The 130,399-nt window shown below is 43.4% G+C and overlaps 3 protein-coding genes across 8 annotated transcripts; 1 reads left to right on the top strand and 2 right to left on the bottom strand.

Annotated features, from left to right (window-relative positions):
* Positions 1-9,506: 9,506 nt before the first annotated feature.
* Positions 9,507-42,139, bottom strand: Dctn4 (dynactin subunit 4). 4 transcript variants are annotated; one of them, XM_016003668.3, is made up of 14 exons: positions 41,413-41,588; positions 38,577-38,647; positions 35,339-35,517; positions 32,058-32,101; positions 29,160-29,267; positions 27,878-27,898; positions 27,452-27,525; positions 27,115-27,227; positions 26,734-26,843; positions 21,712-21,785; positions 16,775-16,829; positions 15,717-15,824; positions 13,100-13,197; positions 9,507-12,208 (listed from the first exon to the last, which is right to left on the bottom strand). In XM_016003668.3, the coding sequence occupies exons 1-14, from the start codon at positions 41,545-41,547 to the stop codon at positions 11,995-11,997; spliced, it is 1,404 nt and encodes a 467-aa protein (XP_015859154.1). In that variant the 5' UTR covers positions 41,548-41,588; the 3' UTR covers positions 9,507-11,994. The 4 variants fall into 4 exon arrangements, with proteins under 4 accessions (XP_015859154.1, XP_042120239.1, XP_006985182.1 ...); XM_042264305.2 differs by lacking the exon at positions 41,413-41,588 and adding an exon at positions 40,440-41,373; XM_006985120.3 differs by lacking the exon at positions 27,878-27,898 and having other exon boundaries at positions 41,413-42,139.
* On the top strand, positions 41,712-93,011 carry Smim3 (small integral membrane protein 3). Of its 3 annotated transcripts, none has more exons than XM_016003670.3 (2): positions 41,712-41,832; positions 91,694-93,011. In XM_016003670.3, exon 2 carries the CDS (start codon positions 91,701-91,703, stop codon positions 91,881-91,883), a length of 183 nt encoding a protein of 60 aa, XP_015859156.1. In that variant the 5' UTR covers positions 41,712-41,832; positions 91,694-91,700; the 3' UTR covers positions 91,884-93,011. The 3 variants fall into 3 exon arrangements, with proteins under 3 accessions (XP_015859156.1, XP_042120241.1, XP_006985181.1); XM_042264307.2 differs by lacking the exon at positions 41,712-41,832 and adding an exon at positions 47,636-47,746; XM_006985119.4 differs by lacking the exon at positions 41,712-41,832 and adding an exon at positions 63,729-63,868.
* A 13,822-nt stretch (positions 93,012-106,833) lies between these two features.
* On the bottom strand, positions 106,834-112,936 carry LOC121824000 (interferon-inducible GTPase 1-like). The gene is made up of 3 exons (XM_042264111.2): positions 112,833-112,936; positions 108,116-109,910; positions 106,834-107,552 (listed from the first exon to the last, which is right to left on the bottom strand). Exon 2 carries the CDS (start codon positions 109,887-109,889, stop codon positions 108,678-108,680), a length of 1,212 nt encoding a protein of 403 aa, XP_042120045.1. The 5' UTR covers positions 109,890-109,910; positions 112,833-112,936; the 3' UTR covers positions 106,834-107,552; positions 108,116-108,677.
* Between the last annotated feature and the right edge of the window lie 17,463 nt (positions 112,937-130,399).

Raw genomic sequence — 130,399 nt, 5'->3', positions numbered from 1 at the left:
CTTTATCAATTTTGATGGTACCCACAGCTTATCTTCTCCTGTAGAAACAAAAGCAAAACCACGTCCCCAATGTAATACATACCCTGGTTTCCATTCTGAGGTCAGCACATCCTTAAAGTATATAGGCTGATTTAATTCTGTAGTTTTTTCTATTATCCAATGTCTCTCTGCAGCTGTTGTTCCTTTCTCATTGGCATTCAGAAAATTCAAAGTTAGAAGAGCATTATGCAGTCTATTTCTGGGGGTTTTTGTTACCCATTTCTGTTTATTTAGCATATCCTTTAGAGTTCTGTTCGATCTTTCTATAACTGCTTGACCTGTAGGATTATGTGGTATGCCTGTAATATGCTTTATATTGTAATAAGCAAAAAACTGTTTCATTTTAACAGAGACATATGATGGAGCATTGTCAGTTTTGATTTGTGCAGGTATACCCATGATGGCCATAACTTCTAGCAAATGAGTGATTACAGAATCAGCTTTTTCAGAACTCAAAGCAGTTGCCCATTGGAATCCTGAATAAGTATCGATAGTGTGGTGTACATATTTCAATTTTCCAAATTCTGCAAAGTGAAACACGTCCATCTGCCAGATTTCATTTCTCTGAGTACCCTTTGGGTTACATCCTGCTGGTAATGGCGTCTGATTGTAGAAGGAACAAGTAGGACATTTCTTTATTATTTCTTTGGCTTGTTGCCAGGTTATGGAAAAATCCTTTTTTAAACCTTTACTATTAACGTGATGTTTTTTATGAAATTCTGAGGCCTCCAGCACATTTCCTATCAATAATTTATCAATCTCTTCATTGCCTTGTGCTAGAGGGCCTGGCAGACCAGTATGGGATCGAATGTGAGTTATATATAAAGGATGATTCCTTTTCCTGATTGTATCTTGTAATTGAATAAATAGTGAAGTTAATTCTGAAGCATCAGGGATAAATTCTGCAGTCTCAATATGTAACACCACTCTTTCAGCATACTGAGAGTCAGTTACTATGTTGAGAGGTTCTGAAAAATCCATTAATACCAACAGAATAGCATACAATTCTGATTTTTGAACTGAATTATACGGACTTTGAACCACTTTACTTAAATTTTCTGATTTGTAACCTGCCTTTCCTTCTTTGTTGGCATCTGTATAAAATGTACGAACTCCAGATATGGGTTTTTGCCGTACAATTCGAGGCAAGATCCATTCAGCTCTCTTTATAAGATCAATTCTATTGCTTTTGGGATATTTGCTGTTAATTTCTCCCAAAAAATTACTGCAAGCTCTTTGCCAAGGTTCACTTTCTGCCCATAATTTTTCAATGTCCTCCTTAGTTAATGGTACGACAATTTCTGCTGGGTCTATGCCTGCTAATTGACGAAGTCTCATTTTTCCTTTGTAAATCAAGTCAGAGATTTTTTCCACATAAGTTTTTAATTTTTTATTTGGTTTATTTGGTAAAAATATCCATTCCAATATAATATCTTCCCTCTGCATTAATATTCCAGTAGGAGAACGCCTAGAAGGTAAGATAACCAAAATGCAATCCAGCTTTGGATCAATACGATTCACGTGTCCTTCATGCACTTTCTTTTCTACCAAGGCTAATTCTTTCTCAGCTTCAGGTGATAATTCTCTTGGACTATTTAAGTCCTTGTCACCTTCTAAGGTTTTGAACAAATTAGTCAGTTCATCATTTTTTACCCCAACAATAGTTCGTAGATGAGAAATATCTCCAAATAATCTTTGAAAGTCATTAAGAGTCTGTAGTCTATCTCTCCGAATTTGCACCTTTTGGGGTCTAATTTTTTGTAGCTCTATTTTATATCCTAAATAATTAATAGAATCTCCTCTTTGTATCTTTTCAGGAGCAATTTGTAATCCCCAGCGAGGCAAAATTTTCTTTACTTCTTCAAACATTATTTCTAGAGTATCTGCATTTGAGTCAGCTAGTAAAATATCGTCCATATAATGATAAATTATAGATTTAGGAAATTTTTTACGTATCACTTCCAATGGCTGTTGTACAAAATATTGGCACAGAGTTGGGCTATTCAACATTCCCTGTGGGAGGACCCTCCATTGAAATCTTTTAACCGGTTGAGAATTATTATAAGTAGGCACTGTAAAAGCAAATCTTTCTCTGTCTTTTTCTTGTAAGGGTATTGAAAAGAAACAGTCTTTTAAATCAATAACTATGAGAGGCCATCCTTTTGGTAACAGAGTAGGCAAAGGCATCCCAGATTGTAGAGAACCCATTGGCTGAATTACTTTGTTAATTGCCCTAAGGTCTGTTACCATTCTCCATTTACCAGATTTCTTTTTAATAACAAATACAGGAGAATTCCAAGGGCTGGTTGATTCTTCAATATGCTGAGCATTTAACTGTTCTTCTACCAGCTCTTCTAAAGCTTGGAGTTTCTCTGTTGTTAAAGGCCATTGCTGGACCCATACAGGCTTGTCTGTTAACCATTTTAAAGGTAGAGCTGTTGGTGTCTTTGGAAGATCATCAGTTATTGTGCCCTGTTCTTGTATAATATGGATGGCTGGTGACCACTCATTAGAACAATATCTTCTAATATTTCTCTCAGTAACATGTGCTAGTTTATGATTTGTTTCTGAGATTGGAGGGATGTTAATCTGAGTATTCCATTGTTGCAACAAGTCTCGACCCCACAGGTTCATAGTTATGTTAGCCACATATGGTTTTAATTTTCCTCTCTGTCCTTCTGGACCTATACATTCGAGCCATCTTGCACTCTGTTTCACCTGAGATAATGTCCCAATTCCTAACAGTTGAACGTTTACCTCCTGAAGAGGCCAAGTTGGATGCCAAAATTCTGGTGCAATTATGGTAACGTCCGCACCTGTGTCTACCAGACCAGACAACAAAACACCATTTATTTTTATCGTTAATTTTGGTCTTTGTTCATTAATAGAAGTTTGCCAAAAAATTTTCTTTATGTTTTCTCCTGAATTTTCTATTCTCTCTGTTTCATCATTCTGACCAGCATGATTTATTCCAATAGGCATTTGGTTATTTAATCGCTCTCCAGAGCAGGCATTTCCTCTATGGCTGCCGGAAAGGTTTGAACTGGATTTGCACTGGGGGCCTGCCTGAGGCCCCTCTGGGAGTTTCCCGAAGACTGAGGCAAAGGATTACCCTGTTTGTCCTTTGTTGATCTACATTCGTTGGTCCAGTGTTTTCCCTTACCACACCTTCTGCATACTCCAGAAGGAAGGGGCATTCTGTTGCCATTGTTCCTTGAAGAAACATTGTTTCTGGAAATGACCTGTCTACAGTCCCTTTTCAAATGTCCTTGCTTTCCACATCCAAAACATCTAACACTCCTCAAACCTTTTGAAATTACTTCTCCTACCCATGTATCATCATGCTCATCAGCTTCAACATTAATTGTTTCTCTAATCCAATCTTCCATAGGTGCAGATCTTGCCCTTAATGGCCTGATTATTCTTTTGCATGCTGCATTCGCATTCTCAAAGGCCAAAGATTCAATTATTGCCTTACCAGCTTCTGAATCCGAGACCGTTCTCTTTACTGCTGAAGCCAGTCTTTGTAAAAAATCTGTAAAAGACTCTTTTGGGCCTTGCTTCACCTTTGTAAATGACTCAGATTTTTTTCCTGGTTCCTCAACTTTGTCCCATGCATTCAAGGCTGCCGTTCGACATAAAATTAGGGTTTGGACATCATATAAACATTGTGCTTGTGCTGAAGCATATTGGCCTTCGCCCATAAGCTGATCCTGGCAAACTTGTACTCCTTTATCCCTCCATTGTTTTTCTATGTTTTTAGCCTCCTCCTTAAACCAAGTCAGAAATTGAAGTCTCTGGCTGGGTTCCAGAACACCTTGTGCGAGGTCCCGCCAGTCCTGTGGTACTATCCTATTATATGTTGACCAAGTGTTTAACATTTGCTTTACATATGGGGAATGCATGCCATAAGATACTATTGCCTCCTTAAACCTTTTTAAATCCAACATTTCAATTGGAGCCCAAGTATTTTGTGTAGCCATTTGATCAGGCATCTGCTGTACTGTTACAGGATAAATTAAGGGTGACTGTGTGAAAACAGGCTTTCTTTCTGCAACCTTATGATCCCGACTTGAAACAACTTCACTGTTAATTTCTTCTGTCTGAATTTTTACAGGTTTAACAAGTTCTTCTAACGCTGTTATCCTGGCACTTAAATTGACTATCTTTTTAAATATTAAAATGTGGATTATTATAGTGATGAGGTGCATAATTCCACCAATACTAATATTATATAGTTGTTCCATTGCCAGACTGCCTAAAATTTCGAACAAAAACCAATTTTCTTCCAATGTACACATAAAACCCATTTGTTTTTTAATGTGGAAAAAAATTCTCTTTTAGATAGTTTCCTTTAAAATATCTGATATATTATGACTTACCAAATCTGCGTAGAACAGTAGAAATCCGAGGGGATTTTCAAAGCAGCCACCTAGTGTCCCAGGTGTAAATCCAGAGAGAGAGAGAGAGAGAGAGAGAGAGAGAGAGAGAGAGAGAGAGAGAGAGAGAGAACGCACAAGAAAGCGTAGCCGGCTAAAGCTTAAATGCAGCCACGTGTTCCCTCTTGTGCCCAGTCAAGGCTTGGGTCTGGCTTCCTTAAGCTCCGACCACGTGCGTTGGCTTTACAGGCAGGGTCCTGTTCGGCAGGGCAGGTCTGAGTTGTTTGTAGCACCGGCTTTAGGCAAGCTGCTCACAGACCTAGGCCCGGGCTAGAAGTTGCTACCCGGACTAGGACGCCAGCAGCTCGGACTAAGAAGCCGATCGCCGCCGGCCGCCGTGTGCCGCCGCTGCCGCCGCCGCCGCCGCCGCCGCCGCCGCGGGCCGCCTGCCGCCCTTGCGGGAAAGCGGACCTGCCGCCAAGCCAAGCAGTTTTTAATGGATTCTTGTCACGTTGGGCGCCAGATGTAGATGTAACCAACCGTCTTATTAAATAAGAAACACAGAAACAATGTAAAAGAGAAAGCCGAGAGGTCAGAGCTCAGAGCTAAAATCTCACCCTTCCTCCTGCTGTCCCAGCTTCGCGAAAAGAGCCCTACTTCCTGTCGGTTCGTATTTTTAAAGTATGTTGTTCTGCCTTCTCATTGGTTGTAAACCCAAACACATGACTGCCTCGTCACTGTCTGAATGTACAGCCCCCTAGGTCTTAAAGGCATATGTCTCCAATGCTGACTGTATCCCTGAACACACAGAGATCTTATGGGATTAAAGGCGTGTGCCACCACCGCCACACTCTTGCTATGGCTCTAACAGCTCTGACCCTGAACACACAGATATCTATGGGATTAAAGGCGTGTGCCACCACCGCCACACTCTTGCTATGGCTCTAATAGCTCTGACCCTGAACACACAGATACCTATGGGATTAAAGGCGTGTGCCACCACCGCCACACTCTTGCTATGGCTCTAATAGCTCTGACCCCCAGACAACTTTATTTATTAACATACAATCAAATTAATATTTCAGTACAAATCAAAATAATATTTCAATACAATTAGATTACCACCACACTATATGCATATAAAAAACCCCACAGTGCAAGAAAGAAAGATGTACCTGCCTTGGAGAGGTCAGTATTGTGGATTAAAATAGCAATTCATTTATTTATTTTGGTTTTTCAAGACAAGGTTTCTGTCCTGGAACTCTCTCTGTAGACCAGGCTGGCCTGGAACCCACAGAGATCCACCTGCTTCTGCCTCCCAAGTGCTGGGGCTAAAGGTGTGTGCCACTACCTCCTGGCTAAAATTACATTTAGATGGGAGAAGTAATCCTGACATGCAGAAAGAGAGAGAAGAATATTCTAAATTGAGAAGACACCATGAGAAAGCACAAAACATTTGGTAAAAACACCTGGTAGAATACAAAATGACAAAATGGGCTAGAGAGATGGCTCAGTGGTTAAGAGCACTGGCTGCTCTTCCAGAGGACCCATATGACAACTCACCACTGTCTGAATCTCCTGTTCCAGGGTATCTGACGCCCTCTTCTGGCCTCCATGGGCACCACACACATGTACAGACATACATGCAGGCAGAACACCCATTTACATTAATTCAGCCAAGATAGGGATGTCTACTATTTGGCAAACTTTGTTGTAGGCTTTGGAAATACAAGTTATAAAAATAATCCCTACCTTAACGGCTCTGGGATAGTGAGGCAGGAAAGGAACCAGTGGTCAGTCTGTTGGTGACTCTTGCTGGGGATGGGGGTCCGGGGGAGATGCAGCAAAGAAGGGACATAGGGGATGTGTTTCGGAGAAGGCAGTGGGCATAACATGGGCAGTCAGGGAACATTTGAGGAAAGAGCCAACTGTGGTGAGGGTATGAGCCATAGGCTACATAGGACCTCATATGCGTATGCTGATAGAGAGGGTGAAGGTGAGGGGGCTGATGAGCTGACATCCTAGAATGGGCAAGAGGTGGGGCTGCTGGCCTGAGATGGGAACAAACAGTTCACCTACAGCAACAGGAGGAAAAGAACAACCGTGGGCGCAGGTAAAGGGGCACTGGATGGGGAGCCACGTTAGAAGCTGCAATGTTTCCTACCATTTATTATGTCAGGCAGTCAGGCCCTTTCATCATGCTGGCCACTGGTAGCCCAGGAATCTGGGACAGAGCCAATAGCAACCTGCAGAACACAGGAGTTCCTTGTATTTATAGACTTTAGAGGGCAGGGCTCTCTCAGCTTAGCAGATCAATGACAGCACCAGATAGGATTTAAGGATATATGTAATTCAGGGAGTTAATCCTATTGTCCAACCCCACCACTGGGCTGCTTCATGCTAGGAGCTTAGCAGCTTAAGGAAGGTAGTAGATGGGATATAAAGTGTGGCTGATCCCTGGGGGGGAGGTGCCCCTCCCTGTGGCCTAACATTCCACGGAGCAGGGCTTGGTGAATTACACTATCAAGTTAATTCACATAAAGAAATGGAGGGGCAGAAGACAGTTCAGCGGTTAAGAATTGCAGAGGACAGTTCATACACACACACACACACACACACACACACACACACACACACACACACACACGGCCGGGCATAGTGGCACCTTTAATCCCAGCACTTGGAAGGCAGATGAGGCTGATTTCTGAATTCGAGGCTAGCCTGGTCAGCATAGTGAGCTCCAGGACAGCCAGGCTTTACAAAGTGAGTCTGTCTCAAATCAAACAATTGTGCTGGTTAGTTTTGTGTCAACTTGACACAAGCTCGAATCATCAGAGGAGGGAATCTCAAATGAGAAAATGCCTCCATAAGATTAAGCTGTAGGCAAGCCTGTAGGGCATATTCTTAACTAGTGACTCACGTGAGAGGACCCAACCCATTGTGGGTGGGAACGCGGCATGGTTGGTGGTTCTGGGTTCTGTAAGAAAGCAGGCTGAGCAAGCAAGCCATGGGCTAGTCAGTAAGTAGCACTCCTCCATGACCTCTACATCAGCTCCTGCTTCCAGGATCCTGCTGAGTTCCTATCCTAGCTTTGTTCAGTGACGAACAGCGATTTGGAAGCATAAGTCAAATAAACCCAACACCAAGATACCACTTGGATCTCATTTAACTTTCCCTATATGTAGTGATACATTGTGTACCCTAATAAACTTATTTGGGGATCAAAGGACAGCACCAGCCACTAGATTAGACATAGAGGTCAGGCAGTGGTGGCACACACCTTTAATCCTATCACTCCGGAGGCAGAGATCCATCTGGATCTCAGTGAAGTTCAAGGCCACACTGGAAACAGAGCCAGGCAGTGGTGGCACACATGCCTTTAATCCCAGGAAGTGATGTCTGGGCAGAGAAAGTACATAAGGCATGAGGAAACGGGAACTAAAGCAGTTCAGCTGAGACCCTTCAGTCAGAGGATTCGTGGAGTTGGTGAGATAAAAGGTGGTAGCAGTGGCTTGCTCTGCTTCTCTCATCAGCTTTCACCCTGACATCTGGCTCTGGGTCTTTTATTGTTAAGACTTTTTAAGATTTGAACAACACCTATGTTCAAAAGATGTCACCTGGATCTCCTTTAGCCATACTTCGCTTCCAGGTCCTTGGTTTTCCAAGTTGCTGTTGGGGCAGATGCCCAGGAGAGAGTCAGAATCCAGGCAACGGGGTCCCTGGAGGGGCCAGCAGGACACTAGTAGGGCAAAGGCCCAGTCGGGAGTGGGTGGGAGGATGCTGAGTGGCTAGAAAGAGCTCTCCATGAAGGAGTCCATGTTAGCTCACCTCTAAAGCATCAGGAGTTTGTTCACATCCTATGTTTTAAATGATGGAGATCCTTTCCAGCTTCAGTAGAGAAATACACTAAAACAGACTTGTAATCAGGTTCTTTAATGCTGGCTACTCACAACGGGGAAAGCTAGGATAGGAGATCCCCCATTTTGTATATTTTAAAGTGCTGTGGGATGGTCTGTATGCCAAAAGCTCTGATTGGTCAATAAATAAAACACTGATTGGCCAGTGGCCAGGCAGGAAGTATAGGCAGGACTAACAGAGAGAATTGAGAGAACAGGAAGGTGGGAGGAGACACTGCCAGCCACCGCCAGGACAAGCAGCATGTGAAAATGCCGGTAAGCCACAAGCCACATGGCAAGGTATAGATTTATGGAAATGGATTAATTTAAGCTATAAGGACAGTTAGCAAGAAGCCTGCCACAGCCATAGAGTTTGTAAGCAATATAAGTCTCTGTGTTTACTTGGTTGGGTCTGAGCAGCTGTGGGTGACAGAGATTTGTCTTGACTCTGGGCAAGGCAGGAAAACTCATTACATTTTAAAGGATACCTTTGCAAATAATGAACCAGGGGATAAAAGCTGTTACATAGCTAACACACAACCAATGTGTCTGAAAACATGTGCATAAGCTCAAGCAACATCTACCTGTATGTTCCAGGGAATTCTTTTTTTTTTTTCTTTTTTTTTTTTGAGATAGGGTCTTATACAGAGTCCTAGAATTCACTATATAGGCTAGGCTGGCCTTGAACTCACAAGAGATCCGCCTGCCTCTGCCTCTCTAGTGAATACCACCACGAAGCAGGGCTTAGTGAACCACTCTATCAAGTTAATTCACATAAGGAAATGAAGGGAGGGGGCAGGAGAGACTGTTCAGCAGTCAAGAACATTTGCAGAGGACAGTTCAGTTCCCAGCAGTAGGCTCAGAACCACCTGTAACTCCAGTGCCAAAGGATCTGCTTCCCTCTTTTGGCCTATGTTCCCCCAAATAAAAACGAGAGAGGAGAGGAGAGGAGAGGAGAGGAGGGGAGGGGAGGGGAGGGGAGGGGGGGAGGGGAGGGGAGGGGAGGGGAGAGGAGAGAGAGAGAGAAGAGAGAGAGAGAGAGAGAGAGAGAGAGAGAGAGAGAGAGAGAGAGAGAGAGAGAGAGAGAGAAATGGAAGGGTGCCTACCATAAAGTCGTATCTATGAACTGATCTTTAGGCCCCGAGTTGTATAGCTTCTAACCAGTATTTGTGAAATCAAACAGGAGACACACTCAAGTTTTGTCGCTTTATTTCACTACATTAAGCAATAAGGCAAAACAGTAACTTGTTATTCATAAGTCAAGGAGTGCCTCTCATCCCCAAAAGGAGCCAAGAAGGATGCTTATTACAAAGATGCAGTGGCATTTAGTGCAGTATGCTTATAGCATATATTTGGAACAAAAGAAAATTTTGGTGTGTAAATCAATTCACAAACCTAAAGTAACTTAGCTTTAAGTTTCCAAATTGTAGTTTCAAGTGCTAAGGACTCCTGACTCTTGAGTCCTGGTGCACACTGACTAGTAATAAAAACCCTGCACTGACCTAGTATCAGAAGGGCGATAGACACAATTTCTAATTCACCAGCTACAGCTGCACCTGATCTAATACCAGAAGGGTGATCGATCGGCGCAACTCCTAATTCACCAGCTGCAGGTGTTGAACCTTTTCTAAGAACACAAGACCAGCTTACACTAAACTCACCTTGAAACAGCCAACAGCGGTTATTTTTAAGTTAACTTGACTTCTTAAACAGACATTGTATGTTCAAAAGTGTTTTCAGTGTTTATCACCCAGGAGTAGACCCATATGTCAACGTTTTCTGGGGAGTAAGTATCAGTTTCACCGCCTAAAGGCATGCAGACAACGGTCTCCACAATGTGTGGACTTAGGAAGCCACCTGCACTTTGATTCCCCCCACCCAAGCAGACACTGAGGAATGGTTTCACAGAAGGCTCGAACTTGAGGCTTTGTGAAGTTATATATATAAAAAAAATCACTTTCTGTAGTTTAAAACTTGTAATTACCCAACTCCCTGCTCCAGCTTCTATGAGGTTAAACTTTAGTTACTGTTCTCATAACACCAGTATTCTTCTTATACTGAGGTAAATATATTACTCTGTGAGAATATTGTTTCATAAAATTGGCTTGATCTTAAAGAAGACAGTGTCTTTCAATAGCTTCCTAGTTTCCTCTTTTAAGGGGAACTAACCAAGACTATTTTCTATCTGTAGTCCAGATTCTCTATCCCTTAAAACAAACCAAACCAAAGCTCCTAAAGACAGAAAGTGAAGACCAAAGCGGGGTTTGTAGACAGGAACTCTTCCAAGGGCTGCTGGCCATGTGCTAGGAACTTTCAGGGAAGTGGTGCAGCTGGTTGGCTTTCAACTCGTTTAGAAAACATCCCAGAAATCAAGGTTTGCAACTCAGTGTTAGAACTGGAGAGGAACGGCATGTCTGGGTTAGGCCAGCACTCTGGCTCCTTGCTCAACTGCTGTGGCTTACCATCGAAATGGTCTCACTTGAATCAGCACAAGTCTTACACCCACCAAGGGAAAGGTTCTTTTTACATCCAGTTTTGGATTTAAGAGACTGATGGTTAATTTCTCCTTCAGCTCAGTGGAAACACGTCAGTTTATATCATGCTAAAAAGGCAAAGTTTAAAATGTTCTCTGAATCCCAGAGTTGAGTATGTCCATTTACACTGTCTTGGCTCTCTTTCTAAACCCAACATTAGAACATTCCTTGAATTACACAACAGAGCAGAGAGCTGGGTGTGGTGACAAGTGTTTTTACTCCTAGGAGGTGAGTTCAAGGTTAGCTTGGTATACATATGGAGTTCCAGGCCAGAGTTACATGGAGGGAACCTATGTGAAAAAATAAATGGAAAAGAAAACAAAAACAAAAACAAAAAACCAAAACCAAACAAACAAAAACAAAATCCACTCACCCCACAAAACAAAACCAGAGTAGAGAAGGGCAGAGAGTGAGATCTATAAAGGCTGTCTCCCTGTGGCATTATTAGCCCCTGAATATTAGGGTAATATTAAAACAAATGGAACTTCGTGGTATGTAATTGCTTGCAACTCAAATCCTTAAAGTTCCGTGTACTACTGAGGAAAATGAAGGACAACGGATAGGTATACTGTAGTCCTTTACAGGAGACAAATGGAGTGCCTTAAGAAAGCCATGTCCTGTCATCACAAAGTTAGAGACACTGTGACAATCCTAATTCTCTGTCATATGGAAATCAACGGCAAAGTGAGAGCCACGGCAAGTGAAGGGTTATAATTACTAGGTTATCCTTAATGGAATGCCGAAAGCAGTTGGAACAGAGACCAATGCTGGGCCCGAATAGCAGGTCTTCTCTGGATTACCATTCTAAGGTTTTTCGGTCAAACCGTGACAGGTACAAGGCCCATTTCTCAGGGAGTAAATCGAATGCCCCTCCGAGGAACACCCAATTTACTGGGATGGAGTTAGGCTGGTACTCAACGTGCAGGGCTTAGTGCGGGAGACACAGACTTCCTGGTGTCCACAGAGAGAGCAGGTGGAACAGCAGTGACCCTGTGCTCCCAATCCTGGCCTGCCTCCACTCCTAGGAACAGGATTTAGTGATGGGTACATCTTTATAAACACGTCTAATGAAGCAGCAGCTTCCACACTGTTACAGAGATGTGGTGGCACAGCTGTGGGGACATCTGCCCACCAGGTGACTTTGTTTTAAGGAAGAAGAGGGCCAAAGCTCAGTTCCACATGCTGAGTAAGCCAGATGACCTCTGTGCCCTGGTCACTTTCTTCCATCGGGCGGATGGGGGCGGCCAGGTTTTTAAAATCATGTTTCATCTTGAAGCACACGGTCACTTCACCTTCCTCACGCTGTGGGGTGACTTTGATGAAGATGCCCACTTTGTTGGCTTTTCGGAAAGCTACGATGCTAAGGAAAGAAAAGCACAGTATTAGGCAGATGAGAATTTAACCGAGTCACCAAGTCTCCTAGTCATTTCCTGGTTCCATGGGAACCTCCGCTACGATCACCATCCTACTGACCACCAAAGAAGAGTGTCTTCAGAAGAAGCTGAGCTATTTATATTTTCCTTTAAAAAAGTTTATTTAGCATGTATAGCTGTTTTGCCTGCTTGTAAGTCTCTGCATCATATACATGCCTGGTGCCTGCTAGAGGCTGGAAAAGGGCATTCGATCCCCTAGAACTGGAGTACAGATGGTTGTGAGCTACCATTTAGGTGCTGGGAATTGGATCTGGATCCTCTGGAAGAACAGAGAAAATTCTTAACTGCTTAGCCATCACTCCAGCCCTTACAGTAATTATTTCATAAATATAAAGGGAAAAAATTAGTTTTTAAAATTCAGGTAAAGAAACAGACACATAAGTGTGCAATTTTAAGGTTTGACTTGAAATATATCACACAAGCTCATGTCTTGAAGGTTCAGTTCCTAGCATGTGATGCTATTTTGGAGACCATGGAACTGGTAGGTAGTGGGCCCTAGGTGAGGAAAGCAGCCCATATAAAGCACACATTTGAAGGTTATCCACCCATTTCCAGTCCAGCTGTTTTGAGCTTTCTCTGTACCATGTGACTAGCTTGTGGCCTCACCTCATGCACCCACTGTCAAAGGCATAGGTGAAGCCTCTCCTACCTTCATGCCTCTCCTGCTATGATAGACTAAATTCCCTCTGAAATTGGAGCTAAATAAGCTTTTCTTCCTAAGCCGTTCCTGTTACACATCTGGTCACAGCAACACAAAAGGACGAATCCAGGCCCCTGGATCAGCTGACTGTTCTGAGGATCACAGAAAGATCACTTACTCAGGGTCATCCTGGAAGTCCTGGGGCTCTGCCAGCTCATCATATTCTGCTGCTGCATCCTTGCCGGCTAAAACAAGCTCTTTGGGAGGCACCACCACCTGAGAGCAAGAGAGACAGACTGCAGCAGCACCACCCAGACAGGTGAGCATCACATTTCTGGACACATTTATACTCCTTACACAGTCTTAAAACACTGCCGAGGAACTCGAGCATGAGAATGAAGAATGGAAACAAGTGAGTATTTGTAGGCTGCAGGATGGCTAATGCTTACCTGATAACCTACTGGCATGGCTGATTGGGCCGAGTAGGGAGAAGACCCACCCTAAACTGTGGTGGCAGCATTCGTGGACTGGATACAAAGGAGAAAGTAAGCTGAGGGCCGTCATCTGCTACTTCACAACAGATGCTAAGAAGTGCCGTGACCAACTGACTTGAGGCCAGGCATCATGACTGCCCCGACTGCCAGGCAAAATAAGCTTCCTAAGATTGTTTTGTCAAGACCAGTTATTCAGTTGCAGCAACAGGAAGTAGCTGACTAGTACAGCTTACCGGGGGAATTCAACCAGGCCAGGGCACACGGCCGTACTGCATCTTTTCCTCTTTTCCTGTGTTACTTCTGAAGGGGAGAGGAGTGCATATCCCCTTTGCTATATTATTTTTAAGATAATTCCTGGCATATTTGAGACAATTTATCCCCCCTCAAACACAAGGACTTTCTGACACTGAACACTGGGGGTGGGGGAGTGTATTTATATTTATGTTTTTGGAGCACAGGCTAGATTGTTATGTTATAACTGGTCTATACCTTGTTATCTCAGAGACCAGCAGAAACCATCAGCCACTAAGTATAGCTACAGTGCTGTGTGTGTGTGTGTGTGTGTGTGTGTGTGTGTGTGTGTGTGTGTGTGTGTGTGTGTAGGTGGCGGTGGTGGTGGCGGCGGCAGCACATTAAAGCCTTGATCAATGAATGCTGTGTCCACATTCCAGACTGTAATGTTTTTAGCCCAACCACACCTACTTCTTATTGTTATTTTAAAAAACAAATGTAAGGACATGTGTCATCTTTTTCTAGAGGTGATGCTAGTGAATGAAATCATTAAAAGGCAGAAGAAAAACCCACTAGGAAATTCTCTAGTGATAGTCTTTGGATAACAGCTGGAGATAGAGGCATTTCTTCTATGAATACTCACTGTGAGTATCTCACTGAATTATGGGTCAGTACTACATAAAGTTCTCTTAGAATGTCCATCAACTAGGTTGGTGGGATGGCTGAGTGGGTCAAAGTGCTGGCCCCCAAGCCCAGCAACCCGAGTTAGTTCATCTAGACCTACACGGTAGAGCAGAGAACTGACTCTAACCTTGAAGCATGTGCCAAGTGCACACAGTGTGCACATGCACAAATACATACACATATGTAAAATTTAAAAAATTCCATCTGTGGTGATACTATGTTCCCCAAAATATTGTGCACCCTAATAATCTTATCTGGGGTCAGAGAACAGAACAGCCACTAGATATAGAGGCCAGAAAATGGTGGCATACACCTTTAATCCTAGCATTCCAGAGGCAGAGATCCTCTGGATCTCTGTGAGTTCAAAGCCACACTGGAAACAGCCAGGCGTGGTGACACACGCCTTTAATCCCAGGGAGTGATGGCAGAAAGCAGAACGGTATATAAGGCGTGAGGACCAGAAACTAGAGCCTGGTTAAGTTTTTAGGCTTTTGAGCAGCAGTTCAGCTGAGAGCCAGTGAGATGAGGACTCAAGAGTTTTCCAGTCTGAGGAAACAGGATCAGCTGAGGAATTGGCAAGGTGAGGTTGGCTGTGGCTTGTTCTGCTTCTCTGATCTTTCAGAGTTCACCCCAGTACCAGGCCTCAGGTTTGTTTTTATTAATAAGACCCTTGAAGATTTGTGCTACATCCATCAACCTCTAAGTAGCAAACTATAAAAAACCCTACATTTCATTCAGTCAAAATTATCTTAATATTAATTAGTCACTGCTATGTGTACTCTACATAAATAGCGGATGTAGGAGAGACACCAGCTTCAGAAGGAGGTGACACCTCACGAGTCCTCAGGCATGAGTGTTGAACCGAATGGGAAGGTGTGTGCCCTGGGGAGCTGGGGCAGGAGGAGGAGCTCGGGTCCAAGTGAGCAGCACAGGCAGCTCCCCAGCAGGCACCGACGGCCACCAGTGCAGCCATCCTACAGCAGCCCCGGAAAGGCTCAATTCCGAACAGGAAGCAGCCATCGTCAAGAAGCTGTGCCGAGGAAGTGGCCTTCCTCCTCAAGTCAGAGGGCTGAGCAGCTAACGCAGGATGAACGGCCTGGTGGCACACAGGCGGGCTGAGATGAAGTCCAAGTACTGAGAGCACTAAGTACTGAGAGTACTAAAGACAGCGAGGTTGGGCAATGAGTTCCTGTCTGAGACCAAGTGAGAACACCGAGACCTGACAGGCAGTGGCTGCGTGTTTGAGGGCTACATAAAATAAGGCTGTAGAATCAGGACCCTGGCTCACACGCAGAGATGAGAGCCGGTGTGGACTGTTTTAAGCCATGTCCAATGAAGCCACTGAAGGCCATGTCAGGGTCTGTCCAAGGGGACAAACGCCCTTACCTTAGCAGTGCTGTTGATGTTATCAGGGTCCCCCTCTTCACACTCCAACAGAGTCACATGGGTGAGGTTCTCTACCGGATTTGTAAGAGTCAGGAGGACCTGGCTCTCCTGGAGAAGAAGGAAAGTATCTTTCAGACATGCGCCACACCCCCACTGAGGTCCACCTTCTTAGGTGTTACACAAAATGACTCTCAAAATCACCCCCTTCCTCCGGAGCAACAGCTCCTGTCCCTCTACACCAGAGCATCCTAGGAATGTTTACTGATCTTTATGTTTCTGTGTCAGCAACACACGCTCCGGGTGGCTATCTCACTAAGGAAGCTGGGCAGATTCTAGTGACTAGGCCTAGAAACCCTGAGAAACATTTATTATCTAAATGATTAAAGTTTGCAGTTCTTGTCCACTCTAGTTGGTGCTTGGGGGATGACAAGGAAAAATCAAAAAACCCCAAATCCCCAAATAAACATTGTAGCCATAGGCTAGCCAGAAGGATTGCCAAGGGCAGCGGGAAAATGACACATTAAAACTACGAAGTCTTTTTAAGATTTCCCAAACCTGATCCCATGGCCATTTGCTGCTCTTGAGATTGGTACATAAAGGATGCTGTAAACCTTTTCACGAGCAGCCTGACGGCAAAGAGCCAGAGACTGCCGCCGAAGAGTCATCATTCATCAGTCACAGAGGAGGAGGAGCCCGTGGAAGAAAGGGGCCACGGTGGAGAAGAACCTAGGCAACTCCTGGCACTATGCACACACATCTGAGTCAATGGAGAAGCTCCTGCTGGCAACAGGAGGAAGCTGCCTATGGTACCCAGTTTCACCATCTTCCTCTCCCCACTTTTCTACCTTTACAGAATGTACAACCTGCTTCTTATACACCCAACATGCCGTTGGCAAGAATCCCAGTTTAAAGAGACCAAGTCTCCATGTCTTTATCATTTCTGTCCTTTCCTTGAACCTTCCCTACAGCATCCCATTCCACACACACAGCCACCCATATACAGACATGCAGAGGTCACCGACGAATCAAGTCTGTGTGTCGACGAGTCCGGTACTAACCTTCATGTAGCGAAGGTTGGGGATTGACATGATTCTCACTTCTGGAATATAGTTGCTACCGATAAATAAAAACATGTATTAATGTTCACTGAAGTCTCTTGAAATGATTATTTACCTTAAAAAAACCCCACACACATAAACAGGTGCTACAAACAATGTTAACTAGAATACATTGAGAGAATACGAAGACCTGTAGCACCACAGTAAGAGAAGAGACACGAACCCAAACTAGCAATGAGTTCTGTCTGAAATTTTAGGCTTTCAGCCTGTATGTATAGAGAGCTGGGTTAGGGCTTATAGTTGTAGCATAGCATGTTTTCCTTACCAATTTATTTTGAGGGAATCTGACTTATTTACAAGGTAGCTGGTTACAAGATCCAATCATTAACTAACATTCTACATGGCTTTAAACACTAATTCATTCCTACCGTACACACAGTGCTTCCTGTATGCCAGGCAATATTCTAAGTATTGTACAAGTGTTCATTCCAACTCTGTGTGACAGGGACGACTACTGCTACCTCATTACAAAAAAGGAGATGCTGGGATGGGCAGGTGTGGTGCCAGGGTTCAAATCCAGAAACTCCACAATATCCATAGCTCTTGACTGATATGTAACTCTGACTTCAAAATCACAAGCTGCATGAATGCTTGTCTGCGCTCAAAATTGCCCCTGTTCAAATGCCCGTTCAGTATTTACAGACCATGATGCTGCCTTGTGATAAAGGGGGTTTGAATGAGAATGGCCCCGCCCCCACAGGCTCACGTGTTTGAATGCATGGTCTGTTATAAAAAGCCCTTTTGAATAAAGTTCTGGCCGGTGGATAAGGATCCAGGCCCACCGGAGGCTATCCTGTGTTTCTGTTTCTATCCCCTCTATATTTCTATCTAAGTTTCTTATCACTCTCTCCTCAAGAGTCCCTGGGATAAATAAATGTGGGAGCTGGCCTCCCCACAGAGGCTATTATGGAGAATAAGTTAACAGCATGCCTGCAATACTAAAGTGGAAAAAAAAGTATTTCAGAATCAAGGCTGAACAGTATTTTAACTTTAAACTAGGTATTTTCCTAATCGGAATTCAATGGCCCCTATCCCATATTGTCAGAGATTTGGATTCAGCAGGTTTGAGGTGCAGCCAGGGCATCTGTATTAATACTGCCACATGATTCTACCACGATGTCAGAAAAACCATCGACAGAGAACGCTTAAGAAAATGACACTGAGCAGATAGGGTTTCTTTTTTTTTTTTCTTTTCCTTCTTTCTTTTTTTTTGGTTTTTTGAGACAGGGTTTCTCTGTGTAGCTTTGTGCCTTTCCTAGAACTCCCTCTGTAGACCAGGCTGGCCTCGAACTCACAGAGATCTGCCTGCCTCTGCCTCCCGAGTGCTGGGATAAAAGGCGTGCACCACCAACGCCCAGCATAGGGTCTTTAGTGAGCACAATTTCTGTATCCTGTACTACACAGTCAATCTAGAAGCTCACAGCCAGGCGAGTGCTCCGCCTAGTACTGAGCTGTACCACCAGCTGCCTGTAATGAACATGCACATGTATTTTTAAATTTGAGGATACCTTTAATGTTAGAGTTTAAGAGAAAACACCCCAGGTCAGGCAAGCTGTAAATCTCAGCAGCTGCCTGGAGGAGGAGAATGGAGAGGAGAAGGACAAAATAGTTGTGCTGTTTAAGCTGGGATGGAGGTCAAAGGGCAGACAAGCAGTCACATGGTGGGAGAGCGGCTTTACAGAGAGTGAGGAAGCCCAAAATACAGAAAAAGTATCTTTAGCTCTCACCAGCCCCTGAAAGAGATAGAAAGAAGGGAAAGGTACAGAGCCTCATGGCTGCTCTGCTTGAAGGGACTGCACCAGGGTCAGGAGTCTGGGGGAAGAAAGCACATTCCATTAAAGGACTAGTTACTCCACCCATCTCTTTAGCATACTTTAAGGTAGGCCTGCCTTAAGGTGGTCCCCTGGCCAGGTGAGTGACTTGGCCCAACTGAGATTCTGTTCTCTTGACCAGAGTTGGTTTTTCCTTAAAGGGCCTTTACTGCTCCTCTAACATCCCCTACTCTGAAGAGGCAATCCTCAAATCATCTAGGAACCAGATCAAGGATCAGAGCTTCCAAACATTACTGCTGTTTTCTGGCCTGCCTCTGGCAAGGACAAGGCTGCCAAGAGGTCCAAGAACATTCCTGTCAATTTAGCTAAGGGAGAAACCATTTATTTTTCTTTGGGGTCTTTCCCCTTAAATTGCTAGCTAATTACTATCTCCTATGAACATAATTCCTTTTTAAAAAAATTATTTTTATTTTATGTACATTGCCTGCATGTATGTCTGTGTCATGAGGGTGTCGGATCCCCTGGAACTGGATTTACAGAAAGTTGTGAGCTGCCATGTGGGTACTGGGAACTGAACCTGGGTCCTCTGGAAGAGCTGCCAGTGCTCTTAACTGATGAGCCATCTCTCAGGCCAGTCCCTTTTTTGTTTTGTTTTTGCTTTTCCAGACAGGGTTTCTCTGTGTAGCCTTGGCTGTCCTGGAACTTGCTCTGTAAACCAGGCTGGCCTCAAACCCACGGATCTGCCTGCCTCTGCCTTCTGAGTGCTGGGATTAAAGGCTTGTGCCACCACTACCTGGAAAACGTAATATTAAAAACTTTATAAAGAGGAATTTATCCTATGGTTCACATGTGCTACTGTGGTAGTTTTCTTTATTCTCAACAGTCAGTTATTACTGCACAATGGTAGTTAGGAAAGTGAACACATTTTATGGTGATTTATTATTACATGGTAATAACCAACATCACAACTTATGGGCTCTTTTCTCAATAATCTTGAGCAGAAAGTAATTTTAGAGATGATGAAAATAAACTTAGAGAAACACAGTCAAGTGGTAGTCCTAACACCTGGCTCTCTCTAGATCCTAACTTGCCAGACCAGCACTTTTTAACCCTTTGACTTAAATGGCTTCTTTTTAAACAGCTGCATACTATTCTGCAGTAGGAACGAATGTCCATTTATTTAGTAATTTCTTGTTAATAGCCAGTTAGAGCTGCTTTTAGCTTTTTCCATGAAAAAGGTGTAATGTACATCCTCACACACGTATTTTTATTGGTGCTTTTGTGCCTGGAGAGTCGATTCCTTGCATAGTATTGCTGAGTCAAAGGTCTATGTAGCATGGGGTGCTATCACACACTTGTAATCCCAGCACTCAAGAGGTGGAGGCTGGAGAATCAGGAGTTAAGATCACTCTGTACATAGTGAGTTCAAGGACAGTCTGGGTTGAGAGAGACCCTGTCTCACCAAACAAAGTAAACCATCAAGGTAATTTGTCTTGCTATTTCCTGCTTGCTCTCCACAAAGACTCTTGCCAACCACAATCCTATCAACAATTCGTGTAGGTACCTGCCTAATGACATACTCATTGATGCTGGCTGTTAACTTTTCCTATGGAGCCTCAGCATCTCTTCACACACCTGCTGGCCACTTGGAATTTCTCTTAGATGCTTGCTCAAATCCTTTGTCCCACAGCCCATTCTCATCGCTTTTCAATTATTATATTTCCAGTTGGTGGGAATTCTACACAGAGCATTATGCATTGGCATAAACGCCAAGCACTTTTCTTTTTTCTTTTTTTTGGTTTTTCGAGACAGGGTCTCTCTGTGTAGCTTTGCGCCTTTCCTGGAACTCACTTGGTAGCCCAAGCTGGCCTTGAACTCACAGAAATCCGCCTGGCTCCCGAGTGCTGGGATTAAAGGCGTGCGCCACCACCGCCCGGCAACCAAGCACTGTTCTACCTGTTCTACCACCTGTCTCAGGACACTGGTAATTTCATCCTTTACAACTCATCATTCCTTCTGCCAAGGTCAAGGGTGTTCATCTTCTTTAGGGAATTCTCATCTTGCTACAAAGGGATCTTTTACACCAAAGTTAGACTTATCCTTAATTTTCAAAATATTTTTCTTAGTTGATAGGTGATATTTTTGGGAGGTGAGGTCAAAAGAATAGAAGTAGCTGCCATTTCCCAAGTGCTGAGACTATAGGTGTGCACCAACAAACCAGTTTTTAAATTAAAAAACTTATATAGCTCTGGCTAGCCTGACACTAGCTATATACACCAGGCTGTCCTTAAACTCAGAGATCTTCCTGCCTCTGCTTCCTGAGTGTTGAGATTAAAGGCATGCACCATCAAATCCAGCTAAATTAAAAACAAAACCCAAAAAACCCCACAACACTGTTATTGTGCATGTGTGTGTATCAGAGTGCTGGCTCCCTCAACATGCCTGCCTAATAATTTTTTTTTTTAAATACACCACCACTGAAAACCTGCAGTGAGTTAACTCTAACTTAATCACTTTTAGTCCATTCAGTAAAATGTTATCAGAACCAGGAAGTAAACTGAACATTGTTTCAGAGTACTCTTCAATTTGCTATACTTTATATTAAAAAAAAAAAAAGTCTTGGCCAGGCAATGGTGGCGCACGCCTTTAATCCCAGCACTCAGGAAGCAGAGGCAGGTGGATCTCTGTGAGTTCAAGGCCAGCCTGGTCCACAGAGCAAGATCCAGGACAGGCACCAAAACTACACAGAGAAACCCTGTCTTGAAAAACAAAACAAACAAACAAACAAACAAAGTCTTAACTTAGATATTTTATAATTCCATATTGCCAGAGACCACGTCACAATACTGTCACTGACGCAAACACATTCCTGCTTCTGTCTTCCCAGAAGCCGGGATTCCAGGATGTGCCAGTCTCAGGCCACATGGCCTTGAGTTTACATTTATAGACGTACTTGAGACTTCATGCTATTCAACTAAATTCAAAACCAGAATAGAAACAGAAAGACTGTCCTGATGTAATTTCTTTCCCTTTTTAAATGTTTTAAAAAGATAATCCACATTGAAAAAGATTCATAAACCTCAATCAACATCCCAAAATACTTACACAGCAACCAACTGGATTTTGAATTTGATAGATGTTGGATTAAATTCTGGCTTGCTTAAGTTATGTTCACATTTCTAAAAAGAAAAGTACACGTAAGAGAAAAAGAATATACTCTGAAGATCCACAGAACCATTAAATGCAGAAAGTAGTTATTAGAATTTTATGTTTTGTCCTGCCCAAAGATTAGAACAGAATTTATGGTATTGATAACCAAAATTTATAGGCGACATTTGGGTCACCACAAATATCATAGCGTGTAGTGCTTAGAAACTATCCAAATAGCTAGCACACGCCAAGCACTCACTGTGTGAACAATGCACACTCCGACTTACTTCATCAGATGAAGAAGGTACACAGCTGTTAATGTTCTCTCTGAACAGATGAGGAAAATGGGACCAAGAAGGGGAAATAATCTATATAACTCTGGAGATCTGTATGAATGCAAGGATATAAGCCCAATGACCTACACAAGCTGGTGAAAAGTGTTTAAGTAGTACAAAGCTTTTCCTGTTATACAGAGCATATTACTAGTGTGTCCCTTGTTTCTCTTTGCAGGGCCAATCTGCACAGGGCACGCTAGATACGTATATTAACGTATAGGCTTATCTCACCTTCCTTTTTTCACAGTAATACAAAAGTAAATCTATACACTCTCTTCCCCTTTCCATTCTACATTAATCTTGGAATTCCATCTCGGCACACACAGAAACCTCACCTTTAATGTGCCACTGTAGTGATTTCTATAACTTTAACCAGGCAACTGGTTATTTAGAATATTCCTACCACTTTGTGACTGTAGGTAAAGCAGCAATGAGTATTGGACATGAGTCACTTTCCAATGTGTCAGAAAGACAGTCTCCTAAGAGTGGACCAATGAAGGCCATTTACTACTTTGATAGATACTCCCAAACTGTTAATTTCTGCTATCTGATGACTATCAAATGGCATCTTGAAATTTTTTTTTAAATAAAGATTTATTTATTATGTATATAGTGTTCTGCCTGCAGGCCAGAAAAGGGTACCCGATCTCATTACAGATGGTTGTGAGTCACTATGTGGTTGCTGGGAATTGAACTTAGGACCTCTGGAAGAGCAACCAGTGCTCTTAATCTCTGAACCATCTCTCTAGCCCCATTGACCCAGTTTTAATACACATTGCTGTGGTCATCCTGTATGTTCAAGTGTCTCTCATGCTCACTAACTACAGAGGAATTTTCTCAGCCACATTCTCTATTTTTATATTGCTTTTGGACTGGGGATCTAGCAATGTGCCACTCCCTGCTTTTATATCCAGAAAGGTAGAATCGTAGGCATGTGTCCTGTGCCCTGCTTTACACTGTACCTCCCTTTGCTGTGTTCTGGAGTCAGGTATACAGTCTAGCTATAGATCCTTCATTATCCATACACTTTATGAACGACTCTTCTCAGGCTGTATACATCTTTTTATTTGTTTATAGATTTTCTGTAGGATAGGAACAGAAGTTTCACTGTTGCTGTGGTAAAAGATCCAATTGTACTTTATGCTTGTTGTTTGCCTTGTTTGTGAAATAATCCCTTACTCAGAAATCATATATGAATAACTCTATTTTTTTCTATTTGCCTTTTAGATTTCCAGTTTTCCTAGCCAAAAAATTGTTTTTTTGAGATGAAGTCTCGTGTATCTGAGCTGGCCCTGAATTTGCTATGTAGCTGAGGATGACCCTGAACTTAGGATCCTTCTATTTCTACTTCCTGAATACTGGAATTATAGGCATGAAGCCCACATCCAGTTTTATGTGGTACTGGGGATTGAACCCATGCACATTAGGCAAGTGCACCATCAACTGAACCACATGCCTACCCAACCCCCAGCAAAGTTTAATAGTTTATTCTTTCCCCAATGATTTGCAATGCCATAATTTGCAAACATCAACTTTTTAAAAAACTTTTTTTTTTTGGAGACAAGGTTTCCCAGTGTAGCCCTGGCTGTTTTGGAACTCACTCTGTAGACCTGGCTGGCCTAGATTCAGAGATCCACCTGCCTCTGCCTCCAGAGTGCTGGGATTAAAGGGGTGTAACACTACACATGGTTACATCAACTATTTTTACATGCATAGATGTTCTGCTTTATGGTTTTTTTTATAACAGTCAATTATATACGAATATATATATATATAAAATAGATTTGTTTATATATGTGTACTGTTTTCTTTCTTTTTACATAAAAGTGCATACCTACCATTTACTGCCTTCCCCCCCAGCATTTACTGCCTTTCATATTTAAAAATATATACCATACTAGCATATTACTTTGAATAATCAATATTACATAATATGTAAAGTTGATAGGAAAAATAACTACTATTTATTTTGGATAGTTATTACTGTATTAATGGTATATTCTATATCCAACATCTATGTAAATCTGTATTAACGTACATACTAATATTAACTTCTATTAATGTCTGTTAAGGGATAAACTTTTGGTTTTCTTTCGTATTTGGCATTGTTTCTTAATTCCTTAATATAGTTAGTATTTGCTTTTACTTCTATTTTGCTCAATTTATTTTGCTGCTGTTTTTATAACTTCTGGAAATAGATGCTGAGATACTAATGTTTTAACTTCCCTTATGTGTAAATGCTCCTATATCTGTAACTCTGAATAGCTACACAGACATCTATATATCTAAGGATGGCTATATAAGAATTATCAATTTATAACTGAATTACATTATGATCAAATGATACACTTAAACAATTTCATTTTCCAAAGTATTAAAATTTGTTTTTATTTAATTTTTAATTATGTGTATGTGAGTATCTGGATATGTGTAGACAAGTGCAAGTACCCTATGGAGGCCAGAAAAAGATGCTGAATCCTCTGTGGCTGGACTTACAGGTGGTTTTGAGTTGCCTAATAGGGGTTCTGGGAACTGAACTCCTCTGCAAGAGCCGTAAGTGCCCTTAACTGCTGAGCCACCTTTCTAGCCTCAGTCAATGTTTTAGAGTGCTCTGTGTATATTGTACAGACGTTAGGAATAATGCACACATCTCTTTGTCAGGTTTGCTAGTTAAAGGTGCCAATTCTTTCTTTACTGACTTTTATGTTTGTTCTGTTTCTAAGACAAATATATGTCAACATATCCCCCATGATGTCTATTTATGTAATTGTCTCAAACACTACTTTGTGTACTTTGCGTCTATATTTGGTATTTATAGATTCCGACTGTTCTATCGTCTGTGAGCTGAGCCTTTTTGAAAGTGACATACAATGCTGGGCACAGTGGGCACACCCTATATCCCAGCACTAGGGAAGCAGACACGGGGATCCCTGTGAGTTTGAGTCCAGCCTGATCTACATGGTGAGTTCCAGGACAGTCAGGACTACATATAGACCCTGTCTCAAAAAACAAAAACAAAGGAAATGAAAAAAAAAGTGAAATACTTAAAAAAAAAAATTAATGTTTGTTCAGCCACATGCCTTTAATCCTAGCACTTGGGAGGCAGAGGCAGGCAGATCTCTGTGAGTTTAAGGCTAGCCTGGTCTACACAAGTTCCAGGGCAGCCAGAGATAAATAGTGAGACCCTGTCTTGAAAATGAAAAATAGAAAAAAATAGTGTCTGTACAGCCTCCACTGCTCCTTCCTCTTTCTTGCTGAGACTCAAACCCAGGACCTTGTGTGTGCTAGGTAAGTAGTCTTACATTAATACTGAGCTCTACTCTGAGTCCTTGGCATTTTGAGACAGGGTATTGCTACACAGCTCAGGCTGGCTTTGAACTGAAGATCCTCCTGTTTCAGATGCCCAAGAGCTGGTTACAGGCATGAACCACCATGTCCGGCTCTATCTGCACTTTAACTCTGAATTCTGGTATTTGTGTTGTGTCTAATCAGCATATAAATGAGCTGTTTATTCAATTTATTTACTTTATTCAATTTAGTAAAAGGTAAGTCTTTTACTTATTTAATGAATTAATCAGTTGAGTGTGGGCACTCCTCTCCTTCTACCATGTGGGTCCCAGGGATCAAAGGTCATCATGCTTGATGGCACATGATTTCACACAACGAACCATCTGAGCCGGATAGTAAGCTTTTGTTATATGTTCATTCTACATTCTTATTTCTTGTGATAAATATTGGACGTTATGCCATTCATCCATAAATATTTTAGCATGCATCTCCAAAAAGATGAGAATATCAAAAAATAGTATCCCTAAAAAAGACTAATACTTTAATAACAGAAGAAATCCTGCTAATGTTTAAATTTCTTAGATATTATAAATTTTTGTTTTCTCCCCTCTTCCTCCTTCCCTTCTTCCCTGGGCTCTTTTTTTTATCTAAGTTTTATATCTATTTTGTCTGGATCAGGATCTGTATACATTGTACAAATTGTGCTTGGCTGGTATACCTTTGAACCGCTTCAACCTTGAGATGCATTATTTGATAACATTAGCCATATGTGGATATTTGAATGAATTAGGAGTCAGTATCTCAGCTAACTTCACATTTCAAGAACTTGGCAGCCATGTGTGACCAGTGGGTACCACCCTGTATCATTCAGGCATATTAGAGCTCATCATCATGGAGTCCACAGCATCACAGGATGTAATCTAAAAGACTTCCTCCTTCCATTTTATTTTGCTTTTACAATTTACTCGCAAAACTATTGTTTGTTCTGTACATTCCTAGAGGTTAAATTGTGTTTTTTCTTCTTTCTTGCTTTTTCTTAATTTGTTTAATTTGCATTAGTGTTTTCCTTGTGTTAGCCTAAAACCCATACGTTCTTCTGCTATTCTTTTATGGGCTTACATTACGCATTCAACCTTCAGATACCTCAGGTCCATATCTGAGAAGCAAGAACAACAGTAGCTACTTCCGGAGTCGTTAGGATTGAATTTATATTGAAACTTTTAAAAACAATGTCCAAACATTCGGTGTGTTCCCTGCGCTTTCTGTATTTACTACAGTGGCCAGATAGCAGTCATGTCTACTGTATCTGCCTGTCTCTTGTGTAAGTGGCAACTCTACAGGAAAGAGCATTTACCCGACAGCGCAGGGACCGTTTGATCAGAAGGTGCTTGTGTCGAGGATAGAGCTGTGAAGCAGAGACTGGCTGGAAGTCAGGCTGTAAGAGGCGCTGCTGAAGGGTGGTCACTAGCAAGAAAGGCAGAAAGCAGGATTAGTTCACAGTCATTTTCAAAAATCAGACTCGTATGTGGACAAAGAAATATGCTACCAGGAGCAATATGCCAAAATGAACAGTATTGGTAGACACTTTAAAGTTCTTTAAATGAGTACATCTACTTGATTTCCAATACATCATTTACTACTGATTCCATTAAGACTCTCAAGTCTCGAGGCATGCAAGCAGCCAAAGCACACACAGCTGAGAATGGAGCAGGAACAGAAGAACACATGAAATTACCTTCCGTTAAGTTCACTGGTCGTGTGTAATAGTCTTCAGGCAGAGGTTCCACTTCAGCAACGGCCTGAGCTGGCTCAATCTTTACCTCCTTCTGGTCTTCTCCTTCTCTAAGGCTAAAAGAAGAGAGGCAGTAACTTCCCAAGGGTCCACTGGATTATCTTCCAAGTCCTTATCAATGACTGAAGTATTCCTCTAACATAAGAGTATCTTACAGTTTGGGTCTTTTCTAAGTCTAAGAATCTTTTTCCTATTGGTAGTTCAAAATAAAAAATTTGATGCTCCTTTAAACACGCATTTTGTTACTTGCTGTTCTCAGTCATTTCATGTCCAAACTTACGAAAGTCCAGCAAGAGTGCTAATGGATGCACCAGCTCGTGGTCGCTGAAGCCTGGTCCCGAGACTGTACTTGTCCTAAACAAAGTTCAGAAATTCCTATTAGAAAGGCCAGTTTGTACCTCCTATCTATTAAAAGCAAGAAATAGGGGAGGACAGCATGAGAAGCTTAGGGGGAAAAGCAGAAACTAAAACAAAACCAAAACTAATAAAGCAAAAAAGCTACTTAGAATCTACTTTATTTGTAACCCACATTATTCTTCTATCCCTAGAATAAGCAACACAGAGACTAAAACTACAGTCACACAGTCAAAGTGGACTACACATAAGCTTTAACACTGGCCTCAGAACACCCAAGCCCTGGCTGGGTCAGGCAGGAACTATCTGCTAACTTCTTCAGGGTTAGCAAGAATCATAAAAGAGAACTTACCACTACATGAATAGTGTGTTGCTGTAGCGCCCCCATATAGCAGCAGGTTACAACAGAGACAAAAAAATGAAGCATAAGATAAAAGCAAATGCATACAGCCGGCAGGTATATGGGAAGGTTGAAGGATAGAGCGTTTAGTTCCAAGTTCTGTCCTAAGATGTAGGCGTGGATATGCTGATGAGGCCACTGGACTATTTGGGAACATTCACTTACTTCTTTGGTAAGTGTAGGTGCTTTAGTTAATGTTTAACTAAACTCAAATCTCTTTCTATATGGACCTTACCAATCACTATATCTTTAGTGGCTTAACTAATTGTCCAGTAGATACAGTATGACAAGTTATTTAACCTTCCAGATCTCATTTCCTCAAGTGCACAATGGGAGAAATACTATCAGCCTCACAGGACTGTTGTAGGGATTAAATAAAATGATATACATTATGTATTTATAGCCCAGTGCTCAACATGTCACACCATTTAATAAATGTTGTTTCTTAATGTTAATATGTTAGGGCTCAAACAAGTACAAAGAAAACAAACTGTTCTGTAAGAACAAATTAAACTTGGAGGACAAGAAAAACTCAAAATCCCCATCCTTGCTTCTGTCTAGTAGTTATAAATTAGCAGAATATGACATTGACAAATCATTTCTACCAACAACTCCACTTGTGTGTATCTCTGCTTATTTAACCACACAAATGTACTGTGCAAGGCTCAGGATGTAGTCAGTGAGAGAATGCTTGCCTACAGAGGTGAGGTCCTAAGTTCAATCCCTAGTAACAGTGCCACCACCGCCACAAATAGTGTGCATGTATCAGTGATTTCTATCTTGAAAAAAAGTAAGGATGGGAAGGTGTCAAAATAAAAACAAACATACAAACAAACAAAAGACTAGAACTGAGAAACCAGGGTGCCAGAGGTATGTCACAATGGTAGGGAAAATAAAATCTACCGCTTGCCCACCTTCTTGTCAATCTTTCTGTAATATTCAAAAGCAGTAAACAATTTTGTATAGCCTAAAATATTAAGCAGTAACTTTTGGTAGGAATAAAAATGAAACAGAGTGATGGAAGAAGAATGCCTCTATTAAAATACAAGGAATTTAAGTAGAATTAATCAAATACAGACATATAAGCCCACAGCTGTATTCTGTGGGCTTACAAGTCTGTATTTGAGGAACTGCTTTTGATCCCAACTACAGAAATCTAGAACCTGGCCATTTCTGAAAGGTGGCTATTCTAAAGCCTTACAGGCCTTGCAAAATGTCTTTACCCAATTCTCACCGAGAAAGCCAAAGGCATATAGTTTCTACGCCGTGCCAGTTTCTTGCGATCTCGTTCAACCTTTTCCTTCTGAGCAAGCTGCTGGTAATATTCAATCAACTTATTCATCTGTAAGAAATGGAAGACTCTATTTGTTTCACGAAAAGACTGACAGTCAATCAACTGTACTGACTTGAAATAAAATGAATAAAGAAACAGGGAAGTTATGAAGTGTGCAAGTTGTTTTCTTCCCCTTTTTTTCTGTAAGGAGAAATGAAATCTTCACATTCAACCACAGGATGCACGGGTTATGAAGGAGTCAAGATGAGTCTATACTTCACTATCTATCACACCCAGCCTTCTGTCACTTTTTATTTAAATTTTTTTCATCATAAAGCACTATGTTAATTATAAAAATTCAAACATACAAACATAATGAAAAAACCACACCTCTGTCTCATCCTTTGCGCTCAATGTAACCTTTCATTAGGTACCCACTTCTACCAGTTATGTCTTTCTGACACACTTTAGGAACATGTGGTATACTTTAAAACACCTATGTACAGATATAGAACTTGCTCTGTACCACAAAGTACTTTACTTTTCATGTAAAAGGGAATAAAATATCTATTCTTTTTCACTCCAAGTATAATGGACTTCTCATACATCTGGTCTATCTCTCTATCCATTACTAACACATCTATCTTGTTCTTTTTAAAGGCTGGATCTCACTGCATAGAACAAATGTTCTAAAAGGTATTTAAACATTTCTTATAACAGGACATAAATGGTCTTCTGGTGTCATTCTTGTCCTCTCAATTCAGCAGCAAAAAAAAATGTTTTTTTCTTTTTAGAAGAGATTTACTTTATGTACACGGTTGTTTTGACTACATGAATGTCTGTGTACCATCTATGTGTAGTGCCTGTGGTGGCCAGAAGAGGGTGGTGGATCCCTTATGTCCTGGTTGGGATATGTTTTGTCAACCTGATAAAAGCTAGTTATCTTGGAGGAGAAATGTCAACTGAGGAATTGCCTCCATCCGATTGCCTGTAGGCAAACCTGTAGTGCATTTTCTTGATAAATAATTGATGTGGGAGGGCCCACATCCTTTATTCCCCTCATTACAGTGTTTTCAGAAATGAAATCTTCACATCCAACCAGAGGATGCAAAGGCTACGGAGGGGTTGAGATGATGTGCTCCACACTTCACTGCCTACCACAAGCAGCCTTCTGGTACCGTGGGTAGCGCCACCCTTGAGCGGTGGTCCCAGGGTGTAGAAGAAAGCAGACGAGCAAGCCACAGGGCAGGCCAGTGAGCAGTGCTCCTCCATGGCCTCTGCTTCAGTTCCTGCCTTGACTTCCCTCAGTGATGGAGTGAGAGTCTGAGATAAACCCTTTCCTCCCCACGCTGCTTTTGCTTATGGCCTTTTCACAGCAACAGACACCAAACTAAGACACCCTGGACCTGGAATTCTAAGAGAGTTACTAGCTGCCATGCAGGTACTAGGAATTGAACCCACGTCCTCTGGAAGGTTACCCAGTACTCTCAACCACTAAGCCACCTCTGCAGGCCATGCAATTTTTTTTTTTTTTTTTTTAAAGACACTACTGTGATCCTGTCATCTCCTTGCTTTTAAACATTTAAAGGCTTCTCAAACTTCTTGGTCTACAAGGTCAAGCCTCAAATAACCTTCTCTATCTGCTGATATCACACTCCACTTCAATCACTCTCTTAGTTACCATATACTGCCGGGTGGTGGCGGCGCACGCCTTTAATCTCAGCACTCAGGAGGCAGAGGCAGGTGAACTGCTGTAAGTTCGAGGCCAGTGTGGTCTACAAAGTGAGTTCTAGGACAGGCTCCAAAAGTTACAGAGAAACCCTGTCTGGAAAAACCAGAAAGAATTGCTATATACTTTACTTTGTTTCCTCCGCCTACAGGCTGTTCCTCGACTGGAAGTCTTTCCTCTCTGTGTCTAGCATCTCCAGACAGCAGCATAATGCTCACATGTTGACCTCATTAGTTGAAATTTCTAAAAAATGTTGACAAGGCACAATTTCTCCCTCACTTGACTTACTATAGTTTTTACTTTGCCTGGAGAGAACTTTTTTCCCTTTCCCATCAGACATGCTGAAGATTTCACACATACAAACACATGACTAGTACAAGTACTTGTTCATACATCCATGCATTTCTGTAGGTGAGCATCTACGAAGTACACACAGGAAAGAATTCCAGAGATCCCTATCAACCTACACTGCACACTGGTACATGTGAGAAAACCATTTCCCTACACTCTCACCCTGGATACCGTCAGTATTTTTAATTTCTGCGGATGTTACAGGTGGAGAACTGTAAATCTGTTTGTTTCCAGTTTGACAGCACAGCGTGCAGCCGACAGCAGCTCATCAGTTCCTCACACTGCTCTGACGCAGGGTGAAAAGGCCAACAGCGGTGCACACTGCACGAATGCCCACCATGCTGCTGTGGGCATCACACTGCACAAACGCCCACCATGCTGCTGTGGGCGTCACACTGCACGAATGCCCACCATGCTGCTGTGGGCGTCACTACTGGTGCAAGGGAACCTCCAACATCAGCAGTGTCTCTAGGGCTGAAAGGGCTGCAGGCTTGTACTTCCAAGAGTATTTGATAGCAAACGAAACTTCTAGTCATTGTTGGGCACAGGAAGAAAACAATAAAAGCTGTTTTCATTCCTTTTTTGAAACACAACTGGAACACAGAACCAAAAGCACGACTGTTTTCCATGAATTAAGTTAACAGAGAAGGAGGAGCACTGACTTAATGCCTCTCTGTGAGTAACTGGCCCCACAGCACAAATACAGGCACTTCTCAGCATGGGCCACACCCACTGCCTTTCCCTGTTTCATCCTCTGCGGCCTAAGTTCTTGTACTTACCCGTTGTGTGTGAGGATTTTCTGGTTCTTGCCAACCGCCACTAGCTAGAAAATAAACATTAAACAGTAATTTTACCTTTTGATTTTCATAAAATGTTACCATAGAATTTCCAAGAAAGAACACTAGAAATCTTATGGACTAGCATGCTCAGAAGAGAAACCCCACCACCACCACACACACCCCTTCTCCTTCCCTCTTTCTTTCCGGTATTAGGGCTCTGCCCACACTCCACCACTGCGCTATACTCCGAGCCCTTTAAACAACTCAGGCGGTCAAGTTCGTACAGAAGAGCTTTCACCACTGAGCCACCTCACCAATCCTTTCTAAAATGTCTGAGAACAATCTTGTTAAGTGGCCAAAGCTGGCCTTGCTCTGGATCCCAGGCAAGCTCAGAATTTGTAATCCTCCCACCTCAGCTTCCCAAGTAGCTGGGATCACAGGCCTAGGATATCAAGCCCAACATCACCAACAATGTATGCAGTGTCTGCACCAGGTAGCTGAAATGGAGCACTTTTTTTTTTTTTTTCTGTTCTCATAATACGTTCTGAGGTAAGGTACTCTGGTCTCATTTTATAGATGAGAAACCCAAAGCTCCCAACAGTTAACAGATCTAAAAAGTTACACGGATAATAAGTGGTAGAGACAGGAATCCAACTCCGGAAGTAGGCAGGATCTGGGAACCCTGCTCTCATCTGTAGCATGATCTGAATTCTGAACAAGGGGTGCTATAGCAACTGGATCTGCACATGCAAAACAAAATCCCCCAAACTCAAAACCCATACAAACCTCAAAACCCTTGATCATTAAAAAATGTACAGAGTAGCCGGGTGGTGGTGGCGTATGCCTTTAATCCCAGCACTCGGGAGGCAGAGGCAGGCAGATCTCTGTGAGTTTGAGGCCAGCCTGGGCTACAGAGTGAGTTCCAGGAAAGGTGCAAAGCTACACAGAGAAACCCTGTCCCGGGGTGGGGTGTGGGGTGGGGTGTGGGGTGGGGGAGACCAGTCTGGGCTACAGAGTGAAACTGTTACAAAAACAAAATAAAATACACACTAAAAGGCAGCTCAGCAGTTGAGAACATTTGTTGCTCTTGCAGAGGACCTGGGTTCAGTCCCCAGCACCCATGTGGAGGCTGGCAACTGTAACTCCAGTTCTAGAAGATCTAACACCCTCTTTTGGCTTTCATGGCCACTGCATGAATGTGACACATGCAAAATACCCAAATGCATACCATATAAACAAACAGGGGCTGGAGAGACAGCTCAGCAGTTAGGAGCACTGGCTGCTCTTCCAGAGCACCCGGGTCTGACTCCAAGCACCCACAGGGTGGCTCACAACTGTCTGTGACTCCAGTTCCAGGGGATCTAATGCCTCTGACAGAGTGAGATATGACTCAAATAGTAAATAAATAAGGCTGCCAGGATGGTTCAGCAACTAGAGGCACTTGCCACTAAGCCTGAGGACCTGAGTTCCACCCCAGAACCCACACAGTGGAGAGCATCAACTCCTGAGTTGTCCTCTGGCCTCTGCTGTTGGTTGTTTTTTTTTTCCCTTTTGGGGAGAGGGGTGGGGGTGGGAGCCTGCTACCCAGCTCCCAAATAAATCATACATGGAGACTTATTCTTAATTATAAATGCCCAGGTTTAGCTTGGCTTGTTGCTAGCCAGCTTTTCTTAACTTAAATTATCCTATCTTTTGCCTTTGGACTCTTTCAGTTCTCTTCCATAAATCTTACTCTGTGGCTTGCTGTGTAGCTGGGTGGCTCAACCCTAATATTGTCCTTCTCTGGCTACTTCTTTTTTCTTCTCTCCCCTCACATTTCTCCTTCTATATATTCTCATGCCTGCCAGCCCCGCCTATTTCTCTCTCCTGCCTCACTATTGGCTGTTCAGCTCTTTATTAGACCATCAGATGTTTTAGACAAGTACAGTAACACAGCTTCACAGAGTTAAACAAATTCAAACATAGACAAAAGTAACACACCTTAAAACAATATTCTCTAACAGGCCTCTAAACAGGCATGCACACACAAACAAACATAAATAAAAATAAGTAAATAGGGATCATCAAATTGTTCTCCAAGATGGTAATATGAGAATTATCCTGTGTCTGACTAACATGATATAATCAGATTTAAAAAATATTTGAGGAATAGCATTTTCATAATTTGTAGTAAGATGAACAACTTTTAAGACGATCACTTTTATGTTCAGTTATGAGACCTGCTGTCCAAATCCTTTGCTGTTTTCCTTCTGATTCTCCTGAATTGATTGATAAGGGTCCTTCAATTTTCATTAGCCATGTTTAGTCTGTTTTTCTAAGTTTATCACTTTTAATTTTGTCCATGATGTTTAAATTTCAGATTAAAAAAATAACGTTTGAAGCAGGGTTTCACATAGCCCAGGGTGGCTTTGAGCTCCATATGCAGCTGAGAATGACCCTGAATTTATCCTCCTGCCTCTACCTCTGAAATGCTGAGATTACATGTGCGAGGAGTACACCTGATTTATGCAGTGCTAGGACTTGAACCTAGGGCTTCATAAACTATATCCCTAGCCCAATAAATATATATATATATATATATATATATATATATATATATATATATATATATATATATATATATTTTACAATAAATGGTGTTAAGTTTGATTCTAGTATTAGAGTCATAAAAGCTACTTTACCAACTCTAAGAAACTGAATAGTATTACTCTATCTGAGATGAAAAACTATGATCCAGGGGCTGGAGAGATGGCTCAGTGGTTAGGAGCACTGGCTGCTCTTCCAGAGTACCTGGGTTTAATTCCCAGCACCCACATGGCAACTCACAACTGTCTGTAATTACAGTTCCAGGGGATCTGACACCTTCACACCAATGCACATAAAATAAAGTTAAATAAATCAATTAAAAAAAAAAAAGAAAAGAAAAACTATGATCCAAGGGCTGGGCGGTGGTGGCACATGCCTTTAATCCTAGCACTCAGGAGGCAGAGCTAGGCAGATCTCTGTAAGTTCAAGGCCAGCCTGGGCTACAGAGTGAGATCCAGTACAGGCACCAAAGCTACACAGAGAAACCTTGTCTTGAAAGACCAAGGGGGAAAAAAAAAAGAAGAAGAGAAGAAAAACCATGATCCATAAAATGTGAGGCTCTGGGTACACAGAAGATTTACTGACAACCGTTCTGAACTTAGGTTCTACAGCCCACCAGATACGGAGCTGATAGTCTATGGGGATTATGCACTGACAGCAGAACAAAATCTCACGTTTAAGTACATCTCACTCACCTACAGATTTGTCTGCCATGCCCACATCTCTAGAAGTCCATCGACAAAATCCACAGGCCAAGTAGTAGGCTTTCTTCATGGTGGTTTTGGCTGGGTCATCTGGAAGCTGTGTGGAGATGCTTGTTGCCCGGGTGGAAAGAGTGTGCATGCATCCAGGACAGTCAAAGCAGTTGGCACATCTGTGACATGACAGACAACCTCTGTTCAGCCAATACTTAGCAAGCACCTACTGTGTGCTAGACATTGGTTTAGTTCAGGATCTCTTCAACTTGTTCTACTTCTGAGCGCTTTCACTGGAGAAGCTTTTCACATAATCTCTGGTATATATTTTTGTAAAATAGGTATACAAATAAAACATTTACTGCTAATAAATCAAGAAAAATTTACAATTTGTTATACATATAATTTTACCATTTAGTAAAGATAAAAGCAAATTTGTATACTAGTAAGCGTGCTTGTTTATTTTTATATAATGATTAAATCTTTGCTACAGAGTTGGTCATGCAGGAGAGAGAATCTTCAATGCTTTTCAGAGCTGATATTTTGATTTTGTAATTGCCAATGCTTTATATAAATACACAGTATAAAATGACACAAGTGTGTTTAGGGCCATTTCAGAAATTGTTAGAAATTCTGTCCTAATCCCAAGCCAAAATGCATTTGATCATTTTTTTTGGTGTGTATATTAAGTTTTCAAATTTGAGCCTGCAAAGTAGCAGATTTCCTTATACTTGTTTTTTTTTTTTACTCTTTTCCAACCCTATTTAAAAATAATGGCGATGATGATCATCATTAAAGCTACACAGAGAAACCCTGTCTTGAAAACAATAACAACAAACCAACAACAACCCCCGCCCCCAAACATTCTTATCCGATACAAACCAAAGAGCTGTGATTTGATACACACTGAGGAGGATGGAAGGAAATGTTGTCTTTGCTTTCTATGATCAAGCTAATGTTTGTATTATAGCAAAGAGCTTTGCATGTGCCAAACCCCCTGCACTTCATAAGCCACAGTAGTCTCAACTGGGAGCCGAGGTGTTTCGGGCAGCACTGACTGTAGCAGCAGGAGTTCCAAATCCACGGGCTGCGTTCAGAGCCGAGGCTGTAATGAAGTAGTCCAGTGTAATATGGACACGCCCGTCATGAACACCTCATTGATTACATGTTTGACTCTGAATTAGATTTTGTTTCAGAAACCTTTCGCCTCTGTCCACTTCTTAAAGTTCTCACATCTAGCTACATGAACCCATACATGGTCACAATTCACAATTTAGGAAACTATGGTCCAAATGTTAGAAATTCAAAGACTCTCAAAGGTGAAAAAAAAATTTTTTGGGGGTACTTTTACCAAGTTTAACATTTCAAAAGCACTATATGTTATATGTTCACTTAAAAACAAAACAATTATCACCAAAGCTTGTGACAAATTAAGAGTCCAACTCCATCTCCTATACAGAGAAAAATCACTGTTTCTAGGTGGAGTTTATTATTCCACTTTTTTTTTTAATGGCTATACAGAACACAGAGATTTTAAAGGAAAAAGCAAATGTCATAGTTTATGCTGTTCGAGGATAGAGTATTGTGTGACAGAAAACTCAGGGCAAACAACATAAGCAACTGTGAAACTTGATTTGGAAAATTACTGTTTGGCTGCTGTGCCAGAGAGCTGAAACACACCACCAGAGAAGGGGCGTGGTCCAAGTGGGGCACTTGCAGGGAACAGACACCACCATGGAAGAGGTGTGGTCACAGTGGGGCACTCTGTTCTCTCCTGAGATGCATCCGATAACACTTCCCTTTGGGAGCCCTGGACCCTGGTGCCTTTGGCTGTTTGTTTGAAACAAAGTCTACTGAGCTCAGACTGGTCTTGGATTTGTGATCCTTCTGCCCTTGGCTCTAAGTGCTAGGGTTAAGTTGTGAGCAACCACACCCAGTGCTTTCAGAGCTCCCACAGCCCGAGATTATCAAGATTTCACCTGCAGTCTTGTAGATCAGTATCGATTATCTGTTACAGACTGCTCTCTGTAATTCCACCACCTTACAGAATCATTGAAAAATTAAGTGATAGATGAACATATAGAAAGCATACAATACAGCATCTAATTCTCAGGAGCTATTTCCTGGAGCAAGAAGACAAATAACAGTGGCTCACAACCACAAATGAACAGGAATATGGCTGGTAACAAGAATTTTCACACCAACCTAAAAACCCAGCAGTAGCTAGGAGCAAAGACTACATCTAGCAGCCAGGTCTTGGTTCTTCATGTCCTCTAGTAAAAAGAACCAAGCTTCTTTGAGAAATAACAAATTCTAAGTTAGAGGCAGAAAACAGACCAGCTAAGCTTAAAATACCTTACAGAAGTACACTGGTAAGAAACTGCTCAAATAAAAGGAACCTGACAACACTCTCTCTTTTCTAATGACAGAGGCTGCAGGGGGACAGGAGAAACGTAAAAAAGCTCCCAGTGGCCAAAGATAGAGCAGGCGAGGGAGAAAAACCAACAAAGTAAATCAGTATCAGATTTAAAAATCTGATGTAGAAAATAAACATTCACGAGTAATGATTAAATAGAGAAAAGAGGCAGAATATGGAAAAAGTCCTAAACATTTACATAGCTAGACTTTGAGAGGGGAGTCTAACTCGGGACTCTGACCCATTCTCCTGGCTAGTGAGAAAAACATCACAGTCACTGAGGGCAGTCTATCTGATAGATGCTGCACCGAGATCCCTCGATACTTTTAAACTCAAGAGAAAGTTGAGAAACAGTCCCAACCACAAGAAGCCTGTGGTGACATAACTAAATCAATACTGTTTCTTAACGAAGGGGGAGGACTGCACTATTTTCAAATAATTCTTAGAGGTTTCCTAATAAAGACACTTTATTAAAAAAATAAAATCAAAGCCAGGCAGTGGTGTCGTACACCTTTAACCCCAGCACTTGGGAGGCAGAGGCAGGTGGATCTCTGAGCTCGAGGCCAGCCTAGTCTACAGAGTGAGTTCCAGGACAGCCAGGGCTACACAGGGTATCTTAGGCAACGGTGATGCTCAAACAGGAAAAAATTTAATCCTGTGTGTTTTCTTACCAGTTATTTAAAACAACTGTGGTGTAATCGTAGCACTTAGGCTGGAGGAATCAAAATTTGAGATCTGATCTATAAAATAAGACCCTGTTCAGCCTCAGTGCCCATAAAACCAACAACAAATGGAAAACTGAAAAATTTGTCCTGTTCTTACCTATTCTTTTTTAATTTGGCTTCAGCTGATGGCATGTTTTCTAAGCAGCTGGGACAATAATGTGAATCCACCTATGAGGAAATAAAAAAAAAAAAATCAGAGGAAAAAGAAATTTATTATTAAAATATGCTATACCCCACCAGAAGGTAAGACATTACTGATCTGGGAAAAAACAGACAAAATGCCTTGACTGTTTCCAACTAAGCAATTACCTCTCTGTTGTTGGTTTTGAATTTTCTCTTTTAATCCTTTTTCTTTCTCTTATGTTCTGTTCCCTATCATCAAGCTTTACACATGAGCTATGTCAAGACTTGTCTACATGATACTTCAAAGCTTCTAAATGAATAACTCTATGGTCTAATGAGTTGATTAATAATGCAAGTGTAAAGCTGTGATCAGCCTCCCATCTAGTTTGGCTTGATTACATTACAATGAACTCAGCAATACCTTTGTTAAAAGACATTAAGTTGGGTCTGGAGAGATGGCTTGTGATTAAGGGCATTTGCTGCTCTTGCAGGACTGGGGTTAGATTCTCAGCAGCACCCACAGGGTGGCCCATCCTATGCTTTCTTCTGACCTCCACAGGCAGCAGGCGTGTACATGGTACACAGATATACATGCAGGCAAAACATTCATCATAACATCTTTTTTTTTTAAAGTAAGGTAGCTCTTGAAGGCATCAAGTTTTCTCATTAGTGATGTAATATATTTACTAAGTATATATAAAAATTTACAGTTATAGCCAGCCAATTAGAGGTCTGTTTCTTAAATTTTTCTGTGTGTGCATGTGTGTGAAGGTCATGGGAAACTCTCAGGTGTTACAACCTCAAGCACTGCCCCCTGCCCCTCCTTTTTTATAAGAGAGGGTCTCTCATTGGCCCGGCGCTTACCAAGTTGATAAGGCTGGCTGGCCTGCAATAGGATTATGTGCCACCGTGCCTAGCTCATATGTATGTGTTGGGATGTTTGTAAGCATTTTACCAATTGAACTATCACCTCAGCCCCCAAACTAGAGATTTTCATCGACTTATCTTAAATTTGTTTTGTGCTGATGTGATGAGGTAGGTACCACAGCTCGTAGCATATGGAGATGCCAAGACAACTCACAGGAACTGGTTCTCTCCTTGCACCACGGAGGTCCTGGGGACCCAACTCAGACTGTTAGCTTGGCAGCAAGAGCCTTCGCCTGCTGAGCCATCTCTTCAGTTCCCCAGTCAGAGACTTTTTGAGTAACAAACCGAACAACAATCATCTTACTGTACTTTGCTCAAAACACAGTCGAGATATTAGATCCTCTCTTTTTAAAAAAAGATTTTATAAAAAAGTATTTTATGTAGTAAGTAGGTTTTATTTGATAATTACACAATTCTAGCTATCACACAAAGTGCTAATGCGAAATCCAAGAAAAGTCACATCTATGACATAAATATGTAAGTATGTATAAATACGACTGGGTTTGGATTTCTTATACTCTCTGTTTAACCATTTTTAATAGATTAGAAAGTATCCCCAATAAGAGAACATGTAAAATGGTTAACACCACAGGCCATGTTTTCACATGCATTTCCCCCACCCAGAGATCCTAGTCTATGATTCACATCTTCCTTCAAACCTCTAAACAGCTCTGTGATCTACCAGAAACATTCTGGGTTTGCTTCTTAACCTGTACATTTTGGGGTGGGGTGTGAGCCTTGAGAAAGCGTTTCACACTGTAGCGGCCTGTCCTAGAAATTACTATGCAGCTAATGCTTGCTTTGAACTCACAGCATTCCTCTCTAGCTTCAGCCTCCCGGGTGTTAGGACTATAGGCCTGAGTCACCGCAATACAGCTTTTTTTTTTCCCCTTCTTGCAACAACACGCACCTTCAACAGCTGGACATGGTGGTGTACACTGATAATCATGGCACTTGGGAGGTGAAGGCAGGAAACCAGGAGTTAAAAGCCAGCACTGGCTACACAGTAAGCTTGAGGCTACCTTGGGCTCCATGAAACACTGACTCAATACCCCTCACCCCCATCCAAAATCTCCCAAACCCAAGCCTCCACCTTCATTAGCTGGAAAGATTATGCAAAGCCTTTGCCACACAGTTAAATACGGAATAAACTCAGCCATTATTTCTATGAGCTTTTCCACCAGACCGTTGAGATTCACAACGGCAGGGCAGTAGAAATACAAGTCCTGCCAAAAGCAGCAAAAGGTTTGGGACTTTGCAAGTAGGTGAACAATTCCAACGACCATCTGGGTCCGTGAATAGAACTCCGAGCTTCTTTTTCATTAGACTACTCTATGCGTCTGCTACTCAAATCAACCTGTCACACAGTCTTCCTGCCTCAGTCCTTGGCCTGGCTTAGGAAACCTGGTAAGCTGTTTGGACAGGGCCCCCGCTTCTGGTTAAAAGCAGGGTCAGGACTTCTCAGAGGGGAGGGCCACGAGCGAGAGGGGCTGTCGGTGCACTAACGATGAGACAAGAGCTTCCTCTGCCTTTCAGAGACTCGAGCTAGACAACCCCCGACCTATCTCCCAGCCCTCAATCATCCGCAAGTCCCCGAGGCGACCGCAGGGTCCAGGGCCAATCTGTCCAGCTACACAGGCACCTCTGGAACAAGAGGATCTTGCTCAGCCCCACCCGGGGCCGCCCCTTTTCCAAGTGACAATTTACAAGCCAATGAAATCGCAAGCGCCGATGAGGGATAGGGCACTCGGCCAATCAGGCAGCTAGACCCACGGTTTCCCCGCCTCTCCCGGCGGAACTTCCCGCCAGCCGCAGTGGCTGGGAAGAGCACCCCCCCACCCCCCGCCCCGGCGCGCAGCCCCCCAGCGGAACGGCCCGGTTACCTCGTGCGACACACATTCCAGCGACCGCAGCTCGCTGCAGTAGCGGCAGAAGTAGAGCTGCGAGAGCGGGGCCCGAACCTTCTTTTCTCCTTGGACGAGATAGAGAACCCTCTCCGACTGCAGCAGGGACGCCATCTTGGGGAGGGAGGAGCCAACGCCCGGCGCACCCGTCACGTGACGCGGCCCGGCCGGGTTTTTTTTTTTTCCCCTCCCCGCGAGATCCCTTACGTCTTTCACGTAGACGTTGACGTAAGCTACCGGACCCAGAGGGGCTTTGCGACTTCAGTGCGCGTGCGCTTCTCGGGTTTGGGGGGCCCACCCACTTCCGGGAGCCTTGGCTGCTGGGACCCCTCATCATGACACCCTGACTTAGTCCAAAGTCCAGACATGCTCAGTGCTCTTCTTTGCATCTTCCAGAAAGTAAGGCTGCTGTTTCGTTTTCTCCCGACGGCCCCTTCCTGCCCCTCCTTCCAGGCCACTAGTCCATCCTAACTGGAAAGCAGAGTTGCAGCAGCACATTCTTCTGAGGGTCTTGCCACGGACCTCAGGAAACACCCACATTATCTCTTGACCCTCCTCAGTAAGATCCGTGCATTGTCCGTACCGTTCATTTCCAAGTTCGAAGAGTTAGGCGATAGGTCTACGTGTTGGGAACATTTAGTATCGACGGTTGAAGACCGGAGATCAGTGAACCAAGTTGTTAAGGGCCGTCTGTAGTTTTCTGTGTGTACACCAAGGCTTAGATGTCTAAAGTGACAACATGCGCCCCAGAGCGTTTTGACAGACCCATGCTGCCTACCACCATGTGTTTGTACTAGTGTGTTAAGTGTCTGACATTAGAGCCCGTGATGGGAGCAGAAAGGGAACCATTTATTAACACTGAGAATGGAAGTAGAGGAAATGGAACACATACATAGACTGAATCCTCACAAAACTTCCGAGGTAGATACTAGCATTATTTCTGTTTTAGAAAACCCGGGCTTAGGGAAGCACAGCGGTTGTTTCCCGTTTCCTCTTGCGTTTGGCTCCAGATCTTGCACATATTACCCCCAAATGAAATGTTTTCAGCATATTTCCCAACATGGTAATAACTTACTTTCTATAATGCTTTTCAGTTATACAGTATTTAATGTATATTATCTCATACATTTTGTCATGTTAATAGTTTAAGCCTAGCATTTATTAAATTACAATTACTCTTTTTTTTTTTTTTTTTAAGCAGGGAGTGTTTTTATCTGAAAGCAGACGTAGGTAAGATGCTTAGTGGTCTGCCCGAGCTCGAGAGCTCAAGGGTCCTTTACTCTTTTGTCTGGCAAACAACCTGGAGCTAGATTAGTTTCATAGATGGGTTTTGTTCTTAAGAGAAAATATATTATTCAAATAGTTTGTAGTTGTTTTTTACATGTTAATGAATTATTTGGTCTCATGGATTATCAGTTAGATTTTAGTGAGTTTGAATCCCCTTTTCTAGACCACTTCCATAGAGTCCCATGGCCTAACGGTACAGAGAGGCCACAGATTTGAGCTGACCCTATTTGAAACACCTTCTTAAGAAATTTTTTTCATTCATTTTACACACCAGTCAAAGATCCCCTCTTCCCTCCTCCCGCCCCCCGCCCCCAGCCTCCTCCTCCCAACTCACCTCCCACTCCAACCCACAAGAAGGCAAGGCCTCCCATGGGGAGGCACATCCAGTAGAGGCAAGTCCAAGCCCTTCCCCCTGCCTCAAGGCTGCCCGAGGTGTCCCATCATAGGCAGTGGGCTTCAAAAAGTCTGCTCATGCACCAGGCATGGATTCTGATCCAACCATCAGGGGGCCCCCCAAGCAGATCACACTACACAACTGTCTCGCCATGCAGAGGGCCTAGTCCAGTCCCATGTAGGCTCCACAGCCATTGATCCAACTTTCATGATTTCCCACTAGTTTGGTTTGGTAATTTCTGCATGTTGAAACACTTTTAGAGGGTTGGTTTTGAACAATTCAGTGAACAATTACCTGGTCCCTGGATTAAATAGGGTATTAAATAGAGAACCAGGGATAGGCACAAGTTCTCCTCTCTCAGGACTCAGAGTCTAGGTTCAAGGCCAGTGTTTATCAAGTGTGCTTCTGGATCACCTACAGAGGAATTGCTGGAGGGATTGAAAATGGGAAATCTAGGTTTATTTAGGTAGGTTATTATGAGACACAAATTGATATTTCTAGGCGGGACCCAGGAGTTTAACTTTACAGCAGGTTTCCAGGTGAATCCTATAGCTACTACGGTTGAGAAGCACTGAATTTTTGATAATCATTTGTGTTTGACACTGGATACAGAGAGCCTTTTCTCTGCTGTCCTCTGGCTACACTGCCCAACAGAATATCTGGCATTATGAGGTCATTGTGCCATGGAACAGGGAAAGTCTCCCATGGCAGAGAATCAAAACACCTTGTTAATTTCTTGATAGGCTCCCCTTGAACCTCCAAGGGGTCTGGATTCTGTTCTTGTTAAGTCCAGTTCTATGGAACTATAACTTCCAGATTCTGAAATTGCACTTTTCAGAGATCTGTATTCCAGTGACAGCACCAGCATCAGTCCCAGCTTACCACTGACCTTGTTTTTAACTACATAGCCGATATGCAAATACATTTTGGGATACTTCTGGGAACCCATCTGGTAAACCACAAAGTATGAGTTAACATTCTGTGGAGAAACCAATGTAGGTGAGAGCCTGTGAATACATTTCCCCCTCTGCCTTTCAGAAGTCTTTGTGTCCCTTAGAGGGTTCCAGCAGGATCAGGTCCCCTTTGCACACAATGGTGACCGGCTTGGTAATGTGTCCTTGGATTGCTTTTTCACTCTTCCCTAAGGCCACAGGGATCACATTTTAATGTTGGATTCACTTCGAGCTTTGCTTTTTAAGGTGAGCCTAGGTTGGCACAGGGAACCAGAATTAGAACTGCCAGATGAAAGGCTAACCACAGTTAAATGATTCTGACAGTGTGTTGTGAAAAGCTGGCTCCATTTGCATCCTCACCCAGAATAAGACCTTTACTTCCCAATTGTTTTGCCAACATAAAATATCTAATCTAGGTCAATGGTTTTGGCACTTTCTAGCTATGCACTTTTGAAAAAAAGTCCGCTTATAACTCCCAAGTATTGTTTGAAAACACATGGATTGGGAAGAATACTACATGTCTTGGTGAAAATAAAAGTTAACAATGAGTGTAAAAGCATTTTGTAAACTCTAAAGTGCTAGGCACATAAAAGAAAGGTCCCTAAACCCCAAGTATGAAAATCCTACTATGATTTCCTCTCAGAAATCCTTCAGCTGGAGTTAGGCTACAGCCCAGTGAGCTCCCAAGCAACTTCTGAGACCCCAGGAACTGTGCTAACCATGGCTGGCCATCTGCCAAGGCTGCTCTCCCCACTTTGGGTTTCCTGCTTGCACACTACGCTAATCACAGGCTTTCCTGCCGAGAGTCTGCAGTTTCATCAAAACATCACAGCAAGTACACAGAAGGGGAAGAAAGAGTCATGTCTCAACAGCTATCCCTTCCTGGCCCTCCTGGGAGCCCCTCCCAGGAAATGTGCTGCTGCTGCTGCTTAAACCCCTTTTCCCAAACGTAAACATGGCAAAGGGCTTCAGGCTGCTGCTGTCCTGGCAAGCCTTCTCCATAGCCTGAACTGTGAATGTTTCTCTCAGAGCTTACGTTCCTCACATGCTTGCCCCTCGGACTGTAATAGAATCTTGACTAGCACCTATCTGCCTTAGCCAAAAACATGGGCGCGTCCTTGTTGGCTCCCTCTTTTTTGATTTTAGTTTCTGAATAGCTCTAACTTGTGTCCTTCTTCATTGTGTGCCTGTAACTTGTGTCTCTCATTGACTGCCTTAATTCAGAGTTGAATTGTTTTCCTTCTGGGCTAACTGCTTTCTCGCAGCAGCCACCTGATCTGCTTGGACTGGCACGGTGATGTACTGGGGAGGCAGAGGCGGTGCATCTCTGTGAGTGTGGTCAGTATTTTGAGCTCCAGCCCAGCCAGAACTAGATAGTAAGGCCTTGCGTAGTAGCAAGCTTTGTTGTCGGCTGCCAGCTCACAAATAACGACACAGGAGACTTCTTATTAATTATGAAAGCTTGGCCTTGGTTTAGGCTTGTCCCACCGGCTCTTATAACTTCACTAGCTCTTATAACTTAAATTAATCCATTTATAGTCATCTACGTTTTGCCTCGTGGCTTTTTACTTTCCTTTCTTACTGTATGTTCAATTCCCTCCATGTCTCATTGATGTTTGACATCTCTCTGTGCCTGGATTATTTCCTTCTACTTCCTCTCTGTGGCCAGAAGTCCTGCCTATCTATACTTCCTGCCTAGCTATTGGCTGTTCAGCTTTTTATTACACCAATCACAGCAATACATTTTCACAGTGTACAAATATCCCACAAACACAACAAAAACAAAATAAACATTGAGCTAGACTAGTCTTTTTAAAAGCCACATTTCAATCCTATTTATTTATTTTGTGTTCTATTGTTTATTGTCCCTTGTTGGCGCTCTGTCACCTACAAGACAAATCCCCAAACTGTCAGGATAATGGATTCTAGGAATGAGGATATTCTGGGTCCTTTTATCCCTTGGGATTCTGAAAATGCAGTTTCCTCAGCTAGGAACTGTCTGCTTGTTAGTTACAGGGTATGAAAACTTGCCCAACATTAAAGTGGAGGAACTGACCATGCTTTCTGTTTTCCTACAACCGTGACCTGTTAGAGCAACTTGCATTTGGCATTGCCTTTATTTTTAAAACAAAGATGTTTTCTTTCTAAAGCATGGGCTCTGTGGAGGCCTGACAAGGGGGTTGATCCAGAGTAGGTGTACAGTAAATTGTATTTGATGACTTTCACGTCTGAACATATTACATGCACATGTTACTGAATTTGCTAACATGGCCTGACAGGTAGGCATCCACAAAACCCCACAAGGCAGAGACAGCTCAGCTTTTTTCCCAATGCTCTCCTGTTTGGCTATAGTGCATGGCTGACACCATTTGGACAGGCTGAGTTTCCATTGCAGTTGCCAGTAGTGGAATTCCCTAAGTCTAGGTGGTAATGAGCATGAGCCCCAGTCAGCAGTGAATCCCAGGTCCAGGCAAAGAAGCAGAGGGAGAAGCAGACCTCGAAGACACCTGACTTGGTGTGAAAGGCCCCACAGGGCCAGCTGCTTCAGTGCTATTTTCAGGGTGCACAGACCAAGTCAGTTGTAGCATTGTCTCTGAAGTTGGAGTTGGTAGATGCCCACCCTAGTCTTCTGGAATGGCAGGATGAATGTAACCAAGAATCAACATGAACTACCAAGATTCTAGTTCACATCCCTGCATTTTCATATGGAAAATAAAAAGACTCAGAGCAAAGGACATTTCCATGGGTTGATTTGTTTTTGAGAGAATCTCTCCTTGTAGTCTAGGCTGGGCCCAACCTTAATAATCTTTTTGTCTCTGGAGTGCTGGTATTAGAGCTGTGTGACATACTTGCTTCCCATAGTTTTTTCTTGTTATAGTTCCTGTTTTCTAATCCTATAAACACAACTCCCCAGTTTATCAAAATTAGCTAGTCCATGTCTGCAGCAGAGTGAAAATCTAGTTTCTCTTTTAACACTTGAAAAGAAAAAGCAAGCCAATGTAAAAGAAAGCCAGCGGTACCAGAGAGCCTGTTCGTTTTGCCGTGGACATTTGTTGAGTGACCTCATTTGCACTCTGAGTACATGAGTTTCATGTTCCAGAGTGCCCCCACCTTGTCTGCAACAGGAGTTTCTCAAGCACACCTCCAGCCTCACCAAGTGTTTTCCCCTCATGCTCCTGCTTCTGCTAGACTTAATATGAACCCAGTACCAATTCTGTGGCACTTTGGAGAATGCTTCTTCTGTTCTGTCACAGTAGCAGGAATGTGAGCTTAGCATCCTCTTTCAGTAGAGGATACACAGCATGACCTCAGGCTAACCATGGTAGTTGTTTTCTGAAAGCTAGGATCCTGGCTTCTCAAATGATGGATCTCAGATGACATCCCATTGACACACATTCTCTGTTCTATTCAGCCTGTGACTTCACACTGACTCTGACTCAGCAAAAATAATTTCTTTTCATCTTTAAGCAATTCTTTTTTTTTGTAGAAGGTAGAGCAAAGAATGGAAGGAAGGAACCTCAAAATTTTACATGGAGTGACAAGATAGGCCTTCTGAAAAGGTTAGATTTGAGCAAAGATGGAAGAAAATAGAAGTTGAAACAAGTAGATAATAGAGAAAGGGTATTCTAGACAGAGGCTGATCCAAATCTCAAAGGTCCAAAGGATCAATAGCAAAGAGGTAAGAGAACTATTAAAGGCTAAATAGGGGGAGAGCCTGGGAATGAGGCACCAGAAGTAACAAGGACAGCTTTTGTGGGATCTTGAAAAGCATTTAAGAGATCGGATTTTGCTCTGTGGGACATGGAGGCCATTACATGTGTCTTCTTCATTGGCTTTCTTTTGCTGCGATAAACACCATGACCAAAAGCAACCTGGGGAGGAAAGGGTTGATTTGACTTACAGGCCACATTCCATCATCAGAGGAAGCCAAGACAGGAACTCAAGCAGGGCAGGAACCTGGAGGCAGGAACTGAAAGAGAGACCATGGAGTAATGAGTCTTTATGGGCTTGCTCAGACTGCTTTCTTTTATAACCCAGGACTCCCTGCCCAGGGATGGCACCATTCCCAGTGTGCTCAGTCTTCCCACATCAATCACCAACCAAGACAGCGCCCTACAGGCTTGCCTACAGGCCAGTCTGATGGAGGCATTTTCTCAACTGAGGCTCCTTTTCCATGATGACTCTTATCTTGTATCAGGCTGACAAAAAGCTTAGTAGGCTGGCATGTTTCCAAAGGAGCGGTGATGACCTACACTTTACGTGTCACTCTGTATGTGAAGTGTTTGGGATGCAGACACAGAAAAGGAGATGAGCAGAAGCCAGCTAATAGATTGCTCCAGTGACCTAGGGAAGAGGTGACAGTGCCAGCAGGGGAGGGGGTCCTGGCGTATTTTGAAAGTTGAACCTCTGGGGTTTCTTGAGTTAGCTTTAGGCAGTATGAGTATCACATGAAGGGCGTAGCTTGGAAACATGCAGCGAGGCTCTGGTTAGGCCAGGGGATGGATTGTTTAATGACTTGACTGAATTCACTCACAGGGAGTTTATTTCCTCAGAAAGCGCTATTAATACCGTCAGAGGTTCAAATGAAAAGACCAGGAAAGGACAAGAGTTTTTAATTGTAAGAGAATGGTTGAAGCCGCCTTGTTCAGTCTCAGGTTTACTTTGTTCCAACCCACAAAGCATGATGGTTACCAGACAGGAAAGCATATTTCACAAGAGGCCCCGGGAAAGAGCCAGTCACTTGTTAAACACATTAATCGGAGAGATCTTCAGAGCTCCAGCTGGGGCTGAGAATTTGCTGCTGCTGTGTGAATCCATTTGTAATGGTGCCAAAGGCTCTTCCAAATAAGCTTTGCTCCTTGCTATGTGAGCAAGATGAGTTCAGGGAAGTACACTGGGAAGAACAGAGCACACTGTTAGTGCTACCAGTGTGCTCCAGGTTCCTCATTTGCTGCCAGAGAAGGAGGTTCCGAGGGAGGAAGTGCTTGTCTGAAGTTAGACTCATCTCCAGCTTACTTCTTGGACATTATGTTCACTTCTTTGATTGCTTGGGATGATTGGCATTTCTCAGGTGCCTATATCTCTATCTGTTCAGTTTGATGTCTCTTACTGTTCATTTCTAGAAAGTTCTTTTGGACTTTGAACTATGTTTTCTTGAAAGGAAATGTATTGGCTCAGGAGCCCCAAGACCAAGTTCTTAACACCATGGAGATTTATTTGCCCCAGAGGGACCAGAGAGCAGAGAATAAGAGACAAAGACAGGAGGTAGAGGACTAGGGAGAAGTGGAAGGGGACAAGGGAGAGGGAGCAGGGGTATCTGTCCTGGAAGACAAAGGGCTACCTCTGGATAGAGAGGAGACAGACATGGCACATAGGTACAAGGGGAAACCCCATGGTAGGGTGAGGTGTTTAATTGTAATTGGGCATGTTAATTAGTGAATCTAAGGGGGCTCATGATTGCTGGACTTCAATATTTTGATAGCTGGACCTTGGTAGTCAGTTTCGGGAGGAAGAAATGGCCAAATAAGGGAATAGGCCTTGGTGGCTAGCTTTACGAATATAATCTAATGGTTTTTAACAAGGCAGAGGGACTGGGGGAGAAGGGCAAGGCTGCCAGAGCCAAGCTTGCCACATTCAGGCTGGCCAGAGTCCCTTCGTGTCTGAGGAACTTTCTGCCTCATGGAAGTTCATGATGTTTGGTTACTACTGAGCCAGTCTGTGAAACCAGTCTCCAGGTTTTCTCTGGTGGTCGGCACTCAGTAGTACTCATAGCCTGGTAACCAGGAGCATACGATAGAAGTGATGAAATGACGCTTCCAAAAGTGATTATGAAAACGTTAATTTGCAAGAAATTGGATGGACTTAGAATGTTTAATATTAAGTGAGACCACGTTTTCTCTCATGTGCAGCATCTAGCCAATAATATAATACATGTATAGATGTAAACAAATGTACATAGGGGTATAGTATAACATGAAGAAACATGAAGATAACAAAAATAGCTAAGTATTAGGGGATAAGGAAGGATTGAATTCAGTAATGAACATGAATTATGAAATAGGATAAAACTGTTCTCTAGTTTTAACTCAGATTTTTTTTTATTTTTGATGATGGGTAAATGCATAAAAATGTATTTGATGGTAAAAGTATAAAATCTAATGTGCAGGTCTCCAGCTTCTGGCATAAAAGGCTGCTCTCACTATATAGAAGTTCACTGAGCTCTATAGTTTTTGGATCAGGTTAATTTTGTTATGTGATTTCTTTTAATAGTTAAGTTTGAAATAAATAAAAAAATTAAAGCTACTTTTATAGCCCCTGCCTGTAATCCTAGTACTTGTGAGGCTGAGACCAGAGAGTTGTCTTGACTTTCAGACCAGCTTGGGCTATAGACAATAGAACAAAACAACAACTAAAAAAAAATAAATAAATAAACCAACCCCAAAACATGAACGTACCCCCTCCGCCCCCGCAAGCTGGATCTTAGGAGTAGCTAGCTATATGATGAGGCCTAGTGTGGAAAGAAGCTGATGTCTGGCTGGTAGCTAGCAAGTAATCTAAAAATGGAGTCTCCAGCTCTACTCCAGAATTGAGTTAATTCAAATGGGCCTGCCAGTCACCTGGTCAGGGAAATGCCCCATGGGGAAGCTGTCTGTCTATTCGAGATATTTGAGAAACAGCAAAATGTGTACCTGAAATGGATGTGGGCACAGTGGTGTAGTTGATGTTTTCCTGTGTTTCACCTGGCCTGTGGTCAGGACAAATCTCTTTCACCTGCCAGTCCTGCAGCCTCTTGGACCTAAGTAAACACACACAGAGGCTTATATTAATTAAACTGTATGGCCTAATGGCTCAGGCTTCTTGCTAGCTACATCTTACATCTTAAATTAACCCATTTCTATAAATCTATACTATGCCCTGTGGCTTGTGGCTTACCGGTATCTTTACATCTTGCTTTTCATGGCGGTGGCTGGCAGCATCCCCTGACTCAGCCTTCTTGTTCCCAGAATTCTCCTCTCTGCTTATCCCACCTATACTATACTTCCTGCCTGGCTACTGGCCAATCAGTGTTTTATTTATCAATCAATCAGAGCAACATATATATTCACAGCATACAGAAAGACATCCCCGACACAGTGGTTCCATTTGATTGCTTGGGCGATGCTAGCTAGGCCCACCCAGGCAAGAACTTCCTTTAGGATGTTTTATGACCCACCTGTAGCCAACACAACCCCTTCCCTCCCACCACTGGTGCGGCTCACTTCTGTTGTTCTGTCTCCTTCACCTTGTGCACCTACTTCTCCTACTTTCCTTTGTTTGCCTCATGTCCTCCTCAGCTATCCTCTCTGAGGCCAGTGTGCCTGTGATGTCTGTTGAAAGAATTCAGACAAGATCTACGGAGTGTGGTGTAGAAGACAGGCCATGTTTATTACAGGGGGAAGTGAAACACTTTCAAAGAGTAAGAGTAGCTGATGGCCAAAGGGGCATTGTGTGTAGAGCATCCTCTCAAGTTGTAAGAGTGGACATTGGCTAAAGGGACCATTGCGCCCTCATGCATTTCAGGTAGGCTTTTGCTGTTTCTTGTGTCTCTAGAATAGAAAGCATCCCCAATGGGACATTTCCCTGTCCAGGTCATTGACAGGCCTGTTTGGATTAACTCTTAAGAAAAAGGATAATGTGTGTCTTCATTCTTTACCAGAAAGCCTCCCCGTAAACAGGAGGATCTTTTGGGCAGTTCGGGATGATATGTCTCTACCCAGGGTCTAGATCTCATTCTTTTTGGCTAGCACTTAGGATCTTGTAGTTTTAGTTCCTGGTTCTACAAGCTACTGATTCTGAAGGTGGGGATCTGTGGGAGCCCACAAAGTTTTTCTAGTAAGATCTGAGCTTGCTTTACCCAGCAGGGCTACATTAGGGGATTGCTTGACCACGTGCAAGATCACCAGGTGTTTTGGATGGTATGCACTTGGCTGTGCTGCAGGGGTGTGTGTGTGTGTGTGTGTGTGTGTGTGTGTGTGTCTTTTGCTCCACCCCTTGGCATTCCTTTAAAAGCCTTTTAATAGCGACAGAAGGGGCTGGTGGGTTTGGACCCAGGCCCTCCTGAGGCTGTCCTGTGTTTTCTGTCTTTGTCTCTCTCTCTCATTCTATCTACAAATTCCTCATTTCTCCCTGCTCAAGACCAATTCTGGGGGAATAAGAGGGAGCTGGTCTCCTTCAGGGGTCCCTCCTTAAGCCTGTACTGTCTGACTAGTTACCTAACCAGAACTGATAACTTGAGAAAAAAAAGCTGCTTGTGGGAGTTGTTCAAAAGTGTGTGTGTGTGTGTGTGTGTGTGTGTGTGTGTCTGTCTGTCTGTCTGTGAATCTAAAGGAACATTTGGTACTCCCTGGCTAGCAAAGGTGTGGTACTTTTTGAAGCCTGAGACCTGAAGTTGCAGAGCCAGCCATTACCATTCGGAACCTCTGGGGATGGCGGGGAGGCTGAGGGTAGAATGAAAACTCCCCAGCTCCTGCTGGAGCTTCTCTGTGAGCTGAGCCTGACAGAAGCCAGACACCAAGGAGATGTGTGATCTGAAGCAGAATATGAGACAAGAGTCTCGAGACAAGAGTTAGGGGAGTTGAGGGATTTAGCGTATGCCAGTAGAGAGTGCTCCTGGAAGGGGAGGGGAGTGAGCTGATTACCAGTCTGTGACCTAGGGCCACAGAGACCCTCTGGGAAGCAATAGAACATGCTTCTCAGAAATTATTCTGCCAATTATAATTGATAGGGAGTTGGGAATATTTATATCCCCCGAAGACTTGGAGAGAGTGTTAATTACTGGGCACTTTGACTGACAGACTGCTTTTCTATGGCTCTGGGAAAACCCATAGACACAAAGGTGCTAGCAATTGGAAGTCTGTGAGGCCCTGCAAGGGAGCCCTGATAGTCTTCTCTGGGGCCTAGTGGCATTGTAAACACAGGAGTAATTCCACCCTCAAAGCAAGGAGGAACTGCAGATACAGCTTAGGGGCATATTTTAGGGAAACAAGTGGAGTTGACAACCATACTTGAACGTGAGCTAGGCTTCACAGTGATGGTTCCTCTTCACTGCCACAGAAACATCCTCTGCCTGTTCCCTTAGCCGGGCTTTGAACTGTCGAAGCTGCAGTGTACTTGTTTGCTGCACATTCCGATTGTGTTTTCTGGTGTGCGTTAGCCAGGCAAGAAGGAGCCCATTTCATAGAGCAAAAAGCAGAGGCACCAAGAGGAGTACTGACTGGCTCAGGAGAAGCCAGTTGGGCACAGGACACTTAAGGGCAACTCTAAGAGCCAGACTGTAAGCCCAACTGCTTGGGAGGGTAAAACAGGAAGTCTCCAAGTTCAAGAGCTGCCTGGGCAGCTCAGTGAGGCCCTATCTTAAAAATGTCAAAAAAGGTGGGTGTAGATCAGTGGTGGAGTGCCTGTTTGCATGTGGAAGGCTCTGGGTTCAATTCCCATTACTGCAAACCAGCCAACCAACCAACCAACCAACCAACCAGCCAGCCAACCAACCAACCAACCAACCAAAAAACCAAGTGCTATCCCCATAGGCTGGGTGATCCTGGACAAGTTAAATTAAGAAATAAAATTTATATTATATTTTGTTCAGTCTCTCGATTAGTAGGATTATAGGTGTGAGGCACCACGCCCTGCTAAGAAGTGTCCTTAAAGCCAGGCATGGTGGCACAGGTCTGTAATCCCATTTCTGTGAGTTTGAGGCCAGTCTGGTCTACAGTGAGTTCCAGGACAACCAGGGCTACAAAGTGAAACCCTGTCTCAAAAAACAAAAACAAACACAAAGAAACAAAGAATATTTTATTAAAAAAAAATAGAAGTGCTTTTATTTTAGTATCACAGTTTTCTTGAAAAATTAGAAAGGCAAACAGACAATGTACTGGAAACAGTCTTTCTGCTTTGCTAGCTCTACAACTATATAATTGAACACTTTGAAATTAAGCTATGGGAGTGCTTTCAAGTGATTACACTAATGAGACCATGTGACCATCTCTCCACTTTTAACCTAGAAGATGGAACCTTCCCATTTCCTTTCCAGCATCTTGTTTCCTCTCAAATTCATTTTCCCTCCCTTCCTTCCTAATTGTTAATTGGATGTAGTATTTTAGCCACAATAAAAAGTTTTAGTTAAAGTAAAAATTTCTACATGCCACTTGCAGGCAAGAAGCTATGTCTTTTGAGAGTTAGCAAGTCCGTGTTGCTTCTTTGTAGAAGAGGACATTTTCACCCAAGGGTCTGTGGAGCAAAGGAAGTCCAGGATGAAATGGGAAGGGAGGGGGACTCTTGGGAGCTCTAAGGCCTGCTCTCTGACCCTGTTGGAAGATTCAGCTAGTCAAGGGCCTGCAAGGGGGAAGTGCAAGTCTTCCAACTCTCAGGCCCTCCCCCAGAGACACACTTCCTCCAGCACGGATGGCGGCTTCGTCCTGGTTCAGACATCAGTAGTAGAAAAGTCACTAATACAGTGGGTTAGTGGGACAAGGTGGGTCACCTCTCACAGATGTTCCTTAAAAGGCACACTCAGGGCTGGAGCGATGGCTCAGCAGTCAAGAGCACAGCACAAGTCTCTCTTCCAGAGGACCTGGGTCTGATCCCCAGCACCAAAACGGCAGCTCACAACCATGTACAGTCCCAGGCCCAGGGGATCTGATGCCCTCTTTTGGTCCTGCAGTCATGTGGTACACCAACACACGTGCAGCCCCGCCCCCCATAATAAAAACTAATTTTTGAAAAGGTAAACTCAGATTGTAACAGTCTTAAGACCCTTAACTTTAAAGGAATTGCGGACTTGCAGCTTCCTCCAGAGAATATCATCTAATTCAGCTTCACATTCTATTCATGGCTAGAGCCTAAAGACTTAGAAAAGGGAAGAGATTTAGTCAGTGTCACAGCAAACTAGGGACAAAGGAGTCAGGTTCAGTTCTGTTTAGTGTCATACATTGTACCAGTGTTCTCCCCAGCACTCCACAGTCACAGCAGAATCCCTCTGCAGCATCACCAGCTTGTATGACTTCCGTGGCAGGGAACCCACGGCAACCCAGGAAAGCCCACGCGGCATTTTCAGGGGATGGTCCTAGAGTTTTTTCTTCCAGGGATCTGCCTCTCTTCCACTGACTCCGGTGGGACAATCCACCTTAAATCTGGGCCACATCTTCTAGTAGCAGCCTAATAAATGACACTGGAGAAGGAAGTACTTGCTCTTTGCCTGCTTGCCCTCACTCTTGATGGCAAGTTCATTCCTTCCCTGGCATTAGAGCATACTTCTTTGGGAATCTGGAATATACGGAAGGCCAGTTGAGATATCCAGCCTCATAGACTGAACAGCTACTGTTGATAGACAGCCATTGTTGGACTAGCTGGACCATTGCATGCCACTGTAATAACTCCCATATATATTATTTAATAGTATTTATATATGTCACACACATATTACACACACACATTCATTTTATCGGTTCTGTGCTGTGGGATAATGCTTTTGTACACTAGTTTAATAAAACACTGATTGGCTAGTAGCCAGGCAGGAAGTATTGGTGGGATAAGCAGACAAGGAGAATTCTGGGAAGAGGAAGGCTGAGTGAGGAGATGCCAGCCTGCTGTTCAAGGAGCAGCATGTAATAGCACACAGATAAAGCCATGGCACACAGGTAAAGCCACATAACACGTGGCGATATATAGATTAACAGAGATGGGCTGAGTTTAAGTGTAAGAGCTAGTCAGTAATAAGCCTGAGCTAATGGCTGAACAGTTATAATTAATATAAGCCTCTGTGTGTTTACTTGGGGGATGCAAGTGGGAGAGATTTGTCCTGACCACAGGCCAGGCAGGACACAGGAAAACTTCTGACTACAGTTCTGTTCCTCTAGAGAACTCTGGTTCTAGGATTTTTATGGAGGGTGTTTCTTGTTTTTTTTTTTTTTTAATAAAGATTTATTTATTTATTATATACACAGAAGAGGTTGCCAGAACTCATTACAGATGGTTGTAAGCCACCATGTGTGTGCTGGGAATTGAACTCAGGACCTCTGGAAGAGCAATTGGTGCTCTTAACCTCTGAGCCATCTCTCCAGCCCCGTTTCTTGTTTTTAATTATTAATCCAGTCTCTTTATTTGGGATTTATTCAGACTTTTTGTTTCTTTAGTCAGTGTCTTAGTCACTGTTCTATTGCTGTAGGGAGACACCATGACTGTGTCAACTCTTTATAATAAAGCATTTAATTGGGCTGGCTTACAGTTTCAGAGGTGTAGTGATATATTGTGTACCCTAATAAACTTATCTGGGGACCAGAGGACAGAGCCAGCCACTAGATTAGACATAGAGGTTAGACAATAGTGTCACACACCTATAATCCTATCACTCTGGAGGCAGAGAGCCTCTGGATCTCTGTGAGTTCAAAGCCACATTGGAAACAGAGCCGGGCAGTGGTGGCTCACACCTTTAATCCCATTACTTGAGATCTCATGCCTTTGCTGGGGAAGCACACACGCCTTTAATCCCAGGAAGTAATATGACAGGACACAGAAAGGTATATAAGGTGTGAGGAAACAGGAACTTGCTCTCTTTAGACTGAGGATTTCGTAGAGGTAAGAACTAGTGGCAGGCTTGCTCTGCTTTTCTGATCTTTCAGCTTTTGCCCAAATATCTGGCTTTGGGTTAATAAGACCGTTTAGCAATTTGTGTTATACACAGGTTTAGTCCATTATCATCATGGAGGGGAGCATGGCAGCATGCAGGCAGACATGGTGCTGGAGAAGGAGCTGAGAGTCCTACATCCGGATCCTCAGGCAGCTGGAAGAGAGAGCCACTGCGCCTATCTTGGGCTTTTGAAACGTCAAAGCCCACCCCCAGTGACACAGTTGCTCCCACAAGGCCACACCTACTCCAACAAGTCCACACCTCCTAATCTTTCTCAAGTAGTACCACTCCCTGATGACTAAGCATTCGAATAGATGAGCCTATTGGGGGTGGGCTCTCTTGTTCAAACCACCACAGTTGGCTTTGCTAAATACTGTTTTTTTTTTTTTCTAGGAAATTTCCATTTATCTAAATTAGAAGAAAAGAGTCACAGTAGTTTCCCTTGTAATTCTTTTCATTTCTAAAAGGTCTGTAATATGGTTCCGTCTTCCATTTCTGACTTCTGTTTCATAAGCATGTTTAGCAATATGAGTCTTTCTTGTTCGATGCCAGTAAAGGCTAATTGATTTTGTTTTAAAGAAAAGTCTTCTGGGCTTTGGCGATAGTTCAGTTCGCTAAGCACATGTGAAGTTCTGTGTTCAGTTCCTCGCACTGCATGTAAGAAGTGTGTCTGGGTAGCTGGAGAGATGGCGCTGTGGTTCAGAGCATCTGTTGCTCTTGCAGATGACCTGAGAATCAGTTACCAGCATCTAGATGGTGGTTCACAGCCATGGGTAACTCCATTTCCTGGGAATCTGACATTCTCTTCTGACCTCCGGGGGCCCCAGGCCTACAGGCCTACAGGCAGAACACCCATACACATAAAAACAAAATAAATGAACTATTTTTTTTCTTAAGAAATGGGACTAAGATTAAAAAAAAAAGTTTTACTTACTTTTCCAAAAGGGTACATAGCCATGCCAAATCAAGCAGGTGAGCACAAACAGTAGGGGGTTCTGCTGGGTTTTTATTTATAATACAAAGAGGTCCTGGACCTCATGTGGAGTGGATAGTCTTGGCATCCATTCTTACACACTTGGCTGATTTAAAGGGATGTAGTTCCTAAGTGGAATGCAAATTTTAGCAGAAAGTGAAACTGAACACATATTTGATTTTAAGAAGTGCTAACCCTGGAAGAATTTGAATTTCAGCCAAATACCTTCTTCAGAAAATTATTTAAAATGGAGTTTTGTCTTATTTAACAGTTTGGTAGAAAAGTTTACAGTTTTGACTTGTGTAAGCACAGGGTGGTGCTGTAGCCCTGTAGCTCTACACTTGGAATTACAAGTGCGCAGCATGATGCCTGGCCTTTTCAGTGTGGGTTCTGAAGCTCAAACTCACATGTGCAGGTCTGCACATCAGCTGGGGTGTCTTTTCAGCACTCGCTTTTTTAAGCTTTGTTTTCTGTTGCTGTTGTTGTCATTCTGTTCCTCTCACTGCCATGGTGTGGTGTCCAGTGAATATTTTTCAGTGTAATGCTTGATCATCTTATTATTATTGTTGTTGTTGTTGTTATTGTTGCTGTACTGGAGATTGAACCAAGGGCTTTATGCATGCTAGCAAGCACTCTGACAAGTGAGTTCTATTTCCCACCCTTAAAACACTTCTTTGATGTCCAGTCTAATTCTAGGATATCAAAGCCAAGAAACTGATCTCCATCTTGTATTAAGTCTCTAAAGTGAGTGGATTCCTCTTTTCTCTGGGTTCTCACTATTTGCTAATACTGCTGGCTCTTCAACAAATGAACTTTACAGCTATCTGTTAGTGCCTGTTGGGACCTTATGTAAGTCTCAGAGTAGACACCAGAGTTATTTCCCTGGAGGGCTTTGTAGCCTTGCTTCCGCACTAGAAGTACAATTATTCCTTAGGGATTAAGGGTAATACCCAATGAAATGACATTTATTCTGTATAAAAGTCTGTGGAGGCTTTGATTATAAAATAAGTTTACCTACTATATCCTGATAAGGAGAGAACAGAATCTTTGAGTTTATTCAGACAGCAGTATATCTAGGGACTCAGTAAACACATTACTCCTCAATCCTGAGGGGTTGTTTAGTGAGCAAGGTGTAGGTGGAGTTTTCATGTCCTGAGCACCTGCTCCCAAATAACCAACATGGAGACTTAAGATTACTTATAAATGCTCAGCCAGTAGCTCAGGCTTGTTACTAGCTAACTCTTGTAACACGAATCTTAAAAGGTCTTATAATAAAAAACCCAGAGCCAGATATTGGGGTATAAGTTGAAAGATCAGAGAGGCAGAGCAGCAAGCCACTAGTTCTTACCCCTACACAATCCTCCATCAAAAGAGCGAGTGAGTTCCTGTTTCCTCAGACTGAAAGCCTCTGAGTCCTTACCCAAAAGGGTCTTAGTTGAACTGCTTAAAAGCCTCTAGTTCCTGGTCCTCAGCCTCAAGAGCGTGAGTTCCTGTTTCTTCATGCCTTATATACCTTTCTATGTCTTGCCATATTACTTCTTGGGATTAAAGACATGTGTCCTTCCCAGGCAAAGACATGGGATCTCAAGTGCTGGGATTAAAGGTGTGTGCCACCACTGCCTGGCTCACTTCCCAGTGTGGCTTTGAACTCACAGAGATCCAGACAGATCTCTGCCTCCAGAATGCTAGAATTAAAGGTTTGTGCTACCACTGCCTGACCTCTATGTCTAATCTAGTGGCTGTTCTGTTCTCTGATCCTCATGAAAGCTTTATCAATCACAATTTCTTACATTTAAATTAACCCATATTTTTTTTTATCTATGCCTTGCCACTTGGCTTGGTACTTTTTCTCAGTATGACATGTCCATTTTGCTTCTCCCAGCTTCTGCTTGTGATTCCACCCTTCCTTATCCCATCATTCTCAGTTTGGCTCTTCTGCCTAACTTTATCCTGTTCGGCTATTGGCCAGTCAGCTTGTTTATTAAACCAATTATAGTGACATGTATTCACACAGTGTACAGAAGGATTATTCCACAGCAACAAGGTCATTAAAAATATCTAATTTCAGGTGCCACTCTCCAGTCTGCTTTTTGTGCCACTCTCCTAAACACAGCAGGAGATGCCCTGCTGCCTCTGATGTGTTTGAGCCAAGGCTAAAGAGGCTGCCAAGAAGCTGTAGTTCAGGTTCTGGAAGAGTGCAGTCCTGGCTACTTGACTGTGGAAGGTTTGGCAGGGCAAGTTTTCCACTAAAGAAACTTTTGTGGGTTGGTTAGTTATTTTACAAGTCAATTTGACACAAACCTAGACATAGCTTGGAAAGAGGGACTTTTAATTGAGAAAATGCCTCCATCAGGTTGGCCTGTAGGCCTGTGTTGTCTTGGTTAAGGATTGATGTGGGAGGGCCCAGCTTACCTTAGGAGGTGCCAGCCTTGGGCAGGTGGTCCTAGGTTGTATAAGAAAGCAAACTGAGCAAGCCATGGAGAGAAAGCCAATAAACAACATTCCTCCATGTCTTCTGCTTCAGTTTCTGCTTCCAGGTTCCTGCCCTGCTTGAGTTCCTGCCCTGGCTTGCCTGAATGATGAACTGTGAGTGGGACATGGAGGCCAAGTAAATTCTTACTTTCCAAAGTTGCTTTTGGTCATGGTATTTACCATGGCAACAGAAGAGTAATGAAGACACTAGGTGAGTCCCTGTTCAGGGGATGCCTGTTGATAAGCACTCTAGGTAATTGCTGGCGGCCAGAGTAATGAAGGAAAGAAAAAGGCATCTCGGAACCTCAGTGACCTCTTTTTCTTTGTAAGAAACAAGGCCAGCGATGTCATCATAGACAGTTCAGTTTGTGGAAGGCGGTTATTGACTCATATGATCCAATCATAGAAAGCACTTCCCTAAAGGTGATCACAGTAAGTGGATCAAGGTTACCATTTTGAACTTGCAGACAGCTGGGCAGGATGAATACCCCATTTTCCTCAGACATCCTTCATAGCTATCAATCAATATATTTTTGTGGATTGTTGAAGTGATTAATGGATGTTACCTGTGACAGATTGTTGGATGTGGTGGGAAAGCACAATAAATATTTTTTTAGAGACATGTGTATGGAAAGGGTGATCAGTTATGAAAAAGGGAAAGCTTTGGCAGAATCTGGGAATACTGCTTTTTTGGAATCCTGCAAAAAAACCAAAAAGGCAGCTTTTGGTGGTTTAGAGGGGGGACTGTAGGAGCCCCAGTGTTAGTGTGGTACTCTGTAAAGGAGTGAGAGTGGAGGCAGAAAGGATGGATGCGCAGCTCCATGAGGAAGGCTTCACGCTCTGTGATACATGGATTCTGCTGCTGAACCCAAAGATGGGGCAAACTGGTCATCCTTGAAAGTAACTGCCTCTTTTGCCCTCTGCTAATCTGAGCGATGGCGTTTAGATAGAGTTCCCTCCCTTTCAGATTTTGTTAATGTCTGACTCTGTCCAAATGATTTTACTTGAACTTTCAAATTTTATTTCATTAAAAATTAATTTTTATTTATCTTCTCTCTCTCTCTCTCTCTCTCTCTCTCTCTCTCTCTCTCTCTCTCTCTCTCTCTCTCCCTCTCTCTGTATGTGTATGTATGAGTCTCTGTATACATGTGACTTGACATTGTACAGAGGTCAGAGGACAACTTTTGGGAGTTAATTCTCTCCTTCTACTGTGGAATCTTGTGACCAAGCTCAGGCTGTAAACCAACATGAACAGAACTTTCTTTTTCACAAGTAACTCATTCAGTTTTTGTCTTCTACTTATCAATCACATTCTGGCATATTCACAGACAAAATTACTAATGATTTCATTGATAAATCGAACCACACTCATCACATTTACAAATGTAATATTCATGTTTACATTCTTAGTTTGGCTCAATAATCCATATAAAGCACAAGCTGAGTGTCTCTATCTCCTGTTTCCTCACAGAGCTAACTCTGGGCAAACAATGAGTGTGAAATATGGAAGCATTTAGCTGGCCAGCAGAAGTTAAAAACAATTGTAATAAAACTTCCTATGGTGACATGTTCCTTCTGCATTTTATAAGGTGGTAAATAGAACAGATACATTGAAAAGTCTCAAAGATTTGTCAAGCATACAAAAACAGTATACAAAGATGTGTGTGTATGTGTGTGTGTGTGTGTGTGTGTGTGCGCGCACACGTGTGCACACGCGCTATGCTTGTTGAACAGTGTTTTTAGTTTTATTTAGTTTTATTTTAGTTTCCTAAGAAATAAATGAGTGAGATGATATCAGTTTGTGAAACCACAAAGAACATAAAACCAGATGATATGACAGAGTTATGGGCAGTATTCCGTTGTGGAGATTGCATTTGACCTATTTCTTAGGTGCTAGTAAGATATATATATATATATATATATATATATATATATATATATATATATATATAGAGAGAGAGAGAGAGAGAGAGTGCACTATAATCAAGTGTTTTAAGTAAAAAGATACATGAATGGAATCTTTATTCCTAATTGTATCAGGCAGGATGGATGGGTAATTTTTACTACTTTATAAGTGAAGAAAGCAAGACATTATGATCCTTTAGCTAGTGAGTGACAGACTCAGAAATTGAGTTTTCCAGTTCCAACCCAGTATACCTTGTTTCTCCCACAGTTGAATATTCACGTGTGTATAAGTGAAAAGACAAAGTGTTATGTAGATATGATTCAACGTCAGTCCAGCTGGGCAACAGACAATGTCATGTGCTTCTGGTAGGGAATTCAAGACTTTTTATTTTTTGACCTCCTGTTTGGGTCTCAGAGCAAATAAATATTAAAGATCTTGATACCCTGCTAAATGGAAAAGACACCACCTGATTGCTGGCTCCAGCCCTGGGTCTTGCATCGTCTCAAGAGTGAAGCCAACAGTCATGTGGATTGCACTTGTTCTGAGGACCACACATTTTCTCTGTTGATCAAAAAATGACTCTTAGAATTTTCCTCCAGTTACTTTCCATGCTAATCCCCTTCGTCCTCATGGCCCTCACTCGAAAGCTTCTGGTAATGACTTGTCATTACTGCTGACCTCATCTCTGAGTGGGAGGAAACAGTGTGTGTGTGTGTGTGGGCAGATAAAAGTCAAGGCTTATACCAGATCAGATGTCATCCTGGGCAACTCAGCATGGTTGCTATATGCATTAGAAAAAGGAAGAAACACAACTTTTTAAGGCACTGGCGTCTGATGTGCCTTTAATCCCAGGCAGAGGCAGTCAGATCTCTGTTAGTTCGAGGCCAGCTGGTATCCATATCAAGTTCCAGGACAGGAAGTTTAGAGAGACCCTGTCTCAAAAATAAATAAATTAAAAGAAAGATGACTGGAAGTCCCCCTTCATTCCATGGATCATAGGATCATAGAGTGAGGCAGGAGACTTTGGAGTTAGCACTGTCCTGTGTGCAAAGTGGGTCACTAATAAACAGGGAGTGGCAGTCTCTCAGATCTGAATTCTAAATGGGTGTTGATCACCTTGGACTTTCATGTTATCACAAAATAAACAATACATGGAGGTGTGTTATGGCAGGCCACCAACTGGTCCTTTTAAGTCTGTTGTCACAAGAGGGCTATGCTGCTATCCCAGCTTAGCAGAACAGAGGCAAGCAAGGGATCTTAAGATCTTACATGCAGGACATGGTACAGCCTGAATCCAACAGTAGACTGCTGTTGGAAAGGATCTTGGGGACATGCTGTAGGCTAGCCCCTCTGTTTACTACACAGAGAACGGAAGCCCCCTGAGGAACGAAGTGACTTGTTTAAGGGTACAGGCTGAGTGTACTGCGGCGGGGAGCCCCACGGTTTTGAGTTTCTCCAGGTTATTTTCTTCACAGCGGTCCTGGGGAGGCTGGGAGGAGCAGAGCACGCTTTGCGCTGAGGCTGGGGGATCAGTCTTTCCGGGGCGGTCCCTAGCGGCGGTGCATTCCAGAGTCATCCGTGTGGCGCGTGGAGTTCTGAGCACGCATCCCAGCCTCTGCTGCGCGCTCCCGGACTTGGGAGCCCGAGCACGTTCCTGGCGCCAGCGGAGCTGAGGTTCCAGAGCTGGGGTAGCTTGAAGCTGCTTGATCCCCTGCGATCCTGGGGACCTGGAAGAGTACCGGTTGCTGCTTGTAAAGCCTAGGCGTGGATCGGGTTCGGATCGAGGGTGAGTGAGACCGAAGAGTGTCTTTTGTGGGGCTCTCCCGATTGGAGACTGCCCTGGCGTAGTCCTTACCGGGTGTCCTCTCCTGCCTCGCTACTTCTGAATTTCTTTTCCCCACCCTTGTCCCTTACCTCCTCTGTCAGTCCTAAGTTCCAGCCACCTTCTGCCCACAGTCTTGGGCCTCTTAGCAGGCCGTGGCTTGGTGGGTGAACCCCTGCCCACTCGCAGATGGCTACTCAAGGATTTCCCTGCTCCTGCCATTTCGTTCTACCCCAGACACCGCAGCTCCTGCTCCCTGCCCGGGCTGGGCGTCCCAGCTCAGCGCCTGAGCCCCGGTGCTCGGTGCTCCTGAGGACAGCGCAGGATTTGGGCAGCCCCAGAAACAACAGACCATCAGAGCCCGGAATCTGGAGCCGGCAGTTTGTCCTCAGGACTCCTGGGTTCTAGCCTAGGTCCTGCCTCTGGTTACTTCATCATCGTCTCAGTGAACTGTTTAGTCACAGTGGAATGGGGGAAAACATCCTTCCAGACTAGAAGCAAATGAACACACAGTGAAAGTATCTTTGAGAGGGACCTTTCTTCCAAGCTTTTCCCTTTTCCAGGCTCTCTGATGTTAGAACGTAGTTTCTGCTTTACTGGTTCCTTTGTACCCTCAGCCCCTCTCCAGTTCTTTGAGTGTATCCGTCAGTCCTCGATTCTGAGGCATGCCCAGGACCTGGCACCGGGCCTGTTAGATAGTAGGTGCTCCAGACGGTTCACCGAGTAAAGGATAGAAGGTACGAACCGTCAAAATCTGTGCAGATGTCAGGAAGTTTTCTGATCGGGTAGTCTGGATGCCCTATTTTTTTTTTTTTTTTCCGTGACTAGCTGAATCCTGCGGCTGTCAGTTCTCCGGTCTGCGGGCAGACAGTGAATACTAAACCACTCAAAGTCCAGGGCAGCTACGCTAGAGCTGCTGCCGTTCACCTGTGAAAGATCACCAGAGCAGCCGCTGCGATCTGCTGAGATCTGAGAGAGCAGAAAGCCCCCCTCCAGGGTGGAATGGGAGGAGCAGTTTTCTGTGGAGCAGGAGATCTCAGAATGACCAGGACTGGAGCATTTATTTCCCTTCTCTGTACCCAGTCTTCCTCATATGGCAGATGAGGAAGTCGAGTGGGACAGATGCCTATTTGTCTGTGCTAACCACAGCCTGTGTTCTTTGGGTTGTGTAAGACATGCACACAGAAAGCCCAGCTGAGTTTTAGCTGTCACAGACTTCTGTGGTGAGAACTGAAAAAGTCACAAAGCCACCCTGGGGTTGTGAGTCACACTGTAGGGTGACAAGTTGTGCTGTACGGAGTCCCTGAAGCTGACCCCTCAGAACCCCACTGTGGGCTCTGTTGCACAAAAAGCCTGGGGATTTCCCCTCCTCCCTTGGTGTGGCTAGAGAACGCTGTGATAAGCTGTGGCAAGGTGTCAGAGACAAACCAAAGTACAAACCCGTGGCTGGGTCAGATGCTGGACCCCAGTGCGTGACAGGACAAGGCGGTAAGGGGCCAAGGCACCCTCAGGTGCTTTCCAGCTCTGCTGTGATCTCATCTTAAAAACCTGCTTCTGTTTCTTACGTATGGATTAAAGCATACAAACTATGTCTCCAAGGAAACAGGGTCTTTGTTTTGCTTGACCTTACACTGGTTATACTACTAGTGCATTATAGACATCAGTCAACTCCCCATTCCCATAGTTTATAGGAGTGTGGTGTATTAAATAGAATGGCCCACATAAGCTCACATATTTGAATACTTAGTCACCAGGGAGTGGAACTGTGTGTGAAGGATTAGAAGGATTAAGAGGATTGGGGTAGGTGTGGCCTTGTTGGAGGAGGTGTGTCACTGGGAATGGGCTTTGAGGTTGCAAAAGGACAGGTCCAGTGTCTCTCTCAGGTACTGCTCCAGCAGCATGCCTGCTGCTTTCCACCATGGTGACTATGGACTAACCCTCTGAAACTGTAAGCTAGCCCCCAGTTAAAGGCTTTCTTTTGTTTTATAAGAGTTGCCTTGGTCATGGTGTCTCTTCCCAACCATAGAACAGTGTCTAAGACAAGCATAGATGCTGACATCACTGCCCCCTGTGATACTGCAGCCCCCTAGCCGGCCACATATTCTGAATGATGGAATGATAAGCCTACAGGCATGATTCTCAGCTTTTACACATACTCTTTCATTTAGTCTCTGCTATGATCCTCTTAGGGAAGGACTCTCATTCCTTCCACTTAATAGGTGAGCAAACTGAGCTCCGGTCACACAGGAAGTCAGTGGCAAGGTACAGTGTGATACTGATACCAGACAATCTGGCTTCAATATCAAGCCTTCAAACTTCTCCAAACCCTGAAGAAATGGGGATCAAATCTTGCATTAACTGCAGGATGACATGGGAGAAATTAAGTGAGAATTCACCTGCCAGTATACTTGTGGATCACCAGGGACCCCTAGATCCCTTTAAGTTCTTTTTGGAGGTAGGTGAACCTCAGGAAGGACCAGGATATTAAAGGCTAAGCGGAGGGTAGTCAGGACAGGGACCAGATCAGAAGTAGAGCTGCCTGCACATAGATAGTAGCAAGCCTGATTCAAACAGTATACTCACAACTTCTGTTGTCTATAGATAGAGCTTCATTATCCATTGATTTGGATTCTGTTGCCTGACTGGATATGACTCGCTATACAGGATCAAGGCAAATGGAGTACAGAGGGAGGAGGAGAAAGGAGGAAAGTAAGTTAGACTTCCTGAACTAGTTTGAGTCAGTAACAACAAGTGTCTGGCCTGTGTTGCTCCTCTGGACCCCTGCCCCAGGCAGACATTGCTAATCAGCATGCTGCACTTCACCTTCTCAGGTCCCCAACCTTAACTCAGTGTCGAGGCTTCCTTCTTGGTCTCCTAGACTCCATTTAATTGCTCTGAGGTATGGTCAAGGACGTTAGAAGTGACAAAACAAGAGCCCTGTCTGTCATCTTCAAAGATAGCACAGGACTTTTTGAAATGATTACCCTTTGTCTTTTAATTTTATTTTTAAAATTTGAAAATTACTAAAAAATTTACATTGGGTTACCTAAGGCTATTTTCATGCAGGTGTATATGGATTATGGAGCGTTATCTCCCACACTCACTGTCCTCTCCTTAACCCCCCGCCCCCCACGTTTCCTTTGTTCTCTGGGGCGGCTTCGCTTCCACTTTCAGATCCTCTGTGCATGTGTAATGTATGAAGTCCAGTCCTCAGATGAGAGAGCACATGCAATTTTCGTCTTTAAAGCATTTCATTTTTATTTGTTTGTATATGTGTTTGTGCACATGTATGTGGGTGTCCTGGAGCTGGAGTCATAGGTAGTTTTGAGCAGCCTGATGTGGGTGCTGGGAACTGAACTCAGGTCTTCAGCAAGAACAGCAAGTGCTCTCAACTGCTGGACTGTGTCTCTAGCCCCTGATATTGGTCCTTCTGAGATTGGATTAATTCATTCGATATGATTATCTCCAGTTGTGTCATACTTTATTCGTTATTTCACTCTTTTCTGCATTTTTATTAATGTTCTTCAGCCGTGGACCGTCCTAGAACGGGGTGCAGCAGAACAGTGTGGGTGGCAGGATGGCAGCAGCAGACACAGCCAGCCGTTTCCCAGGGCAGCCCAGACCCTCAGAAGTGAGCTGCGTCTTCATTTCTAGTGGTTCCTGATATCAAAACCGAGGAGCAAGCAAAAGGGGAAATTCACTTAGGAGCTAATTGTGCACCGTCAATAACTTGCTGTCTTTAGAGCTGGGGAGATAGCTCACGGCTGAAGTGTCGGTCAGGCAAGCCTGAGGGCCTGAGTTTGATTCCCAGAATCCATGTGAAAAACTTGGGTATGGTGGTGTGTGCTTATGATTCCAGCACTGGGGGGTGGGGGAGTTGGTAGGAAGGGGAGGTGGAGACAGGTAGATCCTGGAGGCTTGCTGGCATGTGTGCACGCTTGCACGCACAGTTACAAACCTGTGTACATATACACAAAATTAAAAAAAAAAAGAAAAAAGAAAACAAGGCTGGCCAGATGGTTCAGCTGGTAGAAACACTTGCCATGCAAGTCTGGTGACTTGAGTTTGAGTCTAGGAATCCCCTGTAGAAGGAGAGAGCAGACTCCCCAAAGCTGCCTCTGACCTACACATGTGCTATACTGTGGCATACATGTTCCCTCCCTCTCCTCACGATGAACAAAAATGTAAAGCCTGAGTTACAAACAATGACAAGAACAGCAACCCCCAATTTATCAGACTTAAACTTGGCAGCTTTGAACACTGTTATTCCAGGAGAGCTCCACAGGTCAGCATCTGTCTGGGAGTCATGACCGGATGACCGGCCCTTTCACAGGGGTTGGTTGTTTAAGACCATCGGAACTAGCAGATATTTACATTATGGTTCATAACAGTAGCAAAAATATAGATAAGAAGTTGCTATGAAAATCATAGCAGTAAGGGCACTGCACTATGAGGAACTGTACTAAAGGGTTGTACCCCTTCTCTAGCCTTCCACTTGACTTTCAGAGGTTCCTGTGATCGGTTGGGTCTAGCTGGATATTCCAGGGTGCTCTCTTTGTCACAGCACCCCTAACATGAACCGCATCCACAAACCCCTTTACCTGCGTTCTCATGGCTTCACCCTGCTGCACGTCACGATTCCTTTCTAAGGGGACCAAGGCATGGGTATCTCTTGGGGTCATTTTTCTGCATGCCCCACGCATGTGAAGCCATCTTTGGGAGAGTGGCTGGTTTAGTGTCACACGGGGAGGCAGAGGCTTAGCCCCTCTGCTCTGTGCTCTGCAGCTGTCCGAGTCCCTGCATCCAGGGAGAGTCTCCTTTGTCAGCCTGCACAGCAGTGTTCAAGTCTCTGCTGAGTAATGACGGATGGTACTGGCTTCAACAGGATGCTGTGGATTTGGTCTGTGTTTTCTCTTCTGCTGGCTTGCTGTTGCTTTCTGAAACCCTGTGATTGGCTGGTCAAATGCAGTCTACATGCAGTCTCAAAGGGCTCCTCTGGCTGCTTTTATGATGTCTGAAATAAATAGCCTGTGTTTTTCCACTTTCTAGCCACAGAGGAGCAGAAACTCCAGCAGTGAACAAGTCTGTAGTCCATTAGGAATTTTGGGGAAGTAAGATCAATCAGGGTGAGATGAGAACAGAGTGCCCCTTCAGGATCTTGGGACATTAGAGAGAGGTTTCTGATTTGATTCATGTCATGTTTTTGATATTTTGTGCGCCCTGTTCATTTCTTCTTTTGACCCATTTACTTGGAACAAATTTCCCTGGTGAAATGGTTATGCCAGGATGGCAGATGTTTGAGGCTGCTATACAATGGGAAAGGAGCTACCATTTCTAAGACTTAATGCGTGGCTGGGATGTCCTCATGCTGGTCATGGCATCAGAAACTCCTCCTCTTTAACCAGCCTCCCTGTCCCTTTCTGAGAGCAGAGAAAGGATCACACTGTGGGCACTCTCCAGCTGTGCCTATCTACTGCTGTAATTGGGGTTTAAACTAGAATTTATGTTCATCAGTCCAAGCATGTCAACAAGAGGAAATCCTAGAGGACTTGATTTTGAAAGGCCAGTCCTTTGTTAGGTACAGTGTGGACTGGGAAAGAAAGGAGCCCCTGTAATCCTTAAATGTACAGAGAGGCCAGAAAATGGTGAACTTGGAGGCTGAGTTTTATTTTGGAGATAGAGTCCAACTTTGATGGCTGTTGAGACTTCTGCGGGAGCCAGGGTTCTTTCTGGACCTCCTCTGCTAATTCCATGGATCAAGGCCAAATGTGATGTGCCTAGCCTTCTCCTTCTGTTCTCTCTCTGGTCTTCCAGTATTGGTACCGTGATGTGCTGGGCCCTGTGATAGATGTGGAAGATGTGGCAATAGACAAAACACAGGGCTTCCATTCTCACAGGCTTTCATTTGAGGAGATTAGGTGTAAAAGCCAATTTAAAAAAAAAAATCAACAAGTGCTGAGCAAGCTTATTGTAGACTGTGAAACATGTATGCAGGGTCTGGGAATGTAGATCAGTTGGTAGAGGGCCTGTCTACCATACATCAACCCTTGGGTTCAATCCCCATGTACTGGCTGGTTTTGTGTGTCAACTTGACGCAAGCTAGAGTCATCAGAGAGGAAGGAGACTTAGCTGAGGAAATGCCTCCATGAGATCCAGTTGTAAGGCATTTTCTCCATTAGTGATCAATGGGGGAGGGCTCAGCCCATTGTAGGTGGTGCCATCTGGGCTGGTGGTCCTGGGTTCTATAGAAAGCAGGCTGAGCAAGCCAGTAAGCAGCACCCCTCCATGGCCTCTGCATCAGTTCCTGCCTCTAGGATCCTGCTGTTTGAGTTCTTGTCCTGACTTTCTTCAATGGTGAACAGCAATGTGGAAGTGTAAGCCCTCCCCACCTTGCTTTATGGTCACGGTGTTTTGTGGCAGCAATAGAAACCCTAACTAAGACACCCCAGTAACACATAAACTAGGTACAGTGGCAGTGCCTGTAATCTTGCACTAAGGAGGTAGAGGCAGAAGGATGACCTTGAAAAAGGCCAGTAAGTCTAAGATCAGACTACATGAGACCCTTTCTCACAATAACAAAACAAGGTTGCTGGAATGGTTCATTGGTTAAAGGAGCTTATTGGGCAGGCCTTGCAGTCTGAGTGCAATTCCTGGAACCTGCATAAGGTGGAAGGAGAGAACAGACTCCACAGAGTTTGTCTGTTGGTCTCCCTGTGATCACCATGGCAACATACTCCATTATGTGTGTGCGTGTGTGCGTGCACACACAAAACAACTAAACAACCAAAGAACCTCTCCAGAAGTTATGTGAAGAAAATAAAACATGATGAGGTAGAAGAATGGCTGGTGGGTGTCAGTGGTATTTTAATTAATTAAGTCTAGAAAAACTTGGGAACATTTCAGTAGAAACCAGGATTGAGCTTCTAAGAGCAAGTGAGACCTGCAGGTGGGATAAGTTGGTGGGTCCCAGGCATCTGGGGCCTCAGGCTGAACATGGTGGTGGTGAGCCTTCTCGATAGTTGTGATGCTTTCTCTATTTTAGACACAGCATTCTTCCGTGACAGTCTCAACTTTGATAGAGAATAGAGCCTTAGAGGTCCTGTAAGGCACGATGCTGGCAAATCCTTGTAGTGGTTCCCGGGTTCCCTGCCTCTATGGTTCACTTTCTGTTTTGTTGTGTTTCTGTTTTCTTTCCAGACAGGGTCTCTCTCCATAGCCCTTGCTAGCCTGGAACTTACTATATAGACCAGGTTAGCCTCAAACTCACAGAGATCCACCTGCCTCTGCCTCCCAAGTGCTGGGATTCAAGGCATGCGACACCACTGCCTGGCCATGATTCACTTTCTGAAAACTATCTGGAGGAGTCACACATCTTCAGACCCCCCCCCCCTGCAGTGCCAGTGACTCAGAGCTGTCTTCTCTCTGCCCTGTGTCTGGTGGAGAGGAAACAACTGCCTAGCTTTCTGCTCAGACTTCTGGCAGCAGAGCTGGATGAGGGCCACACCTGCAGGATGCCACCTGCCTCCTCTATCTGCCTTTTCTCTTGCTGTGGGGGTAATTAAGGTTGCCTGCTAGCAGGAAGTAATTTCTTTTATTGCCTCCTTCCTCAATAGGTCCTTGTGGTAGAACCAGTTGGATGGCCACTGGCAACCTCTCAAATGCTAACTCTTCCTTTCAGTTCCCATGTTGAGGATGAGCTGCTTCAGAGGAAGGCTAGAGCTTGGGACAGTCATGAAAGGCTGTCAAACTCATCACTGTGGTTGCCTCCGCTGGATTCAGATCAGCTGGACCACCATTGCCTCCTAGCTACTGTCAGGACTGCTGACCTCTTTTTAGAGACTCCCTTACCACTGCCCCTTCTGTGTTCATGTGATCAGTTCAATTCTATGGCCCTGTGCACTGCCCTAAGTGCTTATGCTTTCTGATACTGTCACACCTGAGACAATCAGCCTACAAAAAGAAAAGATTGGTTTTGGCTCGTTGTTTTGGAGTTCTGCACCATGGTCAGCTCTCCCTGACAAGGCAGAGCAGTGTGGCAGGGATTGTGTGATGAACTGAGTTGCCCGCTTCATGGTGGGTGGGAGACATTTTAAGAAAGGGAGGAAGAGCTGGGCGGTGGTGGCGCACACCTTTAATCCCAGCACTCGGGAGGCAGAGCCAGGCGGATCTCTGTGAGTTTGAGGCCAGCCTGGTCTACAGAGTGAGTTCCAGGACAGACAAGGCTACACAGAGAAACCTTGTCTTGAAAAACAAACAAAAAATAAAAAAAGGGGGAGAAAGAGAGGTGTCTGGGGAGGGGACTGTGTCCTCTCAGAGATGTTACCCCAAAGACCACCGGAAGACCTCTCACTGGGCCCCACCTCTTAATGTTTCCACCACTTCTCAGTAGCACCTGGGTATTTTATATTCAACTACTGTAGCAAGCTTTCTTGTCAGATTTTATTTTGGGCTGCCAGCCCCCAAATAATGACACAAAGACTTATTATTAATTATAAAAGCTTGGCCTTTAGCTTAGGTTTGTTCTCAACTAGCTCTTATAACTTAACTTGTTTCTATTAACCTATGTTCTGCCACTTTTTTTTTTTTTAACCTTTTTTTTCCATGTCTGTACGTCTGACTTGCTCCATGTCTTGCTGGCGTCTCTGGGTGCCTAGATTCGTTTTGAGTTTCTCTTTCTGCTTGGAAGTCCCACCTAACCTCTCCTGCCTAGCTATTGGCCATTCAGCTCTTTATTAAACTAATCCGAAGGTGCCTTTCACACAGTGTGATCAAATATCCCACAACAAACTACAGTTGTATTTTGTGCCCACTAGTTAGTTCATTTGACCCACAGGTGTTGTACCACACCCCCCTCAGCAAGTGGGACTGATGCCGGGGGAGGCGAAGCCTTTGCTGAAGCTGCCAGGACTCCACATGTCCCAGCCCAGCCTGCAGCTCAAATCACTTCTGGGCTTTGTGGTCTGCTCTGCTCAGCCCACCTCTCTTCTTCCCTTCCTCTTGAACCCGCACTTGTCCTTCTAGGACCATATAAAGACCCCTTGCCCTGTAGTCCTCGTTTTCTTAGGCAGAGTGGGAGAGTGAGGATCACTGTCTTTTGAGCACCTGTTTGTTCTAGGAGTCTCCATGTGGCCTCACTGTATCATCATGAAAGGATGGTGTGAAGTAGTGCATCCCAGGCACCATCACCTTGTTACTTAAAAAAAAATTATTGTGTGTATGCATAATGTGTGCATATGCGAGTGCATGTGTATGTGTGTGTGTGCATGCGTGTGTGTCCGCGTGCGTGCACACGCGTGTGTGCATGCTCATATGTGCGTTTCCCATGGGGTGTGCATGTATGGCGATCAGAGGACAACTTTTTGTCATTTTTCTTCTTCCACCTTTCTGTGGGTTCCATGGATTGAACTCCAGTTACCAGGTTTGTGTGGTAAGTGACTCTACCCGATGAGCCGTCATGCCACCCCCATCTTATTTTAAGGCAGCATCTCTCCATGGCCTGGAGCTCTCCCAGTGGGCGGGGCTCACTGGGGCCAGCCCCAGGCACCCTCTTGTCACCATCTGCTCAGCACTGGGATTACAAGTGCCACCACACCTGGCGTTTGTTCTGTGAGTACCGGGGATTGAACTTGGGTCTTCTTCATGCTTATGAGGCAAGCCCTTTACCTTGCCTAGCTATCCCTCAGCCTGCTGTCTTTCTTAATTGCAGTGCTGGGATTGAATCCAGGGTCTCACATGTGCTAGCCAAGTGCACTACCACTGACCTACACCCACAGTCTGACCGGGTCTAGCTTGAGACTCACAGAGACTCACCCACCTCTTCCTTTTAACTGGAAATCAAAGGTGTGTGTCAAATATGCCGAACTTGATACCTCATCTCCTTAAGGGCAAAAACTTTTATTTATCAGTATGTCTACGCCTCCTTGGTCTCTGGTATTAGTCACAGTGCCATCTCTATTTATCCAATTAGATTGAATGGCTGACTATATCAGTTTCATACTTGGACCAGAGAAATAGGTCAGTTTATTAACTGCGTTGGTTGATTTAAAAAAATCTTTGGTTTGGGTTATCATCTGTCTGAGTTGGCTTCATATTGCTATAACAAAACACTGGAGGCTGCATTGGTTGTAAAAGAGGTTTATTTGGATCACTGTCCTAGAGGTTTGAGGGTAGGACACTGGCTTCTGATGAGGGCTTCATAGTGGCACACAACTCATCATAAAGGAGAGAGGGAGATGTGTGTACCAAAATGCTAGCATGTGATATGACCTTGCCATGTAATAACCTGGTTTCATGGTGACAGGCCCACTCTGTAAGACTGGCCTAAGCACTCAAAGGTGGTGTCCCGTGACCCTATTTATAACCTGCCCCCAGGCAGTGCCGCCTCTCAGTGCTGTTCCACTGAGGAACCTTGGGAGGCAGACTCTATCTGAACCACAGCACATTTAGTCGTCTTTGTTAATAAAGTAGAAGTTCTTTCCAAGTCTGGGATGCTAACAGATTCTAGCTGAAGGAGGGGAGGATGTTTGCTTAGGTTAATGGTTCTTTACAGACAAGAATTTCCAATCGTGATAAGAATTAATATTTGTAGAGCTCTTACTCTGTGAGAGCAGTGTTATGTGCTGTGTGTGATTATCTCACATAATTCTCTTAATCCTGAGGCAGATACTTTTTCCCCATATTTGGTTTTGTTTTCAGCTGAGTAAACAGAAGCATGGGGAAGTTCAATTAGCTTACTTAAGGTTGCTTAGCCAGAAGGTGGTGGGCCCACGTTTCACCACAAGCTGCCTAGCCTCAGAGTCTGGGTTTTTAACATTCATCTGTATGTTAAAGTAAAGAAAAGGGTCCTTCTACATTCCCCTTGGCTTTTAAAGTATCCCATGTACTTGGAAGAGTTCCCATAGCTTCATCTAAATAGAAGAAGATCTCGTGGCTTTGTTGAGTTCAAAGTGTTTATTCAGTATCTACGGAGTCGAGGGGATGTAGAGAAGCTGGGCTAACCAGAGCAGAGCTGTCTGCACTCTCCTCCTGGTGTCTTGTTTCCGTACTTACTGACTCTCCCATCTCTCCCTGTGCCCTTGGAGGAATCTCTCACTCCAAACCAGATTCTCTTGTCTCTTCTTCCTCTCTTTTCCGATGTTCTTATCCTCGTCGTCGTCGTCGAGGAATAAGTAACCTTAGTACGTTTGTATTCCGGCCTTAAGCCAAAGGGCCGAGCCCAGTATGGGACTGCAAACATCAGGGCTTCTGACCCAGCATTTCTCTTATTTTGTTTGTGGTTTATGTGCATTTGATCCTAGTAAGCCACGTTCCATCCTTTCTGTCTGTTAAATTGCTGGGGCTCTGTGCCTTAGGTAGCTTGCCTCAGTCAACTCCCAGTGCTTTCCATGCTGAAAAGTGAAGTTAAGAAACATGCTGGATAAGTCTACTTCACAGTGCTTGTATCGACAGGCAATGTTGGGAGGTGTGTGCTGGAGAGATGGCTCAGCAGTTAAGAGTTCTTGCTGCTCTTCTAGAGACCCCAGTTTTGTTCCTAGTGCTTCCATGGTAGCTTATAAAACTGCCTGTAGCTCCAGTTCCAGGAGATCTGATACCTTCTTGTCTCTGTGGGCACTTGGCATGCACATGGTATTCATACATACACATAAAATTAAATGAATCTAAAAAAATATTCATCCCTGGTGGTGCAATAGTGGCACTCTTATCTTGGGGGTAACCAACAGTGTCTAATTGGAATTAAGAACCACTCATTAGGAAGGAATTTGTGCCTCGTATTGTAATCTTAGCCAATTATCCATGGCTGGGGAGGTCATAGACCCCAGAGGAGAGCCTCCTCCTGGCCCTTTTCCTAAATCCTCTATTTCAAGGGCTTCCTATTGACAGTATGAGGCTCATTGTGGTAATCTTATTAGCCCTGAGTCCTCTAGAGCCTTACTTAAATGAGAATGAATAACCTTCAAGGTTTACGTATTTATTGTCTTCATTAACTTTATTTGCATCCGGGACTAAAGCCAAAGGGCTGAAATAGCAAGAACAGGATTGCATACATCCGTGATGCTGATGGAACCTTAGGTCACATGGCTGCGTAATTGGGATACTCTTAGGAGACAGAATTCACCGAGATCAACTTAGAACTCTCTATGGGATGATTACCTTGTAGCAACATCTTATTTATAGTTGTATATATTGTATTTTCTTGTATCCTAATGCGATTATTCAGTTATTTTCCCTTTCCTCCCGGCCTTCCCCCTTTTCTTCTGCCCTCTTCCTTCCCATCTCCTCCCCTTTCTGTGCTAGGAATAGAGCCTAGGCTCATGCAGGCCAGCCACTCTACATTGAGCAGTGCCCCAGCCTTACTTTCCTGTTCACAATAAGACATTACAGAAAGCCATTAACTTAAGACATCTGTGTCCCAGAGTTATTTTAAAATTCCTTTATCATTGATTGAGAGAGCTGTGTTGTAACCTCCCACTCTATGAATTTGGCTATTTCTCCTTAAAATTCTGAGATTATGTACACAGAAATTAAAAATAATTTTGTCTTTATGGTATTTGCCATCCTGCTTTTTGTCTGGAAGTCTACTTTGTCTGATAATACATATACACTTTGATTTTCTGACACCGTTTGGGAAAGAGAAAAATGAAGTAGTTTCTGCCCTCCCCCACCAATGTACTTAATGGCTGCTCCAAGTATGACACTGATCTTTGATTAAGCCAAGTCTACTATTGTTTTTCTTTTTTTCTTTCCCAGGCAGTGTCGGAAAAATCAAAGTACATTACTTTGGTTTCCTTTGCTGTTTGCTGTTGCTATTGAATATTTTATTTCTGTATTTTCATCTGGAGAGATCCCGCTTCACCATAAGTCACAGGAGTTATTTCTTTTCACCTGTTTAAAGACTCATTTTGTTTTTAAGTGCTGTTTCTGTTACAAAGTTGGCAATCAGTTGTTTCTCAGTTGAAGATAACTTATTATTTCTCTTTATTTTTGAATCTCCTGTTTATTCCAGCCTTGTTTCTGCACCTGCACCCCCTCCCACCTCCAGTTACCTGTGCTTTGTATCCATTGTATCTTGTCACTGTGTCCTGAGTGTGTTCTGGGTCCCTTCTTGGCTTGGTGTTGTCCATTCTTTGGTTTTATTCTGTTTCCATTTTAAGTAATTTTCCTGGTGGTGAATCTTTCGGTTACCTCTTCAACTATGAGTGCTGCTAAGCCCTATATTGATTTTTCATTCCTAACAATGTATTAGTTCCAGTATTTTTTTTTTAAGAAAGTCTAAGATGTTCTTTCTTTTTCATGTTCTCTGGCAAACTTACAATCTTGAATTTTTTATAAAACACAGTAATGAGTAGTGGTAGTGTGCTCATGGAGCCCAGGCTGGCCTGAACACATGTAGGTAAAGCTTCTCTTAAACATTTGACCCTCTGCCTTGTCTCTCAAGTGCTGGGTTATAGGCAAGTCGCCATGCCTGACCCGGCTATATTTTCTGTTGTTTTTATAGTTTGGTTCTTGCTGTACTGTCTCTTTCGCCTTCCTGGTCAGTTTGGTTTTATGCTGGACATTGTATGTTCGTGACGACCTGAAACTTAGCATGTCTGATGCTCTGGCCTCCAAGAAGACGCAGTCACTTGGGCCAGGTACCTGGCGATGCTTGAAATCCAGATGAACAGGAATTTGATTTTTGGGACTGTGCTAACTCACAGAGTCCATGGTTTCTGGCAGGCCTGCTGTACTTCCAGCTCACATGTAGCACTGAATGCTCTAGTTCCAGTTCCCAGGCCAGCCCCGTCCATCTAGACAGTCTTGGCTCCCGCTCCCTTACTCTCCCGAGTCTGCCAGAGGCACGGCTCAGTCTCCGGTTTCCATGAGGGAAAATGCTGCCCCTAACTGCCAAGCTCTCCTTTGCTTTCTGTCCTCTCCCAGATGGTCTCCTGGTAACTTTTCATTATTTTGTTCATTTTTTAACATCTTTGAGGATGTTTCCCTGCCTTTCTAGCTGTGTTTAGAAAAAGGATCGGTCCATTGTTTGCTTTGCCATCATCAGAACTGGAACTCTTGATAGTTTTAGGTCACACCTGTCCTAACTCTACATCTGCAAAGGCTTTTGGCCAGAAACAGTAAGAATCTGCCCTGCCCTGGGAAGAGAGCGGTGGGACTAATGTGGGTCGCTGGTAAGCCTGGCAGCGCCGGCTTCTACCGCTGAGCCATGCCAACTTGTCTGCTGGGCTCTGTGGATTCTGGGAGGAGCTTTAGTGAGGTGGTGAGTGCTGGAGTGGGAACCAATGCGGGATTCTGCTAACTTTTCAGTGTATTGATCCCAATTGCACACCCTGGAACTGGGGAAATAACCACAGGATGAGTCTGGGGACCCACTGGACCTACAGTGAGTCAGATGTCAGCCAAAACTTTGTTAATCACCTGATCTTCTTAATCTCCAACTTCAAATGGAAGGCCACAATGCTTCTTGGGGTGTCCTGGAATTAGTGTCAATTCTGAACCAGTATCCAACAGACCCTGGAAAGTCTGACTGTTCCCTTTCTCCCAGTGTACAGTTAGTTAGCCTTGTGAAAGGCTCTAGGTCCCTCTGGAGAAGGACTGGAGAAAGGCTAACTGTGAAACTTCTGGGTATTTTAGCAAAATCCTTCTTCATACTTGAGAGCTTTAAGATCCCTGCCTGGTTAACTTCTCATTTCCGCAGCAGGAAACGAGTACATCCCTTACAGGATTTTTGGGAAGCCTTTGTGAACATAGGAGGTGAGGCTAGATAAAACTTAATATTTGCATTCACTAAGCAAATACAAACACTATATAAACTATATAAACTTGTTACAGTCTTTTTTAAACAAATACAGTTTGTTATACCAGTGCAAGTTTTATGATTGTACGTTTGAGAAGTCTGAAGGGAAGGCTCACCTCTGCTTCACGGAGGTGGGGGAGTCACAATGGGTAATTGAGTGAGTTCAGAGGCAGCGTTTAAAAATACATTTCATTGTTTGTGCTTTATTCGTACATATGTCCGTGCACCACATTTGTGCTTGGTGCCTGTGGAGGCCAGAAGAGGGCATCAGTTTCCCTGGAACTGGAATTACAGATGGTTGTGAGACGCCATGTTGGATGCTGGGAATTAAACCTGAGTCCTCTGCAAGAGTAGCCAGTGCTCTTAGCAGCCATCTCTCTAGCCACAAGGCTGCTCCCTCCCTTCCCACCCACCAGACAGGGTTTCTCTGTGTAGCCTTGGCTGTCCTGGATCTCACTCTGTAGACCAGGCTGGGCTTAAACTACCAAAGCCGTTTTTAAAAAAATGTTTTTATCTTGTTGTCCACTTTAAACTAAAGGAAAAAAGCCATTTGACAACCAACATATGAGAAATTTTAATTTATGAAAATGAGGTCATTTAAATATGCTATGTGATGATATTGGTTGAGTATATTAATTTTGACTTTTGCCAAAGAACTTGATGGCTTAAGAAAATAGTTCCTCTGGGTGGTAGTGGTGAACGTCTTTAATTCCAGCACTCGGCAGAAGCAGACAGATTTCTGTGAATTCGAGGCCAGCCTGGTCTACAGAGTGAGTTCTAGGACAGTCAAGCCTAGACAGTAAAATCCTGTCTCGAAAAACCAAAAAAAAAAAAAAAAGAATGTTTTTCATATAATATATTTTGACCATTGTTTCCCCTCCTTCCTCTCCTCCCAGATCCTCCCCAGCTTCCACCCATCCTGCTCCATGCCTTCTTTCTCTCTGTACAAAATAAACAAGAAAAACTACATTTTTTAAAAAAAGTTGTATACTTGCTTTTGTTAATGAAAACAAAATTCAGTAGTTATTGACTTTCAGTAAATTGACTAAATCAGTTAAGCCCTCCTACCATTCTCTCCTCCTCCTTTCTCTCCCCTTCCCTCCTCTCTGTCTGTCTGTCTGTCTATCTATCTTTCTGTGTGTGATAGTGTATATAGTACATGTGTGTGATGTACATGCATGTGCGTGTGTGAGGCCAGAGGAGGATGCCGGGTCTTCTGCTCTATATCTCTTCACCTTATTTCTGTGTGACAGGGTCTCTAAGTGAATTTAGAGCTAGGATGGCAGCAGCCAGCAAGTCCCTGTAATTCCCTGTGTCTGCTCCCCACAGCCTGGGATTATAGGTGTGTGCGCATTGCCATGCTTGGCTTTTATGTGAGCGCTGGGATCCAAACTCAGTCCACATGCTTGCACAGCAAGCCCTCCTGGCTGCTGACCCATCTCTCCAGCCCCCCTGTGGATGGAGTCTGGGACAGAGGTTTCCAGGTTCTTGATCTCTTATTCAAAGAATTGACATAAAATAATAAGGAAAACTTTGCACAAGTAACAGGGGAACTTTGTTCAAAGCAAAACCAAAGAATAGATCAGATATGCCGTCAAGGTGACGGCCATGTGAGTGAGGTATCCAAGGGCCCTGGTTACCGTTGGGGCTTCCTGCTATGGGGTTCAAGGGGGGTTGCTGCTAAGGTGTAGGAAGTTCTCAATTTTGATTGACAGTTTTAAGTTTTACTTTTTATTTCTGAGATTATAATTTAATTGTAACATTTCTCCCTTCCCCTTCCTCCCTCCAAATCCACCTATATACTCCTTCTGGATTGCCTTCAAATTCATGGTCTCTTCTTACTAATTGTTCTTGCACACACACACACACACACACACACACACACACACACACACACACACACACACACACAGTGTTCCTAAACATAACCTGTTGAGTGCATAAAATGCTTCTAATGTATGTTTTCAGGGCTGACCATTCGGCACAGGACATCCAGTTGGTGTTCTCTTCCCTTCCCAGCTTTCCTCAGTTGCCTGTAGTCCTCTGTGTATGGTTGAGGTCTGTGGGCTTTCCCTGTCGAGTTTGGCATGTCTGTCCACTGGTGTCCTCCTTGTTGAGCTCACATTTGGGCAGTCATGTTAGTGAGACTCAATGGATGTGGCTTGTGATGTTACTAGGAGGCACAATCTCACAGCAAACTCGCTGATCCCCTGCCTCTTGCAGTCTTTCTGCTCCCTCTTCCGCATGTTCCTTGAGTCCTGGGTATGGGAATGTGTTGCAGCTGTCTTCATAAGTTTTAAATCCATTTCTTTGTTCTGTTTGTCCCTTCCCACAATGCATTTAATTTTAACTACTTAAGCATGGGCGTAAGATGGTAAGTGGGAAATTCTCTCTAAAAATTCTCTTAGAGGACACAATCTACTTTATTGCACATGCACCAAACCAGTTCAGGCTGGATCACTCCTGCCTTCTTACCTAGATGTATTGGGAATATGTTTGAATGCAAATTGTCCAGATTTGGTCATTACTAAGGGAGAAACTTACTCCGCTGTCCGGTGTGTGTATAGCTTGATGCAGGTAGGAGTCCCAGGTTGAAGACAGGTGGCCAGGTGCATCGTGGAGAGGGGCGTGTGCACACAGCAAGTGCAGGCAAGGGTCTCAGGCTGCCAAGTGCCTATGAGAAGAGTGGCGTGTGCAGAGTCCCCATCGGCACTAGTCCGTGCTTGCCCGATTCACCCCCTTCTGAGTTTCTGAAACAGGGTTCCACGTCTCCTAGGCTGACTTTGAACTTCTGGTCCTCCAGCCTCTGAAGTGCTGGCATTGTGGTTGTGTGCCACTGTGCCTGGCCGTGAATGCCATTTCTTGAGTGCACACATCTCTGGAATGCATGCTGAAGTTTATTGTTCACTCATGAGATAAATCAACTCTGCTAGCTCAAAATGACAGCAGTTGGGACTGACTGCTGTTTACTGCCTGTAGTCATAGAAACTTCATATTTTTATCAATGGTCGGATTAAATTTATGATGTAAATGGTTTGGGCCAAATTCCAACATGGACCATTAATCAGAAATTACAAGCAGTTTGTCTGCGAAGTAAGTGATAAGGAAATTGATCTATTGCTATTCATTAGATGTGCCAAGATACACGTTTTTATGTAGTGATAAGGGACCGATACACCCGGATGTTGAAATGAGGTCAAACAGAAGCCAGCCGCAGAGGCTGAGGGCCCTGCTTTTCTTCAAGTTTTTCTAGTGTGCAATTAAAGCTGCAGAACATGATTTGTTTAGTTCTTATTCTGGGGACAAATTTATTCTTTCATTGGTTTTTGGAGCTTGTTACCTGGGGAGAAACAGCCTGCTGAAGGACCCATGCTCAAGGACAGAGAAGAGTAAGATGTAGATAGAGCTGCCGCCTGCCCATGCGTGTGCCTGAGAGTGCTCCAACAGTAGCTCAGGAAGCGGAAAGGCTCAGGGAGAACATGACAGTTTTTATTAGGAGAAAAACCTTTACTTTTAGACCATGTAAATTTTTCGTTTTGTTTTAGTGCTGCTTTTGTTGTTGTTGTTGTTGTTTTTGGGACAGGGTTTCTTTGTGTAGCCCTGGCGGTCCTGGACCTTGCTCTGCAGACCTGGCTGGGCTTGAACTTACAGAGATCTGTTGTTGTTTATTTTCTCTCTTGACTCTTTTGGGAGCCCATCACCCAGCTCCCAAATAAATCATACACGGAGGCTTTTTGTTATAAATATCCAGCCTTAGCTTGGCTTGTTTCTTGCCATCTTTTCTTAACCTAAATTATCTCCATCTGTCTTTTGCCTCTGGGCTTTTACCTTTATTTATGTATCCCTTTTCTTTCCTACTCTGTGGCTTGCTGTGTAGCTGGGTGGCTGGCCCCTGGTGTGGCTGGCTCCTTCTCTGGATACTCCATCCTTTTTTCTCCTCCCAGATTTCTCCTTCTGTTTATCCTTTCTGTTTGCCAGCCCTGCCCATCCTTTCTCCTGCCTCGCTATTGGCCATTCAGCTCTTTATTAGACCATCAGGTGTTTTAGACAGGCACAGTAACACAGCTTCACAGAAACAAATGCAATTTAAACAAAACTAACACACCTTAAAATTATATTCTACAGAGATCCTCCTGCCTCTGCCTCCCAAGTGCTGGGATTAAAGTCATGTGCCAGTACCACCTGGTTGGTATTACTTATAATTTATATTGTGTTTATGTGCTTAGTTAGGGTCTCAAGGATGTTTATTCAACCCTTCAGAGTGGACAGGAACTCAAGCTGCCCATCCTTCTCTCTGTCTTCTACTGAAGCATTTCCTCTGATCGGTTTCCTCCCTTTGGTTTTCTTTTTGTTTTATTTGTTTTTGTTTTGAGACAGTGTTTCATGTAACCCAGGCTTCTAACTCACTTGTCATGTAAGATGACCAGGAGCTTCTGACCCTCCTGTCTCTACCTCCTACAAGCTGAGACTACAGGCATTCTCCTCTGTGCCCAGTTTATGCTGGATCCTTTGCTCATGCAGAGTAAGCACCTCAATGGATCTCTGTCCCCCGCCCATGCTTTGAGTTTTAAAGATAGTTTCATTTGTGCTGGGGAGAAGGTTCATCGGTTAAAGCACTTGCCACAAAATGGGGAGGACTTGAGTTTATATCCCTAGGACCCAGGTAAAAAAGGTGGGTGTGGCATTGCATGCCTGTAATCCCAGAGCCAGGAGGTGGAGCCAGGAGGATCTGGGTGCCTGGTGGCCAGACAGTCTAGTCAAAATTAAACTGTGAGCTCCAGTTTAGTGAGAGACCTCGTTTCAAAAATAAGTTGGAGATTGACAAAGAAGATGTATGACATGGACCTCTTGCTTCTCCATGCACACTTGGTGGCTCATGCACACTGCCCCCCACATACGCAAGTATGTGTGCACATGTACTCGAATGTACTCAGAACTCATAACCCATGACTTCATTTGCACCAGAGCAATGCTGGTATAGTCTTGGGTGTGGGCTATAAAAAGCGTTTATTTACATGTCTTGCTTGCTTAGTTTTGTAGGAGCAGGGGTATGATTAGAATATGTGTTTGACTGAGGGCAATACCAGGCATGGATTCTCTTCTGTGGAGCGGGATTTAATGCTTACTTCAGAAGGGCTAGGAGTGCTGAAGACCTCCCCTTCACACCCTCTGAAACAGGACTGGCTCACACTTTCATCGTCCATGATTTCTTTTTGTGGACGAGCCCTGAAGCCTGCTTTACTGTAAATGACAGGTTTTGCTTATGAAAAATCCGTCAGGGAAGTTGTGTTCCCGGCATTTGAAGTTTCAGAGACTGTTTGATGTTAATGGGCTTCCTGGAAGACTGTTGTGGGGTTCCTCTGGCCCAAGGCAGACTGTTGATGCAATCAGGAGACCACAGAGTGATTTCTTCCACCCCCATGCGTCCTGAGCAGTTTGTGTCTCCTGTGACTCAAGCTTCTGTGTCTTGGACTTTGGAGAAAGTGACTCCATCTCTGTGACTGAGTCAAGCAGCCTGTGCCTCTCCCTTCTCTGCAGGCCCCGGCCTGACAGTCTGGCGGGTGCTGGGCCTCCTGCCAGGGCTCCTTGATCATCAAGTCTGAGCAGCCTGGCTGCGGGGCACACAGGCCGGATTCTCAAATCTTAGCGCTGGAAAAGGCCTGAGACCCCAGGGCCTCCCAAACCTGGCTGTGTATTCGGATCGCCTGGGTGACAGGACAAACTGTCTCCCATCATCCTTTAATCTTTCAGTAAGTCAAGGTTGAGGCCCAGAAAGCAGTGTTTTTGTTGTTGCTGTTGTATCCTAAGGTGATTCTTACTTCCCATAGTCTATACCATTTGGTGACTCTTGATCTAGTCTCAAGTCTTAATTTTATTTAAAAATTATACATGTATTTATCCTTTCAGCAGAGAAAACCAGGAAGAACTTCCTCTCCAATTCTATTTTCCCCTCTATTCAGTCAAGATAAAGAGATTACAATACATGCTCATGTTTAGAAAATTCAAGTGACCTAATAGCACAAAAAATGAAAAGCAAAAGTATCTTGTATTTTTGGTGAACTCTACCAGAAGGTGACCGCTATTAGCCCTTTCATTGGATGGATTACTCTCACAAATACTTTCCGTGGTTGTGTCCTTACTTTCCTATCTACTCAATTTACAAAATCTAAACTGAAGGGATCACCCTATACACACTATCTTGTACCTTATTTATCCTTCTTTTTCCACTTAAATTACTTTGGTGGGGGCTGAGGATGTATAGCGCAGAGGTCAAGTGTTTGCTCTCCAGCGCTGTGTGAATTGAGCATAATGCACACGTGTGAGCCCAGCACTCCCGAGGTGGAGGTCATCTTTGGCTACATAGTAGATTCAAGGCCAGCCTAGTCACATGAGACCTTGTTTTAAGAAAATATTGGCAGCAGGTGGGGTGGGTGGAGCTGGACTGATGGAGCAGTTAAGAGCACTTGTTGCTCTTGCAGAGGTCCTGGGTTTGATTTCCCCAGCACCCACATGGTAGTTCACAACTGCCTCTAACTCCAGTTCCAAGGGATCCCACTCGTCTTCTGGCCTCCATGGGACTGCACACAGGTGGTACCCAGCAACCAAAAACACTCATACACATAAAATTAAAAAAAATCTTAAAAAAAATATTTTGGAGTTCATCAATGTCAAATTATTTCCTCCTTTCCTTATTTCTCCCTTTCTCCCTCTCTCTCACCCCCCCTCTCAGATAACATCTCTGTGTAGCTTAGGCTGGCTTCGAACTTGAGTCCCACTTGTGTCTGTCTCTGAAATACTGAGTTACAGGCTTGTGCTAACATGCCCAGCTTTCAAGGGCTCTGCTTCAAAACACTATCATTGAATTAACTTTCTACCTTCTGAATATCTTGAAATGGAGATTAGATTAACACAGGGATCCATGAAGGACACATCCAGTCTATATCTAAACTATAGCATATGGATATTCCTCATTTAATCTTATTATTAGTGGACGTTTTAATTGTATCCATTGTACAGTATGTATATGTTGGGTAATCTACTGGTCCTGGGTGTGACAGGTACTACCAGAGAGTGGTAACAGGTGCACTGAATCAGAGGCATCAGGAAAGACAAGCTGGTGGTTAGGGAAAAAGGAAATGAGAGTGGAATTGGGAATTTTCCTGGGACCTGGAGTCATAGAATTAGAGGTCTTAGATTAGATGGGCTGTAGGAGGTTGTGCCAGCCTCATGTCGTCTGGACAGAGAGTGCACTGCATTATTGGTCTCGAGCTGTGCAGTGAGGTGACCTGGGGAGCCATAGTCAACTCACTGAAGGGAAAACAGGGGTATGGTGGTATTCTATTTGTACTGAAATGTGATTTTAATTGTATGTTAATAAATAAAGTTGCCCGGGGGTCAGAGCTATTAGAGCCATAGCAAGAGCATGGCAGTGGTGGCGCACGCCTTTAATCCCATAGATCTCTGTGTTTTCAGGGATACAGCCAGCATTGGAGACATACGCCTTTAAGACCTGGAGGGCTGTACTTACAGGCAGTGACGAGGCAGTCATGTGTTTGGGTTTACAACCAATGAGAAGGCAGAACAGAAAGACTATGTAAAGACATACACACAGGAAGTAGGTCTCTTTTGGAGAGCTAGGACCACCACAGGAGGAAGGGTAAGGTTTTAGCTCTGAGCTCTGACCTCTTGGCTTTTTCTTTTACATTGGTTCTGTGTTTCTTATTTAATAAGACGGTTGGTTACATCTACACAGGGGAGCTGTAGGTTCTTAATATATTTTTCTTTGCACATGCCAGACTTCATTTTGTTTTTATTAACATATATAATTATACATAGTAGGGTTAATTATGATATTCTCATATATATGTATAATCTATTTTGATCACATTCTTCTTACTCTCTCATTTCCCTCTTGCTTCCTCTGATCCTTTTTCTAACTGACCCCTACTTCTACTTTCATGTCTTTAAGAAAAATAAAAAAAAAGATGTTTATGTGTGTGTGTGTGTGTGTGTGTGTGTGTGTGTGTGCCACACACTTGAGGGCACCGTGGTGCATGTGTGGAGGTCAGAGGACAACTTGGGTGATTCATTTCTCTCCTTCCACTGTGTGAGACCCAAGGATTGAACTCAGATGGTCAGGGGGGAGAGCAAGTTCCTTTACCTGCTGAGCCACCTCACCAAATCCCTCTATGTTTTAGAGACCCAGTGAGTCTCATTGTGGTTGTTTATGGGAACGTGGGTGAAAATTATTTTCAGGAGCATGGGCATCTTACTGATGATCACACCACTGAAGAAAATGTCTTCCCCACAACCATCGACTGCCTATAGATCCTCCGGGAAGGGGAGACTTCGTGAACCCCTCACCCATCCATGGCAGGATATTGATGGGCCCAGTGTTGTCCAGGCCTTGTGCAGGTGGTGACAGCTGCTTTGATATCAAGAGTGCAGTGGCCATCCACGTTCTACCCAGAAGACAGCATTCCACCACAGTCTTCGGCTTCCTCTGGCTCTTCCGTTCTTTCTGCCTCCTCTTCTGCTGTGTTTCCTGAACCTTTGGAGGGCATGACATACATGTTTTATTTACGGCTGACATTCAGTAGTCATGTTCTGCACTTGGACCAGTTATGAGGCTCTGCCGTTAGCGTGTCTACTATAAAAAGAAGCTTCTCTGAGAACAGCAGTAATTTATGGGTACAAACATAATTATTCAGAAGGCAGTTTGATGGACACGTCATGATAATTTAGCCCCAGAGCAGTAGCTTCCCCACTAGCCCAGGAGCTCCCCATCCTCATGGGCTTTTGACTGAGTTCATAATTTCAGATGTGAATTCTCTCTCGTGTGGATGGGCCTTAAAGTCCAACCAGAAGCTGGCCTCTTATTCCTGCACTGGATTTGCCGCCACTGCACCAGTGGGCACATCTTGCTTGGCTGGTCGGTAATGTTGCTTGCACTCAGAATCTACCGCTCAGGAAGACCGTTGATGACAACTCCCCAGCTTAGAGCCTTCCAGCACTGCGAGGGCTAGGCGGAAGGGAGGAGGCTTCATCCCAGGTCTGCCTTGATTTCTGTCTGTCCCATGGCCGGATCGTGTGCGTCTTTAGTGGTGGGGTCCTAATATCTAGGTCTGGTGGGGAACCAACAGCAGGGGCACTCTGTTTGCGTTTTTTGGGGGCTTCAAGGGCCTTTGTGACTAACAGCTTGTAGGAAGGTAACCCACTGTCTGGCACTGAGATTTCATTTAATAAGTCATTGGCTTCTGAGAACAGCTTTATCCTCCCATGAAGGGTACCTCTACTCTAATACTTAAAAAACAGATTTTAAAATTATTCTACCCTGTGTCAGCTTTCCTTTTGACCCTTTCATGCATCTTTAATTTACTCTTTAATTATAGTCTTCCCAGTCTGCTACTCTGCCTCATCTCCCTTGCTTCCTCCCTGCCTAAACATTTCACCCCAATATTCCTTCTTCCACTTCCATATCACACGTGTTCTGTTACCCTTACCCCTTAAAACCTCTTTTTCCCCCTTTCCACAGGTTACTTGCTAGTTTTCTGACTTCTACATAAATGCAAATATATAAAAGTTGGAAGTGAGGATCTTTATATTAAGAGAATGTATATTTTTCTTGTTTCATACATATCCCTGCAAATATCATAGCTTTGTTTTTCTTTATCACTGAATGCAATTCCATTGTGTATATATACTATGTAATTATTATCCGTTCATCAGTTGATGGACATTTAGGCTGGCTGCATTTCCATGTTATTATGAGAAGCACAGCAACAAACATGGGTGATGTGCAAGAGTCTCTGTGGTCAAATATCCAGTCCTTTGTATATATGCCCAGGAGTGGTATAGCTGGGTCATATGACTGTTATTTTGGAGACAGGCTCTCACTGGGTATCCATGGCTGGCCTGAGATTCATTATGTAGATCAGGCTGGTCTCTAACTTACAGAGATTTGCTTGCCTCATATTTATTTATCTATCTATCTATTTATTTATTTATTTGAAGCCTCCAGACCAATTTCCATGGCGGCCACACCTCCCACCAACAGTGGATAAGGACTTTCTTTCGCACACATCCTCATCTTCTCAGAATTTGTTCTCATTTTTTTTTAATGATAGCCATTCTAACTGGGATGAGATGGAATCTCCAAGTAGATGTAATTTGTATTTCCCTGATGCCAATGGGTATTTACCACTTAAAACAATATTTATTGGCCATTTGTGTTTCTCCTTTAAGAACTCTGCTCGGTTCTACAGGCCATTTCTGACTGGTTATATGTTTTCTTTTGGTTACTTTTTCTCCTGAATTCCTTGTGTATTCTAGTTATTAATCCTCTGTCAGTTTGTTTGCTGGTGAGGATTTCCTCCCATTCTGTAGGCTGTCTCTTTACTCAGTTTCTACTGTTGTCCTGAACTTTGACGTTTCATGAGGTCTCATTTGTCAGCCCCTTTTCCTTTTCAGTAACATTTTTGACAGAAATAGTGATGTTGAAAAATCTCCCAGACTACTTAACTGCTAGATCAAGTTTAACATTGAACTTTCTATGTGGTTTTTGGAGGTGGTGTTCCATGCAGCTGTTTCTGATGGTTGCTATTGATATGTTAGATCTAGACAAAAATTAACGTAGACTAGGAGAAGAAGATGGCATTGTCTAGTCATATCCCAAAGTTTAAAAAGTTTCAAAGGGGCTGGGGAGATGGCTCTGCAGTTAATAGCATTTATTGATCTTCCAGAGGACCAGAGTTTGATTCCCAAAGCTAACATCTGGGGAAATCCATGCCTCTAGCATCTGAGGCTACTCACGCGCCCCCGCCCCCCCCCCCCCCCCCCCGCAACAGTACTCAACAGGTATATGCATACTAACTTGTTATGACAGAAATACTTATTATACTTATTAGATTTTTTCAACCTAACTACTTAGTACACAAAATTGCAAGATACTTCTTTGGCCTGAGGTGCTTTGAGAACAACTACCAAGACACTGAGACATTGTGAAACAGAATGTCTTACCTATCTGAATTTAGTTATTATTATTTTTTTTTTTTGGCAAGGTCTTGCTACATTGTAGCCCAGGTTGGCCTCAAACTCCTGATCTTTTTGCCTTATCTTCTCACTTGTATTACAGGCATGTTGAACTTTCTTTTAATTTAAAGCTGCCAAGAGAAGATACCAAATGGACATTGGTTTAAACAGAACCTGGAAATTATTGGCTGGCTCATATGTTTGGCATGTCTAGGGTTTCCAATGGCATCAAACGTAACTTGGTTCAGGTGCTCACTGTCAAGGCTCTACCTGTGTTTAACTCAAAGACAGGCACTCTACCTGTGAACATAAGAGCCCCACCCTTCCCAGATATACAGCCTTTCAATTTAGCCACCCCGACCCTTTCCCAAGAGCTTGGGCATAAAAGTACTGGAGAAGACTTTGGTGGACCAGTCTGAGTCCCTTGCATATTCCCAAAATGTGTTTATTGAGATTCTCCATGCTATGCCTAAGTCAGATCTCCATCCTTGTGCTTGGTGGATGTCCCAAGGAACCCACAAGGAATAAGTAGGCAGGCTTTCTGTAGAAAAAAGAAAGTTGCTTCATTTGTTAGAGTGCCTGCCACAAACAACAGGACCTAAGTCCAATTCCCAGTGTCTGTGTAAAAAGCTGGATGTAGTAGTGCACACTTACAATCCCAGAGCCAGGGAGCCAGAGGCAGGCAGATCCCTGGAGCTTGCTGGCAGTCTGCCAAGCTGAATCTACAAGCCCTAGGTCCCAGTGAGAGACCCCGACTCGGAAACCACATTGTGCACTGGTAGCTGGAGCTGAGTGGAGCCGGTTAGGATGGTGACAAATGCGCTCTGCCAGCTTTCCCACAGTGCCTTGTGTGCCACCGTTCTTGCTTGTGTTTCTCTGTTACCACGTGGCTGTCAACAGTTTTAAGAAGAGTAAAGAAAGTGTTGTTTTTCCTGCCCCAGGGTTCCAGTGCATAATACTAGGTTCTGCCGAGATGAGGGCTGTGAGGGGCCACAGTATAAAATTCAGGGGTCACTTGGATTTTTCCAAACACTTTGTCTTCCTTAACCCCATGAAACCAAAGATGCCTTGAATATGGCCCTGTATAGGGGCTTTCTTTTCTACTTCCTGCCTAATTTAAAAAAAATATGGCTGCTATTAAAAAAAAAAAAACACCCCAAAGCAAGATAGATAACACCTATAGATAACATTCAAGGTTGTCCTTGTCCTATAGCTTACACACACAGAACATACATGTTCATGTGCATATGTACACACCTATTCTCCCTCCCCCCTAAAAAAGCAATGGGACACAGCAAAAACAGTGAACTATCACTTTATGGATGAGGGAAACAGACTGGTAGTTTAAACAATAAGCATGAAAAGTTCATCTATCTGGGTTTATTTCCTAGGCCAAATTCATGACATCTACATGGCTTTGATTTCCATTGTCAATCAATGGAATACAGGAATCATGGGAATAACTGAAGATAAAAGGCTAAGAAACCTAACACGAATAGTTATCATTGGATTGGTAACTGATCCAATGATAATCCAATGATAATCCTTATCATTGGATTGGTAACTGACATGAGGATAGACTGAATTAGTAGTCATAAAGTGCCTCGCATAAGGGGCAGGAGAGGTGGCTCTGTGGTTACGAGCACTTGCTGCTTTTGCAGAGGACACAGCCCACAGGTCAGGCGGCTCAGAACCCCTTATAACTCCGACTGCAGGGGACCTGACGTCTTCTTTTGGTCTCTGCAGAAACACGTATGAATGCAGACATGTGCACTTGTGTGCACACACACATAATAAAAAGCAATATTAAAAAGTGTTTTGCATGTTCTTGGTAATAGGATGCTGCGGCAAATGATGCCATCACACCACTAAAGATCACAGCAACTCTGACTTCTGGAGATCTCCTTCCTAGGAGGGTGGCAGGGAGAGGGTGCTCGAAACTGACTTTCCTTTCCTGTCCATTCCAGGGCCGACATGGATGCTATCAGCCAATCACCTGTGGATGTCCTCCTTCCCAAGCACATCCTGGATATCTGGGCCATTGTCCTCATCATCCTGGCTACCATCGTCGTCATGACCTCCTTGTTTCTCTGCCCGGCCACTGCAGTCATCATCTATCGAATGCGGACTCATCCGGTTCTCAATGGGGCTGCCTGAGACCATTGAAAGTGGGATGGCGTGTGATAAGGACACAGGTCTCTCCCCCAGCCTGTTCTCAGAGAGACAGCGGGGAAGACGCAGGAGTTGGACTTGCATTTTAGTTTTGATTCTGCAGCTGGCTGACAGTGTGGATTTGACCAAGGGACCTAACGCTGTGGGTACCAAGCTCCTTAGCTTTCAACCAGGGGTCATGGTCCCTGCCTCCCGCTTCCCAGGGTTGAGAATCATGTGACTTAATGGAAGTGAATGCTGTTGGTGAGCAGTGAAGCCACACAGATGTGTGCCGTGCAGTGAGAAGCTTTGCAGACCCAAAGATCCTTGAAGCTGCTGACGGTAAAGGAGGTGAGGGAGACTGGGAAAGAGCAGCTTTGGCCAGGGCCCCTCGCACCAAACCGTGCAAGTCTACCCCATCCTCAGCAAATCAAACTCTTGATTTGTGAAACTTCTTCCATTTTTCTCTGTTGGGGAGAAGGAGCTGGTATGGCAGAGAGAGAGAGATGAGCACAAGTTTCAAAAGCGTCTCTGCCAATCTCTGCCCCGTGTAACCCGAAGGAGAACTTTGCTGTAATTTCACAGTGCCCAAGGAGCCGGTGCAGTGACTCGCTTTCCGCACCGAGTCTCACGTCTCTGTTGGCTTTGATGCTCAAGCAGTGTTGGAAATGCAGGGTGGCTGAGTTTTCTGACCAGCATTCCAGCCCCTTTGTGTGTCCCCCCCCCCAGGAGAGAATTTCCCTCTGCCTGAACTTTGTTGTCGTTAGCTTCGTGTTTTTGTTTAGTCATTTTTTTTTTGTGGCACTGGAGAACTTGGGGCCGTGTTCTGTCACTGAGTTACAAGCCCTTCTGTCAGCCATCTAAAGTACTTATTATTTTAAGAGATTTCCCAGGACTCTTGAACCTGACTCAAAACAACGATGGTTATTTTAGATGCTATGGTTTATATTTATATAGAGATATTTCTAGACTATTAAAGCTTGCCCTTTGATACCCAAGTCAGGGGCATCTTGGGATCTATTGTTATGTAAGAAGATAGCATAGATATTAGGATAGTATTGTGTCAAATGATGCTTACTTTGATCTTACTTCATTGATGTATGTATCCAATTTCCAATAAAGTGCCGCACTGAGCATGTGTGAAGTTTTTCTTTTAAGAATACCTACCTGGGGCTCCCAGGCAGTGGGATCGGGACCTGTTCCTAGTACATGAGCTGGCTTTTTGGAACCTAGTGCCTATGGTGGGACACTTTGTACAGCTTTGGTACAGGAAGGAGGGGCTTGGACCTGCCTCAACTGAATGTACCAGGCTCTGCTGACTCCCCATGGGAGACCTTGCCTTGGAGGAGGTGGGTTGTGGGGGAAGCTGGGGGGCAGGAGGAGGGAGGACAGCGGAATCTGTGCTTGGTATGTAAAATGAATAGAAAAAAATCTCTTAATAAAAATATATATATTAAAAAAAAGAACACTTACCTGAACTCAGAACCTAGATAAAAGGATTCAACTCAACTGTGTTTTGCTTTTTCAGTTCTGCTGTCAATTCAGGGCTGTGTTCATGCTAGGTAACGGCTTTACCACAGAGCTCTGGGCCCTTCCTTCAGGATGCAGTTGGCAGTCTTCTTCAGTTCCTTGAGAAGGAGTTTGCAGTTGTAGTTATGGTTTGGAAGATAGGAAGTATGGTCCTGTCCTCATCATCCTGGCTACCACTGTTATCATGATCTACCTCCCTGTTTTGGTGCCCGGCACTGCATGTATCATCTATCAAAAGCGGACTCATCCGGTCCTCAGTGGACAGGATCACTCTCCACAGTGTGGAGTGAGGTGCTAAGTCCAGAGCCCGGAGTACGCTAAGTAGGGGTGTTAAGGGGCAGAGAAGTAGAAGACAGAAGCAAGGAGATTGAAAGGTCCACGCAGTATGAAGGAAGGGTCCAGTCACACAGGCTAAGGAGTGCGCAGGCCATCAGGAAGCCAGAGCAGAGAGAACAAACAAGCTTCCCACGGATCACACTGTAGTAAAGCGGCAAACGTCAAGGGGGCGTGGGGAGGCCGGCGGAAGGGATGTGTCTCGGTCCACTTGGGCTGGGTGTTGGGTATGGTTGCGCCACTGTCACAGAAGCACCTGACCCCACGGGAAGGAGGAGAGCTTTCTTGTGGCTCTGTTTCAGTTCATCACCCGGAGAGCATGGAGGAGCTGGTTCCAAACCCACAGAGACCTTCAGGAACAGCTGTTCTCACGGCTCCGATGAGGAAGCGGAGAGCACAGCTGGGCGCACAAACAGTATATGGAGCAGTTCTGCCTCACTAAGACTCTGTGTGTTCTTTCTGTTCATAACATCGCCTGTCTTCCTGATTCAGGGCCACCAATCCGATCTCTGACAGTGTAGGTTTTTTTTTTTTTTTTTTTTTTTTTTTTTTTTTTTTTTTTTCCTTTTCTGGAATGTTAGGTCAATGCTGGAGTGTGTGTGTCTTCGAGGTTTGTTTCTTTGAGAACGTATGCTTTCAGAAGTACTTTATCCTGTGTATCCACTCGGTTCTGTTTTACTATAGGCTTGTGCCGCATCCTGCTTACCCATTAGCGGATGAGCATAGGGATGGCTTTCAAATTCTTCTTCTGAATTAAGCAACCATGACCATTACATATGCAGAGGTTTTAAAATTGTGCGTGCGTGCGTGTGCGTGTGCGTGTGCGTGTGTGTGTGTGTGTGTGTGTGTGTGTGTGTGTGTGTGTGTGGTATTTGTGTGGTGCATGCATGTGAGTGTGTGTACCTTGGTGTGAACATTCAGAGGGCAGAGAAGGCTTGCTGTAGTCGTCCTTGTCATTCTCTAACTTATTGCCCGAGACAGCGTCTCTCAACGATCTGCTTTCCATTATAGACAGGCTGGCTGGCCAGCAAGTTCCTGGGCTCTGCCTGTTTCTTCCCCTCAACCCCCAGTGGGGTTACCGGCACACACTTGAGATTTGAACGCAAGTCTTCATGCTTACACAGGATGCTCTTAACCTCCGAGCCATCTCTCCAGCCCTTCGTACAGTTTTATATGAACACAGCCTTTCGTCCTTAATTGTTTTACATATTAATTTATGCATATACATATTACACATGTAGGTGGAGGCGAGAGGACAGCCTGCTGACATTAGTTCTCTCTTGAGCACGTGGGTCCCAGGGATTGAACGGAGGTGTCAGGTTTGGCCACGAGCGCCTTTACCGGCTCAGCCGTCTTACTAACCCTGCTTTATTTTTCTTTGGTAAGTACCTAGCATCAGGAATGCTGGTTAATGTGGAATTTATCTTTTCTAAGACGGGCAAGCTATTTCCTAATGGGCATATTCCCAGCAGCATGAGGCGAGGTTATACTTGCTAAGTGTCTTAAATCACATTTGGAATCCTTGCCCATTCTAGCCGGTGTGTGAACTGTTCACTTGAATTAGTGCTTATTTGTCATGGGTGTTTCTTTCTGCTAACATGTCTGTTGAAGTTTTAGCCCTGTTTACAAAATCGAGTTGCTTGTTTTCTTACTATTGAGTTTAAGGAAATCTTTATATGTTGTGCATAAGGTCTGATTCTTAATTTGCAAATATTTTCTCCAAGTCAGTAACATTTTTTTTTTTTCATTTTATCAACTTTTTTTAAAAGCAAATTTTGATAGGTCTATTAACTTTTTCTCTGAGTGCCCTTGCTTTTTCTTCATGTGCATGGCAGTTTTGAATGGTATTCTGGAAGGTTTGTTGATTATTATGCCCTTATGGAGAACACTGATCTCTTTTTGACGTGGTGAAGGCAGCCATTTTTTTTCCTGCCTGCCGTTGCTATTGGGTGCCAGCCGAATCAGTTTCCTAAGGCTTGCCCGCGCTAGTGGAAGCAGTTTCTACCTTGCTCCATCTAGTGGACAGCTTTATACCAGTGCAGCCAGCCGCCTCCTCCCCACTTTTCAAAGCTTTCGGTATGTACATCCGGTTTATGGAAAAAGCGGGTTCATCTTAACTTGGGGCTGAGCCCCGCTGTCCCTGGACAACTTTCTGGAATTGTTTCCTTCGGCGCCCTTTTCATAGCTGATTCCCAAACACCTTCTTTTGCCCGGTGCTCCTGTCCTGTTTCTAGAAATAGAAACAAAGGTTTAAGCATCCGACTCAGTTACCAGGCACTGGGGACGCCAGAGGGGAAAACCCGGGGCGTCCGGATGCTGATGCTTGCACTCAGTTCTGTGGTCCGGGACAAATGCTGCTTGCGACCTCTGTGCAGCTGCCTGGCCACTGCTTTTTGGAGCAAAAGCAACTGCCAGCTCCCAAAAGCAGGACAGGAAGTGCCTCAGGTTTAAACAGAGCAAGAAGCTGTTATTTTTCTCTCTTCCCCTTTGACAAAGGAGAGGAGCAAGGCAAAAGAAAATTTTGAGAACTAAGTTAAATAAATGACGGGACAAAGGAGAGAGTGGAGAAGTCATGTCGGGGAAGAGAGAAGAGCAGGAGAGTAGAAGAAAAATTAAAAATTTCCTAACCGTGGAAAAACCCATAACCAAGTCAGATAAATATAGGGAGGTAAAATAAAAATAAACTCATTTAAAAATATTTATCCATTATTATTATTATTTCCGAAAAATAAATTCACGTTTATTTGCATAGCAGGGTAAAGCTGGAGACGGGCCTTTCACCCTGTGGGACTGACGGGTCTCCACATCTGTTGACAACTCACCTTCGGCAACTATTTTGTTCTTTTTTTTTTTTTTTTTTTTGGTTTTTTGAGACAGGGTTTCTCTGTGTAGCTTTGCGCCTTTCCTGGGACTCACTTCGTAGCCCAGGCTGGCCTCGAACTCACAGAGATCAGCCTGGCTCTGCCTCCCGAGTGCTGGGATTAAAGGCGTGCGCCACCACCGCCCGGCTTATTTTGTTCTTTTTTTAAACACATTTTTTTAATTGATTTTTTTTGGAATTTCACATCATGTACCCCAATCCTGCTCATTTCACAGTCCTTCCATGTCTGCCCTCCACCTTTGTAACCTCACCCCCCAAACAGAACAAAACAAAAACAACAACAAAAAAAACATCTTGAGGACCCCTCTGGGCAACGACCTGCTCCTCGGTTAGCTGCAGCCTTTTTAGACTTAACACAGCTGTCTCCAACCACTCCACTTCCCTGTCTTTCCCTCCTCTCCATCACAAGTTCATTCCTCCTAGTTGGCACTGGGAGCTGTGGTGTGCCACGCAGTATACCCTTCTGTGCAAAGAGCTTAACTTGCAAATGTTCATTGCAGTGAGTCCGTGGTCTGGTTCAAGGCTCCTGGCATCTGATCCATCATCAGTACTGGACCCACACCGAGACTCCTCTTGGATATCCCGCTGTGGCCCTGAGTCATGGAGATCCTGTGGCTGTGGTTACGCCATCCCCCGGAGTCAACATGATCAAGGCCAGCTCTCCTGCACCACCACAGTCACCTCTCCCAGGCCCACACCATTGCTGGTGCTGCTGTGTGGCAGCAGGTGAGGGGCGGGGTCAGCTCAGCACTGCCCTTGGGTACAAACATGGCTTCAGGTGGCAGCCTAGACCACAGGCATCCTCATGGCTTTTGGTGGTTCACATGGGCCACCGACAGGCCCTCAGCCACAGCACGGGCCTAGACATCACCACTGCCCCAGGGGGCAGCAGAGGTCACCCAGATCAGCGTGGTCTTCAGACATCAACATGGCCTTAGGTGGCAGCCCAGACCACTGACATCTGCATGGCTCTTGGTGGCAACACTGGCCATGAACATCAACACAGACCCTGGCTGTGGCAGGGTCATGGACGCAGACATGGCCTTCTGTGGTAGCATGGCCCAGACACCACATGGCCTCAGGTGGTAGTGCAGGCCCCTCACATCAGCCTGTTCCTCACCGCTGTCTCCGCTCCAGCTCTGCCTCCCTCCACAGCATGTGAACCATTCCTCTTCTCTTTCGCTTCCATCTCTCCACCATATATGTGCTCACTGTAGTGGTGCTTGCCCAGTTGGCCCGCCAGAATTTTTATTTTTATATGTGCATGAAGGTGTTTTGCTCCAAGTTTGTGTACCATTTGCATGCAGTGCTTAGAGAGGTCAGGAGGGAGCATCAGATCTTCCTGGCACTGGAGTTACAGATGGTTATAAGCTGCCATGTGGGTGCTGGGAACCAAACCCAGGTCTTTTGGAAGGGCAGCCAGTGCTTATATCAGGTTCATATAAGGTTAAGGAAGAAGGTGTGGAGATGGGTTAATCAAAACTATATGTGAAAAACCTCTATGGTAGTGGTTTTCCTAATGCTACAGCCCTTTAATACAGTTCCTCATGTGGTGACCCCCAATCATAAAGTTATTTTCATTGCTACTTCATAACTAATTTTGCTACTGTTATGAATTATAATGTAAATATCTGATATGCAGGGCATCTGATATGTGACCCCTGTGAAAGGGTTGTTCAACCCCCAGGTTGGGAACCACTGTTCTATGAAATCCCACTACTTGTAAGACAGTTAACTAAAAAGTAGGGGTTTGAACATAGACACTGTGCATGTATGGACAATGAAATCATAAGACTCCAAAACAGGCTATTGCCATTGGTTTTGGTTGTTCACCCAAACTAGATGTGTGTGAGCCATTTCACTATCCCCCGGTTCTTTTACTATGTAAGGTTACAAAAGGACATTATCATCTAAATATATAATGTGCTGTGCATAAAATAGTTTTTCTTGTGTCTCTGTGAGTGCACTCACTCGTGTGTGCATGTGTGGAGGCCCGCAGTCAATGTCAGACTTCGTCCTTTATTGTTTTCCAGCTTGTTTTGAGACAGGGTCTCTCTGAATCTTGACCTTACTGTTTCAGATGGACTGAGTATCCAGCAAGCTACCAAGCACTGGGGTTACCATGCTTGGCTTTTATGTGGATGCTGGGACTTGCCTATCATATATTTTACCCACTGAACCATCTTTCCAGACCTATAACATCAGTTTTTAAAGAAAAAAAAAGACAAGATAAAGTTAAAAATAAAGCAGAAAGAAACTGTGTGTGTGTGTGTGTGTGTGTGTGTGTGTGTGTGTGTGTGTGACACAAGAGTAAAAAAAGATTGCTCAATAATGAAAAAAGAAATATAAACAAAATTAAATAAACATTTGAAGGGGTGGGACTAGAGAGATGGCTCAGAGTTTAGGATTATATATTGCTCTTTCCAAGGAGCAGGATTTGTCTCCAAGCACCCACATCAGGTGCCTCACAGGACCTGTAACCCCAGCTCTGCAAGATCTGATGCCTCTGGTCTATGCAACCCCACACATGGTATATACCGCATAGCTAAACACACATGCACATGATTAAAATGATAAAATACATCTTAAACTGATGAATGAGGAGACATAAAACTAAAACATTAAAGTACAACCAAGTAAATATTCTATCAAAAGTATAAGCATTAAAAAATAGAAATAGGGGAAAATGGAGAAAACATTTGCTGTCTTCTTCAGTTGCTCCTCCATCTTATTTTTGAGACAGCGTCTCTCCCTGAACCTGGGGCCCACTGACTCAGCTACTTGAGCTCACTAGCAAGCCCCAGGGATCTTGCTCTTTCCAGGCTCCCAGGGCCGGGTGTCAGGCATGTGTCACAACACCCGGAGTTCTGTGTGGGTACTGCGGATCCCACACAGGTCCTCAGACTTGCACAACAAGCTCATAGCTGATGGTGCCCCCCTAGCTCTCCGTGAATACAGTTCTCTCTGCCTAAGAAGCTGGACATTGAATACTGGCTCTCTCGCGCCCAGTTCTCTATAATGTGTGCCCTTTGTGGTCTTGCTGATATTCATGGGACCCCATCCTGTGGTGACCACGGCTCCCTAATGGCTCCTATCGGTCAGTTCATCAGAGATTCATGTCCCTTGTGTTGCCTTGGATTGCATAAACTGTACCTAAAGGAGGACAAGTGGTTCTATTGCTCTATACACTCCCTCTGTCCTCAGGCTCATTCAGTTGTCCCCACATCCCTCAGCCCCATGAACTAGGAGGTGGGAGTCTCTTTTACTGTTTGTTTAAAAGTCTCAATTTGGTCAATTCAGTTGTTGGTGTTCATTGATTATCATAGTGTCTTGTCCAGGGCTACTCATAAGGCCGCTAGCTGCCTGCAGAATCATGGAATTTCTTCTCTGCACTAAAAGGTCAGGTCTCAGGGCTCTCTTCTATCATTTCAGAAATTAATCAATTCTCTCATATGTTATATCCCGACTACAGTTTCCCCTCCCTCCTCTCCTCTCAGCCCCTTCCCCTCTCCCCCCAGATCCTCTCCTCCATTTCCCTTCAGAAAAGAGCAGGCCTCCCAGAGATATCAACTAAACATGGCACAACAGGTTACAATAAGCCTAGGCACATACCCTCACATCAAGGCTGGATGAGGCAACCCAGTAGGAGGAAAAGGTCCCAGAAGCAGGCAAGAGTCAGAGACAGCCTCAGCTCCCACTGTTAAGAGTCCCACAAGAACACCAAGCTGCACAACCATACCATATATGCAGAGGACCTAGGTCAGACCCATACAGGCTCCCAGATTGTCCCTTCAGTCTCTGTAAGTCCCTATGGGCCCTGGTTAGTTGATTCTGTGAGTCGTATTCTTGTGGTGTCCTCGACCCTCTCTGGCTCCTACAATACTTTCTCCCTTTCTACCTCAGGATTCTCTGAGCTCTGCCTAATGTTTGCCTGTGGCTTTCTGCATTTCTTCCTATCAGTTGCTGGATGAAGCCTCTCTGATGACAATTATGCTAGGCTCTGGTCTATGAGTATAGCAGAATATTACCAGGAATCATTTTATTGACTTTTTTCCCTGCCAGTTGTGTTTGGTTCTATCCTAGGTCTCTGGGTTATCCAGCCCCTAGTTCCTGGCCATTCAGGCAGTGTCTGGCATGGGCTCCTGCCAGTGGCCATGTCAGAGGAGCAGCCGGTGGCAATTGAAGTTCAAGGTGTCAAGAGAATAAGGAAGAATAAAGTTAGAATTAGAAGGAAAACATCAAGAATAAAGAAAGAGAGAAAAAGAAAACAGCAAGAGTGAGAGAATTAAGAGGAAAACATTGACAGAGTTAGAGGGAAAACATCAATAGAGAGACAGAAGGGACATTTCTGTATAGAGATAAGAAAAGAGAATAAAGAACACAAAAATAAAGAATACAGAAGAAGACTAGTGTTTGAGTGTCTTTTCCCCTTAAGCCCCTCAGATAAAAAAGTCACAGTATGTGGACTACTAGGATTTCCTTTGCGCCCTGCACTGCTGGAAGCTGCCCCCACCCCCAGGTGGCAATAGGCTTCCTCTTGTGGAATGGATCTCTAGTCGGAGCAGTCATTGGTTGGCCACTTCTGCAAGTTCTGTGCCACCTTTACCCTAGCATATCTTGCAGGAAGAAATTTTTGTGGCTGGGTTGGTATCCCAATCCCTCCACTGAAAGTCTTGCCTGATTACAGAAGATAACCAGTTCAGGCTCTGTATCCTCCATTTATTAGGAGTCTTCACCAAAATCACTCTCATAGATTCCAGGGAATTTCCCTTGTACTTGGTTTCTACCTCACCACCAAAATGTCTCCCAATTCCAGTCATGTCTCACAGTACTCTCTTCCCCCATCCCCCCACCCGATCCCTCCTGTTCCATTCCCCCAGTCTACCCAAGAAATCTATTATTTTCCCTTTCCCAGGGAGAGCCTTGTGTCCTCCCTTGAGCCCTCCTTGTTACTTAACCTCTCTGGCTCTGTGGATTGTATCTTGATTATCCTTCACTTTACAGCTAATATCCACTTACGAATGAGTATATACCGTGTTTGTCTTTCTCACTCGGGATGATTTATTTTCTTTAGTTCCATCCATTTACCTGCAAATTTTATGTCATTTCTTTTTAACAGTTGAGTAGCACTCCATTGTGTAAATATGCCATATTTTCTTTATCCATTCTTTGGTTGAGGGATATCTAGGTTGTTTTCAGATACTGGTCATTATAAGTAAAGCTGCCATGAACATAGTTGAGCAATTGTCCTTGTGGAAGCATGGAGCGTCCTTTGGGTATATGTCCAGGGGTGGTTTATCTGGAGCTTGCAATAGGTCAATTCCCACTTTTCTAAGAAACTGCCATATTGATTTCCAAAGTGGCTGTACAAGTTTGCACTCGCATCAGCAATGGAACGGTCTTCCCTTTGTTCTACATCCTTACATCCTTGCCAGCATGAGCTGCCGCTTGTGTTTTTGATCTTAGCCACTCTGACAGGTATAAGATGGAATCTTTGAATTGTTTTCATTTGCATTTCGCTGATGGCTAAGGATGTTGAACATCTCAAGTATTTCTCAGCCATTTGAGATTCTTCTGATGAGCATTCTCTCTTTAGAACTGCACCCCATTTTTTTAATTGGATAATTTGGTTTATTGATGTCTAGTTCTTTTTTTTTTTTTTTTTTTTTTTGGTTTTTCAAGACAGGGTTTCTCTGTGTAGCTTTGCGCCTTTCCTGGAACTCACTTGGCAGTCCAGGTTGGCCTCGAACTCACAGAGATCTGCCTGGCTCTGCCTCCTGAGTGCTGGGATTAAAGGCGTGCGCCACCACCGCCCGGCTGATGTCTAGTTCTTTGAGTTCTTTATTTATTTTGGATATTAGTCCTCTGTCAGATGAGGAGTTGGTAAACATCTTTTACCATTAAATAGGCTCTGTTTTGTCCTATTGAAGGTGTCCTTTGCCTTACAGAAGCTTTTCAGTTTGGTGTGTTTGTTTTATTTTGTTTTAGAACTTTCAAGTGTGTTGTTAAGTTGCCGGTAGGAGATCTATCTCTCCAATATCTTTATGTAGGCACTTAGTGCTGTGAACTTTATTCTTAGTACCGCTTTCATTGTGTCTGATGAGTTTGGGTATGTTCTGCATTCATTTTCATTGACTTCTAGGAAGTCTTTAATTTCTTGATTTCTTCCTTGATACAGTAGTCATTCAGTAGAGAGTTGTTCAGTTTCCATGAGCTTGTAGTCTTTCTGATGTTTCTGTTGTTGTTGAAATCCAGCTTTAATCTGTGGTGGTCTGATAAGAAACAGGAGGTTATTTCAATTTTCTTGTATCTTTGAGACTCGATTTGTGACTGAATATGTGGTCAAATTTGGAAAGTTCCTTGAGGTGCTGAGAAGAAGGTATATTCTTTTGTGTTTGTGTGAAATATTTTGAGATATCTGTTAGGTCCACTTGGTTCAATGTCCATTATTTCTCTGTTTAGTTTTTTTCTGGATGACATGTCCATTGATGAGAGTAAGGTATTGAAGTCTCCCACTATCAATGTGTGTGAGGGTCTATTGTGATTTAAGCTTTAGTAATTTTCTTTTAGGAATGTGGGTGCCCCACCTGCACCATTTGGAAGAAGAGGTGAGTGATTGGCCTCCCTGCTGAGTTGCCCAATCCCTGGGCCCTAGGCCCCAGGGCACATTCCATGCCTCTCCCCCTGCCATTTCAGCTTCAGCAGCCAGCCAGCAGGTGAGAGTCCTGTAACCTACAAGACCCACTCTGCCACCCATTTGTGTTGTTGAATTCTATCTTTAAGCCAGGGTGATCCAATAAGATGCAGGGGGTTATTCCAATTTTTTTGGTATTTGTTGAAATTTGCTTTGTGACTGAGTATGTGGTCAGTTTTAGAGAAGGTTCCATGAGGTGCAGAGAAGAAGGTATATTCTTTTGTGTAGATGTCTGTTAAGTCCATCTGAGTCATAATATCTGTTAGTTCTCTTATTTCTCTGTCAAGTTTCTGTCTGACAGACCTATCCATTGGTAAGAGTGGGGTGTTGTAGTCTCCCACTATTAGTGTATGTGGTTTGATATGTGATTTAAGCTTTAGTAATGTTTCTATGTTTAGTTATGTAATGTTTAAAAATGTGGATGCTAATGTATTTGTGGCATAAATGTTCAGAATTGAGACTTCATCTTGATGGATTTTTTCCTATGATGAATATTAAATGTCCTTCTCCATCTCTTTTTGATTAATTTTATTTTGAAGTCTATTTTGTTAGAGGTCTATTTGATTGGAAAATCTTTTCCCAACCCATTACTGTGAGGTAATATCTGTCTTTGAAGTTGAGGTGTGTTTCTTGTATATAGCAGAAGGATAGATGCTGGTTTTTTTTTTTATCCATTCTGTTAGCCTGTATCTTTTTATAGGTGAATTGAGTCCCTTGATCTTAACAGATATTAATGACCAGTGATTGTTAATTCCTGTTATTTTTTGGTTTTGCTGTTCTTGTTAGTAGTGTGTGTGTTTCACTTCTTTGGGGTTTGCTGGTGTGAGATTATCTATCTATTGCCAGTGTTTTCATTGGTGTAGCTAATTTCCTTGGGTTGGAGTTTTCCTTCTAGTACTTTCTGTAGTGCTGGATTTGGGGTTAGATACTGTTTAAATCTGGTTTTGTCATGGAATATCTTGTTTTCTCCTTCTATGGTGATTGAAAGTTTTGTTGGGTATAGTAGTCTGGGCTGGCATCCATGGTCTCTTGGTGTCTGCAAAACATCTGTCCTGAACACACAGTTACACTACAGCTAATTCTGTCTTTGTATTTGTGTGTGTTGTATGCATGTGTGTTCATGTACATGTGAGGGTGCTTATACTCCTGCTTGCATGTGTAGTAGAGGCCAGAGGTTGACGTTGGCTGCCTTCCTTGATCACCTCCCCCGCCCCCAACTTGTTTTTTGAGATAGGGTTTCTCACTGAGTTTTGAGCTCATCAATTGTCCAGACTAGCTGGTCACTGCTTTCTTGAATTCCTACCGTTTCTCCCTCCCAGTGATGGCATTACAGGAACATGCCACCCCATCCAGCATCCTTCATGGGTGCTGTGGGTCTGAGCTGAAGTCTTCATGCTGGTGCAGCAAACAGTTGATACCACTGAGTCATTTCCCCAGCTCATCAACTGCTCATATCTTAATCAGTGTTATTAATCACTAACATCTTCAGAGAACCCACAAATTCTTAAAATGTGACACAGTTTAATGTAATTCATGTTATTTCCCCTTTCTTTCTTGGTCCACCTGAATTGTATTCTTTCAGGAATGAAATTTAAGAAAAAATAAAATTTAAAAAATAAAAGTTAAAAATAATTTTGTTTACGTAGGTTTTTATATTTATTTTTTTATGTCTGTCTCTGTGTGTATGTAGAAGAGTTTGCACTTGCTATGGCTTGTATGTAGAGGCCAGAGGACACCTTGTGGGAGTTTCTTCTCAGCTTCTACCATGTGAATCCTGGAGATGGAATTCAAGTCTTCAGGCTCGGCAGAAAGCACACTAATCCACTGGGCCGGCTCACTGCTCCACGATGATTTTCTTATCGAACTTTTGGTGTATGATAAGCCCTTTATATGGTCATCAATATGACAATGTTACATTTGGGCACAAATGTAACTTAGAGAATGAAGCTATTGTCAAAACAGACAGCTAGCAGGATTAGAGAGGGGACTTTCAGCGGCACACTCACTTTTGATCCTGCCATTGTGATTGCAGTACTAAGGCCCCTATGTCGTGCCAAGCCAATCCTTGCTTTTCTTTCCTGTTGTCCATTAACGTGTGTCCTCTTTCTTCTATATTGTTCTCTCCTTAAATATATTCTCCTACTTCTTTTTTAAAGATTATTTTATTGTATAAAAAAGTAAAAATGAAAACGTGTTTGTGTGTATTGCCTGCCTGTTTGTAAGCGTACCAAGTGCATGGTGTGCTTGCAGAGGCCAGTAAACTGGCACTGGAGTTACAGATGGTTGTGAGCTCCCAGGTGGGTTCTGGGATTTGAACCTGGGTCTTCAGGAGCAGTAGTTAGTGCTCTTAACTGCTGAGCCATGTCTCCAGCCCTGGTTTGTGGTGGTAATCTAATTGTACTGAATTATTATTTTGATTGTATGTTAATAAATAAAGTTTTCCGGGGGTCAGAGCTATTAGAGCCATAGCAAGAGTGTGGCGGTGGTGGCGCACGCCTTTAATCCCATAGATATCTGTGTGTTCAGGGTCAGAGCTATTAGAGCCATAGCAAGAGTGTGGCGGTGGTGGCACACGCCTTTAATCCCATAAGATCTCTGTGTTCAGGGATACAGTCAGCATTGGAGACATATGCCTTTAAGACCTAGGGGGCTGTACATTCAGACAGTGACGAGGCAGTCATGTGTTTGGGTTTACAACCAATGAGAAGGCAGAACAACATACTATAAAAAAAACGAACCAACAGGAAGTAGGTCTCTTTTCGCGAAGCTGGGACAGCAGGAAGAAGGGTGAGATTTTAGCTCTGAGCTCTGACTTCTCGGCTTTCTCTTTTACATTGTTTCTGTGTTTCTTATTTAATAAGACGGTTGGTTACATCTATACTGGTTAGTGGTAGCAACTTTAGTGTGTGGGGTTAAGTGAAAGCGCTTAGATGTTGTGTGTATGACCTTGAAGAGGTTTGTGTGACCCTGCCCCTTCTTTTGGTTTTGCTTCCTGTGGGATGAACAGTTTGCTTGGCTACAAGTTGACCACCATTACAATCCAGTACCAACATGAGAGACCTAAGTCAATAGACCTGTCCAATTGTGTCATAGAGACTCTGATACTACAAGCCAACATAAACCTTGTCTCATTATAGGTTGATTTTGCCAGGTGTTTGGACATGGTGATGGTAAACTTAGGCTTTGCTGATCCAGCCATTTTGGGTAAGGAATACTCAATTTTTATTTCAGTTACCCTTAAACATACTTTGAGATGGCCTGGAAAGATGGCTCAGGGGTTAAGAGTACTTACTTGCTTCTCGTCCAGAAGACCCAGGTTCAATACCCAGCATCCACCTGGCAGCTCACAACTGTCTGTACTTCCAGTTCCAGGGTATCGGACACCTTCACATAGACATACATGCAGGCAAAACATCAATGCATGTGAAAATAAATAAATCTTTAAAAAATACTTTGAGATTTTTTTTCCTTTGGAAATGAGTGATTTGGCTCAATAACTCACATTACACTATTATTATGTAGAATCAATTTATTAATAATCAAATACATAGGAAAATATTGGAAGAAGAGTTTTTGGACATTTATGATAAGTAGCAGAGGTCATGAGGATGACACAATGACAGGAGTGATGCTTTTACAGAAGGAGAAAGAACCAGCGACACATGGAGTAAGGGGCGTCCTGTGTGGCCATGAGGATGGTTGATCTCCCCAAGGACCTGCCTGACTGGTGGCAGCTGGACCTTAGATGCCAGTGTACAGAAGTCTTAGAAATAACTCTACAATCCTATTACCGCAGTCTACACTGTCACATCACTTCCTTCTTCTGTTTCTCTTCCAGCCCTTCTAACTCAGGGACTGATCATCAACGTCATCCAGAGAAAACCAAAGTGTTAGTCCTGGGAACAGGAATTATTAGCACACAAAAGGGACACTTCCAGCAATCCACAGGAGGATGTCATGGGTGTACTGAGAATGTCAAATACCAACAGCAGACACCCTTCTTAACAATTTATTAAGTAGTTTATAGTGCCATATATGGATCCAAGTAATTCTTCACCATCATAACCAAGATAGGTAATGACAGGAAGGAGACAGGTTTCTCTACTGGTCCTGGAACAGAATTATAGGTGTTCTTTATTGTTTCTACAAAGATTCTGATGAGGAGTTTTAGGAATTTGTTGATATTAACAAACTTGAGATTTGTAGTTATGGTTTCTTTTGATTATGGTTTCATAGTCTGCTGTGGGATGTTCTGTATGTCCTGTGGGAGCCCTTCTTGGGTTCTTTGTGGCGTTACCCAGCAGGTCCGTATAGAGGATGATTAGGACCATGGGCCTGAGTGCAGGTGTTTGAGATGGTCTGCACTTGGCTGTGCTGGGGGATGGTCTGTATGTCAAGTTGCTCTGATTGGTTAATAAATAAAACCTGATCGGCCGTGGCTAGGCAGGAAAGATAGGCGGGACTAACAGAGAGGAGAAATAAAAGGACAGAAAGGCAGAAGGAGACGCTGCAGCCGCCGCCATGACCAGAGACGCTGCAGCCGCCGCCATGACCAGCAGCATGTGAAGACGCCAGTAAGCCACCAGCCACATGGCAAGGTATAGATGTATGGAAATGGATCAATTTAAGATAAAAGCACAGTTAGCAAGATAAGGACAGTTAGCAGGAAGTCTGCCACGGCCATACGGTTTGTAAGCAATATAAGTCTCTGTGTTTACTTGGTTGGGTCTGAGCGGCTGTGGGACTGGCGGGTGACAAAGATTTGTCCTGACTGTGGGCAAGGCGAAAAAATCAAGCTACAATAGTCGTCCTGTTGATAGAATCTACAAGTCATGGTAATTACTCTCTAAAACAGACTTGATGAGTGCAGAAAGAAGTATCATTCAGGTGTGTGTGTGTGTGTGTGTGTGTGTGTGTGTGTGTGTGTGTGTGTTGTGAGGCACAATGAATGCAGCAGAACAAGATGCATGAAAAGGAAGGAATGATTGTGCACAGGTTCCAGAGAGACAGAGATTACAATAGAAAAATCATTACATCATTGTAAGGAAATATAGAGATGACACAGAGTTTAGTGTGTGTGTGTGTGTGTGTGTGTGTGTGTGTGTGTGTATTCAAGTATGCATGTTCAGTTGAAAGACAGAGAGGAGGGTGTGTGTGGGGGAGCAGAGAGTTGAAGAGAGATTGGGAATTGCCCGGTTCTGACATATTAAGACCCATGACCCTATCCTTAGGTTTTCCCATGTGGTGGTAGATTGGCTAGTGTAAAGAAACGATGTCAGAAGGGGGAATTTATCTAATGGCTCCCTAGCATTAACCATTTGATGTTGTCATGGTCAGTAGCTGAGGGTGAGTTGAGCTTGAACTAGTTTCTTAAATATGTCTCTTTAAGGAGAACTTTGGCATCTTCAGTCACTATGTTAAGGCACTGAAGTTGTAAGTTATAGAATTTACGATAGTAATGAGGTATAGCAGAGGACATGAAAAGGGTTGAGCCTATATTCTTCCCAAATTTGAGAAGCATTTCTGTAAATGTTTCTTCTTTCTCAGTTTCTGACAATCCAGGAGATGTAAGTTTTTTTTTCAACCTTTCAACAGGCACTTGGGTATCTTTAGCTATGAATTCCAGTGATTTATTATCCACTCCAAAGTGGACACGATATTGGTTTAAAATCTCTTTCTGCTTCTTCACATCACTGTCCAGGAAGGTGCCCACTAGAGGAAGGATCTTCCAAATGGTACGCATGCTGGCTTCTTTCCAGATAGTCTCCTTAATAGAGTCACGGTTTCTTTCAATGGCTGCCCCTGTAATATCATGCAAAAAAAGCATAGTACTGTAGCGTTTTTGAACCGGTGCCTCCTTTTTCAGCATCTGCCTCAGGAATGAAAAATCGTAGTCATATGAATGGTGATTAGAGATCAAGAAAACCAGCGGTGCATCCATGTCATTCTGACAAAGGGTATTCATATAGTCGCTTCTCATCTGCTGCAGGCTCTTTTCTCTGTCAAAGGTGTCCAGTTTGACTTCCTTTTTCTCATGGAAATCAATGTCCACCTTGGTTCTCACAAAGTAGAAATTCTTATTCATAAGTTTTATTTTTCTGGCAAGGTCTAGTTCAAGTTTTGTAAAACACGTGTCAAAAATAATAATGAAGAAGTCATACTCTTGGAATTTCGCTTTCTCCAGATAATATTTTCGCTGAAAGTCCATAGTTTCAATGCCAGGCAGCTTCCATAAATACAAAGTTTCAATTTGGAGGTATTTGTATGGAATTCTCTCCATAGTTGACTCTCCTATCCCAACTTCAGCTGCACCTTCCTCTTCAGGACCAGCCTCCCTCAGGGCATTGATGAAGCTGGACTTCCCTGCTCCAGACTTTCCCATCACAGCAATGTTGATTGGGATGTCATCAATATTTTTTACTGTATCCCTTAGTACAGATTTTTCCCACTGAATGTTTCCATTTGTCAGTTGTTGCTCAATTGAATGGATGGTTTCCTGAGGAATGATTGTGTTTTCTGCTTTACACGTCATTAAATATTCAGGGAAGCTGGGTTCCCAAGAGAACTGAGCCATGACTGTGGGTGAACAAAGGCCCTGAAAGAAAGAAAGGAGAGTAAGTTGCTAGAGACCAAAGATGCTTTGTGCTTAGCGCTGTGTGCTCTATGCTGTATCAGTGACCGAGTGATGTTGACTAGTTCACAGACATGTTGTGCTGAGTATTCTTTGTCAACAGTATACAAACTAGAGTCCTCGTGGTAGAGAACACCTCAGTTGAAGTCAGCTCTATCACTTTGGTCTGGGGGCATGGTTATGGGGGCATTTTCTTGATTGAGTGTTGATGTGGGAAGACTCAGTCCAGTGTGCATGGTACCATCCCGGGGCAGGTGGTCCTGGGTTGTCTAGGAAAGCAAATGTTCAAACTATGGGGAGCAAGCCAGTAAACAGCATCCCCGCAATGTTCCTGCCTCTGCTTGTGTTTCTGCCCTATTTTCCCTCAGTGATGGACGGTGATAAGAATGTGAAAACTGCAAAAACCCCCTTTCTCCCCAAAATACCTTTGATCATGGTGTTTATCCCAGCAATAGAAAGCAAACTAGGACATATTTCCACTTGCTCTCCATTAAACCCTTAATTATGTAGACATTAAAACTTAAATAAAATATATGAAATAATATAAAATTCTGCCTGTGTCATTAGTCAGCATTATAAACCACTAGCACATGAACAATTGTGCTTCTTCTAACATGACTGGAGTATTCTATATGAAATCCATCTGTGCACACTTCCCTCGGTGTGTACCTCAAATTATTGGGCAATTAAACAACATATATCTAGTTTCTCAAATTGAAAATTAAGTAATAATGAGTAATAATTGATATCTGTGGTTAATCAATGCTAAATATCTCTACAGATCACATAGATCTTTCTCTATTTTATTTTTATTTTCGAAAGATGTCAGTAAGTCCAGTCAGCTGAGGATTCTGTAGAGGTAAGAAGTCTCTCTAGTGGCTGCTCCTTTACTTCTCTGATCTTTCAGCATTTACCCTGATATCTGACTCCAGGATCTTATTATTAAGACCAACTGGAATTTGCACTACATATATCTAATTATCCCAGACCCCATATTTCTGCCCTTTTTTCTCCACAAACCTGACTATTAGACCTCACCTTGCAGCACAATGGACCTCACCATCAGTTATGGAGACAGCAAATCTCTGCTGTCACCTGGAACCTCCTCTTTCTGTCTCAATATCAAATCAGTTCTCAGACTCAAAGTATATTTCTAAATCCTTTCACAATTGATCACTCTTCCTTCATTATCTTCTTCAAGATCTCCTCAATTTCAGATTTGATTATATCACCAACATTACTATATTTCCTGTGACCGTTCTTGCAACAACATGGATGATCAAACAGCTGGAGTTATCTTTTTGACACTGACGTCATGTCATGCCAAGTCAATTCTGAGAGGCACTATAAAGATTCCCATTTCACTCAGGGAAAGTTCATTAGGTATATAGTGCACATGCTACATACAACATTCCTTTGACATTTATTATTGCACTTCTGGGCCACTGGTGTCTGAATCCCAGTCACCCCAGTATCTTGGGCTGTCTTCTCATCTCAGGACTTTGTACTTAGTGACTGCTTCCTTTCCTCATTGCTCTCCCCCAGGAACCACATGGCTATTCACTTAATCACCTCTCTCTAGGTTCTGCTTCGATTACACAGGATTCAGTACTGATGTTCTCATTGGGAGCTAGAACTATACCTGTCTCCATCATTCACAATCTTTTGGTTGTGTTTCAATTTCTCCACAGCAACTGCTACCATATAATGTGTATTTTTCTGGGTTTATTTGCTATCATTCTCCCACAGTGTAATGAGCCTCAAAGAGCACTTCTTCACCACTGGCACAGAGGTACATGGTGGTTTATCATCAGTGATTGAATGGGGACTATGAGTGAATCACTTGGACTTTATCATGAACATTTGTGCCTGTTCTTTAATTCCAACTGCTCAGTGGGAAATTGAAGTCCTACAGACCCAGTCCAATCTACAGGACAGTTGGGGACAGCTGTGTATGAACCCAGAGCTGCAGATCTTTGTTCAAACTGAATGCAGACACAGGCCCAGGAAGGTGTGGTTAAAGAGAATGTCCTAAAAGGGAAGCTAACCCTGGTTAAATAAACACCACAGCCAGATTTACTGATGAAGGGGACAGTCACCCACAGGGCACAGACAGACGTCTCTGCAGCATACAGGCTGTTCTGTCTTTTCAGTTTTTCCCTCTCGTGCTTTCAGTTCCAGCTCCTGGATTTGTGATGCAGACTCAGGTGTGACATTTGTCTGCAAGGTCTGCCCACTGAACGTGAACACGGTAAACAAGAAGGCTGTGACACAGCAAACATTACAGAAGGAAGCCTGCCTAAGTGACACCTAAGTGTCACCACCACATACTGACGTAGCTCAAGTTCTCACAGATGGAGAGAAGATTCTTAGCACTCCTGCTTTACAATGAAAAAAACTACAGTGAAGAAGATTCTTCAGGCACAGATTTCCACAGCCGGCTCCAGCAGAAGCAGCCTGCAGAGAGACCTCTTCTCCACAGGCCAGAGGCCTCGGGATACAAGGAATTAAATAGTTGAGCTGAACTAGGAAGCTAGATGAGAGTGAGATACAGCAACCTCAGGCACACTGCAGAGATATTCCATTATCTGAACATCTCATCACAACCATTTTAGGGAGAGGAATACGTGGTAAGCAAATAAATTTGATATGTTTTTACCAAAAACAGCATCCAGATCATTTCATTTAGGTCTATCTCAACTTGGAGGACTGGCTAAGGCCATCCACGAGGCAGTCCTGTCTACCTCCCACCAAAGCACCCTAGCTTCCAAGCTGAGGATCCTCACTTTCAGGGCATGTTCCTAAATGTCTTGTTATCTATCCCTTCGTTAGAGAAAAGAGATAATGAGGGTTTGAAGTTAGATTTTAATGCTCCTGTCCACTTACCAGAAAATCCTATGTCCGCTGGATTCACACTGCTGCAGTTCAGCAGCAGGAACCACTGCACTGCGCTCCAGGCTCGTTCCTTGAGACTCACCCCTGCCGCCTCTGTGGAAAGCAGCAGGTGCAAGGCAGTTGGGCAGGACTTATACACTCCTCTGACTTCTGCCCTCCTTCTAGGTGTGTGTTGGCCAATCATAGAAGAGCATGGATAAGGTTGATTTTCAGAATCACTGCATTTCCAAGAAGTGGAAAATGAAAATCAAACTATCAGTTGTATTTCATTCTATTATGTGCAATCCTACAATAATAAAGTATGTGGAGTGTGTTACTTGGAACCTGATCGGGGATATAAAGAAGCAGCTTGCCAGCTAGCCTGGAACACAATCCTTAAACGATAATTGTCCTCAATCCCTGTTGATAGAAATGCAGCCTGAACTAAAGTCATACAACACGTTGTCTGGGTCCTCTGCAGGCTGCCAGTCAATCTTAGTCTCATCCAAGATACAACCCATCTCCTGCCTCTGTCTAAAAACTTTTTTTTTTTTTTTCTGAGACAGGGTTTCTCTGTGTAGCTTTGCGCCTTTCCTGGAACTCATTTGGTAGCCCAGGCTGGCCTCAAACTCACAGATATCTGCCTGGCTCTGCCTCCCGAGTGCTGGGATTAAAGGCGTGCACCACCACCGCCCGGCTCTGTCTATAATCTTTTTTACTCACAAGATTCATATTTTTTAATTCTTGTCATTCACAATCCCCATGTCCTGCTGGGATTTCTTATGCATTGGGTTTGACAGGTCTCACACATGCTTTCACAACCACTCTGAGTTCCTATGTGGAGCTGCCCTACTGTGTCCAGAAGATACTGTTTCCTTGTGGTCATCCACCACCTCTTGCTCTTATAATCTTTTTACCCCATCTTCCACAACCATTCCTGTGCCTTTGAGGTAGAAGTATTTATGTTACATTAAACCTAGACATTCTTCAGTGTCTTAGTCTCTGCATCATGGCCACTGTGGTTATCTGTATTGATTATCATCTACTAAAATTAAGAGCATCCATTGTGAGGGTTGAGTGATGTCTTAATCTATGGGCATAATGAGAAATCATTAGGAGGTGGCTTAATAGCATGTCCATTTAACAGTAAAATAATAGTGATTTGTTCCTAAGGTATATAATCTGTTCAGCCTTAAGTTCTTAGCCAGATATGGGGTTTCATCTTGTGGAGAAGCTATTAAATCCAATCAGGAAGCAGTTGGTTCTTCCATGCCAATTTTTCCACTATTGCACTTGTGGGTAGGTCTTGAGGGTCCTCTCATTGTTGTAGCTCAGAGAAGTTCACAGCTGGGTGTGATTTATGATTCCCCTTCTCCTCTGGTAGTATAGACAGTACCTTCCAGCATTATGAATGCTAGCCAGCAGTGATGAAGCTTCTGGGTCGGTATCAACTTGATTTTGCCATGATTTATAAGTCAAGCACGTGGTATGTTCACTAATTGGAAGTTCCAAATTCTGGAAGTTAACCAAGAGCTGTATCAGTGGCCGGTAATGGTCAGGGACAACACTGGCCAACAACTCTAAAAATCTGATTCCTGGGACTCAGGTCTGTCTATTTGTTGCCCTGTGGTGTCTAGCTGGGGCATTGTTGCCCAGGTTGAGGTCAACTCTATCTGAACTCCTTTCATATATGTGTATAGATTTAGTTTAGGAAGCCTCGACAGTAGTAGGTTTTCATTTGACTTTTTAAAATACTTTAGTGTTATTTATCCCTCCATTCTCCCTCTTCATATTTTTATTATTAATTCATCAATTGTTGGATATCTAGACATTTTCCTTTTCCTGACTATTGTGAATAGAGAAGAAATGAATATGGTCTAGGCAGTATCTCTGTATCAGCATAGAGAGTCCTTTGGGAATATTCCCAGGAGTGGTACAGCTTGACCATGGGGTAAACTTATTTTCACTTTTTGGGGAACTTCCACACAAATTGCCTGAGTGGCTGCCCCAGTTTGCACACTCACCAGCAGTGACTGAGATTTTTCTTTCCCCACATGCACAACAGAATTTGTTGCCATTTGTATTTTTGTTTCCAGCTACTCTGGGTGGGGTGAGATAAAAATCCCAAAGTAGTTTCTATTTGTGATTTCCTGATGGATAGAAATGTTACACATCTAACAAATGTGTCTCAGTCATTTCTATATTATCTTTTGAGAAGCTGTGTTTGGTTCATGCTCCAATTTAATGTCGGGTTGCTTCTTTTCTTGATGTGTAATAGCTCTTCATAGATTCTAGATCCTAACCCCCTGACCAGTACATAGCTGGCAAAGATTCTTCCCATTTTGTAGGCTGCCTCTTTGATTGAGTGATGGTGTCTTTTTCAAAAGACATTCTTGAGACAGTGTCTTAACTCTATCCAAGAGTGGTCTGGTACTGACTTGTAGTCTAGGCTGGTCCTGAGCTTATGGTGATCCTCCTGCCTCAGCCTCCTAAGTGTTAAGACTGTAGCTGTGAGTCACTGTGCCTGCCTGGCTCAAAAAGCTCCTTTATAATTTTGGGATTCAGTCTATAGCTTATTGATGATATGTCATATTAAACTGCCCTCTGTAGATGGATATTGGACGTGGTGTACAGTGTCTAACTCTTATTTATGGCTCCCGAGCCCTTCTTCTCTGTCTGCTGCCATGCTCCTGGCCATCATGGGCATGGATGCACTCTCTGAAAGTTGGAGCATGCCCCTCCTCCCCCACCATCTGGAATTAAATATTTTCTTTTATAAGTTACTTGATCATAGTTTTTCTTCACAGCAGTGCCAATAAACACTGATTTCAAGTTAGAGTAGTAAAAAGGACATGGTTCTATCATAAAACAAAACACAAAACACACTGATCAATGGAATAGGACCAGGGACACTGGTGTAAATACACACACCTACAATCATAGGCTTTTTGACACAGAACTCAATGATACATACTGGAGCAAATATAGCATCTTCAAGAATCTGTGCTGGGAAAACTGAATATTTAACACGTTGAAGATTGAAATTTGATTGTTATCACCCATCCTGTCTGAAATCAGTTCCAAAGTAACCAAAGACTTCAAAGTGATACTTAAAATTCTGATACCTCCATGGGAACATACTAGGAATACATTTCAGAACATAGGCTCGGGTAAGAACTTTCTTAGTGGAACCCTCTTCACACAGGAAATGCAGCCATCATACAAGAAGTGAGAGTTTATAAAGTTATGCTTCTGTTGTGGCTGCATTGCGAGACTCTCCCCCCCCCCCCCCCCCCCCCCCCCCCCCGGCCCCAGCAAGACCACCAATGCAAAACACACAGGGGTTTATTGGTAACAAGCAAGCCTGGGCTTGGTCTGTGTCCAACACTCGACACAGTGGGTGTTGGGTTTTTAAAGGGAGAAACTGCAAGCAGGGTGATACAAGTCTTTGTGTCGTATGATTGATTGGGTGAGGGTATGTAATCTTTGAATTTACTGGTTGGGGGTTACAGTTACCATTTTTGGGCAGGCCTGGACAAGTCCCATTCTTTGTCCTTGAGCTGCCATGGGGGCTGGCTGGCCTTGTACATACTTACTGTGGGGGCTGACTCAGTGGCCCAGGCTCTGTCCTTGAACTGCCATGGAGGCTGGCTGGCCTCACACGTTTACATTGACCCACGCACGTAGCTCTATGTTGGTGAGGGGTCCCAGACAGTAAACAACTAGCTGAACCTTGAGCAGTCAGAGCACGTGCAGAAAGGGAGCTACTGCAAGGACTATGTCTTTTGTTCATGGCCCTCCCAGAAACTGCTTGCTCAAGTCTCAGGAAACTGAAATTGAGGCCTGATCTCTGAGAGAAGACTGAGCAGCCTGTTATGGCATCTGCCTGGTCCTTTCACTTCCATACTTTGAAATAAAAACAAAAACCAAAGCAAAACTTTACTGTAGGCATCATCCAGAATGGGAAAAACCCTTCACTGGTAGTACATCATCGGAGAGAGGATTAGTGTAAAGAATATGTGGAGAGCTCCAAAATGTAAACACCAAGAAAACAAGCAATCCAATTAAAAATGGGTTATGGAACTGAACAGAGAGTTCTCTAAAGGGGAAAGGCAAATGACTAAGGGATACTGAAAATAGTGTTGAGCATGGACTGAGCAGCTACAGCACTGTTGGCCCCTCTGGTGTGAGACAGCCACTGCTCCATCTGCTCAGCACCCAGTCTCAACTGTGGGGTAGACATCTCAGGTGAGATTCAGCTGTTGTTACTATTTCAAAGTGAGCTAATTTAATGAATTGTATGCCTAAACATTAACAAAAATAATGAATGAATAGATAATAAGTAAATAAACAAAGCAAACAAGCAAACAAGATGTTGGTCAGAGAAGCAGGTAGGTGAATGCAGACCTTCATGTCTCTATCCTCTCCTCCAAATCCAACATTCTAGTCGCATGCCCGGATCTGCAGCTGACCACCTGCTTCAGCCTCTCCTCACTCTGTCCCCATTCCCATGAAGCTAAACAGATCATGGTGTAGCACTCTGCTTTCTTCCTTCTGTTGACCCCCTAAGCCCTATGTCACAGCCCATCCCTGTTCCTAAGTGTCAGCTGCCAATATCTAGACACACTTTGTACCTGTAATCCCTAGTGGGCACCACCATTAGGATCCTAGAAGAATTTCCTACCAGGCACCACACAGTCACCACCCCTCCTAAGAACCAGAGAGGACAACAGAGTCTAAGGAAAAAAAATATTCACTCAACAAAGACAAAACCAGATAGCAACATGTACAAATACAATCTTCTCAAATCCCAATGCCTAGACACTAGCATAAAAAACATAATTGATAATAAACAGGAAATCCCTGCTCCATACTCTCTTCTTACAGCAATGTTTAATGGGATATTATCAATATTTTCTTTATGCATCACTGATACAGATTTAGCACCCCCAAATATTACCTTTTGTCAGGTGTAACTCAACTGAACTAATGGTTTTCTGAGAAATAATTTTATTCTCCCCTTAAACTTCTTAAAATATGTAGTGAAGCTGGACTCCAATTTCCATGATCTTCATCCTTAGATGCATCAGAGAAGAACTGACTCATGACTGTGCGTAAATAAAGGCATGGAAAGGAAGAATGGAGAGTAAGTTGCAAGAGAACACAGGTGCCTTTGTGCTTAGCACTGTGTTCTCTATGTTGCAGACTCAGTTATCTTCTGGTGTTGACGAGGTCCCATGTATCTTGTGCTGGTTAATTTTTGTCAACAAGAAGGACTCTATATCCTGTCAGAGGGATGTGTGCTCCTTCATGTTCATTCTGACACTCTTCACCCTAGCTGGGTAATGAAGAGTCTAGATGTCCATCAACTAATGGATGGGCAATGAAAATATGATACATATACACAGTAGAATATTATTCACTGGTAAATGACAATACAATTATGAAAATTTCAGGTAAATGAATGCATCTTGAATACATGTGAAGTGATGTAACTCAGACCTAGAGAAAGAAACACTGAGTGTTTCTATGTCATATATAGTTCCTACCTTTGAATCTTTAGATTTGAGTCATTCACTTGGAATAATAGACTCCAGGAAACTAGAAAAGAGCTACTGAAAGAAGGGAAGAACAGTCTTAAGGGAGAATATTGTGGTTGATTTTATTGTCAACTGGCCACAAATTAGAATCACTTGATATGGAGCCTCACCTGAAGAAGTGTCCTGATTGCCTTGATGGACAGTAGAAGACCCACCCAGATGCCAAGGGTAAGACAGGGGGACAGTCACTTGCCTTGTGCTGACTTGGCCTTCCCTCTCACTGCAGGTTGACTTACCCTGTCTCTGATGCTGATTCCTTCACTGATATCAGAACAAGTATTTCCAGGCTTCCATCTTGGACTCTGGATCAGTGGCTTTCCAGGAAGCTTCTAGAATTTCAGTGCCAGACTAGGACTGTGGAGGTACCAGCCTTGTGGCCTAAATAACTATGGGGTTATTGGCCTGCTTAGTGCGAGACAGCCATTGTGGGACTACCTAACTGCTGAGGCATCCCCCATCAAGTATTGAGCCACCAGCAGGGTCTCAGCCTCTTAGCTGTGTTTCATGTGTTGATATCATTCCAGTGTAAGCTGCCTTACTATATTATTACATGTTATGTATATATGATATACATACGTTAATTCCATTGATTCTTTTCCTCAGAAAACCACAGCTAATACCAAAGGGGTTGGTAGAACACAAGTGGTATGAAGATGGAAAGGTGAATAATGGGGAGAGATTAAGTGGGTAGAGTGGTAGGAGGGGAGGGCAGAGGAGGAGGGAGTGGGGGAAGGAGTCAGTAACTGAGGATGTCTGAAAACACTACACTGAATCCTGCTATTGTATGTGTGCTTAAGGAGTTCCAATGTACTTACTGTGTGCAGTAGAGAGAGGGTAATGCTCATTCAAGAAGCTATAGCTTATCAAACAGAAGCTCAGTGCCAGGTGTGGGATACCTCCCCTGGAGTTGTTGATTAGGGAGATCCCAGAGACCTCCAAACAATACAGGCTATTGCTGTTTTTCTTGATTCACCAGAACCTGATGGTAAGTTTCTATTGCTGAAGACACCATAAACTTAGTCACAAGACATTGAGAACCGATGGTACTAGCCAGAACTTCCTGATGTCTGGCTGGCATTCACAGCATTGGAGGGCACTATGCAGGCTGATGATGGAGAAAATTCATCAACCGTATTACCTGACTGAAGATTTGTTCAAAGACCAGTCCCCATGGGAAGAACACTTGCCTTCCTCTTCTACAGAACCCTTGGCATCTAAACTGACCACTGCCCCATGAAATCAAGACCCAAGATCTAGCTATGCCCTGCCATTTCCAGCTTATTTTCTTTTACTTTATCAGCTAGTTTTACAGAGCCTAATGACTGCCATGTCCCTTTACCCCAGAGTCCAGAGTCACTACTGCAGCATGCCTTGACACTGTGGGTCTGAAATGCTATCTTGTGGGCAACTATGACTCATGTTGGAATAGAGTCCTGTTCTACCAAGCACAAGTCTCTGGAGCATCTCTTTTCTGTTAGAGCCATGCCAGTCCTATACTCTGTTCCATAGGGATACAGTTATTGTCACATCCCTTCTTCTGAAATGAGCTACTGAGTCATATCTCGGAGTCACAAACATGTGTGTACATATGTATTTGTGATCTGCTCTCCTGGGCATTTAGAATGAATATAAACCTCAAGTCCTTGCTGCCACAGACCCTGAGCACAGAACCGCCTCACCACTGCAGCTCTAAACACATCTGCCCTAGAGTGGGGTGCTGCTGTGGGTTCCTATGGGCCCTTTACAAGGGCTGCTGAGGGAGAACAGTCAGCATTGATTTGTTATGAGTCTTCAAAAGCTCAATACATTGCACATAAATTCCTTATCACCCCACTGCCAGAAGAGTTTTATAAGAATTTTGCTTTCCTTTTGTCCTGAAATGTACTGTTCTTTTCTGCAAGAAAACTAAAACAAACAAAACAACCAACCAACCAGCCAAACAACAACAAAAATGAGGGATAAATCCTTCTCAGTTGTTCTCAGATTTTCAATACTAGAAGAATGATTGAAAATGGAAAGAGGTTGATTTGGTAGATATACAGAGAACTTGAATAATCTAGTCCATATGATGGTATCTTTTCCTGGGAGGCTACACTGGTGTCACAAACATAAGACTACAGTACACACTGACTAGACATTGTGTCACTTCCATGCTTCATGGCCATTCATGTGTACTCATATGCTGATCTTATATGGACTTTTAGAGGAAAGTGCACGAAAAATGTTTTCTTGTTCTTATTTAAGACATGATTGTGAGGGATTTTACCTTTATTTGATATGTTAGGTTTCATTAACTTGACACAAACCTAGACATATCTGGGAAGAGGGAAATACCAGAGTGCTGGGATTAGAGGCATGAGCCACATTGCTTCAGTTGGAAGAGGGACTTTCAATTGAGGAATTCCTTCCTTCAGATTGGCTTGTGGGAATGTCTGTGATGCATTTTCTTGATTGATAAATGATATAGGAAGACCCAGCCCACTGTGATGAGAGCCAACCCTAGGAATCTGGTCCTGAGTTGTATAAGAAAACAGTTTGAGCAAGCCCTGGAGAGCCAGTCAGTAATCAGTGTTCCTTCCCAGTCTAGTTCAGTTCCTGCCTTGGCTTCCCTTGATGGTGGACTATAACCTGACAGTCAGTTAAACCCTCTCCCCCTCACTTGACACTTGGTTAGCATTTAATCACATGAACAGAGAAACAAACTAAGACAATGTACAAATTACTTCTTGGGGCCTGTTAACACTGAACCGAGTATTGTGACAATGGCTATTTATGCCCAAACATCTTTACTCCTGTATGACTTTTCCTGGGAAGGGATGAAGAAATTTCTATTTATCCCCGCTAGTGCATTAATGACAAACTAAAGAAGAGAATCCATTTTTGTTAATGAGCCTGTGAGTTTCTTAATGTTTTATTAGAGCTTATTACTGCCCTCTGTCATCCCCTTCAGGCAGGCAACTGCATGAGGATAGCTTAGCAAACTGGGCTCCACTTGCTTTGGGTTTTACATACCCATTATCTTCTGATAATGCACTGGGCAACCCAGGACCTTCACCTGCAGGTATTATGCATGCAAATCCCCATTTTAAGACTGCACCCACCATCTTAGGATATCACCCATCCCCAATTAGGCTGCATGTGCACACCACTACAGACAATGCATAGGATTCTCTGTCCCAACAACTCGAGATCTACCCGTTTGTGTCTAGTTTCTATTCAGATGTGTCTGTGATTGAGGAGGTTGAACACATGGGCAGCCTTACTTCCATATGTCAGCACTCATTGTAAGGACAAGGCAACCCATCTTCCTTAGCTCATCTTTTGTTCTTATGGTCCCCCAATTCAAGACTACAATTGTGTTGTATGATTCTGCCTGGGGAGACACAAATGAATGTCCACTCACCCCAGCTATGCAGCCATGACAGACCAACGAAAAGACCTCTTCCAAGTCTACCTTCGTGAATAACTGCGTTTATTAGTGTGAGGGTCACTTATAGGAGAATTGACCACTCAATGGTCACTTATCACGGGAAGGTACACCTGAGAATGGCAACGATTTACCACAGCTGCAGCCATGGAGTCTCCTGCATGATTTGTAAACACCTCAGTGGGTCGAAATCACCCCCCCCCAATCCAGAATGCTTATATAACTGGTCATACAACTTTGAGAAAAGGATCATGAATCTTTTAAGTTTCTGAACTTCCTAAGACTTGTGATTTTTTTTTTTTTTTTTTTTTTTTGGTTTTTCGAGACAGGGTTTCTCTGTGTAGCTTTGTGCCTTTTTTCCTGGAACTCACTTGGTAGCCCAGGCTGGCCTCGAACTCACAGAGATCCGCCTGGCTCTGTCTCCCGAGTGCTGGGATTAAAGGCGTGCGCCACCACTGCCTGGCTCTGTTTCCAGTGTGGTCTTGAACTCGCAGAGATCCAGACAGATCTCTGCCTCACAAATGATAGGATTAAGGGTATGTGCTACCACTGTCTGGCTTCTATTTCTAATCTAGTGGCTGGGTCTGTCTTCTGATTCTCAGGCAAGCTTTATTAGGTTACACAAAATATCACCACACTGACCATTAAGTGTTCATACTTTTATGAAACATTTAAAACATGTAAGTTTACAGAATCTAATATGTCTTGGGTGATAATGGTGCATCAGTAAACATGAATGTATAAGTAACAGTCTGTCTGCAGGTGTCTTTGTTACTGAGGTGTTTCTTGGATACTGGAAGATAGTTGGAGCTTGTTTCTTAATCCAATCACTTTGTCTTAATCCTGTTACTGATGAATTGAGGCCATTTACATTTAAGATAACCATTGAGAGAAGTCTGCTAAATTCTGCAGTTTTGGTTATTATCCTAATTGGTTAGATGAATCCTGCCACCCGACTTTGTTTGCTGGCTCACTGTACTGGACATGATTCATTCCTCTGAAAGTCTCTCTTGTTCATCTGCTCCTGTAATGGAATTGTATTCTTCCCTGTGTTGTCATGGCTGATATGTCATGTTCTTTTCTTCCCTTCTGTACAGCATTCATTTAGGTACGTTCTGCAGTACTAGATTGGTAGTCATAACTGTCTGAAATTATGCTTGTCTTAAAATGTTCTTAAGTTTTTTGTCAATTTTAAAAGATATCTTTGTGAATATAGTGATATTAGCTGGCAATTATTTACAATTAGGGCTTGAAATCCACCACCCTACATTTCCCTATCACTTAGGGTTGCTGATTAGAGATTTGATGTTATTTCAATGTGTTTTCTTTTGTGAGTTGAAAAAAGAAATGATTTGGAACTTACAGTTTCAGTGGGTGTGTCCATGACTGCCATGGTGGGGAGCATGGCAGCAGGGATGCATTGTACTGGAGCAGTAGCTGAGAGCTTACAACTTGATCCACAAGCATGAGGTAGAGAGAGCTACCTGAGAATGAATGAAATGGGCTTTGAAGTTTCAGTAACACAGTAACACACCTCCTCCAATAAAGCTGAATATCCTAATCCTTCCAAACATTTCCACCAACTGGGGACCAATTATTCAAATATTTGAGGCTATGAGGGGTGCACTGCCATGTAAGCAACCATAGTCACAGTGTTTATCACATAAACAGATATCAAAGTAGGACACTTAGCCACACTATCTTTTCAAAGTCCACCTTTACCCACTTTATCTTTTCAAAGTCCATCTTTACTCATTCTATCTTTTCAAAACCCAACTTTACCCACCCTTTCTTTTCAAAGTTCATTTAATACTTAATCCTTATTTCTATCTGTCCTCCTCCCCCAGTCCTAATCTTATTGACTATAGTCCCAATATACTCCATAGTATCCTTATTTACTCTCAAGAGTGTCTGAATTCTAAGGGGCCACTGTTATGGTTAGCTGGGTGACATCTACATAGTGTTAGTTTCACACAGCTGCAGTTATTCTCCCAGGTAATATCCTACTTGGGGAGTATTATAGAGCTTACACAAGGCACACAGACCTCCTGCCTGAGAGATTACTATCTGAAGTACACGCTCAACAATAACATATCCATGTCCTGCTGGACACTGCTAATACTTCATCAGAATGAGCATAGATGATAAAAAGGAAACCAAGAAAAGAAGTGACACCACATATATAACTCCCAATGTAGTGACATAAGAAACAAAATCCAAGACTTAGAACACCTTCACAGTATTATTATTCCCACAGCAGTGGCCACAGTATTATTATTCCCACAGCAGTGGCATTTAGTGAAAGTGAGTTAGATGAAATCCCAGATAGAGAAATCAAAAGAATTATTACAAATGTGTTCAAAGACGCAAACACCTGAATGAAATAAGGAGAGCAATGGATGAAATGAAAGAGTTTAACAAAGAGAGAGAAGTAATTGAAAAAAAAAACCATTCTAAATACTCACAATGATGAAACACACATACACACAAACAAGCAAACTAAACAAAAACTAGAAAGTGTGGTTGATATATTGTGTACCCCAATAAACATATCTGGGAGTCAGAGAACAGAACAGCCATTATATTACACATAGGTTTAGGCAGTGGTAGCACACGCCTTTAATCCTCGCATTCAGGAGGCAGAGATCTGTCTGGATCTCTGTGAGTTCAAAGCCACACTGGAAATAGCTAGGCATGGTGACACAAGCCTTTAATCCCAGGAAGTAATGGCAGGAAGCAGAAAGGTATATAAAGTGTAAGGATCAGGGACTAGGGCCTTGTTAAGCTTTTAGGCTTCTAGCAGCAGTTCAGCTGAGACCCATTCAGATGAGGACACAGGGGCTTCCAGTCTGAGGAAACAGGATCAGCTGAGGAATCGGTGAGTTGAGGTTGGTGGCTCTCACTATTTCCCTGATCTCTAAGACTTTCACCCCTATATTTGGCTCTGTGTTTTTATTTATTTATTTATTTATTTATATTTATTTTTTAAAAATTTATTATATTTCATGTGCATTGGTGTTTTGCCTGCACTGGAGTTACAGACAGTTGTAAGCTGCCATGTAGGTGCTGGGAATTGAACCCTGGTCCTCCGGAAGAACAATCAGTGCTCTTAACCGCTGAGCCACCTCTCCAGCCCCTCGTGTTTTTTATTTAATAAGACCACTTAGAAACTCTAAGTATTAGAAGGGACCAAGGTAAGGAAAGAATTCCTGAACTTAAAGACCAGGTACAGGAACTGGAACAAATCAAGGTCAGAGATAAAATAAGAAGGTACTCATTGCAAAATATATGGGATATTTGGGGATACAACCCCAAAAGGCCAAATTTATGGGTTAAAGACATAGAAGAAGCAGAAGAATTTTGCTCTAAATGCATAGAAAACATTTTCAAATGAATCATAACAGAAAAATTTCCCAGAGTTAGGAAAAGAGATGCCAGTCCAGATACAGGAATCATTTAGGACTCCAAACAGACAAGGCCAGAAAAGAACTCTCATTATAACTAACACACCAAATACACAGAATAAAGGAAGTATATTGAAAGTGGCAAGAAACATCAAGTTTTTGAAACATCAAGAAATAGCTATTATTTGGCAGGGGTCATCAGAATAACACAAATTACTCAACTGAAGGTTAGGCTTAGAATGATGTACTTCAAAGATTCAACAGTAACAACTGTCAATCCAGAATACTATCCCTAGCAAAGAGATCTGTCTTAACTGATGTAGAAATAAGAACTTTCTATGATGAAAATAGGCAAAATAGAAATTTGTGAGGACTAAGGCATCTCTACAGAAGCTACTTGAAGGAATTCTATGGACTGAAGAGAACATCAATTCCAGCATGAAGCAAGCCAGAAGAATGAATAAGCCAGGCTAGAATAAAACTAAGCAAGAGAGAAGACAAACAAACCCCAAATCCAACACTGAAAAATCAACAAAAAGGAAGAAATCAATACATAACTTTCAACAGTAATTCTGAATATTGATGGTCTCCATTTCCTAATCAAAAGACTAGTAGTTTGGATCAAAAAGCAGGTTGTTACCTCCAAGATCACTTCACCACAAAAGATGGACACCATCTTAGGGTGAAAGAATGTAAAATGGTGTCCAAGCCAACGGACTTAGAATGACGCAGTGTTGCTGTTCTAATATCTGATAAAAGAAACTCCATACCAAAACTAGTGAGAAAAGACAAAGATGGTTACTTCATTCAGATTCAGGGAGTGTCAATCAAGAGGACATCACTGTTCTGTTCATTTAATCACACATGAAATGAACACAGAGGTACATTGGTGTGCTAGTTAGGTCTTGTCAGTTTGACACAATACTGGCATGGCTGGGAAGAATATCAGTTGGGGAATTCACCTCTCTCAGATTATCCTGTGGGAGTGTCTGTAGAGCATTTTCTTAACTGCTCAATAGGAAAATCTAAAAGAAGTGGATTAATTCCCAGATTCATATTACTTAGCAAAATCAAACCAGAGGAGATAAACAGTTTTAACAGGTTGTTAATAAGCAGTGAGATGAAACAGCAATTAAAAATTTCCCAACTCCAGATGGAGTCACTGGTGAATTCTATCTACACTTTCTAAAAATTCTAACACCAATGCTTCTCAAACTGTTCTATACGATGGGAAAGGAAGGGACACTCTCCTTCTCTTTCTCTGAAGCTAGTATTACCCTGACACAATTAGAAGAGAAAGAAACAACAAAAAGGGAAATTTTAGACCAAGTTCCTTGGTGAACTTAGATTAAAACTTTTTCAACAAAATGCTGAATTTAACAACATATCAAAAAGTTGATTCCCCTGGGTCAAGTTGGCTTTATTCCAGGAATGCCATTCAAACCCACAAGCAGGAGAGTCTTTACATCCTTCAGGATCTTTTTTAATTGTCTTTGCTCTGCAAGGGTAGTTCAGTGTGTGTAAATCAACAAATGTTATGAATTACATGTCTTATTTAAGGTTTCTATTGCTGTGAAGAGAGGCCATGACCTTAGCAACTCTATTATTATTATTATTATTATTAATTATTTTATGCTTTATACATCCTAACCACCGTTTCTCCTCCTTCTCTTTCAGTTCATTGCCTTCAGTCTCCCCTGCATGCCCCCATCCACTTCTCCTCTATTTCTCTCTAGAAGAGGCTGGGCCTACTGTGGATATCAACCAAACATGGCATATCAAATTGCAGTATGACTAGGCACTTCCCCTCATATTAAGACTGGATGAGGCAACCCAGTAGGAGAAGAAGGGTTCTGAAAGCAGGTCAGAGAGCCAGAGACAGCATTTGTTCCCACTCTTAAGAGTCTCACAAGAAGTCAAAGCGACACAACTGTTGTTCTCTGGTTGTCGATTCTGTCTCTGTGGGTCCCTATGAATCCAGGTTAGTTGATTCTGTGGGATCTCTTGTGGTGTCCTTGATCCCCATGGCCCTTAGAATCCTTCCTCTTCCTCTTCCTCAGGATTTCCCATGTTCTACCTAATATTTGGCTGTGAGTTTCTGCATTCATTTCCTTTAGTTTCTTGATGAAGCTTCTCTGATGACGACTGGGCTAGACACCAATCTGAGTGTAGCAGAATATCATTAGGAATCACTTCATTGACTTCTCTTTGCTAGTTGTGTTTGAATCTATCTTGGGCTCTGGGCTATCTAGCCTCTGGGTCCTGGACCACCAGGCTATGTCAAAGGTGGGTTTCCTCTCATGGCATGGGTCTTAAGGCTGGACCAGTCATTGGTTGGCCACTCCCGAAATTTCTGAGCCACCTTTACCCCTTTGTAGGCAGAACAAATTGTAGATGGAAGGTTTTGTGGTTGGGTTGTAACAAGTTTCCTCCCTCCCCCACCAAGTGCCTGCCTTGAGGAGATTTCTACCAGGGTCCAGAACAGATGCTACAAGTGGCTAAGAATTCTAATTTGAGGGATAGCAAATGAATCTAAGCACACTGAGTTCTTTAGTCCGTTCACTTTATTCTTCTAAGTCAATTCTATCTACATAGTTTCTTTTCTGTTCTCATACTTAGCTCCTCTTAGTCCCTCCTGCTCTCAGTCCCTTGTGCTGTTCTCTCATTTCTATCTAGTTCTTTCCATTCCCCGTCCTCATCTTTGTTCTTCTCAATCAATCCCCCAGTGCTGTGGGAGGACCAGTATATATACACAAGCAGTAATATTTCAGCAAAGCAATGCAAGGCTTGAAGTTTTCAGGGTCGCAGAGAGAGGTGATAAGGATCCACACATAAAGCAATAATTGTCAGCTTCCAAAAGGGGAGTGACTAAAGGGGAGTTCTCTGGTAAGGTCAACTAAAATGCTAATGCTCAAACTATAATCTAGAAATGGCTAGGTAGAATGTTAGGAGTCAATAAGTCACAAGAAAGTAAACTGTCTTTGGTGCCGCTTTTCCCAGTCATCCCAGCTGCAGCTGCTTTCTGATAGGGAGGAGGTCATATGCTAGGTGGCTAAGCAACCTATATCAGAGCATGTAGTATTTGGTTAGTAAAAGCACTTTCACTAACTTTGCTGAGGAGAAAAGCTAGGAATAGCACCTGGCTGAGGAGGAATTAAAACTTAATTTACACAAGAAAGAAGGTTGGCATTTATGCCTGCCAGGTCTTGAGGGCAATCTCCTTGGGTCAGTGGGAAGTAACTGTTTTAACTCAGTAGCAAGTGGCTAAAACATGATCCCAGGAAATTGAGCAGTAAATCTCTTAAGTTAGAATCTTGTGTATATAACCCAGGGTGAAGGCAAGGAGTTGAGGATTTAATTGCTAGTCCTTATTTTCTCTTATCTGTAAGTGAGATGAGCTAATGTTTATCTGCATTTGTCCTAGGATAAAAAGGTATTTTAGCTGATATACTTTTGTCCGGAGAATGGCCCTAGCCAGATATATGTTAATGAAAAATAAACACATCTGGGGACAGTTGTCCAATTACCCCAAAAGTATAGGGGAAGTTGTGCTCAAGATTGAGATGCAATCGTGAGATTACATATACACATAACATGGAAATACATGGTAAATGGGGAGATTCATAGCTGTTATTGCACAAGAAGTTTAAAACAGGCCGGGCGGTGGTGGTGCACGCCTTTAATCCCAGCACTCAGGAGGCAGAGCCAGGCAGATCTCTGTGAGTTCGAGGCCAGCCTGGTCTCCAAAGTGAGTTCCAGGAAAGGTGCAAAGCTACACAGAGAAACCCTGTCTCAAAAAACAAAACAAAACAAAACAAACAAACAAACAAACAAACAAAAGAAGTTTAAAACAAGACACAGCCAATTCATTCAAAAGGCAGTAATTCCATAATACCTTACATGATGGTTTCCTCTAACAGAACCCTTAGTTCTGATAGGTTGACCTTCTGAACACTAGTTGTCACTGCTGTATACTCCCATGGTCTTTTGCTACCAGTGGCTCTCAATAGAGTTGGTTTCCCAATCTCTCCACTGGAAGTCTTGCCTGGTTACAGGAGATGGCCATTTCAGGCTCCATATCCTCCATTGTTAGGAGTCGTAGCTAGGGTCACCTTCATAGATTCCTAGGAGTTTCCATAGTTTCCTAGTTGCACTAGGTTTCTAGCCTGTCCCTGAGATGCCCCCCAACTCCAGTTGTCTCTCTCAGTACACTCTCCCTCTATCCTCCCCCACCTGATCCTTCCTGTTCTCACCCCCCACACATCCACCTAAGATGTTTATTCTATTTTCCCTTCCCAGGGAGATGCATCATCCCCACTTCATCCCTCCTTGTTTCATAGCTTTTCTTGATCTGTGTATTGTAGTATGATTATCTTTTTCTTTACAGCTAATAGTCACTTATAAGTGAGTACATATCATTTTTTGTTGTTGTTGTTTTCTTTTGGGTGGGGTCTGGGTTACCTCACCCAGAAGATTTTTTACTGGGTCCATCCATTAGCCTGCAAACTTCATGGGTGATTTTTCTTTAACAGCTGAGTAACACTCCATTGTGTAAATGTACCACATTTTCTTCATCCATTCTTCAGTTGAGGGGCATCTAGACTGTTTCCAGTTCTCAGCTATTATGAATAAAGCTGCTATGAACATAGATGAGCAAGTATCCTTGTGATAGGATGGAGTGTCCTTTGGGTATACGGACCTTGACAACTCTTACAAAGGAACTAACTGAAATGGGGCTGGCTCACAGGTTCAGAGGTTTATTCCATTATTGTTATGCTGGGAGCAAGGCATCATGCAGAGAGACATGGTGCTGGAGAAGGAGTCTAGAGGTCTGCATCTGGATTACCAGGCAGCAGGAAGAAAAGGAGATAATGACCCTGGCTTGATCATTTGAAACCTCAAAGCCTACCCCCATTGCCACACTTCTTCAAACAAGGTCACACTTACTCCATCAAGGTCACACCTCCTAATAGTGCTACTTCCTGGTGGGTAACCAAGAAATTAAATCTATGAGCCTACCGTGGCAATCCTATTCAAACCACCCAAAGACTGAATGAAGGACAGGAATCATGTGATCAGTCTCCGCAGATACAAAAAAGGCTTTTCCCAAAATCTAACATTATGTTAAAAATCCCGAAAAAACTCATA

This window comes from Peromyscus maniculatus, chromosome 19 (genome assembly GCF_049852395.1).
Source record: "Peromyscus maniculatus bairdii isolate BWxNUB_F1_BW_parent chromosome 19, HU_Pman_BW_mat_3.1, whole genome shotgun sequence".
NCBI classification, from domain to species: domain Eukaryota; kingdom Metazoa; phylum Chordata; class Mammalia; order Rodentia; family Cricetidae; genus Peromyscus; species Peromyscus maniculatus.
This window is presented reverse-complemented; position numbering and strand designations above follow the sequence as displayed.

Excerpts from the sequence above, each read along its gene's own strand:
- Dctn4 (XM_016003668.3), bottom strand. The coding sequence starts at position 41,547 with ATGGCGTCCCTGCTGCAGTCGGAGAGGGTTCTCTATCTCGTCCAAGGA. Across the intron at positions 38,648-41,412 it reads TGGAATGTGTGTCGCACGAG|GTGGATTCACATTATTGTCC; the intron begins GTAACCGGGCCG and ends ATTTCCTCATAG. Across the intron at positions 35,518-38,576 it reads GCCAAATTAAAAAAGAATAG|ATGTGCCAACTGCTTTGACT; the intron begins GTAAGAACAGGA and ends GTCATGTCACAG.
- Smim3 (XM_016003670.3), top strand. The coding sequence starts at position 91,701 with ATGGATGCTATCAGCCAATCACCTGTGGATGTCCTCCTTCCCAAGCAC.
- LOC121824000 (XM_042264111.2), bottom strand. The coding sequence starts at position 109,889 with ATGGCTCAGTTCTCTTGGGAACCCAGCTTCCCTGAATATTTAATGACG.